This window comes from Arachis stenosperma, chromosome 6 (assembly GCF_014773155.1).
Source record: "Arachis stenosperma cultivar V10309 chromosome 6, arast.V10309.gnm1.PFL2, whole genome shotgun sequence".
NCBI lineage: Eukaryota > Viridiplantae > Streptophyta > Magnoliopsida > Fabales > Fabaceae > Arachis > Arachis stenosperma.
Window position 1 is genome coordinate 11618678 of NC_080382.1, and position 109335 is coordinate 11728012.

Below are 109335 nucleotides of genomic sequence, written 5' to 3' on the forward strand. Positions count from 1 at the left end.
AAATAGAACTTTTTACTATTGTATTTTCGTCATGGTTATCCTGGCTCCCTCTCTGGGGCCGGAACCAATGAACACCTTTATCACTTATGTATTTTTAACGGTGGAGTTTCTACACACCATAGATTAAGGTGTGGAGCTCTGCTGTACCTCGAGTTTTAAAGCAAAGTACTACTGTTTTCTACTCAATTCATGCTTATTTTTATTCTAAGATATTCACTGCACTTTAATCTGATGGATGTGATGATCCGTGACACTCATCATCATCTATCCTTATGAACACGTGATTGACAACCACTTCCGTTCTATCTTCGACCGAGCGTTTATCTCTTGGATTTCTTAATCAGAATCTTCGTGGAATAAGCTAGAACCCTTTGGCGGCCACTCTTGAGAATCCGAAAAGTCTAAACCTTGTCTATGGTATTCCGAGTAGGATTCAGGGATTGAATGGCTATGACGAGCTTTAAACTCGCGATTGTTGGGCGTGGTGACAGACGCAAAAGAATCAATGGATTCTATTCCGACATGATCGAGAACCGACAAATGATTAGCCGTGCTGTGACAGAGCATTTGGACCATTTTCACTGAGAGGATGTGAAGTAGCCATTGACAACGGTGATGCCCTACATACAGCTTGCTATGGAAAGGCGTAAGAAGGATTGAAGGAAGGCAGTATAAAAGCAGATATTCAACAGGAACAAAGCATCTCCATACATTTATCTTAAATTCCCATCAATGATTTACATAAGTATCTCTATCTTTATTTTATGCTTTAATTATTATAAATTTCGAAATCCTTTATAACCATTATAATCTGCTTGACTGAGATTTACAAGATGACCATAACTTGCTTCATACCAACAATCTCCGTGGGATCGACCCTTACTCACGTAAGGTTTATTACTTGGACGACCCCACAATCAAACTCTAAATTTGGTGTTGGGAGGCCACAACCAAACTCTAAGTTTGGTGTTGAGAAGCCCCCACATTCAAACTTTAAGTTTGGTGTTGGGAGGCACTCATCATGTTCTGAATATCTGTGAGCTCCATGAGAGCTCACTGTCAAGCTATTGACATTAAAGAAGCGCTTATTGGGAGGCAACCCAATTTTTATTTATCATTATTTTTATTGTTCTTTTATGTTTTATTAGGTTCATGATCATGTGGAGTCATAAAACAATTACTAAAATTAAAAACAGAATCAAAAATAGTAGAAGAAACAGCACACCCTGGAGGAAGAGCTTACTGGTGTTTAAACGCCAGTAAGGAGTATCTGGCTGGCGTTCAACGCCAGAACAGAGCATGAAGCTGGCGTTGAATGCCAGAAACAAGCATGGAAGTGGTGTTCAACGCCAGAAACATGCTGCAGATTGGCGCTGAATGCCCAAAACAAGCATGGAAGTGGCGTTTAACGCCAGAAACATCCTGTAGTCTGGCGTTAAACGCCAGGATTGCATACAGATGGCATTTTACACGCCTAATTGGTGCAGGGATGATAAATCCTTGACACCTCAGGATCTGTGGACCCCACAGAATTACCTCAGGATCTGTGGACCCCACAGGATCCCTACCTACCTCAACTCACCTTCTCTCGTCTTCACAAAATCCAAAAACACTCTTTCCCAAACATCATTCACCAATCTCCTCAATCTCTCTTCCCAATTACCACTTCACCACTCACATCCATCCACTCTTCCCCATAAACCCCACCTACCTTCAAATTCAAAATCCCTTTCCCACCCAAACCCACCCTAAATGACTGAACCTACTACTCTCTCCCTCCACTATATAAACCCCTCTATCCTTCTTCATTTTCACACATCAATACCCCCTCTTCTCCACCTTGGCCGAATACACACCTCTCTCCTTCTCCTCCATATCTTATTCTTCTTCATCTATTCTTTCTTCTCTTGCTCGAGGGCGAGCAACATTCTAAGTTTGGTGTGGTAAAAGCATAGCCTTTTTTGTTTTTCCATAACCATTTATGACACCTAAGGCCAGAGAAACCTCTAGAAAGAGAAAAGGGAAGACAAAAGCTTCTACCTTCGAGTCATGAGAGATAGAGAGATTCATCTCAAAAATCTATCAAGACAACTTCTATGAAGTTGTGGCCAAGAAAAAGGTGATCCCTATGCAATTCAGCTGGAATTGTCATAGAGGAAGACATCCTCATTGAAGAGGACAAACCCATCACTAAGAAAAGGATGGAGCAAACAAGAGAGCCCACTCATGGACCTCAACAAGAGCATGAGGAATTCCCTCATCAAGAAATCCCTGAGATACCTCAGGGGATACATTTTTCTCCACACAATTATTGGGAGCAACTAAGGATAGGAGCACCAAAATCACTGGAGATCAAGCAACAAAGGCAAGAAAGAGACATAGAGGAGCTCAAACTCCATTGGTCTTTCAAGAAGAAGGCGCCACCCTCACTAAGGTGGACTCATTCCTTAACTTTCTTGTTCTTAATTCTCTATTTTTTGGTTTTTATGCTATATGTGTGTCTATGTTTTGAGTCTTTACTACATGATCATTAGTATTCCATGAATCCTTCACCTTCCTTAAAAGAAAAATGTTTTTAATACAAAAGAACAATAAGTACATGAGTTTCGAATTCATCCTTGAAATTAGTTTAATTATATTGATGTGGTGACAATACTTTTTGTTTTCTGAATGAATGCTTGAACAGTGCATACTTTTGATCTTGTTGTTTATGAATGTTAAAATTGTTGGCTCTTGAAAGAATGATGAACAAAGAGAAATGTTATTGACAATTTGGAAAATCATAAATTTGATTCTTGAAGCAAGAAAAAGCTGTGAAAAAAATTTTGGCAAAAAAAGGGGGAAGAAAAAGAAAAAGCAAGCAAAAAAAGCCAATAGCCCTTAAAACCAAAAGGCAAGGGTAAAAAGGATCCAAGGCTTTAAGTATCAATGGATAGGAGGGCCCAAGGAAATAAAATCCAGGCCTAAGCGGCTAAATCAAGCTGTCCCTAACCATGTGCTTGTGGCATGCAAGTCCAAGTGAAAAGCTTGAGACTGGGTGGTTAAAGTCGTAATCCAAAGTAAAAGAGTGTGCTTAAGAGCTCTGGACACCTCTAATTAGGGACTTTAGCAAAGCTGAGTCACAATCTGAAAAGGTTCACCCAGTCATGTGTCTGTGGCATTTATGTATCCAGTGGTAATACTGGAAAACAAAGTGCTTAGGGCCACGGTCAAGACTCATAAAAGTAGCTGTGTTCAAGAATCAACAAACTTAACTAGGAGAATCAATAATACTATCTGAAATTCTAAGTTCCTAGAGATGCCAATCATTCTAAACTTCAAAGGATAAAGTGAGATGCCAAAACTGTTCAGAAGCAAAAAGCTACAAGTTCCGCTCATCTAATTAGAACTAATATTCATTGATATTCTGAGATTTATAATATATTCTCTTCTTTTTATCATATTCGATTTTCAGTTTCTTGGGGACAAGCAACAACTTAAGTTTGGTGTTGTGATGAGCGGATAATTTATACGCTTTTTGGCATTATTTTTAGGTAGTTTTTAGTAGGATCTAGCTACTTTTGGGGATGTTTTCATTAGTTTTTATGCAAAATTCATATTTCTGAATTTTACTATGAGTTTGTGTATTTTTCTGTGATTTCAGATATTTTCTGGCTGAAATTAAGGGACCTGAGCAAAAATCTGATAGGAGGCTGACAAAGGACTGCTGATGCTGCTGGATTCTAACCTCCCTGCACTTGAAATAGATTTTCTGGAGCTACAGAACTCCAAATGGCGTGCTCTCAACGGCGTTGGAAAGTAGACATCCAGAGCTTTCCAGCAATATATAATAGTCTATACTTTATTCGAGTTTAGATGATGCAAACTGGCGTTCAACGCCAGTTTCATGCTGCATTCTGGAGTAAAACGCCAGAAATACGTCACAAACCAGAGTTAAATGCCAAAAACACGTTACAACTTGGCGTTTAACTCCAAGAGAAGCCTTTGCACGTGTAAAGCTCAAGCTCAGCCCAAGCACACACCAAGTGGGCTCCGGAAGTGAATTTCTGCATCAATTACTTATTTCTGTAAACCCTAGTAACTAGTTTAGTATAAATAGAACTTTTTACTATTGTATTTTCATCTTGGTTATCCTGGCTCCCTCTCTGGGGCCGAAACCAATGAACACCTTTATCACTTATGTATTTTCAACAGTGGAGTTTCTACACACCATAGATTAAGGTGTGGAGCTCTGCTGTACCTCGAGTTTTAATGCAAAGTACTACTGTTCTCTACTCAATTCATGCTTATTTTTATTCTAAGATATTCGCTGCACTTCAATCTGATGGATGTGATGATCCGTGACACTCATCATCATCCATCCTTATGAACGCGTGATTGACAACCACTTCCGTTCTATCTTCGACGAGCATTTATCTCTTGGATTCCTTAATTAGAATCTTCGTGGTATAAGCTAGAACCCTTTGGCGGCCACTCTTGAGAATCCGGAAAGTCTAAACTTTATCTGTGGTATTCTGAGTAGGATTCAAGGATTGAATGGCTATGACGAGCTTCAAACTCGCGATTGTTGGGCTTGGTGACAGACGCAAAAGAATCAATGGATTCTATTCCGACATGATCGAGAACTGACAAATGATTAGCCGTGCTGTGACAAAGCATTTGGACCATTTTTACTGAGAGGATAAGAAGTAGCCATTGACAACGGTGATGCCCTACATACAGCTTGCCATGGAAAGGAGTAAGAAGGATTGAAGGAAGGTAGTAGGAAAGCAGAGATTCAACAGGAACAAAGCATCTCCATACACTTATCTGAAATTCCCACCAATGATTTACATAAGTATCTCTATCTTTATTTTATGCTTTAATTATTATAAATTTCGAAAACCTTTATAACCATTATAATCTGCTTGACTGAGATTTACAAGATGACTATAGCTTGCTTCATACCAACAATCTCCATGGGATCGACCCTTACTCACGTAAGGTTTATTACTTGGACGACCCAGTGCACTTGCTGGTTAGTTGTGTGAAGTTGTGAAGAATGTGAGTGAACCATAGTAGTGTGCACCAAGTTCTTGGAGCCATTACTAAAAATTGTTCGAGTTATGAAAAGAGTAAATCACAATTTTGCCTATCACCAAGCAGACCTATAACTATCAACAACTATTTGACACTTCCTTTTGAGATCGACTAATAAGTTAACCCTCAGCTTATCATAAGAAGGACCTTTATAACTAGGCCCAATGTGTAACAGCTAACTTTTAGCACTTCATGACTGTACTAAAAGTTTGAGTGCTACTTACCTCTATTTCTTTAAATTCCTACTATATTTATTTAATATTGAGCCTTCGCGAATACGATATCAAAAATTTAATTAAGAAAAACGAAAAGTTACTCTTAATCAGTCAATCACAAAGATATATACATATATTCACATAATATTATATACATAGACTTATTCGAAGATTCTCAAATACAAGCCCTATCCCTCTGAAATTTCTAGAACAATAAATGACGAGGGAAAAATAAAATCTAAAATTAAGCTAAAATCCAAAGAATATGAATACATATATATAAAACTCTGTGGGCCGGTCGCAGCTCGTTGACAAGGGTTTCAGAACCTGTTGTTGAGAAGAAAATCTGTAGGGGGTGAGAACTTCGTCCTCATAGGTTCTCAGTAGGGACAGTGAATGCCATGAGGTTAAGGAAATAAGTTGCAAATAATTGCTTTATAACTTTAAAATAATTCCATTAGAATTCCTCAAAACTTCCTTTAAAGACTTTAGTTCGTTCTCTTCAACTTATATTAATTTGAACAACTCCCATTTACGTTACTCAGTTTTTGAGTTACAGTAATCAATTCTCGGCTATCTTAACTCTTGACATATACAGGAACCAAACAAGCACAAATAGACACACAATACAAGCACATAAACAGTTCACACATAAACTAAGTACAAGGAATTCACAAACAATACAGCACAAAACATAGAACACTCAAGCAATTCATACAAATGCATATAATGAATGCATTTCCTATGCAGGTGATGTTTGCCTTTATTGCCTTTTATGTGTTTGATGAAATGCTTCTTCTAGTTATGAGTTAGGTTTTTCATCCCATGGCCTAGGTTGAGTAATTGGAGAGACTTGAATTATCAAACTCTCTTGTTGATTGATAATTAGAAGTTGCTAGTTGACTTGAATTATCACTAAAGCTAGTGTTTCATCATGATTAGACTAGGACTTGTGGTCTCAAGTTGGTATCCACTTGACTTTCCTTCATAGTAAGATGTTAACTAAGTGGGAGAAAATGACCAATTCTCATCACAATTGATGATGATAATGAGGATAGGACTTCTAGTTCTCATACCTTACCAAGAGCTTTTTTAATTGTTAGTTTGTTTCCTTTGCCATCTATGTTTCTTGTTTCCTATCTCGAAACCCCAAAGATACTTCATAGCCAATAACAAGAACACTTTATTGCAATTCCTAGGAAGAACGACCCGAGGTTTAAATACTTCGGTTATTTTTATTGGAGTTTGTACTTGTGACAACCAATTTTTGTATGAGAGGATTCTTTGTTGGTTTAGAAACTATATTAGCAACGAGATTTCATTAGTGAAATTCTTTACCGACACTCAATTTCTACTCATCAAAATGGCGCTGTTTCCAAGGATCGAACCCAGGTCGTCCGCGTGACAGGCAGAAATACTTACCACTATACTACAACGACAACTAACTACTAAATTACAAGCATTAAAAGACATGAAAACAATAAATTGCATTGAAAGGAAATATAGATCTACAAAAGAATTCATAAACTACAACTAACAATACAAGAGAATTACGAGAGGAGTAGAATGCTACAACTACAAGAGAACAATTAAAGATGAAAAAGGAAAATTAAAGCAAAAGAGAAGAAGTAGATCTAGATCTAAACCTAATCCTAATTCTAAAGAGAAGAGAGAGCTTCTCTCTCTAGAAACTAATTATAACTACTTCTAAAACTAATTGGTAACTAACTAGTTCATCCCTCTTCAATTCTTGGATTAAATAGCATCAGAAATGAGTTGGATTAGGCCAAAAATGCTTCAGAAATTGCTGGCAACGAGTTGCCTTTAGTGAGTCACATGCAGCTTCCCACACGTACGCGTACATCATGCGTACGCATCCCTAAATGCCAGAAAACTATGGCAAATTTTATATCATTTTGAAGTCCCGGATGTTAGCTTTCTAACACAACTAGAACCACCTCATTTGGCCTCTATAGCCCAAGTTATGATCGATTAAGTGCGAAGAGATCAGGATTGACAACTTTGCGATTCCTTCATTTCTTCATGAGTTCTCCATTTCTACATGCTTTTTCTTCATTCCCTCAATCCAATCTTTGCCTCTTAAACCTGAAATCACTTAACAAATATATCAAGGCATCTAATAGAATCAAGGTGAATTAAATTTAGCTATTTTAAGACCTAAAAAGCATGTTTTCACTCTTAAGCACAATTAAAGGAGAATTTACAAAACAATGATATTTTAGTGAATAAATGGGAGAAAAGTTGACAAAACCCTCTAAATTTAACACAAGATAAACCCTAAAAATGGGGTTTATCAGCAGGCCATGAGCTCATGCGTCGGTTGTCTACCCGCAACCCAACGTTACTCAGGGCGAACCCCAAATATGGTCTCTTTACCATATCAATTAGGCACAATTATTATCATGGGCGAATCCATGTCAATTAGGATATCTTGGCATCACAGTAAGAGACAGGCTATCAATTAGGCGAACATTCCCGAATTAACAATCTTAGCCTATCAGTTAGGCGGACATTCCCACATTAGCAATCTTAAGCTATTAGTCAGGCGGACACTTACGCATTAGCACTTTTCATAATTCATTATCCATTCCAGTTATCTCTTTCATACATGGCTTCTTATTTTCTTTATCTTTATTATGCCTCCACATCACCAATTACATATACACACCTCCGCAGTAACTATATTATTAAACGTACCTCCGTATCACCACTTAATTACACATACCTCCGCATCACCAAATAATCGATCACTCTTACCTCCACATCACCTCATAGGTATACTTTCAGTCTTAGCAACAAAACCTTTAATTTCCAAATACCCAAACTTCTTTAACTTTTATTCAAGATAAAAGTCACTTTCTTAATAAACCGAACTCAATTCCTAACTTAAAACAAAATTTTTTCTTAATGGATTAAACTTAAAACATAATAATTTTCTTTATAAATCAAAAATTGAATATTATGATTCCTAAATCAAATTTTCTTTAAATAACGGTTTAAGCAAAGCCTTTGAGTTTTCTAAAGATTTCTGCATCATTTTCTCTAAAATTCGGGTTTTGTCACCTTTCAAAGGTTTCTGCCAAACCATCCTCAATTCTAAGAAATTCCTTCTTGATAATTCAAACAAATCAAATTTAATATTATAAATCCATTTTTAATTCTCAAAGATCACTTCTAATAAATCAAAATTTTAATACAAAAATCCTTTTCTCAATTATGAGTAAATATGTAAACCAAATCTTTTTCTAACATAGAGTTATTTCACAAAATAAGCTTGTAAATCAGGTTTTCAAAATAAATCATTTTTTTATATTTTTTTTACAGGAACTTGGCAGAACCTCTCCTTAAAATAGGTTTCACCATCCTCACGGGTTCCCTCACTTTCGTCACTCCTTAACTTATCTCCATTCATACACTATTATGAATTCTTACATCATTTTTCCAAAACATACACATAATTTATTCACCGCCACAGTTTCGATAATTCTAATCACAACCAGCTGTAAATAAGAATCTTTAGAATTCTCAAACATTCAGGAAATCAGACACATATTCATCAAATTTAATTATTTTTACAGTCACAAATCCAACACAAATTCATTATTCAATTAGTCCAGACTGTCATAAACTATTTACAATTACTCATTGAGCTTTTGAGCATTCATGAATTAAAAACTTATAATTTTAAAAACGAACTCCCTACCTCCGTACAAAATTAAAATCAATGAAGATTTCAGAGAAGTTTTCTCATCGAGCTGCTGAAGAGAAAAACATCAGAAATCGTCTATGTCTCCTAGAATTCCAATTGGTCGAACTCAAGGGGAATGAGAGCTATGTCATCGTTAACTTTCACCGAAAAAAATGACACCATCACGTAGAGGAGAGAGATACAAACACTTTTACCGGATTAAATTTTTTATTAGAGTTACGGATCTCAAGAAATCAAGAGCCGAAAGCTTTTGGTGCCAAGGTTTCTCGTTCTTCTCACTCGCAGCATACTCTCTCTTTTCTTTCAAGTTCAATTCAGTGATGTATGAGGGAAATTAAAAGAAAGATGATTAGGGATGATGGTGATTAATAAAGATTTATGGTTGTAAAGCATTAATAGATGCCATTGGTTATACATGTATATACATGCATACAAGCCACATTTCAATCTCTTTTCTTTGATTCCCTTAAAGGCTTTGGCCAAATGAATGATAATATCACGGTTATATATATATGGAACTAAGGTAATGAATATAATAAATGGTGATTTGGTGGCATTGGTTATGTTAGAACCAAGAGACTGAGAGAGTAATCTGAAAAGTGTATTATTGAGTTGTGATCAAAGGTACAATATACAAGGGGTATTTATAGGTGGTAAATGAATCAGAGCAATAAAAAGATAGAATCATACAATTAATATACAGATATACTAGACGATACTAATTGATCTAAATTGATTCTAATGATTCTCTAACATCCCCTTTCAAACTCAAGTGGGAGCTAAGGATACCAACTTGTTCGGAAACGAGTCGGGTGATGAGCTTTCGTGAAGATATCAGCAGTCTGATCTAGTGTTCCAATATCAATGAGACGAACAGTATCAATAAGGATACGTTGCCGAACAAAGTGACAATCAATCTCAATGTGTTTGGTGCGTTCATGAAACACATCATTATGGGCGATCTGAATAGCACTGCGGTTATCACAAAAAACATCAATAGGAGACGACTGAGGAGCACCTAGATCTTTGAGAAGACAACGAACCGAGATAACCTCAGCAGTGGTGTCAGCGAGGGCACGGTTCTCAGCTTCTGTGCTTGAGCGAGCAGTGAACGTTTGCTTCTTAGCACACCAAGAGATGAGAGCATCGCCAAGAAACAAACACTAACCAGTAGTAGAACGACGATCAGTGGGATCACCAGCCCAATCAGCATTGGACTAAGCCTGAAGAGACAAAGAGGAATAAGCAGAGAAATAAAGGCCATGAAATAGAGTGCCTTTGATGTAACGAAGAATGCGAAGAACTGCCGCATAGTGAGTAGTACGAGGAGCTGACAAGAACTGGCTAAGTACATGAACCGGATAGATGATGTCTGGTCGGGTGACAGTCAAGTAGATGAGACCGCCAACTAATTGTCGATAGAGAGTTGGATTATCCAAAACAGTGCCATCCATAGGGGGTATATCGAACATTAGGCTCAAGAGGAGTGGACTCAGTGCGACTATCTGTAATCCCAGCGCGAGCAAGAAGATCTGAAGCATACTTAGCCTGAGATAGATAGATGCCATCATCGGTGAAGATGACCTCGAGACCAAGAAAATAGCTGAGAGAACCAAGATCTTTTATCTCAAAGGTACGGTGAAGTGAGGCCTTGAGATCAGAGATACCATCAACATCATCTCCAGTAATGATCATGTCATCAACATACAAAAGTAGAAGAACAACTCTACATTCGCTTTTATGAATGAAGAGGGCATTCTCATGAGGGCTAGAAGTAAAACCAAGACTGCATATGGTAGTGCTGAACTTGTCAAACCATTCACGAGGAGCTTGCTTAAGTCTATAAAGTGCCTTGCAAAGGAGACAAACCTTATTAGAAGGACAAGGATATCCCGAAGGTGGTTTCATATAGACTTTCTTTTTCAAATCCCCATTAAGAAAACATTCTTCACATCCATCTGACTGAGAGACCATTTTTTAACTGCGGCAATGGCAAGAAGAGCTCTAAAAGACGTAAGACGAGCGACAGGAGCAAAAGTCTCTTCATAATCAATACCATACTCTTGTATACAACCTTGAGCAACCAAGCGGGCCTTATAACGGTCAATAGAGCCATCAGAGCGAGTCTTGATCTTGTATACCCATCTACTGCCCACAACTTCCTGATCAGAAGAAGGATCAACCAAATCCCAAGTGTGTGCTTTTTCAAGTGCTTGTATTTCTTCCTGTATTGCTTGTTGCCAATTTGGGTTTGAGGAGGCTTCTTTGAATGTCTTAGGTTCATGTTGATGAAGAATAGTAGAAAAGTAATGGTAATCAAGAAGATGAGGAGGTGGATTCCTTACCCTAGAAGAACGAGCGGGAGAAGAAGGCATGATGGTAGGAGCAGGATCATCGTCCGGTCTAGAATCATCGAGAGATGGAGAAGGTGGAAGAACAGGAGGCTGTGGAGGGTCACTCGAGATAGGCTCTGTAGAATCATCACTAGGAAAAAGATCAACATTAGGGTTAGTAAACAAAGGTGACTGAGTAGTAGGGATGGACTCAAAGGATGAGAATTGAGAAAACATGTGGTGCTCCCAGAAGACAACATGACGAGATATATGAATACATTTAGAGAGAGGATCCCAACAATGATAACCTTTGTGTTCAGTGCCATAACCAAGGAAACAACACATACGAGCCCAAGGTTCAAGTTTTCTATGTTCATAAGGCTGAAGAAGAACAAAACATACACAACTGAAAACTCAAAGAGAACTATAGTCTGGGGAGAGGTATGATAAAGACGCTCAAAGGGAGTAACATTACCAAGAACAGAAGAAGGGAGTCTATTGATAACATGAACAGCAGTAAGAACAGCTTCACCCCAAGTACGTTCAGGACATGAAGAAGAAAGGAGCATTGCACGGACGGAGTCAAGAATGTGATGGTGTTTGCGTTCAGCTCTACCATTTTGTTGAGATGTACCAGGACAAGAAAACTCAGATAAAGTACCCTATTCTGCGAGAAAGGCTAAGAGTTTGGAATCACGGTATTCCATAGCATTATCATGTCGAAAAACCTTAATGACCTTGGAAAACTGAGTTTTAATCATAGTAGCAAAGTTGATATAGATCTGAGATAACTCATGGTGATTAGTCATCAAATAAACCCAAGTAAAACGGGAATAATCATCAATGAAAACGACAAAGTATTGAGCTCCGCCCATAGAGGCAGTGGGAGCGGGGCCCCAAACATCAGAGTGAATGGGATCAAAAGGAGAGGAAGCAAGAGATGAATTATTGTGAAAAGATAAAGCAGGTTGTTTGGCAGTTTGGCAAGAAATGCAATCAAAAATTCATTTGGAACCTGACCTAAAACACCTTGAGACACAAGAGGACGCCATTTTCTAAGGAGGTGTAGGTAAGACGCTGATGCCATAAGTGGAGGGTAGAGGGAGAAGAAGCAGCACAGAGATTTGGTACAGGAGGAATATGAAGATTCTCGAGTTCAAACAACCTTCCGACCTTACGTCCAGTCCCGATGATTTGTCCCGTCCGAGGATCCTGTACACGACAACCAGAAACGAAAAAAGTTACTTCAAAACCCAGATCAACAAGTTGTCCAACAGAAATAAGATTGAAGTTTAATTTGGGAATATAATAAGTATCAGGAAGAGTAAGAGTTGACTGGGATATAGAACCCTTGTGTGTTGCGTGCAAGAGGGAGCCATTTGCAGTATTGACAAAAGGTTCATTTGTAGTGGTAGACATGGACGATAAAATATTATGCAACGGAGACATGTGATTAAAGCAATCCGAGCCAAAGTACCATTTAGAATTACCTGGAGGGGTGGAAAAAGCAGCAGGGGTATTACCAGAAACAGAGAGAAGACGCTGAAGAAGAGATGCAATATCAGAAAGAGAGACAGGAGACGAGTTGAGTGGATCAGGACGTGGTGGGCGAGTAGGACAGGCAGTAATTAAATGTCCCGAGAGCTTGCAGTAACGGCAGAACAGCTGTGAACAATGGTAACTGTTCATACCCTGGGTCGAGCTGTCCGACCCGGGATGTTCGACAGACAAAGCGACCGACCTCTTCAGGTCAGGACAACCCGACCTCTTTCTTAAGAGCTCGGCCAAGTCACCAGGAAAGCCCAAAGAAGGGCCCAAATAGAGGAACACGCCCCAAATCCTAAGGCAGCCCAAGCCTACAGAGAGAAGGGCGGTTCCCTTGAAGATAAGATGACCTCACTTGAAGATAAAGATAAGATAAGATAACTAACTTATCTTATCCACAGAAAGTCACTCCTCACAATTATAAATACACTGGAGTACCCAGGTATAACTCATACTCTGATTCTACTCAATACCTATTTAATACCCTTGCTAACTTAAGCATCGGAGTCCCTTGCAGGTAACCCCCACCCTTCGGTGACAAGGGATCAGCAGCATTCTCAATTCCATAAGTCGGACACACCAGCTCCGGCCGCTATACACCTGCCGGACGCATCGGCTCCGACCAGCACAAAAGATCTCGTCTGAGATCGACCTACAGTTTCAGGTAACCCTCGGAACATTGGCGCCGTTGCCGGGGAACCTGGAAGTCATCCCATCACCATGGCGGACGACCATGACAATGACCACGATTCAGGTTTGGAAGATAGAACGCCGCACAAGAACGTGGATGCTATACTCAAAGATACTCCGGAGCCCAACTGGGACAAAAATTCATCAAATCTAGGGGTGATAGAGGCGCTTCAAGATCGATTAAAGCAACTTGAGAAAGAGGCCCAACATCAACGCGAAAAAGAAGAGGATCTACGTCGGGAGATAAGGCGATGCTGGTGCACGAAATTGTGATTATCAATGGCGCCATCAACATGGTACGCACAATTGCAATCTCACTTCTTTATCACAACTTCGCACAACTAACCAGCAAGTGTACTGGGTCGTCCAAGTAATAAACCTTACGCGAGTAAGGGTCGATCCCACAGAGATTATTGGTATGAAGCAAGCTATGGTCACCTTGTAAATCTTAGTCAGGCAAACTCAAATGGATATGGGTGATATACGAATAAAACATAAAGATAAAGATAGAAATACTTATGTAATTCATTGGTGGGAATTTCAGATAAGCGTATGAAGATGCTTGTCCCTTCCGTCTCTCTGCTTTCCTACTGTCTTCATCCAATCCTTCTTACTCCTTTCCATGGCAAGCTTAAGCAAGGGTTTCACCGTTGTCAGTGGCTACCTCCCATCCTCTCAGTGGAAATGTTCAACGCACCCTGTCACGGCACGGCTATCCATCTGTCGGTTCTCGATCAGGCTGGAATAGAATCCAGTGATTCTTTTGCGTCTGTCACTAACGCCCCGCCCTCAGGAGTTTGAAGCACGTCACAGTCATTCAGTCATTGAATCCTACTCAGAATACCACAGACAAGGTTAGACCTTCCGGATTCTCTTGAATGCCGCCATCAGTTCTAGCCTATACCACGAAGACTCTGATCTCACGGAATGGCTGGCTCGTTTGTCAGGCGAGCGCTCGGTTGTCAGGCGATCAACCATGCATCGTGTATCAGGAATCCAAGAGATATCCACCCAATCTAAGGTAGAACGGAGGTGGTTGTCAATCACACGTTCATAGGTGAGAATGATGATGAGTGTCACGGATCATCACATTCATCAAGTTGAAGAGCAAATGGTATCTTAGAACAAGAACAAGCGGAATTGAATAGAAGAACAATGGTAATTGCATTAATACTCGAGGTACAGCAGAGCTCCACACCTTAATCTATGGTGTGTAGAAACTCCACCGTTGAAAATACATAAGAACAAGGTCTAGGCATGGCCGTGAGGCCAGCCTCCCAAAGTGATCAAAAGATTCCAAAGATCAGAAGATTCAAATACAATAGTAAAAGGTCCTATATATAGGGAACTAGTAGCCTAGGGTGTACAGAGATGAGTAAATGACATAAAAATCCACTTCCGGACCCACTTGGTGTGTGCTTGGGCTGAGCAATGAAGAATTTTCGTGTAGAGACTCTTCTTGGAGTTAAACGCCAGCTTTTATGCCAGTTTAGGCGTTTAACTCCCATTTTGGTGCCAGTTCCGGCGTTTAACGCTGGAATTTCTGAGGGTGACTTTGAACGCCGGTTTGGGCCATCAAATCTTGGGCAAAGTATGGACTATCATATATTTCTGGAAAGCCCAGGATGTCTACTTTCCAACGCCGTTAAGAGCGCGCCAATTGGGCTTCTGTAGCTCCAGAAAATCCACTTCGAGTGCAGGGAGGTCAGAATCCAACAGCATCTGCAGTCCTTTTCAGTCTCTGAATCAGATTTTTGCTCAGGTCCCTCAATTTCAGCCAGAAAATACCTGAAATCACAGAAAAACACACAAACTCATAGTAAAGCCCAGAAAAGTGATTTTTAACTAAAAACTAATAAAAAATATACTAAAAACTAACTAGATCATACTAAAAACATACTAAAAATAATGCCAAAAAGCGTACAAATTATCCGCTCATCACAACACCAAACTTAAATTGTTGCTTGTCCTCAAGCAACTGAAAATCAAATAAGATAAAAAGAAGAGAATATGCAATGAATTCCAAAAACATCTATGAAGATCAGTCTTAATTAGATGAGCGGGGCCTTTAGCTTTTTGCCTCTGAATAGTTTTGGCATCTCACTCTATCCTTTGAAATTCAGAATGATTGGCTTCTTTAGGAACTCAGAATCCAGATAGTGTTATTGATTCTCCTAGTTAAGTATGATGATTCTTGAACATAGCTACTTATTGAGTCTTGGCCGTGGCCCAAAGCACTCTGTCTTCCAGTATTACCACCGGATACATACATGCCACAGACACATAATTGGGTGAACCTTTTCAGATTGTGACTCAGCTTTGCTAGAGTCCCCAATTAGAGGTGTCCAGGGTTCTTAAGCACACTCTTTTTGCCTTGGATCACAACTTTATTACGTTCTTTTTCTTTCTTTTTTTTTCGAAATTTTCTCCCCCTTTTTTTTTCTTTTTTGTATTCACTGCTTTTTCTTACTTCAAGAATCATTTTAATGATTTTTCAGATCCTCAGTAACATGTCTCCTTTTTCATCATTCTTTCAAGAGCCAACATTCATGAACCACAAATTCAAAAGACATATGCACTGTTTAAGCATACATTCAGGAAACAAAAGTATTGCCACCACATCAAAATAATCAAACTGTTATAAAATTCAAAATTCATGCAATTCTTTTCTTTTTCAATTAAGAACATTTTTTTATTCAAGAGAGGTGATGGATTCATAGGACATTTATAACTTTTTAGGCATAGACACTAAGACACTAATGATCACAAGACACAAACATAGATAAACATAAGCACTAAAATTTGAAAAACAGGAAAATAAAGAACAAGGAAATTAAAGAACGGGTCCACCTTAGTGATGGCGGCTTGTTCTTCTTCTTGAAGATCCTATAGAGTGTTTGAGCTTCTCAATGTCCCTTCCTTGTCTTTGTTGCTCCTCTCTCATGATTCTTTGATCTTCTCTAATTTCATGGAGGATGATGGAGTGTTCTTGATGCTCCACCCTTAGTTGTCCCATGTTGGAACTCAATTCTCCTAGGGAGGTGTTTAGTTGCTCCCAATAGTTTTGTGGAGGAAAGTGCATCCCTTGAGGAATCTCAGGAATCTCATGATGAGTGGGGTCTCTTGTGTGCTCCATCCTCTTCTTAGTGATGGGCTTGTCCTCATCAATAGGGATGTCTCCCTCTATGTCACCTCCAACCGAATAACAGAGGTGACAAAAGAGATGAGGGAAGGCTAACCTTGCCAAGGTAGAGGACTTGTCCGCCACCTTATAAAGTTCTTGAGATATAACCTCATGAACTTCTATTTCTTCTCCAATCATGATGCTATGAATCATGATAGCCCGGTCTATAGTAACTTCGGACCGGTTGCTAGTAGGAATGATTGAGCGTTGGATAAACTCCAACCATCCTCTAGCCACGGGTTTGAGGTCATGCCTTCTCAATTGAACCGGCTTCCCTCTTGAATCTCTCTTCCATTGGGCGCCCTCTTCACATATGACTGTGAGGACTTGGTCCAACCTTTGATCAAAGTTGACCCTTCTAGTGTAAGGATGTTCATCTCCTTGCATCATGGGCAAGTTGAATGCCAACCTTACATTTTCCGGACTAAAATCCAAGTATTTCCCCCGAACCATAGTAAGATAATTCTTTGGATCCGGGTTCACACTTTGATCATGGTTCTTGGTGATCCATGCATTGGCATAGAACTCTTGAACCATTAAGATTCCGACTTGTTGAATAGGGTTGGTAAGAACTTCCCAACCTCTTCTTCGGATCTCATGTCGGATCTCCGGATATTCACTCTTTTTGAGTGAAAAAGGGACCTCGGGGATCACCTTTTTCAAGGCCACAACTTCATAGAAGTGGTCTTGATGCACCCTTGAGATGAATCTCTCCATCTCCCATGACTCGGAGGTAGAAGCTTTTGCCTTCCCTTTCCTCTTTCTAGAGGTTTCTCCGGCCTTGGATGCCATAAATGGTTATGGAAAAATAAAAAGCAATGCTTTTACCACACCAAACTTAAAAGGTTTGCTCGTCCTCGAGCAAAAGAAGAAAGAAGAGAGTAGTAGAAGAAGAAAATAGAGGAGAAGGGAATGGCTTTGTGTTCGGCCAAAAGGGGGAGAAGTAGTGTTTAGGTTGTGTGAAAATGAAGGAGTGAAGATGGGTTTATATAGGAGAGGGGGAAGGGTGATGTTCGGCTATGTGAGGGTGGGTTTGGGTGGGAAAGTGGTTTGAATTTGAATGGTGAGGTAGGCGCGGTTTTATGAAGGATGGATGTGAGTGGTGAAGAGAAAGATGGGATTTGATAGGTGAAGGGTTTTTGGGGAAGAGGTGTTGAGGTGATTGGTGAATGGGTGAAGAAGAGAGAGAGTGTGTAGGGTAGGTGGGGGTCCTGTGGGGTCCACAGATCCTGAGGTGTCAAGAAAAAGTCATCCCTGCACCAAATGGCAAGAAAAATTGCGTTTTGAGCTAATTCTGGCGTTAAACGCCGGGCTGGTGCCCATTTCTGGCGTTTAACGCCAGCTTCTTGCCCTTTTCTGGCGTTTAACGCCAGTCTGGTGCCCCTTTCTGGCGTTAAACGCCCAGAATGGTGCCAGATTGGGCGTTAAACGCCCAACAGCTAGCCTTACTGGCGTTTAAACGCCAGCACGCTTTCCTCCAGGGTGTGCTGTTTTTCTTTCTGCTTTTCATTCTGTTTTTTCTTTTTTCATTGATTTTGTGACTTCTCATGATCATCAACCTACAAAAAATATAAAATAACAAAGAAAAATATATAAAATATAACATTGGGTTGCCTCCCAACAAGCACTTCTTTAATGTCAGTAGCTTGACAGAGGACTTTCATGGAGCCTCACAGATACTCAGAGCAATGTTGGAACCTCCCAACACCAAACTTAGAGTTTGAATGTGGGGGTTCAACACCAAACTTAGAGTTTGGTTGTGGCCTCCCAACACCTAACTTAGAGTTTGACTGTGGGGGCTCTGTTTGGCTCTGTTTTGAGAGAAGCTCTTCATGCTTCTTCTCCATGGTGACAGAGGGATATCCTTGGGCCTTAAACACCAAGGATTCTTCATTCACTTGAATGATTAGCTCTCCTCTATCAACATCAATCACAGCCTTTGCTGTGGCTAGGAAGGGTCTACCAAGGATGATGGATTCATCCATGCACTTCCCAGTCTCAAGAACTATGAAATCAGTAGGGATGTAATGGTCTTCAACTTTTACCAGAACATCCTGTACAAGTCCATGAGCTTGCTTTCTTGAGTTGTCTGCCATCTCTAGTGAGATTTTTGCAGCTTGCACCTCAAAGATCCCTAGCTTCTCCATTACAGAGAGAGGCATGAGGTTTACACTTGACCCAAAGTCACACAAGGCCTTCTTGAAGGTCATGGTGCCTATGGTACAAGGTATTGAGAACTTCCCAGGATCTTGTCTCTTTTGAGGTAATTTCTGCCTAGACAAGTCATCCAGTTCTTTGGTGAGCAAAAGGGGTTCATCCTCCCAAGTCTCATTTCCAAATAACTTGTCATTTAGCTTCATGATTGCTCCAAGGTATTTAGCAACTTGCTCTTCAGTGACATACTCATCCTCTTCAGAGGAAGAATACTCATCAGAGCTCATGAATGGCAGAAGTAAATTCAATGGAATCTCTATGGTCTCATTTTGAGCCTCAGATTCCCATGGTTCCTCATTGGGGAACTCATTGGAGGCCAGTGGACGTCCATTGAGGCCTTCCTCAGTGGCGTTTACTGCCTCTCTTTCCTCTCCAAATTCGGCCATGTTGATGGCTTTGCACTCTCCTTTTGGATTTTCTTCTGTATTGCTTGGAAGAGTACTAGGAGGGAGTTCAGTAATTCTCTTGCTCAGCTGACCCACTTGTGCCTCCAAATTTCTAATGGAGGACCTTGTTTCAGTCATGAAACTTTGAGTGGTTTTGATCAGATCAGAGACCATGGTTGCTAAGTCAGAGTTATTCTGCTTAGAACTCTCTGTCTGTTGCTGAGAAGATGATGGAAAAGGCTTGCTATTGCTAAACCTGTTTCTTCCACCATTATTATTGTTGAAACCTTGTTGAGGTCTCTGTTGATCCTTCCATGAGAGATTTGGATGATTTCTCCATGAAGGATTATAGGTGTTTCCATAGGGTTCTCCCATGTAATTCACCTCTTCCATTGAAGGGTTCTCAGGATCATAAGCTTCTTCCTCAGATGAAGCTTCCTTAGTACTGCTTGGTGCATTTTGCATTCCAGACAGACTTTGAGAAATCATATTGACTTGTTGAGTCAATATTTTGTTCTGAGCCAATATGGCATTCAGATTGTCAATCTCAAGAACTCCTTTCTTCTGACTAGTCCCATTGTTCACATGATTCCTTTCAGAAGTGTACATGAATTGGTTATTTGCAACCATTTCAATCAGCTCTTGAGCTTCTGTAGGCGTCTTCTTCAGATGAAGAGATCCTCCAGCAGAGCTATCCAAAGACATCTTGGACAGTTCAGAGAGACCATCATAGAAAATACCTATGATGCTCCATTCAGAAAGCATATCAGTGGGACACTTTCTGATTAACTGTTTGTATCTTTCCCAAGCTTCATAGAGGGATTCTCCTTCCTTCTGTCTGAAGGTTTGGACTTCCACTCTAAGCTTACTCAATTTTTGAGGTGGAAAGAACTTTGCCAAGAAGGCATTGACTAGCTTTTCCTAAGAGTCCAGGCTTTCTTTAGGTTGTGAGTCCAACCATGTCCTAGCTCTGTCTCTTACAGCAAAAGGGAATAGCATAAGTCTGTAGACCTCAGGGTCAACCCCATTAGTCTTGACAGTGTCACAGATTTGCAAGAACTCAGCCAAAAACTGATGAGGATCTTCCAATGGAAGTCCATGAAACTTGCAATTCTGTTGCATTAGAGAAACTAATTGAGGCTTAAGCTCAAAGTTGTTTGCTCCAATGGCAGGGATAGAGATGCTTCTCCCATAGAAGTCGGGAGTAGGTGCAGTAAAGTCACCCAGCACCTTCCTTGCATTGTTGGCATTGTTGTTGTTTTCGCCTGCCATGTATTCTTCTTCTTTGAAGAATTCGGTTAGGTCCTCTACAGAGAGTTGTGCCTTAGCTTCTCTTAGCTTTCGCTTCAAGGTCCTTTCAGGTTCAGGATCAGCCTCAACAAGAATGCTTTTGTCTTTGCTCCTGCTCATAAGAAAGAGAAGAAAACAAGAAAATATGGAATCCTCTATGTCCTAGTATAGAGATTCCTTGAGGTGTCAGAGGAAAAGAAAAATGGAAGATAGAAGTAGAAAATTCGAACTTATCAAAGAGGATGGAGTTCGAATTTTTGCATCAAGGAATAGTGTTAGTCCATAAATAAAAGGATGTGAGAAGAAGGGAAGCAATTTTCGAAAATTAAGTAAAAGATTTTGAAAACATTTTGAAAAAAAAAAGACTAATTGATTTTCGAAAATAAAAGTAGGAAAGAAATCAAGTGATTTTTTAAAAAGAATTTGAAATTAGAAATTAAAAAGATATGATTGAAAATTATTTTGAAAAAGATGTGGTTAAGAAGATATGATTAGTTTTAAAAAGATGTGATTGAGAAGATATGATTTGAAAAACATTTTTTTAAAAAAGATTTGATTTTGAAAATTAATGACTTGGCTATCAAGAAAGATATGATTCAAACATTAAACCTTTCTCAACAGAAAAGACAGCATACTTGATATGTTGAATCAAATCATTAATTGAGAGCAAGTATTTTTGAAAAAGGAAAGAAATTGATTTTGAAAACACATGATTGAAAAGATATGATTTTGAAAAAGATTTGATTTTGAAAAATTTTGAAAACTTAGAAAAAAATTGATTTGAAAACAAAATCTTCCCTCTTGTGCCATCCTGGCGTTAAACGCCCAGAATGGTGCACATTCTGGCGTTTAACGCCCAAAACACTACCTTTTTGGGCGTTAAACGCCCAACCAGGTACCCTGGCTGGCGTTTAAACGCCAGTCTGTCTTCTTCACTGGGCATTTTGAACGCCCAACTTTTTCTGTGCAATTCCTCTGCAGTTTGTTCTGAATCTTCAATTCTCTTGTATTATTGACTTGAGAAGATACAAATTAAAAATATTTTTGGATTTTTAATAATGAAGAATAATCAAAATGCAACTAAAATCAAATAACAATACATGCAAGACACCAAACTTAGCAGTTTGTATACTACTGACACTAATGAGAATGCATATGAGACACATAAACACTCAAGCCAAGAGAATTCAAAGATCAGAGTAAGAAATCATCAAGAATTACTTGAAGATCCTTAAGACACATGAATGAATGCATGCAATTGACACCAAACTTAAAATGAAACTCTAGACTCAAACAAGAAATATATATATATATATATATATATATATATATATATTTTGGATTTTATGATTTTGTAAATTTTTTTGGATTTTTCGAAAATAAAGTGAAAAAAAGTATCAAAATTCTTAATGAGAATTCCAGGAATCATGCAATGTTTAGTCTAAGACTCCGGTCCAGGAATTAGACATGGCTTCACAGCCAGCCAAGCTTTCAGAGAAAGCTTCGGTCCAAAACACCAGACATGGCCAATGGCCAGCCAAGCCTTAGCAGATCACTGCTCCAATAGCAAGATTGATAGAAATCAACAAGCTCTTGTGATGATAAGTTGAAACCTCGGTCCAATGAAATTAGACATGGCTTCACAGCCAGCCAGACTTCAACAGATCATCTTGAAACACTAGAATTCATCTTCAAGAATTCCGAAAAAAAAATACCTAATCTAAGCAACAAGATGAACCGTCAGTTGTCCAAACTCAACAATCCCCGGCAACGGTGCCAAAAACTTGGTGCACGAAATTGTGATTATCAATGGCGCCATCAACATGGTACGCACAATTGCAATCTCACTTCTTTATCACAACTTCGCACAACTAACCAGCAAGTGTACTGGGTCGTCCAAGTAATAAACCTTACGCGAGTAAGGGTCGATCCCACAGAGATTGTTGGTATGAAGCAAGCTATGGTCACCTTGTAAATCTTAGTCAGGCAAACTCAAATGGATATGGGTGATATACGAATAAAACATAAAGATAAAGATAGAGATACTTATGTAATTCATTGGTGGGAATTTCAGATAAGCGTATGAAGATGCTTGTCCCTTCCGTCTCTCTGCTTTCCTACTGTCTTCATCCAATCCTTCTTACTCCTTTCCATGGCAAGCTTAAGCAAGGGTTTCACCGTTGTCAGTGGCTACCTCCCATCCTCTCAGTGAAAATGTTCAACGCACCCTGTCACGGCACGGCTATCCATCTGTCGGTTCTCGATCAGGCCGGAATAGAATCCAGTGATTCTTTTGCGTCTGTCACTAACGCCCCGCCCTCAGGAGTTTGAAGCACGTCACAGTCATTCAGTCATTGAATCTTACTCAGAATACCACAGACAAGGTTAGACCTTCCGGATTCTCTTGAATGCCGCCGTCAGTTCTAGCCTATACCACGAAGACTCTGATCTCACGGAATGGCTGGCTCGTTTGTCAGGCGAGCGCTCGGTTGTCAGGCGATCAACCATGCATCGTGTATCAGGAATCCAAGAGATATCCACCCAATCTAAGGTAGAACGGAGGTGGTTGTCAGTCACACGTTCATAGGTGAGAATGATGATGAGTGTCACGGATCATCACATTCATCAAGTTGAAGAGCAAGTGGTATCTTAGAACAAGAACAAGCGGAATTGAATAGAAGAACAATGGTAATTGCATTAATACTCGAGGTACAGCAGAGCTCCACACCTTAATCTATGGTGTGTAGAAACTCCACCGTTGAAAATACATAAGAACAAGGTCTAGGCATGGCCGTGAGGCCAGCCTCCCAAAGTGATCAAAAGATCTAAAGATCAAAAGATTCCAAAGATCAGAAGATTCAAATACAATAGTAAAAGGTCCTATATATAGGGAACTAGTAGCCTAGGGTGTACAAAGATGAGTAAATGACATAAAAATCCACTTCCGGGCCCACTTGGTGTGTGCTTGGGCTGAGCAATGAAGCATTTTCGTGTAGAGACTCTTCTTGGAGTTAAACGCCAGCTTTTATGCCAGTTTGGGCGTTTAACTCCCATTTTGGTGCCAGTTCCGGCGTTTAACGCTGGAATTTCTGAGGGTGACTTTGAACGCCGGTTTGGGCCATCAAATCTTAGGCAAAGTATGGACTATCATATATTGCTGGAAAGCCCAGGATGTCTACTTTCCAACGCCATTGAGAGCGCGCCAATTGGGCTTCTGTAGCTCCAGAAAATCCACTTCGAGTGTAGGGAGGTCAGAATCCAACAGCATCTGCAGTCCTTTTCAGTCTCTAAATCAGATTTTTGCTCAGGTCCCTCAATTTCAGCCAGAAAATACCTGAAATCACAGAAAAACACACAAACTCATAGTAAAGCCCAGAAAAGTGATTTTTAACTAAAAACTAATAAAAAATATACTAAAAACATACTAAAAACAATGCCAAAAAGCGTACAAATTATCCGCTCATCAGACGCCAAGAATTAGAAGATAAGCTTCTAGAACTCGAAGCCGATCTCAAAACTAAAGCTCCTCGATCCACTCCAGAGGATAGCCCTCGCAAGGATCAAGATCCATTCACCAGGGAAATTATGAAGACCAAAATCCCAAAGGACTTCAAACTTCCGGATATGACTCTGTATGATGGCACCTCGGACCCCAACCATCATCTCAACAATTTTAGAAGTAGAATGTACCTCACTGACGCCTCGGATGCAGTTCGCTGCAAAGCCTTTCCAACAACTCTTACCAAAACAGCCATTAGATGGTTCGACAACCTACCTCCAAAGTCCCTCTCGAGCTTCGACGACCTGGCCAAAAGGTTCCTGGCCAGATTTTCCATACAGAAAGACAAGGCTAAACACGCACCCAGCCTACTAGGAATCAAGAAAGGAGATTGGGAGAGTCTTCGTAACTACATGGAAAGATTCAACAAAACATGCATGGACATACAAAGTCTACCAATAGAAGCTGCCATTATGGGCCTCATAAATGGCCTACGAGAAGGACCGTTCAGCCAATCTATATCAAAAAAGTACCCTGCATCCCTGGACGAAGTACAAGAACGGGCGTAGAAGTACATCAACATGGAGGAGAATTCTCGACTTGGGGAAGCCTCGAGGTTCGGTTCTACCTACCGAGATAAAGATAAAGAATCCAAGAAAAAGAAAGATCGCTCCGGAGAGAAAATAAAAAATATCATAACTACACCCCTCTCAGGGTATCCTTAGTAGATGTTTACAAAGAAGTCTGCCATACGGAAAAAATACTCCCAGCTCGGCCACTCAAAGGCAAAAGAGGAGGAGGGAATCGGAACGAATACTGTGAGTATCATCGAGTTCGAGGACATTCCACCAACGAATGCTTCGACTTGAAAAACGTCATAGAGAAATTAGTAAGAGAAGGAAAACTATATCGGTTTTTGGCCAACCGAGACGAAAAGCCAAGAAAAAGAAGACGTGATGAAGATGTCGGACGGTCTGAACGATCACCTTGCACACCAGAGAGACACGTCCACGTGATACACGGCGAATTTGCGGGAGGAGGAATTTCCAAATCATCCCGCAAGCGACACCTCAAAGAAGTATACCATGTCGAAGGAAAGAAGGAGGCGCCAGACATCCCAGCAATCACGTTTACTAAAGAAGACGCATCTAGAATCATCTCGGGACACGACGATCCTATGGTCATCACTATCATACTGGGATACGTATCGCTACATGTAACCTTTGGAAAAGGGGAACCAGTCCAGAACACTTAAGATAGACTAAATCGTGGTCGACGTAAGCTCAGCCTACAATGCCTTAATAGGTCGGACGACGTTAAACTAACTCGGCGCAATAGTTTTAACTCCACATCTATGTATGAAATTCCCAACTGCAGAAGGGATAGCTACAATAAAAGTAGATCAAAAGATGGTGCGTCGCTGTTATAACAAAAGTCTAAACCTCAAAGGCGAAGGAGGAGAGTTCCACACAATCAAACTTGGCAGAGTTCAGAGACGAGAAGAACTCCGTCCACAGCCTGAAGGTGAAGTAGAGAAAGTTCAGATCAGAGACACCTCGGATAAGACAACTAATATTGGCACGATCCTGAAAGGAGACGCAAAGGAATCACTCATACAGTTCCTACGAGATAATGTTAATCTCTTCGCATGGAAAGCTGCCGACATGCCAGGCATAGATCTCGAACTGATGAGCCACAAGTTGGCAGTCTATCCGGGATCCCGGCCAGTACAACAAAGACGAAGAAAACTCTGGCCAGAACGGTCTTAGGCTGTAGCAGAACAGGTGCAAGCACTACTAGAGGCAGGGTTCATAAGAGAAGTTAAGTACCCACTATGGCTAGCAAACGTCATCTTAGTGAGAAAGTCAAATGGAAAGTGGCGAATGTGCACCGACTACACCGACCTCAACAAAGCCTGCCCAAAAGACCCTTATCCACTACCAAGCATCGACGCTCTAGTAGATGCCTCATCGGGATATAAGTATCTCTCACTTATGGACGCATACTCGGGGTACAACCAGATCCCAATGTATCCACCAGATCAAGAAAAAACCTCGTTTCTAACACCCAAAGCAAACTATTGTTACATCGTAATGCCTTTCGGCCTTAAGAACGAGAGAGTTACTTATCAAAGGATAATGAATAAGGTCTTCTCAGACCACATCGGAAAAATTATGAAAGTCTACGTGGATGACATGTTAATAAAGACAGAAAGTGAAGAAACATTACTGTCTGACTTGGTTCAAGTATTCGACACCATACGGAAGCATGGCATGCGACTTAACCCGGCTAAATGCACCTTTACAGTGGAAGCCGGTAAGTTCTTGGGCTTTATGCTCACACAAAGAGGAATCGAGGCAAATCCAGATAAATGCCAGGCCATACTCAACATGAAGAGCCCAACCTGCGTCAAAGAGGTACAACAACTCAATGGGAGACTGACAGCCTTATCCAGATTCCTAGCAGGGTCAGCGATAAGATCCCTCCCTTTCTATGCTACTTTAAGGAAAGGAAAAAACTTTGAGTGGACAATGGAATGTGAACAAGCCTTCCAAGACTTCAAAGAATTCTTGGGACAGCCACCTATCCTATCTCGACCACGAGCAGAGGAACCACTCATATTGTACCTCGCAGTAGGAAGTCGAGCAATAGCCTCAGCACTAATTAGAGAAGACGAGGGTGGGCAACAACCCGTCTACTTCATTAGTAAAGCACTGCAGGGGTCAGAGATGAACTACCAGAAAATAGAGAAGTTTGCCTACGCTCTCATACTCACATTCCGACGACTTCGCCCGTACTTCCAAGCGCATATCATTAAGGTTCGAACCAACCAGCCCATAAGGGGGATATTGCAGAAAACAGATCTAGTATGAAGAATCCTATAATGGGCAATTGAGTTGTCCGAGTTCGACCTCCAATACGAAGCGCGGACAGCCATCAAAACACAATACCTAGCCGACTTCATTGCAGAATTCACAGACACCTCGGAGATCCCCATAGAGTGGAATATATACGTGGACGGTTCCTCGAATAAAGCCAGAAGTGGTGCAGGTGTGATAATCGAAAGCAACCAAGGAACCCAACTTGAGCTTTCCCTCAAATTTGGATTCTCGACCTCAAACAACCAGGCAGAATACGAAGCGTTATTAGCTGGCTTGAAGCTGGCTAGAGAAGTTGGAGCTCAGAAACTCAACATCTACAGCGACTCACAAGTCGTTACCTCACAAATAACAGGGAGCTACCATGCCAAAGATCCTACTATGAAAAAATATTTGGATAAAACCAAGGAACAGCTCGGACAACTCGGGGAATATAGGATCTGCCACATACCCCATGAGCAGAACGCTCGAGCTGACGCACTCTCAAAATTAGCCAGCACCAAACCTTGGGGCAACAATAGAAGCCTCATCTAGGAAGTACTACAGAACCCATCAATATCAAAAGAAGAAAAAGTCCTAGCCATAACAGGTCGGGATCAAGGGTGGATGACCCCCATAATTAATTACCTCAAAACAGAAACTCTCTCTACAGATGAAAAAGAGGCAAAGAGGTTAAAAAGGGAAGCATAGTACTACACTATCATAAACAACACACTGTACAAAAGAGGGATCTCAATACCATTGTTAAAGTGCGTACCGACTTCCAACACAAAGAAGTCTTGGAGGAAGTACACAGCGGCATTTGTGGCAATCATCTTAGAGCTCAAGCTCTCGCCAAAATGGTACTCCGGGCGGGATTCTATTGGCCAACTCTACAAAGGGAAGCTATAGAATTTGTAAAGACATGTCCACCATGTCAGAATAATGCCAACTTTCACATCGCCCTGCCGGAAAAACTCATCAGCGTGACCTCACCCTGACCATTTGCAAAATGGGGACTCGATCTTCTCAGACCCTTTCCACAGGAATCGGGACAAGTAAAATTCCTCATAGTAGGGGTAGACTATTTCACGAAATGGATCGAGGCAAAACCCCTAGCCAACGCCACTGCTCAAAGAAGCCGGAAATTCCTATATAGGAACATCGTTACAAGGTTCGGGGTCCCATACTCCATCACCACAGACAATGGCACCCAATTCATAGATGTAGGCTTCAGAAAACTAGTGGCCAACTTGAATATAAAACACCAGTTCACCTCCGTCGAGCATCCTCAAGCCAATGGACAAGCCGAAGCGGCCAACAAAGTCATATTGGCCGGGCTGAAACAGAGACTGCAAGAAGTAAAGGGGGCTTGGGCCGAGGAACTTCCACAAGTCCTATGGGCGTATCGAACAACCCCCCATTCTACTACGAACGAATCACCATTTCGATTAGCATACAGAGTGGAGGCAATGATTCCAATAGAAGTCGAGGAAGGGTCTCCCCGAGTAGTCCACTACAATGAACAAACCAATTCTCAACTTCAAAGAGAAGAGCTCGACCTACTTTCGGAAATCTAAGAAAAAGCTCGGATCAGAGAAGAAGCACTAAAGCGGTGAATGGCTTCCAGGTATAATCAAAAGGTAGTGCCAAGAGGTTTCGCTGAGAATGATCTCATCTTAATCCGAAATGATATTGGAACAACTCGACCTGGAGAAGAAAAGCTGGCAGCCAACTGGAAAGGACCCTACCGAGTCACAGAAGTACTTGGGAAGGGCTACTACAGACTGTCCGAACTCGAGGGACGATAACTCCCAAGATCATGGCACGCTTGTAACCTAAGAAGGTACTATAGTTAGGAAAGGTAAAAGATCTCATCACAAGATGCACTCTTTTTCCTGAAAAGGTTTTTTAATGAGGCGTCAAGATTGAGATTTAATCCGACTTAAGGGTATGAAAAACTCCCGCCTGTATATATTTGCACTTTCTTTAAATAAAATACATTTCAGATATTCTACAAATTCCCAGGACGCATTAATCTGAAGCATTCATCGTCCAATTATAAAGCAACGGATCGAACATAAAGTGAAGAACAGATTCACTGTACAATCTCGATAGGAATGATCGACCGACAAAGGTGAAAACGCGATTCACCTAAAGGTCGATTAAACCAGGACAGAAACCACCATCTACAAATCGGCAAAGATGAACACAGAATAATGCAAGAAGTTATCGAAAGTGATCCCAGAAAGAACCTGACGAGGTCTTATGGATTGCTATATAATAACTTAAAAAGACTGGCCGACACTAAAAAGTCAGACCAAGTCAACCCAAGTTATCAGCAAATCCCTGGAAAGAGGTCTAACCAACCCTATTAAAGAGGAATTGCTATAACTTAGAAGAGATTGACCTAATGAAGTCGGTCTCCTACAAGACAAGTTGTAAAAGTAATCCCTGAAAGAGACCTAACAAAGGTCCAAGAAAGAGGATTACAAAAACAACTTAGAAGAGATCGACCTAACGAAGTCGGTCTCCTACAAGACAAGTTGTAAAAGTAATCCCTGAAAGAGACCTAACAAAGTTCCAAGAAAGAGGATTACAAAAACAACTTAGAAGAGATCGACCTAACGAAGTCGGTCTCCTACAAGACAAGTTGTAAAAGTAATCCCTGAAAGAGACCTAACAAAGGTCCAAGAAAGAGGATTACAAAAACAACTTAGAAGAGATCGACCTAACGAAGTCGGTCTCCTACAAGACAAGTTGTAAAAGTAATCCCTGAAAGAGACTTAACAAAGGTCCAAGAAAGAGGATTACAAAAACAACTTAGAAGAGATCGACCTAACGAAGTCGGTCTCCTACAAAACAAGATAGTCCCTAAAAGAGACCTGAACAAGGTCCAAGAAAGAGGATTATCAAATAACTCGACAGAGCCTGACATGACAAAAGTCGACCCAGAAAGATAAAGATAAATCCCTGAAAAAGACCTGAACAAAGGTCCAAGAAAGAGGACTATCGAGTAACTCAACGACGTTCGACATGACGAAGTCGGCCCGAAAAAGATAAAGTTACAAAAGGTAAAACCTCAAAAGAGATCTGAACAAGATCTAAGAAAAAGGATCACCTAGTAACGAAACGGGGACCAACATGAAGAAGTCAGACTAAAGCTACAAAAAGTTATAAAAAGTAATCCCAAGGGGTTGCTCGAAAAGATCAATTGAGAAGATCAACCAACAGAGGGGAGATAACTCGACCCGATAGACCTCGACCTCGCCACAAAAGCAATCAAAAGAGGATGGATAAAAAATAACTCTGAAAATTCCAAGTAAATGCTAAAGAAAGCTGCAAGCAAGCATATCGCAGTTACCATAAAACAAAGACTCAACAGGCCGCTTGAAGCCAACCCCAAAAGCAAGAGAAACCATTTTGTTTTTCAAAATAAAGTTGCTAAAAGTAGCAACTGGAAGTATCAACAGTCAACAAAACATCATTTACAAAAAAGAGTTCAAAGCCCACAAACCGGGCTATTTACACAAATACTTAAAAAAGGAGGTCAACCAAGATCTGGAGCCTTCCCGGTAGCATCAGTACGGGGAGAGGGAGGGCAAGTCTGAATAGGCACAGCATCTACAGTTCCATCATCCCAGTTCAGAATCTGGCAATCCAGCTCAGAAGTAACGGGAGGAACCGAGGAGGTCGACACTTTGACAGAAGGCACTGGGGGAGGGTCAGCATCATCATCATCCTAGTCATCAGGGACAATCTTACCATCCCTCACAACATTGTCCAGGCTGAAGAGAGTAAGGTCGGCCTCAGGAGCAATAACTCGAACCTGCTCCTTCAGGTTCTCATAGGCAGCAGTTACACTGTCAACAAGATGACCTTGAAGCTCGAAGTAATCAGCTCGGATGTTCTCCAACTCCTCCTTCAGACGCATTCCCTCCCGATAAGACGTGACATAGCTATCCTTATGCCTCAGTGCTGTGTCCTCAGCCAGCCTCACAGAGGCAGCCAAAGGGAGGGAACTCGCCTTCTTATTCACCAGATCTTTTTCCAACTTGGCCACCTTTACTTCGAGCTCCTCCTTCAAGCCTTTTATCCGATCAAACTCCCATTTGGCCTCCTCCATAAAAGCTTTGGTGGCATGAAGAGGAAGACTTTGAGCAGTTCGATACAGGGCCGCTCCCATGTGTGCCAACTTAATACCACTTCGAGTTACATAATCAAAATGATGAAGAAGTGATACGTCATCCATAGAGAGGGCACCATAAGGACCGATTTGTTGATCTACAAACTCGACCGGATCAAAGTCAGGAGCATCAAGGTTGAAAGGCTCAGTTGTTTTTTGCTTCTTACTAGAAGGAGCACCAGAAGCAGCGGCAGAAGTCTGTGGAGGATCGACCTGACGAAATTGAGGAGTAGGAATTGCTTTCCTCGGCCCGGGAGAACTCGGCACAGGAGGCTTCACGGGGGCCTGAGAAGATCTCTCTCCGGCCACCTTGGCCGAGATGTTCAGAGCAGCAGTTGCCTTCTTTGCCTTTTTAAAGGCCCTCATGGGGTCATTGTTCTTTGACATCTCTGCAAATACAGAATCAGCCACAGCAAAGAGTTACAATCTCAATAAGAGGAAGGAAAAATTAAGAAACAAGTATAGAAACAAAGTCAGACAAGTACCCAAAATAGTCCGAACCAAGGACGGGTCATTCAAAAATCTTTTTGTATCAAGATGGGGTGGTTTCCCCCACAGATCCTCAAGAACAACAACAAAGGCAAGCTCAACATCATCAAGCATCTCACAGGTATAGCGAGACACTCTCACATCCCTCTGCCATTCTAGAGGGAAAGAAGGCTCATCATTTTCATCAAGAAAAAAGGGACGGGCCCCCTCGACAGCACGAACCTTAAAAAAGTAATTCTTGAAGTCCTTAAAGGACTCATCATACATAGCAAAAATTTTATGGCCCTGGGCGGACCTGAAGGAAACCCAGGAAGCTTTCTTTTTTGAAGAACTGCCAGGCTTGGCGGAAACAAACAAATAAAGGAAAAGAGTCTGAGAGGGTGTTACATCTAATTCTCGGCAGAGAAGTTGAAAAATTTTAATAAAGCCCCAAGAATTTGGGTGAAGCTGGGATGGGGCAATATTACACGACCACAACAGGTCAGTCTCGAAAGTAGTAAAAGAAAAAGTAACATTCAACTGACTGAAGAAGTATTCATAGGCATAGAAGAAGGGACGCTCACTCTCAATGGAAGTCGGAAAACAAACTCTCTCATCAGAATCAGGAGCAACAAGCTCGTAATCCTCCTCACGGGCATTGTTACCATAAATCCTATGGCGCTTCCTCGGTTCTGTGCAAAATTTAGCATCCACAATAGAAACACACAACAAAACAAGGGAGTCCAGCCAATCGGACATCCCCTCGGGAACTCTGGAAGACATCTCTACAATGTTATTGCGAGAAGACATGAGGCCAACTAATCCTACAAGTAATAAAAGAAGATGGGGTTACTAAAAATATCCCGGACAAAGGGAGAAAAACAACTCGGTCAATACGATACAGGCGAAGAAACAAGAAAAGGAAAACCCCAAGACTCAAACCAAAGTCCTGGGGCATCCTTTGGAGGCAGTAACAAAGCAAGGTTTCCAAGCAAGATCTACAGCTTGCACCCCAGCATTTCTCAGAAAGAATTCAAAACAGAACAGCAAACATTTTTCATCAAAGAAAAACACAAAAAGTCATTACAGTCTACCAAGCAAAAAGCATTCCCAAAAATCAAAGCACGCCAAGTAGAAATCATCAAAGACAGGAAACAACCAGAAGCAACAATAAAACCCTAGAAAGCCTCGACGAAAATGCCAAGAGAATGCATAAAAGAAAGATAGGAAAAACATGTTACTGTGACAAGCAAATACAAAGACCACGAAAAGATTCAAACTTTCAAACATGCAAAATCAAAGCTTCACCTAAAAACTGAAGACGAAGCTATGAAAGAAGCAAGAAAGCTAGTACCAACCTGAAAGAGCGGCAAGCTTCAAAGAAATTGAAGATGGAAGACGAAATCTGGAAACGCCCTCTCACAAGCAAAGGAAAGAACGCGAACAAAAGCAATGTCACAGGGAGAAACGTGAAACTACAAAATTCCAGGCAAAAACAGAAGCTCCAGAAAAAACGCCAAGCGACGTCGCAACACGAGAAAGTAGAAGCGCAAAAAACAAAGAGCGAAGGGAGCAGAGAAAAGAAGTTACGAAAAGGGCGAAGGAGAGAAACCGTTTCTGGGTTTTCAAAATCAAAGTAAAGAGCCAAAGGGAAACGGGGCAATTAATGCTAAAATTAATGAAAGCATTAAACCCTCGCACGTTCCCAAAGCGCCGATATAAAAGCGCGCGCTTTTAGAGGAAACGTTCTACATTCAAAAACTGCTACAAAGAAATCGACAAGATGCTTGAGTTCGGCTTCACCAAAGAAGGACCGAAGTCAAGGACTCGACCTCAAAAAAGAAGACCGAGCTCAAGCAGGGGCACTGTTCATACCCTGGGTCGAGCTGTCCGACCCGGGATGTTCGACAGACAAAGCGACTGACCTCTTCAGGTCAGGACAACCCAACCTCTTTCTTAAGAGCTCGGCCAAGTCACCAGGAAAGCCCAAAGAAGGGCCCAAATAGAGGAACACGCCCCAAATCCTAAGGCATCCCAAGCCTATAGAGAGAAGGGCGGTTCCCTTGAAGATAAAGATAAGATAAGATAACTAACTTATCTTATCCACAGAAGGTCACTCCTCACCATTATAAATACACTAGAGCACCCAGGTATAACTCATACTCTGATTCTACTCAATACCTGTTTAATACCCTTGCTAATTTAAGCATCGGAGTCCCTTGCAGGTACCCCCCACCCTTCGGTAACAAGGGATCAGCAGCATTCTCAATTCCACAAGTCGGACACACTAGCTCCAGCCGCTATACACTTGCCGGACGCGTCGGCTCCGACCAGCACAGAAGATCTCGTCCGAGATCGACCTACAGTTTTAGGTAACCCTCAGAATAGTAGCTAATATGACCTTTCTGGTGGCATGTGCGACATTCAACAGAAGGACAGTCGGGGAAAAGGTGTCCAGAATGGTTATAGTTTCGACAGAATTTACTCTTTCTGTCGGTGGCAGCAAAAACATCTGGCGTTTCCATGATAGTAGTCACAAGATCAAAGAGAGGAGAGAAAAATGGCAATTTCGGAGCATTAAATGAGAAATTGGAGTGCGGAATCGAAAAGAGCTCACCAAAAAATCTTAGGGAGGGTCCCGCTTATCTGCCACGTCAGCAGTGATGTCAGCACCACGTCAGCGAGATAATGACACGTGGCAGCACCGGAGTGGAGTGACAGGTACACGCTGGCGGTGACGTGGAGCGCGGGTCAACCACGGGTCGGATCGGATCATGCGTGGGTCGGGGCTGGTCGTGCGCGGGTCGTTAGATGCCAAGGAGGTCTTCGTTGCGACTTGTGGCAGCACCAGGAGCGTGGATCTACACCAAGATCAATGGCTGCTGAAGCTTCTGGAAGGAAACAATGGAGGTGAGCAACGGATTTCCGGCAGTGCATGCGGGCGCGTCTGGTGGCAGATGGTGGCGGTCTTGGCGGCGTTGGAAAGCCGACGAAGAGAAAAACATGATGTTGCCGGAGGTGACGAACCAAAGTGTTAGAAACAGATCGAAAAATGAGAGCAAAGAAGCACGGGTGGAATTTAGAAGGAAGAATAACCTGGTCGTTGCAGCCTCTTTCGGCGGCGCGTGGCGGCACGTCTGGCGGTGGATGGCGGCGGATCTGATTGCGTTGGAATCACGGAGACAAGACGAACAAGATGGTTATGAGTGTGACGAACCGAAGCATAAAAAAGAAAACGAAAAAAGTGGCCAAAGAACACTGCCGGAAAGGAAAAAAATGGGGCTATGAACTAATATTCATTGAAAAAATAAAACCAGGCTTTGATACCATGTTAAAAACAAGAGACTGAGAGAGTAATCTGAAAAGTGTATTATTGAGTTGTGATCAAAGGTACAATATACAAGAGGTATTTATAGGTGGTAAATAAATCAGAGCAATAAAGAGATAGAATCCTACAATTAATATACAGATATACTAACGATACTAATTGATCTAAATTAATTCTAATGATTCTCTAATAGGTTATATATTTGTATATACATATAAGATATGTTTCATTTTCTTTCTTTAACTTCCAAATGGCTTCGGCCAATTTCTTCCTTCTTTCTTTTTTTTTAACTTTAATAATAATAACAATAATAATTCTTTTATTTTTTTAAATATTTTATTATAACAAAAATAATTTAAAAATTTTATCAGATTTTAAATTCAAAATATCATAAAATTTAATTTAATTAATTTTTTAGAATAATTTTTTTAAATAAAATAATAAATCTTGAATAACTTATTATTTAAATTTTAAAAATTCGAGATGTTATATTCCACCCACCTTACAAAAATTTTCGCACTCGAAAATTGTTACAATAGAATAAGTTCAAACTCTACTAAAAGAAAACAGGATTTTTGAAGAATAATACATGCAATGTCAAGAATGAATGTTCAAAAAGATTTAAGTGAACAGATAGGATCACAATCAGGCAAAGAAACATATGAACGATAAGGTGTCAAATCACATTTTAAGGAGGGAATTCGGAACAAAGAATTCCAATGAAAATAATGAAAGAAGAAAAGACACCAAGTCACACAGCACGAATAAAGAGTATATGTCGAGACAAATCCAACCCTTAAAATGTAACTTCTAACGTTCCCAAACTTCGTGATTCACATAACCTATTACTTCTATTTCGTCTATAATAATCCACCAGTGTTCCCATATACATAAATCATTAGTATTAAGTTGGCCAGACCTAATACCATGAGAAATATAACGGTCGACTAACAGCATTAATCAATAGACAGTCATGCATCTGAAATTCAAACTCTCGTCATTAGGATAAGTTCTTTTGCATGACAGACACTAAGAGTATGCAATGAAGCATATTCATTCCATTCCCAAGGCTCTAACAGGAACGAACTGCTCTGATACCATAATGCAACACCCTAACTTTTAGCACCTCATGACCATACTAAAAGTTCGAGTGCTACTTACCTCTGTTTCTTTAAATTCCTACTATATTTATTTAATATTGAGCCTTCGCGAATACGATATCAAAACTTTAATTAATAAAAACGAAAAGTTACTCTTAATCACTCAATCACAAAGATATATACATATATTCACATAATATTATATACATAGACTTATTCAAAGATTCTCAAATACAAGTCTTATCCCTCTGAAATTTCTAGAACAATAAATGACGAGGAAAAAATAAAATCTAAGATTAAACTAAAATCCAGAGAATACAAATACATATATATATAAAACTCTGTGGGCCGGTCGTGGCTCGTTACCAAGGGTTTATGAACCTATTGCTGAAAAAAAAATCTGTAAGGGGTGAAAACTTCGTCCTTGCAGACTCTCAGTAGGGACAGTGAATGCCATGAGATTAAGGAAATAAGTTGCAAATAATTGCTTTACGACTTTAAAATCATTTCCATTAGAATTCCTCAAAACTTCCTTTAAAGACTTTAGTACGTTCTCTTCAAATTATATTACTTTGAACAAATCCCATTTATGTTACTCAGTTTTTGAGTAATCAGTTCTCGACTATCTTAATTCTTGACATATACAAGAACCAACAAGCACAACCAGACACACAACACAAGCACATAAACAGTTCACATATAAACTAAGTACAAGGAATTTACAAACAATACAACACAACACACAGAATACTCAAGCAATTCATACAAATACTTATGATGAATGCATTTTCTATGCAGGCCATGAGCTCATGCATCGGTTGTCTACCCGCAACTCAACGTTACTCGGGGAGAACTCCAAATATGGTCTATTTACGATGTCAATTAGGATATCTTGGCATCACGGTAAGAGACAGACTATCAATTAGGCGAACATTCCTGCATTAGCAATCTCAAGCTATCAATTAGGCGGGTCCTTTCGCATTAGCAATTTGGCACAAGGCTATTCACATTCCATATGCTATCAGTTAGGTAGACATTTCTGCATTAGCAATCTTAGACTATCAGTCAAGCGGGCACTTCTGCATTAGCACTTTTCATAATTCATTATCCATTCCAGTTATCTCTTTCATACATGACTTCTTATTTTCTTTCTCTTTATTATGCCTTCACATCACCAATTACATACACACACCTCCGCAGCACCTATATTAAACGTACCTCCGTATCACCACTTAATTACACATACATCCGCATCACCAAATAATCAATCACTCTTACCTCCATATCATAGGTATACTTTTAGTCTTAGCATCAAAATCTTTAATTTCCAAATACCCAAACTGCTTTAACTTTTACTCAAGATAAAAGTCACTTTTTTAATAAAACGAACTCAATTCCTAACTTAAAACAAAATCTTTTTTAATGGATTAAACTTATAACATAATACTTTTCTGGATAAATCAAAAATCGAATATTATGATTCCTAAATCAAATTTTCTTTAAATAATACTTTAAGCAAAGCCTCGGAGTTTTATAAAAAAATTTGCAGCATTTTCTCTAAAATTCGGACTTTGCCATCTTTTAAAGGTTTATGCCAAACCATCATCAATTCTCAAAAATCCCTTCTTGATAATTCAAACAAATCAAATTTAATATTATAAATTCATTTTCAATTCTCAAATATCACTTCCAATAAATCAAATTTTTAATACAAAAATACTTTTCTCAATTATGAGTAAATATGTAAACTAAATCTTTTTCTAACATAGAGTTATTCTCAAAATAAGCTTGTAAATCATGTTTCCAAAATAAATCACTTTTTCATATATTTTTTACAAGAACTTGGCAAAACCTCTCCGTAAAATAGGCTTCACCACCCTCATGGGCTCCCTCATTTCCGTCCTTCCTTAACTTATCTCCATTCATACGCTATTCTGAATTCTTACATCATTTTATCAAAACATATACATAATTTATTCACCGCCACAGTTTCGATATTTCTAATCACAACCAGCTATAAATCAGAATCTTTAGCATTTTCAAACATTCAGAAAATCAAACACATATTCATCAAATTCAATTATTTTCACAGTCACAAATCCAACACAAATTCATCATTCAATTAGTCCAGACTGTCATAAATTATCTGCAATTACTTATTAAGCTTTTTAGCATTCATCATAAATTAAAAACTTATAATTTTAAAAACGAACTCCTTATCTCCGTACAAAATCAAAATCAATAAAGATTTTAGAGAAACTTTCTGATCGAACTGCTGAAGAAAAAAATGTTAAAAATTGTTTATGTCTCCTAGAACTCCAATTAGTCAAACTCAATGAGAATGAGAACTATATCACCGTTAACTTCCACCAAACAAAATTAATACCATTACATAAATGAAAAAAAAAAATATAAACACTTTTACTAAATTAAATTTTTTATTGGAATAACAAATCTCAACAAATCAAAAGCCGAAAGCTTTTGGTGCCAAGGTTTCTCGTTCTTCTCACTCGCAGCTTACTCTCTCTTTTCTTTCGAGTTCAATTTGGTGATGTATGAGGAAAAAAAAAGATGATTAGTGATGATGGTAATTAATAAAGATTTGTTGTTGTAAAGTATTAGTAGGTGCCATTGGTTATACATGTATATATATATGTGTTACGGATCCGACCCACGGATCCCGGACCCATGTCCGAACCCGAACCCGGCTTACCGGGACAACCCATTTTCATCTCTCTAGAAAAGCCCCACGCCGGCTCTCTAGAGCTCCTAACCAACTTTTGAATTTAAACGCCCCCCTTATCTTAGCCAGATAAGATAAAGATAAGACATTCACCATCACCTATAAATAAGAGGACCCAGATCCCTCCAGGTAATCAATCATTCCTCACACCTTATACCTCTTAGATCCATTCTGACTTGAGCGTCGGAGTGTCTTTGCAGGTACCTCCCCTCCGTTCCATCCAGGCCATCCAACATCCGATCCAACTCGCAGGTTCCCGATCCTCATCTCAACTCGTATCAGAAGCCTTCTGTACATTGGCGCCGTCTGTGGGGACCTGCAACAATCAGACCGGATGGAGGGCATCCTGGAGGATAACCCATCAAGCCAGGACGACTCCCAACCGCGTCGTCCGATCTCAGAACACCATGAAGCCACAAACCAAGCAAAAATAGCAAGCACCATCCACCACGCAAACGAACACGTCACGACGGACCCACAACATCCCGAGAAAGCCAGGGACAAAGCGGTACAAATCATCCAGGATCTCTGTCTCCGGGTCCAAGAACTTGAAGGCAAGCTAAACGACCGAGAAAAACACAATAACGAGCATGGAAGCCAGGCAACTTCCAAGTCAAGATCCCACCACGGAAGGTCGCCAATCCGGCAGCACAATAGGAGAGATGATCGCAGCACCTCACGCAACCGCCGACGCGAGAAGTCGCCTGAACGACGATACGACAAGAAACACCATCGCAGCGATTCTCGGGATCTAAACCGTCAGCATGATTCAGACGAAGACCGGAGATACCGAAGCACCAAACGCACGAGAAGCGACCATACCATAATGGGAGCTACGCCCTTCACGGAAGGAATCTTAAGAGCAAAACTCCCCAAAGGTTTCGACAAACCCACCGACATGAAGTACGACGGAACTAAAGACCCTCAAGAGCACCTAACGGCCTTTGAGGCCAGAATGAAGTTAGAAGGAGCATCCGACGCAGTCCGATGCAGAGCCTTCCCAGTAACCCTTGCCGGGCCAGCGATCAAATGGTTCAACACCCTCCCAAACGGATCCATAACTAGCTTCCACGACATCACAAGAAAATTCATGGCCCAGTTCACAACCCGAATCACCAAAGCCAAACACCCCATCAGCCTGTTAGGGGTCACACAAAGGCAAGAAGAATCCACAAGAAAATACCTCGACCGCTTCAACGACGAATGCCTAACGGTCGACGGACTCACGGACTCCGTTGCCAGCCTCTGCCTAACTAACGGACTCATGAATGAAGACTTTCGCAAACATCTCACCACCAAACCAGTGTGGACCATGCACGAAATCCAGAACGTCGCCAAAGATTACATCAACGACGAGGAAGTCAGCCAGGTCGTCGCCGCCAACAAACGGCAGCACGCCGCCACCCAACACGGCAACCAGACTCCCCGTCATAACGCACCACCCAAAGAGAACCAACGAGACCACCTTAAACCGACCCACAGACCACCAAGAATAGGAAAATTTTCCAACTACACTCCCCTAACAGCATCAATTACTGAGGTATACCACCAAATAGCAGATCGAGGCATCATCCCCAGAGCCCGACCACTCAAGGAAAGGACAGGAGGAAACAAAACCCTCTACTGCGACTATCACCGCGGATACGGCCACAAAACACAAGATTGTTACGATCTCAAAGACGCTCTTGAGCAAGCTATACGAGACGGCAAACTCCCCGAGTTCGTCAAAATCATCAGAGAACCAAGGCGCGCCGACAGAGACAAATCACCAGAAAGAGAAGGACGCAACCCAAGAACTCAAAAACCACCCAGGGAAAACACCGAAGAAGATCCGACCATCATAGTAAACGTCATCACGGGCAAAGACGTGCCAAATAAATCAAAACTAACAATGAAAAAAGACCTCAAGATAATGGCCGTCAAAAACCACGACCCAGTAACCATTGCCGACAGCACGATAACCTTCTTACCCGAGGACTGCCAGCACGGCACCTCGGCCGGAGATGCCCCATTCGTCATATCAGCCCGAATCGGAACAGGACTAGTAAGAAGAATACTCGTGGACACGGGTGCCGACTCCAATATCCTCTTCCGAGGAGCCTTCGACAAACTCGGGCTCCGCAACGACAACCTCCAAACGCATCGCCACGGCGTCACGGGCCTCGGAGATAACTTCCTCAAACCAGACGGCTCGGTCACTCTCCCCATCACCATAGGAACAAGCAATCAGAGAAAGACGATCCTATCCGAATTCGTCGTCCTAAAAGACTCCACAGCCTATAACGTCATTCTCGGAAGAAAAACAATTAACGACTTCTCGGCAGTCATCTTCACCAAATACCTTCTCATGAAATTCAAAGCCGATGACGGCACCATTGGAACCATTCACGGAGACCGAGAAGTTGCAGCCGAATGCGACAACAATAGCTTAGCTCTAAGGAAAAAATCCCGGGACGCGGCCGGAATATTCCTTGCCGACCTAGACGCACGGCTTGACGGCCAACCTAGACCGGAACCAGAAGGGGACATGGAAAAACTACAAATAGGGCCAACCAAAGATGAATACACGTTCATCAACAGAAACCTCCCACACGACCTCAAAGAAGAACTCTCTCAACTTTTGAAACAAAACAGAGACCTATTCGCATTCACACCAGCCGACATGCCGGGAATAAGTCCCGATCTGATGTCTCACCATCTGGCAGTAGACCCCCTAGCCAAACCCGTGGCGCAAAGAAGACGGAAAATGTCACCAGACCGAGCCGCCGAGGTCCAAAAACAAGTAAAAGCCTTACTCGAAGCCAACTTCATCCGAGAACTCCCTTACACGACCTGGCTAGCCAACGTCGTACTAGTTAAAAAGTCTAACGGGAAGTGGCGAATGTGCGTTGATTACACAGATCTCAACAAAGCATGCCCGAAAGACGCCTTCCCCCTACCAAACATCGACGGACTAGTAGATGCAGCATCCGGACACCGGTACCTCAGCTTCATGGACGCATATTCCGGCTACAACCAGATCCCGATGCACCGACCAGACGAAGAAAAAACAGCATTCATCACCCCAGACGGAACCTACTGCTATAAAGTAATGCCCTTCGGCTTGAAAAACGCCGGAGCCACCTACCAGCGACTTGTTAACAAAATATTTCGCAACTTAACCGGAAACAAAATAGAAGTCTACATAGATGATATGCTCGCCAAAACAGAATCCGGCGAGCAACTAACCGACGATTTAAAGGTCATAATGAACACTTTGCGAAAGCACCAAATGCGACTCAACCCAACAAAGTGCGCTTTCGGAATGGAAGCAGGAAAATTCCTCGGATTCATGATCACACAACGCGGAGTTGAGGCAAACCCGGAAAAATGCCGTGCCGTCCTCGAGATGACAAGTCCCAAGAACCTCAAAGATATCCAAAAGCTCACCGGCCGACTAACCGCACTATCCCGGTTCCTCAGAGCCTCGGCACAAAAGGCAATTCCTTTCTTCAAACTTATGAAAAAAGGGATTCCGTTCAAATGGGAGAAAGAATGCGAAGAAGCTTTCCAACACTTCAAAAGGGTCCTAACAGAACCTCCAATCCTCGCAAAACCTCAAACAGGGGAAACGCTATACTTGTACCTCTCCATAACGGAAGAAATAATCGCAGCAGCACTCGTCCGGAAAAACGAGAAAAAGGAACAAAAGCCCATATACTTCATAAGCAAGGTACTACAAGACACGGAAGCCCGTTATTCACGACTAGAAAAACTGGCTTTCGCACTCCTCTCGGCATCCCGACGACTACGACAATACTTCCAGGCCCACCCCATAACGGTCCGAACCGACCAAACGGTCAAACAAGTTTTACAAAAACCCGACCTAGCAGGAAGAATGCTAGCATGGTCCATCGAGTTATCTCAATTCCAGATCAAGTTCGAGCCCCGAAACGCCATCAAAGCACAAGCCTTGACCGACTTCATCGCCGAGATGACCCCGACCAAGCTGACACCCGAACCATGGAAACTGCACGTCGATGGCTCATCAAACTCCACTCACGGAGGTGCCGGAATTATACTCGAAAACCAAAATGGGATCACAATTGAACAATCAATAAGATACGACTTTCCAGTATCAAATAACCAAGCAGAATACGAGGCCCTTTTGGCAGGCCTAAACTTAGCTCGGGAAGTCGGCGCCAAGGTACTCGAAGTTAACACCGATTCCCAGGTGGTATGCTCCCAAATCAACGGGAGCTACCAAACCCGGGACCCCCTGCTCCAACAATACCTCAAAAAAGTAAGTGAAACAAAAGAAAGATTCGAAAACGTCTCCATACATCACGTCCCCAGGGAGCGAAACGCCAGGGCGGATCTACTTTCCAAGCTAGCCAGCACGAAGTCAGGACACGGCAACAGATCGCTAATCCAGGAGGTCGTTAAGTCGCCTTCCGTATCAACGGAAATCAACGCACACCTAACATCCTCAAACCGGGAATCTTGGACATACCCGATCTTGCAATATCTCCGCGACGGAATCCTACCACCAGATCCGAAAGAAGAGAGGAAAATAAAAAGAGAAGCCGCTAACTACACCATTATAGCAGGACAACTATACAAACGCGGATTCTCGCAGCCCCTACTTAAATGTGTAGAACCCGAGCACACGGAATACATACTCCGCGAGATCCACGAAGGCTGCTGTGGCCACCACATCGGAGGAAAAACGCTAGCCCAAAAAGTCACCAGGGCCGGCTATTTCTGGCCCACAATCATTCGAGATTCCATGCAACTCACAAAAAGCTGTGACAAATGCCAAAAGCATGCCAATATCCACCAAGCCGCCCCACACCAACTCAGCGTTATATCGGCTGAACGGCCATTCGGCAGTTGGGGGATCGACCTCGTCGGGCCCTTCCCCACGGCACCCGGCCAACTCAGATATCTCATCGTCGCCATAGATTACTACACCAAATGGATTGAAGCCGAACCCCTGGCCTCCATCACGGCAACCCAATGCCGGAAATTCGTATGGCGACAGATCATTACTCGGTTCGGAATTCCCGAAGTCATCATCTCCGACAACGGAACCCAATTCACAGACAAAAAATTCAGAGAACTCTTAGAAGGATTGCACGTATCCCATCGCTTCAGCTCGGTAGAACATCCCCAAACAAACGGACAGGTGGAATCCGCCAACAAAGTTATCGTCAAAGGACTTAAGAAACGACTTGACAAAGCCAAGGGATTATGGACAGACGAGTTGGGATCAGTCCTATGGTCATACCGAACAACACCCCAAACGAGCACGGGAGAAACGCCCTTCCGACTAACATACGGCGTAGAAGCTGTCATCCCAGTAGAAATCGGGGACCCCAGCCCCAGAAAAACGGTTGGAGGTAACGACGAAGAAGCAGAACGAGACCTCATAGACGAAGCAAGAAGCATAGCCCACGTCAAAGAATTAGCACTCAAACAAAGGATCAGCCTAAGGTATAATCACGACGTCATTCGACGAGAATTCGCGGACAACGACCTCGTCTTACGACGAAACGATATCGGCCTTCCGACCCCAGGAGAAGGAAAGCTCGCACCCAACTGGGAAGGACCATACAGAGTCAAGGCCGTAATAGGAAAAGGAGCGTATAAACTCGAACGACTAGACGGCAGCGAAATACCGAGAACTTGGAACGCAGCCAACTTACGAAGATACTACACTTAAATAAAGTCACTTTATTTATTTTTTCCTTTTTCGCCCAATCACCTTTTAGTTTCTTTCATTTTACTGTCTTTTAGAAACCTCGGGTACTCTTTCCCTCACGAAGGGTTTTAACGAGGCCCAAACTATTCAAGTAAAATTTTACAAGTTATTTTCACCTCATCCCCATTACAAGGCACTACTGTTCCTCAAAACACGGAACGAAGACACGGCCACCGCTGGAGGACTGATCACCCTTCAGGCCGAACACACGGATATCCAAAAAACCGACCAAACGAACGGTTACGTTAAAGCCCGAACGGCCAAATAAAACACCACAAACGGATCATGCAAAAAGGCCCGAACGGCCGAAAATACTATTAAACGATCCCCAAAAGTCACGGCCCTCGGCCATACAAAATATTCAGAAACTAACAAAGTTCAAAAATAAAATACAAGAGGAAACTACTCAAATATCTACAATCCGCCCATCACGGACGGTCTTGAAGGCGCCCGTCACAGACACATCCACACCAGGGGCCAACACCAGAAACTGCGCCTTCATCGTCTCCTCGGTAGCAGCAATGGCATCCCCAGCATCAGCCAACAAAGCCGCTTTCTCCTTCTTCAGGGCTTCGACCTGAGCCTTCAGAGTTTCCGACTCAGCGAGGAGCAAGGCAGCTTGAGAACTTGCATCTGAGGATCGCTTCCGCTCTTCAGCCAGTTGAGAAAGAAGGGAAGTCTCAACACCGGCAAGTCGGAGAATCTCCGCCCCGGCATCCTCTGAAGACTTCGCCGCTTTCTCCTTCGCAGTAATAGCAACCTTGAGCTCCTCCTTCAATTTGGTCGCATCAGCCTGAGCTTGCCGAAGCTTCTTCTCCAACAAACCCGCTTGGGCCATCACGGGCTCAGCTTTTCGAACAACCACAGCTGAGCGAAGAAGGGCACGGTAAACCGACTCAGCCTGGAACGAGACGTCACAGCCATCAAAAAATGACTCCGTTCCAGGCATCAAATGCTGATCAATGAAACCCGTGGCGTCGAAGCGTCGGTCCATCACACTAGGGACCAAGCCCTCCCCTTCAAAAGTCTCGCTACCCGGCTCCTCGGCCCTACCCCTCTTCCGAGAAGCCTCAGTACCCGTCAGCACGACCACCTCAGGCGAACCGGGAGGAACTTGAGCCTCAGTAGGCACCTCCAAGGAAACCACCCCCTGAGGAGCAGCTTGAGAATCCACAGCCGGATTCGAAACAGGAGTGGTAGGGGACGACGATCCCTCCTCCCGAACTAACGCGGCCTTCAACCTCGCCAAGGTCGTCAACCCGCCAGCCATCTCAACTGAAAGAAAAACAGAAGAGTTCAGAAGAGTTACCCAAAAAAAAAAAAAAAAAAAAGGGAAAGGAACACACCAATATATGTCCGACAGGCCTCGGGATCCCCCATAACGTCCCGAGGATTCAACGGACGCTCGCCAAACAAATGCCACAAAACACTGGCAATATCCTTATCCTCCCGGGACAAATCGTCATAGGAAATCTTAGTCAAAATCGACGGCCCGGCGCCAAAATTCCAGTACGTCGGAAACCGGCGCTCGCCTTCCAGAGTAAGCCAAAACGGGCGGTGCCCCTCAACGGGACGCACCTTAAAATACTCCCATTTAAACCCATGAAACGAATCTTCAAACAAACTGAAGATCCGGCGATGGGGCTGAGCACGAAAAGACATATATCCTTTCTTGTGCTTCCCCTCCTTAGTCGGAAGAGTGCACAAGAAAAGGAAGAGGAAAACAGGAACCGAAGCCGGGAGCTCGAGGTACTGGCACACCAACTCAAAACACCGAACAGCCGCCCAGCTGTTCGGATGAAGCTGAGACGGTGCCACGGAACACCGGCTAAGCAAACCCTGAACAAAAGGCGAGAACGGGAATCGCACACCGAACCGAGTAAACATGGACTCATAAACCCACATCCAGTCCGGCACGGTGGGTGAACGGAGGTTCAAGTAGCAAACGCGCTCGTCGGCATCAGGAAGGACGAGCTCGTATCGCCCCTCCTCTTCACCACCACCACAAATCGCTCCCTGATCGCGGAGCCGTTGGAGATCATCCTCCGTCATCCGCGACGGAACGCCCCATACATCACTGGTCACCCAACCGTAGCGATTGGGGACGCCCCTGGAAGGGGCCACCGGGGCACCCACACTCTCATTTCGCCGACGATGCATACCTAAAACAAGGGAGGAGCACCACCATCAGCCTACCAACTCCACACAATATCAAAAACCAAAAACCTAAACACCACTACAGTCAAAGTAGGAAACGGCGGTGCTCAGCCCCTTCCCCAAACTCGACAGAAATACCAGAACACAGCAAAACAAAAAGGAAGCAGATAAAACAAAGCATGGCAAGAACAGAAAAAAAGCACACACAGACAAGCGTACAAAAGAAAAAGCAAAAACAGAATATACCAACCTGGTAAATTCAGAAGAAAAACTCGAAGGAAAATAGGAAAATGAGGCAAAGCAGAGCAGCACCAGGAAGCAAAAATCACCAAGGAGTTTTTTAGAAAATGAAGAGTTCCCTTTTTGAAAAGAAACGGACGAGGGAATAAAAACCAAAACGGTTTCAAAAAGCAAAAAGACACAAATAACCCGGGGGACAATGAATAACTCGCGGGGGCAAAAGAGGAAAAACCCCCCACCATAAATGCCCCCTCGGAAAAGTAAACTAATCAATTACGCCTCGAAGAACGCAATAGGCGCAACAGGCATGGTAAGGTCACGTCAAAGACCAAAGATACGGTCAGAACGAAATCCTTTACCTAAGCAAAATCGAGGAGCCGGTCTCATCACCAAACGAGCACCCGACCAACAGGAACGCCTCGAACTCTTAGCGACACACCGAAGTCATTCGCTCCGTCGCTACGGGGGCAACTGTTACGGATCCGACCCACGGATCCCGGACCCATGTCCGAACCCGAACCCGGCTTACCGGGACAACCCATTTTCATCTCTCTAGAAAAGCCCCACGCCGGCTCTCTAGAGCTCCTAACCAACTTTTGAATTTAAACGCCCCCCTTATCTTAGCCAGATAAGATAAAGATAAGACATTCACCATCACCTATAAATAAGAGGACCCAGATCCCTCCAGGTAATCAATCATTCCTCACACCTTATACCTCTTAGATCCATTCTGACTTGAGCGTCGGAGTGTCTTTGCAGGTACCTCCCCTCCGTTCCATCCAGGCCATCCAACATCCGATCCAACTCGCAGGTTCCCGATCCTCATCTCAACTCGTATCAGAAGCCTTCTGTACAATATGCATACAAGCCACGTTTCAATCCCTTTTCTTTGATTCTCTTGAAGGCTTTGGCCAATTGAATGATAATTTCACGGTTATATATATATGGAATTAAGGTAATGAATATAATAAATGGTGATTTGGTGGCATTGGTTATATATTTATATATATACATATAAGCTATGTTTCATTTTCTTTCTTTTACTTCCAAATGGCTTCGGCCAATTTCTTCTTTCTTTTTTTTTATTTTAATAATAATAATAATAATAATAATAATAATAATAATAATAATAATAATAATGTTTTTATTTTTTTAAAATATTTTATTATGATAAAAATAATTTAAAAATTTTAATAAATTTTAAACTCAAAATACCATAAAATTTAATTTAACTATTTTTTGAGAATAATTTTCTTTAAATAAAATAATAAATCTTAAATAATTTATTATTTAATTTTCAAAAATTTAGAATATTATACAATACCAGCAATAACATTTAACATATTTTAAAAAAATGATGACGTAACCGCATTGAAAGGAATCCTACAATTCTAAAAGCCATCTAGTCACTCGTTTATCAACTTTATAAAACGCTTCTTTGTTTTGAAACGCACTTTTCAGATTTAGTTGACCTCCCAAAGTTGATCTTGGTGCAAACAAAGGAGGAATAATGGTTTTTGTTTTCTTTTTTAGATCGCCTCCAGTCACCTGCTTATTAGTTGAAAACTGACTCGAAATTTGTTGTTTTTCTTGTGCTATTACTTCGTCAATTGCATCCTCAATCTTATCACTACCCTCTTCATTAAAACTTACTTTCCTTTTACTAGTTTTACTTTTCTGAATCTCTTTCAATAAACTTTTCATTTGTTTTTCTACATCATAAGGGACCTTAGAACACTTCTTAATGTCTCCCCTATCTTCGCCAAATATTTTTTCATTCTATTAATTTTTCCTCCCCCAAAAGTACTAAAAAAAGCATTGGAAATGCGGTTTTTTATTTATATTTTGTAAGCAACATATCTCCAAGCAGGATCAGTTTTCTCCCGAACATTAGAAGTTTGTGATTGACTATCATTAGATCTAGGAGGAAGAAAATATTCATTCGAAGTCGAATTATTCTCAGCATTATTATTCCTAGGTAGTTCTCGATTGATACTATCATCCTTATCTAAAAATTACCAGCAATTCAATAACAGTACAATCCAATTACAATATCATAGCAATCCACTCCAATCCAATAATACTCTCAACAAACAACATCCAAAATTATACAAAATTATTCAATTATTCAATTATTAATCAATTATATAACAATTAATCAATGCCTCAACAACAAGGTTTAGCACCCATAGGGATGTCAATGGGGCAGAGCGGGGGTGGGAGATGCCTCCCTGCTCCCCATCCCAGCCCCCAGATTTACTCTCCGTCCCCGCCCCCGTTCCCCGTCATGGGAGAATATTGCTCCCCATTCCCATTTCCCACAGGCCCCATTCCCCACGGGGACCTCATTCCTCATCTATCTGATAGTTCTAACTAATTATTAATTTCCATATGAATAGAGATGTAAGTATCCATTCTATACAAAAAATCTAAACGACAAAATGGTGACTTCTTTCGAAATGACGCAATGGGGGAACGCAACGGCGAGCCAGAGGATAGAGAAGTGGACAAGGTGGGAGACGCGGTAACAGAGAGGAGAATGGACATGACGACAAAGTTACGGAAAGGAACGCCGCAAATAGAGAGCACAACGCAGTGAGGATCATGGCACAGTGAGGTGTGACGATGCGGTGAGAAGGGAGAGCGGCGAGAGGGTGACTGCAGAGAGGTTGGATGGAGTATGGACAGCGTTAGGGATTTCTGAATTGAAGAAGAGTTATGAAAATGAGGATTAGGAGTTTTGGATTTCTAAAAAACATATATGAAAAATAAACTATCAAGGACAATTCAGTAAATTTATGAACTTAGGAGATTAGCGAGGATGGGGCGGGGATCCCCGCGCCTGCCTCAGGAAAATTTTGTCCCCCATCCCAATCTCCACGGGAAAAATTCTCCATAGTCAGATCCCCATTCGGGGCAGTTCCCGCAAGGATCCCCGTGTCTCGGGGGGTTTTGCCATCCCTAAGCACCCAATAGCTAATCAATTATCCATGCTTCAACAATTAATCATGCTTCAAGCAATCAACAACAAGGTTTAGACCTTAGAACCAACAATTAATCAATGCTTTAACAATTAATCATGCTTCAAACAATCAGTATCAACAATATATCATTTAATCTTGCTTCAAGAAATTAATTTCAACAATTAATCATACTTCAAGCAATCAATAGCAAAGTTTATTAGAACCAACAATTAATCACTTTTGATGTGAAGAACATCTCAAACAGTGTCTGAAAAAGATTCTAATAAGCAGCAATCAACTTCAACAACTAATCATATTTCAACAATTATTATTACAAAAAACAAAATTTATACCTAGGGTTAGAAGCTGGAAACCTGAAAAAATGCAACACTGGCGGGGACAGTGACTGGCAAGAGGTAAGACAGTGGCTGAAGGGGTGGAAAGGTCAAATAGAGCTGGTGCCGGCGGGAAGAGACTACGCGAACAGGAAGACACTGACCAGCTGACTTCGCGACGGTTCGTGGCTACATGAATAGAGCTGGATGACATTGGCTCAATGAATGTTGCGACAGCGGCGGTGGTTGGATGGAAGTTACGCCGAAAGCTTGAGGTGAGTGCTGCTTCTGCACCGAAACTTTAAAAAATCATAAAAATTTTATTATTTGAAAAAATAGAAGTTCATATGTTGATCCAAAGAAATATTAAGAATTATTGCAAGTAGTGTTGAAAGTAGACAAATTACTTTACAATGTCAACTTTTTTTATAATAGTTTATGTTTATAGTAACTAAAATATAATATATTTGATATTATTTTTTTATATGATAAATTTTGATAACTTAAACAAAAATTTTGAATGCTTGATATCTTAAATATCTTTTGAAAATAATAAAATATGATTTAATAAGTAAATGTAAAAAATAAATATCTCTATAATAATTATACATTTATATATTTAAAATAAACAACAAAATAATTCTTTTAGTAAATTTTTAATAATTCAAAGTTTACACCATAGGTAGCTATAGATCAAAATGATAAACAAAAATAAGAATTGCAACAATGTATGAGACATTGTAATAATTAATAGTGGTTGGAATGAAATGAATTATGTTATTAATACTAACTTTTAATTTAACTTAAATTTTGACAACTAAACTAATTAAATATACTTAAATTTTTTTTTTTGTAAATTATAAGAATTACAAGAGAGATCTTATTTTATAATTTTATAATTTTTTTTTTTCAAATCACACATATATTAATTAGATCTAACAATACAAAAGAAAAAATTAGAAAAGAACAAATAAAAAGAAAAATTAAAATGCCGAATCACAAATTTAAAATAAATAAAGTAAACAAGTTGTTAATTAAGTAAGAGTGAATTTTATAATTGTTTATGGAGTTGATATAAGAATTGCATGATTTTGTAAGTATGAAGTTCAAGCGATTTTACTATAATTAATTAATTTTATTGTCAAAATTCAAATTAAATTAAGAGTTAATATTAATTATCTTAATGGCATAATTTATTTCATCCAATAATTATTATATTTATCATAGAAGATAATTTTTTCTCTATTTCAAAGAGGTTTCGCTAGAATTTATCATACAGTTTAGCAACTTAAATACTCTTTAGTGAAGCATTATGTCAAACTTATAAAAATTATTTATATTTTTTTTCTGTACATAAATAATTTGAGCACATTTTAAATAGTTTACCAATGTAGAATTGTTTGATTTAGTAGTTCATTTATATTCATATTTTAATAAAAAATAAGATGATATATTTGTCAATATATATTTTTTATTGGTGAACTAAGATTATGCCTAATTTTCTATAAACTGTATCTTATTTTTCATCTAAAATTTTATATTATTCTTATTTGAAAATTAAATAAGTACACATAAATTTGGTTAACATAACTAAGGAAGATAAGAACTAAATAAAGATTAAGAGTTGACAGAATTACATTATTGTTAGATTTTGTCTTATTGATCTTTTTGATAGAGTAATTAAATTTATTTGACAGATATTACAAGATGAATTATCCATTGATCTTATGAACTTGGAACAATTAGTAAATAATAAAGAAGAAGGAGAAAGAAAAAAAAAACATACAAAAAAAATATGCATAGGCAGATTTTAATTTGATTAAACTTGGTTAAAAACAAAATTTGATTACTATTTTTGTATTGGAAAAACAACTTGCTTATTCCTCTAACTACTATCATATTTTTCTAGCCTAATATAAGATAGTATTAACAATGCTTTCCTATTTAATTGTAATCATAAAAATTCAAATTTAAATATAAATTTTATAATTTTAAAATTTTTAATTAATGATTATTTTTCTAACTAACAATCCATCTTTAATAAGAATAACATTAATAATTCAAAGGATATGTATACTTATTTTATTTGCACTATAAATAAAATACGTAAAATTATATAAAAATATAAATATTTTAAATTATTTATTTATATATAAAAAATTCATATAATACAATATTTACCATTATTTCAAAATTAGACTAAATAATTCAGTCAAAAAATACTTTATTAATATTTCACATGACTTTATTAATATTTCACGTTATCAATTGTTAATGACAAGTGTTAAAAGAATGACAAAAAAAAAGATAAACATAATTTACTTTTAATTTACTTTTAAGCATTCCATTCTTATAACTTGGATCCAATAAGATTAAAGACACACAAAAAAAAGATAACCAATAAATTTTATCATATTAAAATTTCAAAAACATTATACATATTGTATAAAGATTTCTAGTTCAAATATCAATATATGACAAGCCGATTTAATAAAAAGCCTCTAAAGAAAAAAAATATTCTGACTTAAAAAGAGTTGAATACAAATCTAATGACTCAGCAATACAAGAAGTGCATAACTAATTATTCTATTTTCCGTACACTTTTATTTTTGCCTAGCTTCTATTTTCCCATTTTCGGTGACTGATGTCTTGAACAAAGAATATTGTTATAAACTCCCACCATGTTTCTCTTTGCTGAACTTAGCTCTGTCTCTAGCAACTTTCAGTCAATAAAGATTATCCCAAACCTAAAAAATAAGATGCAAAAAATGCCTTTGGTTAGATATAAAATTCACATTTATCCAACTTTTAGATTTCTCAAACATCAAGCGTAGTGAATAATGCTTATAATTAACTAGTGGTTTGGCATAAAGTAAAGTAGCAAGTAGGCCTATGCATTATCCATGCCTTTAGCAAGAAATTATCACATGATCATAATAAAATTAATACTTTGTGATTAGCTTATTAAGCTATCAAGCTTCACAATCAATTATCATTACTGTGTGGTCACCGCTGTACATGGCAAAGAAACAAATTCAATCACAACATTCTTAAATTCAATTTGGTAAAGCTTTAATTTCAACAGTATTAAATTCTTTTTGGAGCAACAATTGATATAAATTTCAACAGAGTCATAAAGGTGCAATTGATATCCCCAACACAACACTTAAACACCAAACTTTAATTATAAATTAGATGTTGAAATCATAAAAGCATTTCAAATATTGCTACATACACAGCTCATATTAATTAAGTGTAGTGCCTAGGCATTAACAGCATTGCTCATGAGCTTTTCAAAAAATCCCTGTAAATATAATTGTCATGCACCAATATATTAAATCCACGGCATAATTAAGTTAGAGTAAAACACCTATTTCTTACTTAAAAGATTAAAACCCTCATAATTTAGTTCCAAAAGATATTATATTCTCATATGCTGTATGAATTATCAATATACTAACAACTTATCATGAGGCGACGAATCAATAGTTGCATACACATACATAGTTATCACCTACTTCAGCTTTTGCTTAAGCTCCATTAGCCAAAAGTGATGCGAATTCAAGAAGCACCGAGAGAACTCGAGATGCAAGATGGATTTTCGTTATTGGTTCAAAATTCAAAACTACTAATACTAGCTTCTTTATTTGGATTATATCTAAAAATTCAAAATTACTAACAAGGTCAAGATAACTCAATCATATCTAAGATTCCTGTGTCTTAATTCTTATTTGTTTTTGACACAATCAATCAAGTAATTGTACCATATCGATTATATTAAAACAATAATAATTTTCTTCATGAAACCTAAGGGAAAAAGAAGTAATGAGGTAATAAGGTGCAGGAAGAAAAGAAAGTAATTGATACCCATTCTGGATGCACAGAGAGCAACGTCATTGTTCTGCTTTATGTACCTCTGCATTAGTAAAAAAAAATTAAAAATTGAAATCCAAAATTAAAGTAGCGGCACAAACACAAAATTAACAATCGCAGAGAGTGGACCAAAATCAAAATTCAATGGAACCAAAACCAAAATCAACAAGAGAAAAACCCTAAATTCAGTAATTTGATAACAGGACATCAGAAGAAATGATCCGAAATAGAACTTCCATGAAATTACTAGGAAGAAATAAGTAATAAAGACATGGAGGAAGAGATACCTAAGGATCGAGTATGATGCGAGAGGCTTGAGAGAAAGGTGAACGGCGGAGAGTTGTCGATTTGCCTGAGAGGACAGAGCACGGCACCACGGCGGAGTAGAGCAGAAGTTTCAAAACGGCGTGAGCAGATGAACACCGCGAAGCAGAGTTGAAAGAACAAGGCTCCAGCTCCAGCAGCGACCGGAGAAGAGAGATTACAGCAGTGCTCTGTTTCATAAAATCCTGAAGCAAGGTAGAAGATGTATAAGTCCAATTAGATTAAAGGAGCCCATCACTGATGACCCAAATAAAAAAAAAAACAAAAACAATAGGGCAGCCCACTTTCTTAAACCCAGTTGGGAATTTGCAACTTTGTCTCCTGATTCTATTAGCCGGCTCCATTCAATTAGCAAGCCCAGACAAGGTGATAGACCTCTGTCAAGCCTGTTCTCTACTGTGCTACTTGTCACAATTTTCTTCAATCTGTATAAATAAATCTGTATGCTATAAATGGCCATTGAAAAAAAGTCCCACATTTTGCTAAAAAAATAGTAATTTTTTTAATTATTATGTTTTTTTTTTAAACAGTCCTTACTGTAAATGTATAATTGCTGAAGTAACCAAATTTTGCCAATTATTATACAGGCCTGTGTAATAGGAGATATCGTTATTACTGACCTTTTGTACAAGTTTTTCAGTATTAGCAGGTTTATTTTATATTTTTGTTTATCAAATTTGAACTATATGTCCATTTATGTTTATTTTTAATAAATACAGTTGACTTAATAATCTTTGTTTTTATATGAATTTTATTTATATATACACCAAAATGATCTCAAATATGTACACCAAATAAAATGACTCGAAAAAGAAAAGATATTTTAGCGTTCTAAAAAATAATGTCAATTTGATAAAATGCACCAAACATAGTAATACATATTCAAAAAAGAACTCTATACTCTAGAGTTTAGATAAGAATGCATCAAATAGTAATACATAAACCAAAAGATAAATCATCTAGGACTGAGAACCAAAATGGTAATTTAATCCTATAAACTTTCATGGTGTGTTATTGCTGCATATAATTGATTAGTTTTCTTGAGGCAAGTGATCATAAATTCCAAATTCGGAAAGAAGAGCAATAAAACTATCCTGTTTTTTGAAGAATGCCTACGGTTTGTAATTATTAAAAGGAAAAAGTTTGATAACAAAAAAATTTCAGCTATAATTAGCCAAAATTTTTTATAATATATTTCAGCTTAAATTAATTTATTCAATTGATAAATTTATTCATAACATCCATAAATTCATACACATAACATCCATATTTTCATATTAATAACATCCATAATTTTATACTCATAATATTCATAATTTCATACATATGATGTCTATAATTAATAAATTTTTATAATTAATATTATCAAATTTTAAACTATATGTCTTATTGTGTTCTTCAAATTATCAAATATGTGTACTAATAAGTCATGATTTTAATTATTTTAATATTTTTATTTAATATTCATATGTATACTTATTTATTGATTTTAATATGACGAGTTAATAATTATTTTTAAAAATTTATTTTTTTAATTTTTGTTTATATTTTATATTTTATTTTTTATTTTTTAATAGTCTATATGTAAAATATAAATTATGTAGTAGAAGTTGTTAAAAAATTTTAATTTAACTTTCATAATTTTTGCAGAAAATTATTGTATTTTAATGGATAATAATGTGATTGAGAGATATTAGGGATTTGATTTTAGAGAAACTGAAATTGATTTTGGAAAGAATATTAATGACTCAAAACATGTAGCAAAATGATAAGTGATAAGAAAAATAAGTGATAAGAAGGTGTTTGGCTACCTAACATTAAAATTTATTTTCTTAGTTTCCCACTTTCCCTGTTTGATTTTGTTGATTGATAATATTAATAATGGAAGGAAAAATGAGAAAGTGAGAGAAAACTATAAGCGAAAATTTAATATAGAATGCGAATAATTTGTCACAGTAAAAAACATTTAGGTAAAAATTCAGGTGTAGTCGATTTCACATAAAGTTAATATTCGAGAGATATTAGATGATTTGACTGATTTGACTAAATTTTCATCTAACGACTTTGAGGTATCAATTTCACGTAAAATCGACTTCACTTGAGTTCTTACCAAACATTTAAGCAATTAGAATTATTTGTCATAATTTAAAATACATTATAGAATTTTATCTTCAATTGGGCAAGCCTACTAAAAAGTATTGAATGGTTCGCGTTTTATTTGTGTGCTCTAACATTTACTTCTTATTGTAATTTATTAAGTATTGGGGTCATAGTTGCAAGTCATACTATATCCACATCAGTTGGGATAGTTTTACCAATTTAAGAGATCTTAGTAAATGTTACACTTATAAGTTATAATATTGCCTTTAAGAGATCTTAGAAACGAACTTAACTGCTTAAACTTATATTGTTTGGAGTGGAATGAAGTCTAAGTTGTTATTGTCTAATATCAAATGCCAGTTACATGAAAGTGCAAACCTGTTGCTTATTTAAAAACGTAATTTATAAAAATTGCGCAAGATGACTTTATTCTTTTTTGCAAAGAATTGTGTTCGAAATTACTTTTTATTTTTAGTTTTTTTCGAAATGAATTTTACAAGTTTACATTGTATTAGAGTCTTTCCATTTGGTTATTTTGTTCAGGTACTTAATGAGACAAAGTAAGTGATACATATTCACAACTCACTAAGAATTTGTTTCATTTTTAATATTGCATAGAACTCCTACAGTAAAATAATAAAAAGTTCCTCTATACCAAGCATAGTTATAGACAAACATAAATAATTATAGGCAATCATTATTCGTTAATAATTTGTGCATTTCCAACAAACCCTTGTCTTTGAATGAACAAAGAATCCTGAAATTTATATTCCTTTGGCCACTAAACTTTTTTAAAAAATAATAAAAGAGAATAAAGAAAAAGAGGTAGTTGCTAAAATTGAAATCACCGAATCAGTAACTTAATAGTTCATACTGGTTTGTCTTAATTGGTTGAGCTTTGACAATTCTTTTTGTGTTTGTATTGAAGCATTGACTCCAATAGTTTTTACAAGCTAATTTTATATTATCATGTTAGCCAGAAAAGAATGTGTGATAACTGATAATATACGGTTTTAATACAGTATTTACAAAGTCGAGAAAATATTCAATTTGGTCCCTGAAGTTACACTCGAGCCTCAATTTAGTCCTTGACGTTTCAATTGCCTCTATTTAGTCCCTAAACTTTATAAATTTTAATCAATTTAGTCCCTGCGGTGGTTTCTGCCACAGAGTCATTACCGGAGAGATGATGTGTACAACGGACTGCCACACTGGACGTCTAACGGATATATTACGTGGCATTTGAAACTTTTGCATCAATTTAGTCCCTATGAACTATTTAAATCCCTAATCCCCAAATCCATTTGAAGTCCCTTAACTTCTTCGTCGATTCTTACTCCTCTTTTGGGGGACGTTTTTATGAAGTCTATGATAGGTAGCAGCAGTAAATCCGTTGGGAGTTCCAGCAATCAACGCTCTAATGGAGGTTGGAGAACCACTCGAAGCAGAGAAGAACTATTTCCAGAGTGGTGTGGGTGTGGGTTTAGACCCGTTCTGAGATGGTCAGGAACAGATGCAAATCCAGGGAGACCTTTTTTTTGGGTGTCCAAACTACAATGTAAGTGCAAGATTATTCTTAACTTTTTTCTAACGCTTGTAGTGTCTGATTCTTTCTCCATCTCCACTGAATCTGTTTGCAGAGTGTTGGCAAGAGGTGGTGTGGGTTGTTTGTTTGGGCTAATGAATTCTATAAAGAAGGAGAATCAAGAGGCAGAGTAGTACCAAAAAATGAAAATGATGAAGAATGGAGGATGAACTTTACTTGGAAGATTGGAAGTTTGGAATCTGATGTTAGGGCTTTGAAATTGGGAGGGGCTTTATTGGTTTTAATAAATTTGCTTGTAGTTGCTATGTTATTATGGAAATGGTGAAGATTGGCCTTATGTTTTTTGATAAATAGCCAAATTTTGATGGTTTTGATTCAGATTGCAGGAATATTTTGAAGAAAAATTAACGTATATTGTTATATGTATTGTTGTATCTGTTTTTATTTTAAGTCTCAATGAATAAAAATTGTACCTGTGTTAATATCAATCAAACAACACAAAATAAAATATAACAATGTCAGATAAGAAATATCATCCAAATTCTTTATAATTCATTAATAAAACATTCATATTGATACTGAATTCAAACACAACTAGCTAGTTTAGTGTGATACAACACACAAACAAAACAAAGTAAATTATCCAAAAGGAACCATTCCAAGTATAACTAACCAGAAGTCATCATTACAAAGTTATCCAAACTTAGAGAAACAAGATAACTAATCCAAAAGTATAATCCCCTATTACATATAAAGCTCCCAAAGACAGAATGATCAACAATTCAATTCTTTTTTCTTGGAGGTTTGAATTCGGGAGTAGGGACAAATTTCATGAAACTAGCTAGTCGTGTGGCTGTCCCTGAAGATGCACCTTGCATTGGATCAACTGGTACATTGGTTGCTGGTGGAGTACTAGATGGTTGGGACACCATTCTTTTGGTTGTAAGCTTTGGGGGCCTTGCATTATGTTGCACTAAACTAGTCTCCATCTATAAAAAGTGTGAAGTTAGTGAAATTTGAACAAAAAATAAATTTGCATAGTGATTAAAGTTAATGTATAATTTAAAATATACCATTACCTGTAGAGAATCTTCATTTTGAGACATAATTGGTTGACTCATGCCAAGTTCAACCTCAGCCTGGCCTTCATTCTGAATTTTTTGATGTGCACCAACTTGAGATGGTACGGCAGCAGGTGGAATAGCATGAGTAGGGTTCACAACTGGAGTAGTAATGGGATGAACAGCAGGGTTGGAATTACTACTTTTAGCAGCATCAGCCGCAGCTGCTATAGCAGCTGCCATTTCTTCAGCTTTTCTTTTTGGACAGTTTCTCTTGGTGTGGGCTTTTTCCCCACAATAGCGACAAGAACCTTTTTTATAAGACCTCTTCATCTTGGTCTTTTGCTTGTTGCTTCCATCAGGGTCCTCGTTAGCATCCTTTCTACGTTTTTTCTTGGGTGCTCCTGGCATCTTTTTGAATTTCGGAGCTTGTGGTCTATTGTATGGAGACTTCTCCCACATTGCTTGGCCAGGAATAGGATTTAAATGGAATGCATATGTGTCATTATATGCATCCATTGTCAACCACTTGTGGCAAAATTCATCAGGACGTTTTCCGGCCCTAGCCAACGCAGCACAAGCATGGACACAAGGCATCCCTGCAAACACAATTACAGTAGATACAACCAACAATAATTAAATATATTTGTAACAGAAAACCAAAACATAGTATCATATAAGATGAATTTTGATCATGTAATAAAAAAGAATTCATTAACTACCACTTAGTTGCCAAAAACCACAAGAACATAGCCTCTCTCCCAAATCAACTACCATATTGGTTGGGTGGCCAATGACTTCAAACTTTTCATACTTTTTCGTCTCCAGACCATACAGGATTCCAACTCTTTGATTCCTTCCTTATCTTCTCCAACCTACTACGCTGTATTGGGGGTAAAATTCCAATATGGCTCCTAAGTTTCACCTTATTCCTAGCAATTGTCCTCATAGCATACATTCTAACTTCTTCCAATAGTGTGATGATGGGTTTAGCTATGGCCTCCTTAATTCGTGAGTTAAAAACCTCACAGGCATTGTTACAAATATTGTCCATCTTGGATACATTACTGAAAAAAGCTCTACTCCATGCATTCTTTGGCCACTTGCTCAAGTATGACCATGCCTCTTCATTGAGCCTCTTAATTCTTCTCATTCTCTCAATCCACCCTTCTTGTGTTGTTGACCTTGCACATTCCCACAATAATCCTCTAAGTTCATTGTCCTTCCATTGCTTGTTAAAGTTTTTTCACAGATGCCATACACAAAATCTGTGATGGGCATTTGGAATGACTTCCCGAAGTGCTGGAATCAGCCCCTGTACAAAGTTAAACAAAAAAATCACAAACTGTATTTACTCTCGAGCCTCAAAAAGGTCCCTGAAATAATTTAAGTGAACTCAAACTAGTCCCTGAACTAATTTAAATGAACTCAAAATGGTCCCCTAAAACAACCTAATTCAACCACGATGATAAAATAAAAGTCAATAACAATCAGTTTTGACATCAGAGAATCAGTAACAAGGCCAATCCAGATCCAAAGTAATACAGTTTATTAATATGTAATTCAATTAGTAAGACATAATATGATTAAACATTACCTTTTGCATGTCAGAAATGAAGGACCACCCAGGTTGGTAATCACCAAGATCTTCAAGTAACAATTTCAAGAACCATTTCCAATTCTCTTTGTTCTCTACGCTCACAATTGCATAGGCTATGACATAAATTTGGTTGTTTGCGTTTTGTCTAATGGCTGATAAGATTTGCCCACCCAAGCGTGTCTTTAAAAAAGCTCCGTCCAATCCTATAAGAGGTCTACACCCAGCCTTAAATCCTCTCTTGCATCCGTCTAAACATATATACATCTTTTCAAAAATAGGAGCTTCATCAGGGTTTGGTTGAGGGATAACTCCAATTTTAATTGTGGATCCAGGGTTGCTCTTAAGAAGAGTCAGACCGTAGTCTCTAACCATATTGTATTGAACAGCTGCATCTCCATATACTATGTGCCTTGCATCTCCTAAAGCCCTTGTAAGAGAAGATTTATTAAGATCCAAGTCACATTTGCTCTTGAAGTAAGCAAGAGCTTCAGAATGCTTTAGATTAGGAAACTTCCTTAACTTCTTCACCAGCTTACATGCTAACCATTTTCTATTTGCCAACCTATTTTTGCACTCCCTTGCACATGTATGATCATCATTAAAAGTTTTTATCTGCCAACAAACTCCCTCACTATCCTTTGAGGCATAAACCACCCAGTCACAATCTTTGATCTTGCACAACGCTCTACACCTTTCCTTATCATTCTTCTTGTACCAAATCCTCCTACCTTCCTGGATACAATACTCCCGGACAGCCTCTCTAAATTCCTGATTTGTGTTAAATTTCATACCAACTTCAAGTCGTAGCTCTCCAAATCTAGCATTTTCATTAAACACAGGAAATACATCATCAGATTTCACCTCAGATAGCTCATCTTCGGAGGCTGGAGGTGTCTTCATTTCCTCCAAATGCCATGAATCTCCTCCATCCGAATCATCATGATATCTATCATGAGCATCATACTCTACGACCACATCATGAGTACCAGATCCACCAAAAAAGTAATTATCATCCTCACCTGAATCAGACTCCCCCACCACTAAACCATCATACTCTAACAAAATCTTTCTCTTCTCTTCAGGGACGGATCTACCTTAGGAGATGTGGGGGCAAGTGCCCCCACTAAAATTTTGTTAAGTTACATGTAGTATATGGAATAAAAATTTATTTGCCCCCATTTAATAAATAAATTTGACCCCACTATAATTTTTTTTAATCTATTTCTATTTTCATAATGTATAGAAAAAAAATCTCACTATTTTATAATAATACTATATTAATTATAAAAATAATTAAATAATAATAATAAAAATAATTAAAAATTAAGTCAGTTATTTAAATTTAAGTACTAAAAACAATTTTTGTATGCTCTCTAACATTCTAATTCTCTTCTTTTATTATTCTTTTTTTATTCTATGGCTCCTAGTAAGACTCCTTAATTTCATTATTTAATTTCTTTTGACTCAATTAAAGATTTATTTTTATTTTTTATTTTTAATTCATTCAATTATTTTGTATTTTATTTTGTAATTATATAATTATATATTTTTATTACATGGTTAAATATTATTGAATAATAAAATCCATTAATAATTTAAATTTTGAAATATAGTAATATTAATTAACAATAAATAACAGTTAAAATAAAAAGTAACATCTAAATATACGAATATCTATTGATTTTCTTCTTTTGAAGTTAGTTCTAGTTTTTTTAGTAACGATATTAATTAAAAAAAATTAATTATGAATATTATAAAGAGTCAGTTTTGTAATCTTATAAGACATTAATTTTTAAATAATTATTTATTAATATATATAAAAAAATAAAATATTTAATTGTATTAATAATAAAAGAATTATCAATTTTTTTAAATATCAAATTTAAAAGGATAAAATTTTAAGTTATATGTTATTATTTAAATTACTATATAAGTGTTTTAATTTATTAGTTAAATAACTAGAAGATTAATTATATTTTATAATAATAAAATATAATTATAAAATTATTATCATGTTATACATATTTTGCCCCCACTAATCAAATTTTCTGGATCCGTCACTGCTTCTCTTTACTCAGATGGCCCTGTGAAGCATGTTTTGATTTGAATTTCTTTGTTTTAGCAGCTGAAATCTTCAATGAATCTTCATCATCACTTGAACTTTTTTCACCTCCAGGCTTATAAAGGCTGTCTTCCACGCTATCATAGCTATCATGGCTGTCTGATGAGGAATCTATTTCTATATGAATTGGCTTTTCTTTAGATGATGATCTTGTTGGAGGCCCTTTGCTTGCTTGCCTTGTCACAGGCCTTCTAACATATCCTCCACCCTTGGTCAAATTCTTTTTTGCTCTACTATCTTTCGATTTAGTTAAATTGTTGGGCTGGTTTGATTTGTTGAGTTGGGTAAATTTATTGGGTTGGGTTGATTTTTTTGCCTCAGTTGTTTTAACTTCAGTTACTGTGTTTGGAGTTTCAGTTCGGGTAGAAGTGAATATTGGGGTAGGAATTAATTTTGGAGAAGAGGTGGGGGTTGGACTTGGGGCAGGGGTGGGTATTAGGATGTGAGTTGGCTTTGGAGTAGAGGTGAGTATTTGTATGGGAGTTAGATTTGGGGCAGAGATGGGTACTTTTGGCAGGGGTGGATACATCAGTTCTTTTTCCTTAGATGGTTGTTGTTCCTCAACATAATCCGGTTCAGAGACTCCATGCTCATAATACACATGAGCAACTCCGTTGTTTTTTCCAGCATAGAAGCACATTTTTAGCATCTCATCGTCATTAGTCAATATCCTCAAACCAGTTGTCAATGGCATGTTAGGAACCAACCACTTGCATTGCTCGACCTTATCATACCCAATGTGTTTGTAGTAGTCTCTGACTGAAAAAACATCTAACGTGTCTGTATCTAACCCAGGTAACTCTGAAATTTGTTTCTTGCAGTATGTCAAACTTCCATCTTTATTTTTGACAAATGATCCTCCATGGTGATATATAATTTTAATGAATTGATCTCCCATCTGCACACAGAAAAATTAAAAAATATCATAAAAAATATCATTCCACCACTATAACTTCAATTGTAAATATAAAAAACTAACAATTATAATAGGAGTACATACAGAGTACATAACGAGTACATAAAGCCCTCAAAATATTTTTTTCTCTCTTTCGTTAGACTTGCTAAAACATAAATTGCATTGTTGTTATGAGACAACAACAGACCAAAACAAGTTCATTTAGAAAATCAGATCAATTACTCTATGTTACAAGATGCAATAAGCAATTGACTTAATGAGATTAAGACTTTGATGAAAATGCACCTCTCTTTTAAATAAAACAGGGCTAGAATCAAATGTAACATATTGCATATGACAATCTGATTCCATCTTTTTATTTCTTAATCCATTGATTATCAGACAAACACACCCATGTTGAAACCCTAACCCAAAAAAATTCTCCTAAAATATTCAAAATCAAATTAATGGTACAGGAACAGGAAATGATCGAACATCTAACATAAGCCAAGAAATTAGATGATACTCACTGAAAACATAAACCCTAACATAGAATAAACACAAAAACTAACATATACTAACATGCAAAACAAAATGCATTTAGCTGGAATGCATAAAAAAAAAAAAGAGGAGGAACCAAAAGTGAAGCAAAAAACCAAAGCATCATCACGGGTATAGAAGTTTTTTTATTCAATATTTTACTTACCTCGAACTTAGTCAACGTTGGTGAAGAGAAGACGACCGGTGCAATGTGAAGTGATTGAAGAGAAGAGAATCGCGACTTCAACGAATCTGATAAGTCAGACTCGCAGCGCCATTGAAGAGAAGAGAAAGAAGAAGAACAGTCCTATTATGGGGGGAGAATACGGTGTGACTTGTTTAACAAAAACATTTTCCATCTCTATAACATGATACGACGTCGTTTTGGGCTATTTGAGCGCCAAACAAAAACGACGCCGTTTTAGTGGAGTCCAGCGTGGCAGTCCGTTGTACACATCATCTCTCCGGTAATGACTCTGTGGCAGAAACCACAGGGACTAAATTGATTAAAATTTATAAAGTTTAGGGACTAAATAGAGGCAATTGAAACGTCAAGGACTAAATTGAGGCTCGAGTGTAACTTTAGGGACCAAATTGAGTATTTTCTCTACAAAGTCAGATACCACATGGCGACGATGAATCGATGATGCTATTCTGGCTTCAAATGAAAGACTCCAAAAGAGACAGCTATGCATAAAAGATGCAATAAGAGACAATGTCGACCAATATATTTATCACCAACAACTTATATGCATTGATTTTTGGTAAATTCTACTCTACCCTTCTTATAATAATATGTATATCATTCTCTGTGACATGTCACTCTCTAATTGGTGATTATGTTGATTATAGTTAAACTATTAATAATTAAATTATAGTCCAAAATAGATAATTGTGTAATTTACTAAACTATGAAAAACCTAATTTTTGTTTCTTCCCCAAATCATGCTCCCAGAAAATCAACCCTAATTTGCTGTATCTCCTCCTCCGTTCCGTCACCGTCGTCGCCACCCGAGCATAACCGCCTCATTGGGTGTCCCATTCTCTCCGTCTGTCGTGCCATCTCCATCCTACAAAACGACGTTACTATTGCACATGCTTATGAATTCTCAATTTTAATTTTCATTGTAGTGCCTTGTTAATTGAGTGTCAGCTAGGTTTTGTTCGTTTGTCCCCTTTTTTGAGGCAATTAATTGCGTTGATTGAGAAGGAATGTATGGCGGCGGGAAAGAATCAACGACGCCTTATGGTGCTAATGCATACAAGGATCTGCGGCATCAACCCAAGAAGGTGGAGGAGGAGGCTGTGGTTTGGGAAAATCTGCCTCCGTTTCCTTTAATTTCAGCGTGGATCTTCCACTGGGTCGCATGCACGCTTTGGAGTTGGATTCCAAGATTCATCTCATTGGAGGTTTCAAATATTTGTCCGTACTTGATTATTATTGTGATGGTCCTTGCTATCCTTCCAAAAAAGTCTACGAACTAGACCTTGACAAGGAAGTGGAGGAGTCGAATCCAATAGATGATTTTCCAAAGTTATTGATACCGGTTCTATGCTCTTCACAAAATCTGAAGTGTTTGTTATTTTATAAGGATGTGTGGTCTCGACCATCTCGTACATGAGGCTGGTCCTCCGAATTTTTGGGTTCTACGCGCTGCGACCAAGGTTTGGGCCCCTGATCATCCTGACCAACACTCACATTCCTTACTTGATCACATGTATTTCTATGCTAAGCTATACCTCCAAATCTGTTTTGAAGATGAAAGAGTTTTCGTCTACTCTTATGACACCCATAACTCACATTGGACCAGTGAGGGTGGCAATAGTTTTGCGCGTTCTTTTTTGTGTCCAAGTGGGTGGCCAGCGTCGGTCCTTTCTTCCAAGTGTGTATACTCCAGGTATCAGGTAATTTCCTGCATCTTCATGTTGTTTACTCCTGAGTATTGTTATTCGTATTGGTATTGCTATTGTTACAGACTTGTTTTATCCTGGCAAATACCTGGCACTTTCATGCGAATGCATTGGAGAAAAATACTTGATGTGTGCTTTCCAGGTGGATGAATTGGGTGTCTGTTATCTTCGAAAGGCTTGAAGGCTGCCTAGATAGAATGCCATCCTTCAATCATGAGGAAAGGTCTGTGCTTGTTGATCTTGATGGCAAAGGCACGTTTCTCGTTATGTTACCTGGCTTTGCAAAGGAACGAGGACAGGACCTAGTCCTGTGCGTGTTGGTTCTTCAAGTCATTGTGAAGAAGGTTGTATCCCATCCCTTCCGGATCCCACATAGATCTGTGAGGTCCCCAATGGAGGGTGATTTCTTAGATTGGAAGGTCCTTAGCATGAACATGTACAGCATAAATCGTGGCTTCGATGATTAGTTTAGTGTCTCTCTTTTCCCTGGCATCCCCTGCAACAAAGCCATTGCATACGAGGTCCCAAGGGGAGGAAAAAGAAAATGCAACCAAATTTGAGTTCCAGACATGCTTGCTTGCTTCAAAGGTAATGCTTGCCTCTCTGCTTTTTGTCATCATTGTCTTATGTACCTTAAAGTAAAGTAGCTTTTTTAATTATGCTATAGAATCGATTTCTTTATTTGCAAATCCTTCATTAGGCTTACTGCTCATTGCATGATGCAGCAAGGTTACTTTTCACAGTTTTCGGTGGAAACATTGTTTTACATATTATACAGGTTTGCAATTACATCTTACTTGGTTTTTAATTGGCTTGCTTAATATTATAATTAACCACTTTTTTTTCCTTGATTGCAGCATGCCCAAAGACGAAGCACAATTATATGCTGCAAATTAAATGAGCTGTATGCACATACCCTCTAATTCATCCTTTTTTTGTTAATTATATTTTATTTTTCCGTGGTTAGGGCTTATTTCCAAATTATGTTGGGATTGTTACAATTTGGGAGCAATTAATGGTTAAATCAGTCAATACTTGGTAACCTTTCTTTGTTTATCAGTCACGGATTTTAAGAATTCCTACAGCAAAACTTGTATTGGCAGGAACTCTTGAATTAAAATCTAAATTGTTTTCCTCTGATTAATAATTTCTAACAAGGTAGGTGGTTGTTGCTTTCAGGCACAATAGAGGATGGTATTATCACAAAGACAATCGTTTCTGGTTTATAAGAGTTCCCAACATGGAGCCGCTTGTTAGAACGAACACATACGAGAGAGGATCTTATCACTGTTTCGATCCAAACACATTTGAAACATACGAAAGAGGATCTTATCACTGTTTCGATCCAAACACATTTGAAACTGTTCGCAAGGTTAGCTTTATACATAATAGAATTCGTAGTGTTCATAAAATGATTTCTCGTGGTCCAACATTTATTATTTTCCTTTTATCCCTGATCCTATTTTAGGCCTCTAATGAAAAAAAATCCTTGCAGGATAACTTTGTTCTACATTATGAAATGTTGGAAAAGAGACCGCCTCTACCACAGCATCGAGTAGGAATCAGAACCTTTATTGTAGAGTTTCAACTGTAAATTTTCATTCTGGATTTTAATTCCTCAGAATGTCATTAGCATAAGTATTCCTTTAGTTTGGGCTTTCTCGTACTATATGTCGCTTGAGTGATCCAAGCATTTCTTCTTTAACTGCCCTAATTTGAACAAAAGAATAATGATACGTAGGTATTTCGATAACCTAGTTATCTGATGGATTTTGTCTGCCCCCTAGCTCCAATGCACAGAAAAGAAAAGCACCTTTGTCAATATTTGATATGGTTCCTAGGAATTATGCGTCAGAGTTAACACGCAGCTGAATAATGATTTAATTATTCTTAACCTGTTATCTCACAGGCTAAAAACTATTATGTTACAAATCAAGGTTTCATTTAAGAGTTTGTTTTTGGCTAACGACTTGTATGCACAAGGCATGAGTTGATTATAGGATTGTTTAATTTTGCAAATTTACACTCCCATTGCATGACATCATTTTGCCCTTTCCCCTGTTCTATTGAAGTTGGATTTACTTCATACTCATTGGACTGGTAAAAGTATATTTATTTTATTTTGGATTATATAGTTCTTTGGGCTTTCACATTAAAACAATTAGAATGTTGCTTGATATTTTAAGTGATCTAATCCATAATTATCTTGGTATTTTAACAAATGGTTATGAAAAATTGTCTTTAGGTTCCAAATTCTTTGGTAGTATCATTGAGGCTCTGGCTCAGAATATTTGTTAAGCAGAAATTTAAGGATGGAAAACACCCGAGTATCAAACTTTGCGCGAGATGAATTAGTGAAAATGATCTTTGTACTGTCTAAAACAAAATTGTGAAAATTTTCTCTAGTCTGCACAATTGTCATAAGCTTTCACTTAAGGAACTAGACGTCACCGAATAATTATTGTGTGAAATGCATCCCTGCTCAATTGAGGTGATTGTTGTGTGTTGGTCAAAACCAAGCTTTTGAGATCCCACATTTGACTCTCCAGAAGTTCCCTTTTACTCAAAATTCTATCAGATGCACAATCGTCTTCCTATAAAACCTGGGGGCGAAAACATGGTAATTTACAATGTATTCATTTTCCAATTACTCAGTGATATTGAAATAAGTTGATCATAATATTGAAAGAAAAACGAATATTTTGCTTCTTCATGATTGCCACATGGTCAGCTTTTCAGAGTAAAGTTAACTGAGTTAGTGGTTTCTGTTTCTACTTTTTAAAGATAAAAGATTCTATTAAAAACCTTTGTGCAAAGAGTTCATTAAAAGGATGAACACTAGAATTCTTATCTAGCTTTTTCGAAATGTTGATGAAAATTTAAGTTTTTTCCTAACAAGCAAGGACATTTGTTAAGAAACCAAGAGTGGAAATGTTTTTACTTATTACAGATATATTATTATACGAAATTTAAAATCTTACCTTTTCAATAAACAAAATTTCCTCCCTTAGTTTACTAATTTGAACTAACTTAATTTAGTGGGGACAACTATTTTGAATGAATGAAAGCCAAAAGATGTACAAAATGCAACAAGCAAGCATGATAAGTAATACTCACATCACCAGCTGATAATAGCGCTAAGAGTCACTGTAGCAGCTTGATAATCCGTCAATACCTTGTCTGCTGACTCATCGCGCTTATCCTGAAAGGTTTTAAAGCGTGAAAAAATAAATCTTCGAGGACTTTTGAGATATTATATGATTGCATGAAATACAGTCCTGTCAAAGGTGCCAAAATTTGTCTATATTACCATCATAGATACAATCTAAATAAGCCTAAAATATTCATATTCATTGTGATGTTAACTCACAGAGAGAGAACATACCTTCAATTGGGAAATAGAAACAGAGATCACCCTTCCAGGGGCTTGAATAGCTTTATGGTAAAACTGTAGTAAGTGGAAGAAAACAATAAGGAGATGGTAGGCTTCAGAAAGAGAGAGGGGGTGTGGAAGCAACCAAAGTAACCTGGATATAAAGTAATGACACAACTTTTGGCAGAAGGATACAGGGTCAGTCTCAGCAGAAACTTGGGATGTTAATTCCTGATATTCAATAACAAAAATTAATGGTAGGCCAACTCTGATAAATATTTTTTCCTGATTGAAAATTTGTTCCTCAGGACTTAAATTAGAATTTTCCTTCCAGATGAAAAGAACTTGTTCATTAATATTTTTGGTAATTTTCAGTTGATCTACCAATCTGATATTTAATACATTACCAGTGTTATTGACAGTATATTTGTGAATCTAGTAGCTTCAAACAAATTCTGATAAAGCTTTATGCGGGTGAAAGCATAAATATCTTACATGCCAATTTGCACATTTTAATTTACATGTAAAAATACCTTAGTAAATGCCTATGTAAAACAACATGCCATCATTTACATGTCAATTTGCACATTTCAACAGTGAAAACAGAAAAATTAAAATTCTAAGAAACATAACAGAACTTACAGAAGTTGATTGATCATGTTCAAACAATTTCAAGGCTTTTTCATAGAGCTGCATGTTTAAGAAAGTCTGCCACCAGGGAAACACGGAAAAAACAATTAACATAGTAAACTGTAAGTATAAAAGACCACAAAAGTTGTGTTTGTGCCATTTTAGCAGACCTCATCAAGTTTCTTCTGCAAATTATCAGGCAATCGCTTTTTTTGGTCTGCATTTTCTGTTAGTAATGCCTTCCTTTTCTCCATCCGAGAACTGATTACTGTAGGCCTTAACTTGTGACTAAGGCCCAAGAATTGTTTCAGGATCATCTAGACCTATCAAATTTATAGCACTGCATTTGAGAATACAGAACAACTTGTATAGGAAGAAAGGAATGATTTGAAGTCAGAATGAACAGACCTTGTTCTCCAATCTCTATTTCTTCCTGCGGTGGCATAAATACGCTCAACATGTAAGAATTTCTCACCTCTCCTAAGTCCTAACCATATAAAAAAAAGTTATCACTATTTACTTGACCCTTCAGAACACACTGACACAAGAAGATTATTACTACACATTGAATACTATATGGACCCATAAACTCACTCTAGTGGCCATTTTTCCTTGAACAGCTACTTGATAGATATAGTACTTCATTAATGCAATTTATTTAATATAAGAAGTTGTAAGATAACTCAGTAAATGCATTCACTTCATTTATAAGATAACTTAGTAAGTGCAAAGCAGTGAGCTTTTTTAAAAACTGTAGAACTAAGAAGCCCCAGCAATCCTTACTTTATAAAAGAAGCTAAAAAGAAAATAATTTAAAAGGCAGCATATTTAATACCATCTACTTCAAAAACATTTTTTTTAAATAAAAAAGAAAGAAATAAGAAGGGGTATTCAGTTCTAGTCTAAACAACCTCTCATCTCATCTCCTCTTTCTCCTCTCCCCAAAGAAAAAAAAGCCTCAAACTTAAAATTAAAGTTTGCGAGGCTTCAAAAAACACATACATTAGAAAAAAAGAAAGCAAAAGGACAGGTTAAAAAAATAAAAAATGCAGAGGCAGCAGCTGAAAAACCAAGGATTTTCCCATTTCAGAAACAGAAACATGATCCTAAAACCTGTTATAGTTGTGAACTTAAGTAAAAGATAACTATAACAACAAGAAAAGATTATAATTACTATAAGTGGATTATATTAATTTCACTGATTCGAAGTCAAATTCCATCTACTTGGGCAGGGTCCTAATTCAACAAAGCAACCGTTGCTTACCTACTTTTCTTTTTTCTATTCAGCCGCTCCCTGACAAATGCTCTCCATAATCCCACATAATCATCTTTAAATATTTGGTACACCACGCTGACTCTTTCTATCACTAATTAATTGCAAGAAGATAAATTAAAAAATAAAACAAAACACCAACAACAACACAACATGAGCAACTATAACAAGATGAAAGGTTCGGAAAAATAACACAACAACATCCAAGGTGTTTCTGATCAAAATTAAATCTACTCTTATTCCAATTACCTACTTCAATTCCAATTAACTCAGTTCAGAACAAAATTAAAGGACATCAAGCAAACAATGAACAGCACAAAACTCAGGCTAGAATATACCAATAAATACTACAAAATGATTCCAAGTCACAGCAAACAAAATTCAAATTCCAGCTAACAAAAATCATGAACAAAATTAAGTAATTAACCAAAATAAATGATTCCTATTTCCCAGTCACAGAAAATAAGATATTCAGAACTAAAAATCATGAACTTAGAAATTTCAGAATCAGTAATCACAAGAATGAACAGCGCGAAACTCAGGCTAGAATACACAAATAAATAAATACTACAAAATGGAAAAAAGGAGAAGACCTACCTGAAGCACGAACAGAGCGAACAGAGATGTTAGCGGCGAGGAAAGGTTCCGGCTAACGGATGAAGACAGAACGAACAGAGATGTCAGAGAGAAACTGAATGCTAAGTTTGCTATGAAGAATATGGGAGATTTACACTAATGTTGATGGAGGTCTAATGTTTACACGGCTTTTGGAAGTTCAAACTTTGGTGATCCAAAACTATTTAGATATGTAACTGGCAGCTTACAATATCTAATAGTGACCAAACCTAAAATCTCTTATAGTGTGTACAAGTTTACTCAATTTATCCAACTTTCTTTAATTTAGATTCTTATTAAAAATTGTTGAAACGGGTATTGAAATACTTAAATGGTACAATAAGCTATGATTTATATTTAAAAAGAAATAATTTTATAGCAGTTATTTTTTATTGTGATTCAAATTAGGTTAAGGATCTTAATGATAAAAAGTCTATTAGTGAATAATGTGTATTTCTTGATTCGAAATTGGTGTCTTAGGCATCAACAAATTAACGACTGTGACTAGGTCAAGTATAAAAGGATACTATAGGAGTATAGTAGATATAGTAGAAAAATTGATCTGATTAAAAACTATGATGAGTGAGTTAAAATTCTCTTTAATAGAAGTTCCAATGATATACTGTGATAACTTCAGTGCAGTATTATTAGCTGTCAATCCTATTTTACATTCTAAGTCCAAATATTTTAAAATATACTTGTATTTTTTTAGAAATCATGTAAATAACAAAGAAATCGGAATAAACCACATCCCAAAAACTGTGCAAGTGGCTGATATTTTCACAAAGGTTATACACTCATAAAACTTTCTACACCTCAGAGATAAACTTAGCATTAGTGATCAAGGTCAAATCAGCATAGCAACAGCAGTCTTCTAGAAAGCATAATTTAGAGATGATGAAGATCAAAGAAAAAAGAAACAGCTTAAAAAATAAGAAAATTAGAGATAAGATAGGAGTTATGGTATGTATATACATTACTAAGGACTTACTTAATTATAATTAGTAATGAGTCAGCACAAATTAGTTATAATTAGCTTAGTTATAGCTAGAGATTAGTAAGAAGGAGTACATGCTAACAACTTTTGTTAGTTAGTTTATAATAGTAATTTCCTTTCTCATTGTAATTCACTTAGCTTTCACCTCATATCATAACAGAATCATCTCATTTTGATTTATTTAACGTATCTCTCCTTCAATTCCTCTTCTTCCTTCTCTACCCTCTAAGGCTTGGGGTTTTTTATTTCAAACAAAATGATTCTAAGTCATAGCAAATAAAATTCAAAATCCAGCTAATACAAATCAGGAATAAAATTAAGTAACTAACCAAATTAAGTAATTCCTAGTCACAGAATATAAGATATTTAAAATAAAAAATCATGAACAAATCAGAAATTTCAAAAACAGTAATCACAAGAATGAACAACGCAAAACTCATGCTAGAATACACAAATAAATACTATAAAATGATTCCAAGTCACGGCAAACAAAATTCTAAATCCAGCTAACAAAAATCATGACCAAAATTAAGTAATTAACCAAAATAAGATATTCAGAACTAAAAATCATGAACAACTTAGAATTTTTCGAATCAGTAATCACAAGAATGAACAGCGCAAAACTTAGGCTAGAATACACAAATAAATGAATACTACAAAATGGAGAAAAGGAGAAGACCTACCTGAAGCACGAACAGGGCGAACAGAGATGTCAGCGACGAGGGAAGGTTCCGGCTAATGAATGAAGACAGAACGAACAGAAATGTCAGGCGGCGAGGGAAACACGAAGAAGTTCTTGATAGTGACCGTTACATTGACGGTGACGGAGGCACGGTGAACACAGAGAGAGCGCTCTCGAACAGAGGAGACGACTTCAAGCTCCTGCGACAGCGCCGATCTTCCACACGCGATGCCTGTACATGCGACGGAACTGCGGGATTGAAGTGGCTGCGGTGGTTGGCGTGGCTGCTGGCTGCGGGCTACGGGTGGCGGGGCTGGGTCAATGGGTGGGTACATGTTGAGTTATTTTTTCTTTCAATTTCATAGAGGAATGGGGCAAAGGGGCATTGAGCTTCTAAGAAATATAACTTTACTTTGTTTTACTTTAGTTAAGATATTAATTCTTATTGAGTTAAATTAACTCAAACTAAAACTAAATATCCAATTAAAATATACCACGTCATAAGGAATAATTTATATGTTGATTTAGAAGAAATCTAGTAGAACTCACCTTGATTTTTATATTATATATTTCATCAATAATGTTTACTACTTTTTGCCTTTTAATCCCACTGAGCCAACCCCAATAATTAGAATCGTCACCATATATTGTCTTGTGGCTCTAACAAAAATGGATATGACAAATGCGAGCTCATATTGTAAACAGCAGCAAACAATTTTAGCATATTGTTCTCTCCACTATAGTGGCTATATTTCGTTGTTTTGCACCAAGAGAATATATATCAAGAAACATAAACGAATAAAAGACTCTGCATAATAGAATGGGATTTAAAGAACAGGCAAAAAGGACTTGAGTCTTGATTTGATTAGATATTATTTATTGTTATTATGATAACATCAAATTTAACAAACTTACATTCATATTTTATTGTCTAGCACGTTGACCCTTCACATGAAACAAATAGGAAGAATACAGTTACCAATATACATTCTATTAATACAGTTACCAATATACATTCTATCACATATTTGAAATGTTCAAAATATAGTGTAGTAGAATATAGTAGCACTCACCCATGTAATCACTATATAGCTTAGTCAAGAATGCTGCATTCGCCACGTACCGAAGAGGGCGTGGATTTCCATGGTTTAACATGATCAACCCTCCCTTTGTTCTGTTAAATTTCTCGGAATCTGGGAGATAAGAGCATACTATGTCATCGATTTTGTTTTGATAAATTTTCAATACTTGTTCGTACGGATAGCCATAATCCAAGAACATTCTGAAGCGAGCAAAAGCAACACAGCACCGGGAAGCTTATTGTCCCAAGAAAACACACTGTGCCACATGGAACCAACTTTCTCATCCAATTCAGGACTAGTAATGAGATTGAGGTAGGAAGAATTTCCGGTTGCCAAGTACATACATGTTCCGCCCCACAAGGCGAAGGTGGATCGCCTCCGTCGGAGTACTCGTGTCCCAATCCTTGGGTGGCGAACTCGAAGATCATGTCTGCTCCATGGATCCGTTTCTTGGAATAGGCCTCGTTATGCAGCGGCTAAAGCGGTTGCAGTTTCAGCAGCCAGAGTAGGGCAAGTGGTGCAATGCGATGCAGAGCGAGGGGATTGGATTTCCTCGGGGCGGATCCAACACTTGTTTTTGTGTTTGGTCGTCGCTAATGGTAGTGGGGAAGCAATGATGGTTGTGGAGTTTGCAGAAGAGGTGAATCTTTTGAGAAGGTAATCGGTTCCCCATTTGATGGCGTGTTTGACACGATCGAGCTCGAGCTGATTCGTATTTTCAGTTGTATTCCAGTACGCTCCAACTTAGCATGGTCATAGCGAATGCCGCCGGGAAATTGTACTTGGTGGAGTCACCGGCCGCCGTCGTAGTAGCCACCAAGAATGCGCTTTTGAATGATGTGCAACCTCGAGATGCAGATCCTCAGGAGATCACTCCTCCCAAGAAAAAGCTGACAATATTCAATTCCTTTTCAGAGGATATTGTAAAATTTCAAATATCAAACAATTTCATACTATCTACTACACTAAAGTTTTATGAAGGGTTTGAAACCCTCGCATTCATGTTACCAAGTTTCAGACTTTCAGCTAATGATATTTTTTAATGGTGCTTCTGACCCTATACTTTATTGATCTTTTTTGACTTTTTTAGATGATGCTATCTTATTTTAGTTTTTCAAGTTGTCTGCAGGTTCAATCTTTTGCTTCGAGGAGTTAGCAAAGTCTTTCATTTACTACTTTGTGACCTCAAAAATATACGTACACAAATCGGACTACCTTAGCAGTATCAAACAAGGACAGCACGAGAGTCTAAAGAATTACATGACACGATTCGCCAAGGCAATTATGGAGATTCCGGACCTCAACCCCGATATACACCTATATGCACTCAAAAGCGGTCTTCGCCCTGGAAAGTTTCAAGAAACTATAGCCGTGACTAAGCCGAAGACATTGACAGAATTTCGAGAAAATGCCTCGGGACAAATGGAGATTGAAAAGTTTCGTGAAGCTTGGCGTATGGAAAAACAACAACCGTGCCGAGATGAGGAAAGGCAGCTAAATCTCAAAACCACAAAGACCTCAAAAAGCCCTTCAAACTGGCACCAAAGTTTGACTCATACACTAAGTTTAACACAAAGAGAGAGGACATAATCAAAGAAATCCTTCACAATAAACTCATTAAACCACCGACTAAAGCAAATACTTATCAGGATCAGAAATATGTGGACAAAAGCAAACATTCTGCATCTCATCAGAAGTACGGTCATACCACTGACGAATGCATAGTGGCCAAAAACTTATTGGAGAGATTGGCGAGACAGTAATTACTAGACAAATATGTTACTAACAGAGGCTAGAAAGAAACAACAACTGCAATTACAGACCAACTGCAATTACTGGCAGTGGGGTGGGTGTGGGGGTTGGTGGTGATTCAGCCTCTCCAACATAAGCCTGTAATAAAGTAGAAAAAGTCAATCACCTTTTTTTTTTCGGTGAACAAAGTCAATCATCTTTCTTCAATAATTATATAACAGGCCTTGTTTTTGTTGGGATTTTTAATTAACCATACATGCATACATATATAACCAAACATAATTGTATATATAACCAATCATTTTTTTTCGGTTAACAAAGTCAATCATTTTTCTTCAATAATTATATTCAATATCAACAACATCTTCAGAAAATAAAGGTATAACAGTTTCATCACCTCCAGAGTGTTCACGTATCAGAGTTTTATCACCTCCAGACTATTCACACATAGGAGTTTCATCACCTCCAGACTGTTGAGATACAGTTTGAGATGGATCTATGGACTGCCTAGTGGTAGCGATGATTAGGGGGGAGGTGTAGGTGTTGCTGGGTGGTGGTGGTAGTGTGGTAATGGTGGGGGCGGTGAGGATGCAGGATAGGGGTGGACTGGTGGAGGCGGGAGCGGTGCGGGTGTCGTGGGTTGTGGGGGTGGGGTTGGTGGTAGAGGTGCGAGTGGTGCCGTGGGTTGCGAGGGTGGCAGTGAGGGAGCGGGGTGGGGGTGCGGGGGGTGGAGGTGCGAGTGGTACGAGAGCCATGGGTTGCGGAGGTGGTGGTAAGGGTGCGGGGTGGGGGTGGGGTGGGCGAGTGGTGAGGGGTGGAGCTGGGGCTGAGGGTGGCGGCTTGGGTTGGGGTGGGAGACTGAGGATGGGGGTGGCGGTGAAGGTAGGGGGAGTGGCTGGGTTTGGCGGTGGGGGTTGGAGACTGGGGATGGGGGGTGACGGTAAGGGTGGGGGAAGAGTGGGGAGGGGGTGGAGCTGGGGTTGTGGGTGGCGGCGTAGGTTGGGATGGTGCTAGTAAGGGTTGGGGGTGGCGGTATGGGTGGCAGGGGCTCACGGTTGCGGTAGGGGTGGAGGTGCGAGTGGTGCCATGGGTTGCGACGGTAGCGGTGAGGGTGGTGGTGGGGGTGGGGGGTCGAGGTGCGAGTGGTGCGGGTGCCGTGGGTTGCGTGGGTGGCGGTAAGGGTGCGGACTGGGGGTGGGGTGGGCGAGTGGGGAGGGGTGGAGCTGGGGGTGGGGGTGGCGGTGTGGGTTGGGGTGGGGGTGGGGTGTGGCGGTGAAGGTAGAGGGAGTGGGTGGGTTTGACGGTGAGGGTTGGAGACTTAGGATGCAGGGTGGCAGTGATGGTGGGGGAGAGTGGGGAGGGGTGGAGATGGGTTTGTGGGTGGCTGCGTGTGTTGGGGCGGGGCTAGTTGGGGTGGGGGACTGGGGATGGGCTGGGCTGGTGGGGGTGGCGGGGACTGGCGGTGGGGGTGGGGGTGGGGGTTAGTGGTGGGAGAGTGGTGGTGATTCAGCCTCTCCAACATAAGCCTGCAATAAAGTGAAAAAAGTCAATCACCTTTTTTTTTTGGTGAAAAAAGTCAATCATCTTTCTTCAATTATTATATAACGGGCCTTGTTTTTGTTGGGCTTTTTAATTAACCATTCATGCACACATATATAACCAAAAATAATTATATATATAACCAATCTTTTTTTTTCGGTTAACAAAGTCAATCATCTTTCTTCAATAATTATATTCAATATCAGCAACATCTTCAGAAAGTAAAAGTATAACTGTTTCATCACCTCCAAACTATTCACGTATAGGAGTTTCATTACCTCTAGACTATTTACGTATGGGAGTGGTGCGGGTGCAGTGTGTTGCGAGGATGGGGTTGGTGGTAGAGGTGCGAGTGGTGCCGTGCGTTGCGAGTGTGGCAGTGAGGGAGCGAGTTGGGGTGGGGGAAGGTGGAGGTGCGAGTGGTGCGGGAGCCGTGGATTGCAGGGTGGGGGTGGGGGTGGGGTGGGCGAGTGGTGGGGGTGGAGCTGGGGCTGGGGTGGGGTACTAAGGATGGGGGGTGGCGGTGAAAGTAGGGGGAGTGGCTGGGTTTGGCGGTGTGGATTGAAGACTGGGGATGTGGGTGACGGTGAGGGTGGGGGAAGAGTGGGGAGGGGTGGAGCTGGGGCTGTGGGTGGCGGCGTGGGTTGGGGTGGGGCTAATAGGGGTTGGGAGTGGCGGTATGGGTGGCAGGGGCTGGCGGTTGGGGTGGGGGTGGAGGTGCGAGTGGAGCCGTGGGTTGCGACAGTAGCGATGAGGGTGGTGGGAGTGGGAGTGGGGGGGTGGGGGGTGGAGGTGCGAGTGGTGCGGGAGCCGTGGGCACACAACCCTACACCCTCACCGCCACCCCCACACAAACGACATCCTCACCCCCACCCTGCACCCACAACACCGCCACCCCCGCCTCCTACCTCCATCCCCACCTACACCCCTAATCATCGTTACCACTAAGCAGTCCATAGATTATGACACTGTTATATATGCACAGTCTGAAAGTGATGCTAATATTGAAAATCAACCACCGTCTCAAACTGTTATACCTGAACAATCTGGACGTGATAAATCTGTTATACTTGTACAGTTTGAAGGTGATGCTAATATTGGAATTCAATATACTATTATTGGTCTTGTATAAATATTATTAAAATTATTATTTAATATTTTAATAATGTAAAGAGTAGAAAAAATAGTTATAATTTTATTTTTTAATTAAATTAAATTAATTACTATATTTTGATATATTAAATGACATATTTTAGATTAATATATACAATTATGTTTGGTTATATATGTGGGTTCATGTATGTGTGCATGTATAGAATTTTTCTCTCTACTAATTAAAAAACAAACAAAAACAACACCCGTTATATAATTATTGAAGAAAGATAATTGACTTTGTTCACTGGAAAACAAAAAAAAAGACGATCGGTTATATATATGATTATGTTTGGTTATATATATGTGTGCATGTATGTGTATGTGTATAATTTTTGTCCCAATTGATTAAAAAGTCCAACAAAAACAAAGCCCGTTAATTGAAGAAAGATGATTGATTTTGTTCACCGAAAAAAATAATTTGACTTTTTATACTTTATTTCAGGTGGTTGAATCACCACCATCACCACCAACCCCCATCCCCTCACCGCCACCCCCACACCCCACGGCATGCCCAGCCCCACCCCCACCCCGACCCTGCACCCTCACCGCCACCCCTACAACTCACTGCACCGCCACCAGCACCACTCCTAACCCCACCCCCCACTTCCACCCCCACCCCCACTACACACCCTCACCGCCACCCGTACAGCCCACGGCACCACCACCACCTATCCCCAACCTTACCACCACCCCCATCCCCAGTCCCCCACCCCCACCGCCACCACCATCCCACCACCCCCATCTTTACCAGACTACCACCACCATCTACCCCCACCTAAACCCCCCACCATCGTTACCACTAAGCAGTCCAATGATGATGAAACTGTTATACATGTACAGTTTGGAAGTGATGCTAATATTGAAAATCAACCACCGTCTCAAACTGTAATAGATGAACAATTTGGAGGTGATAAAACTGTTATACTTGTACAGTCTGAAGGTGATGCAAATATTAAAATTCAATATACTATTATTGGTCTTGTATAAATATTATTAAAATTATTATTTAATATTTTCATAATATAAAAAGTAGAAAAAATAGTTATAATTTTATTTTTTAATTAAATTGAACTAATCACTATATTTTAATATATTAAATGACATATTTTAGATTAATATATACGATTATGTTTTGTTATATATGTGTGTTCATGTATGCGTGTATGTATAGATTTTTTCTTTCTACTAATTAAAAAATAACAAAAACAACACCCGTTATAAAATTATTGAAGAAAGATAATTGACTTTGTTCACCAGAAAACAAAAAAAAGACGATCGGTTATATATATGATTATGTTTGGTTATATATGTGTGTATGTATGTGTATGTGTATAATTTTTGTCCCAATTGATTAAAAAGTCCAACAAAAACAAAGCCCGTTAATTGAAGAAAGATAATTGACTTTGTTTAACGAAAAAAAATAATTTAACTTTTTCTACTTTATTGCAGGTGGCTGAATCACCACCATCCCCCCACCACCATCACCACCAACCCCCACCCCGCACCCTCACCGCCACCCCCGCAACACACGGCATGCCCATCCCCACCCCCAAAACTCACTGCACCGCCACCCCCACCACTCCCACCCCGCACCCTCACCGCCACCCCACACAACCCACAGCATCCCCACCCTCCACTCCCACCTCCACCCTCCCACCCTGCACCCTCACTACCGCCACCCCCACCCCGCACCCTCACTGCTACCCCTACAACCCACAGCACCACCACCACCTATCCCCACTCCTCAACCCCCACCCTCACCACCAACCCCATCCCTAGTCCCCCACCTCCACCGCCCCCACTACCCTACCACCCCCATCTTTACCACACTACCACCACCATCCACCCCACAAAAATCCTCCATCATCGCTACCACTAAGCAGTCTATAGATGATGAAACTGTTATACATGCACAGTCTGGAAGTAATGCTAATATTGGAAATCAATCACCGTCTTAAACTATTATGCCTGAACAATCTGGAGGTGATAAAACTGTTATACTTGTACAGTCTGAAGGTGATGCTAATATTGGAATTCAATATACTATTATTGGTCTTGTATAAATATTATTAAAATTATTATTGAATATTTTCATAATGTAAAGAGTAGAAAAATCTGTTATAATTTTATTTTTTAAATAAATTGAATTAATCACAATATTTTGATATATTAAATGACATATTTTAGATTAATATACATAATTATGTTTGGTTATATATGTGTGTTCATGTATGTGTGTATGTATAGAATTTTTGTCTCTATTGATTAAAAAACCAACAAAAACAACACCCGTTATATAATTATTGAAGAAAGATAATTGACTTTGTTCACCGGAAATAAAAAAAAAAAGACGATCGGTTATATATATGATTATGTTTGGTTATATATGTGTGTGCATGTATGTGTATGTGTATAATTTTTGTCCCAATCGATTAAAAAGCCCAACAAAAACAAAGCCCGTTAATTGAAGAAAGATGATTGACTTTGTTCACCGAAGAAAAAATAATTTGACTTTTTCTACTTTATTGCAGGCAGCTGAATCACCACCATCCCCACACCACCATCACCGCCACCCCCAGCACTAGCTCCACACCTCCCCACCCCCACTCCGCACCAACACTGCCACCCCCGCAATCTACGACACCCACACCAATCACACCTCCACCCCCAACCCCACCCCACCCCGCTCCCTCAACGCCACCCTCGCAATCTAGGGCACCACTCGCACCTTCACCCCCTACACCACCTCCGCAACCCACGGCACCCGCACAACTCCGACCTCCACCCCCACCCTCATCCCTCACTCTTACCGCACCCACCATTACTATACTACCACCACCACCCACCAACATCTACACCCCTCCCCTTTCCCCCATCATCGCTACCACTAGGCAGTCCATAGATCTATCTCAAATTATACCTCAACAGTCTGGAGGTGATGAAACTCCTATACGTGAACAGTCTGGAGGTGATGAAACTGTTATACCTTTACTTTCTAAAGATATTGCTGATATTGAATATAATTATTGAAGAAAGAAGATTGACTTTGTAAACCGAAAAAAAATGATTGGTTATATATACAATTATGTTTGGTTATATATGTGTGCATGTATGGTTAATTAAAAAGCCCAACAAAAACCAGACCCCTTATATAATTATTGAAGAAAGATGATTAACTTTGTTCACCGAAAAAAAAAAAGGTGATTGACTTTTTGCACTTTATTGCAGATTTATGTTGGAGAGGCTGAATCACCACCACTCTCCCACCACTATTGTTGCCCATTTGTTTCTAACATTCTTGAAAGCTTCATAAAATACTTTCTTGAAAAAATTAGAAACATACATCATTACAAATTTTTCACAATACATGTCAAATGGGTGGGTAATTGAGGATAATATAGTTCATAAGATAAAAGTTAGGGTAGCCATTGGTATTGTCATGATAGTCATTGTTATGGGAACAATTATAACCCATTTTTTAGAGAATATAAGTTGGTTTGATAGTTTTTATTTGACTATAATTTCCATGACAACAGTAGATTTTGGTGATTATTCATATAATACGATTGGAGGAAGATGTTTTTCAGCTATTTTATTTTATTTAGTGTGGTTATATATAGTTTTGTAGTTTTATATTTGACTAATTTTATACTTCCAATTAATTCTCATTGAATTGTATTTTGTAAATTATACAATGACAATAAACGAAAGTAGCCGTTATCTTTTTCATACTTTTTTTCTCCTCATAATATATTTAATTAGTTTTAATCAAATTAAATTTTTCGATTCTAAATTATTCTACAAAGTAACCATACAGACCAAAAAAATTAATTGAGAAGTGAGGCAATATCATTTGCTACATTTTGAGCATCATTGCTAGCTCCAAAGAATCCTCTATGTGCAAGCCCAACACAGTACAAATTGTTCTTACCCTTCCAGTAATTTGAAAAATTACTTGCCTTGGCTAAACTATTCTCATTTAGAAGATCATCACCACCACTCTCCAACCACCAACCCCCACCCCACCCCTGCTCCATCCCTCTCCACTCTCCCCCCACCCTCACCGCCATCCCCCATCCCCAAGCTCTAACCCCCACTGCCAAACTCAGTCATTCCCCCTTACCTTCACCGCCACCCCCAACCCCAGTCCCGCACCCCACTATTCCCACCCCAACCCCAACTCCACCCCACCCACTCGCCAACCTCAGCCCCACCCCTCCCCACACCCTCACTGCCACCCCCACATCCCACGGCACCCACACCACTCGCACCCCCACCAGCCCTACCCCAAACCATGTCGCCACCTACAGCCCTAGCTCCATCCCTCCCAACTCTTCCCCACCCTCACTGCCACCCTCCATCCCCAGTTTCCAACCCCCACCGCCAAATCCAGCCACTTCTCCTACCTTCATTGCCACCCCCATCCCTAGTCCCCCACCCCACCAGCCGTACCCCAACCCACGCCCCGATGCCCAGCCCCAGCTCCATCTCTCCCCACTCTCCCTCCACCCTTACCGCCATCTCCCATCCCCAGTCTCCAACCTTCACTGCCAAATCGAACCACTCTCCCTACCTTTACCGCCACCCCATCCCCAGTCTCTCACCCCCACCATTCCCACCCAGTACCCCAGCTCCACCCCTCCCCACTCGCCCACCCCACCCCGCACCTTCACCGCCACCTCTACAACCCACGGCACCCGCACAACTCACACACCTCCACCCCCCACTCCCACCCCGCTCCCTCACCGCCACCCTCGCAACCCACGACACAACTACAACCTCCACCCGTTATATAATTATTGAAAAAAGATGATTGGCTTTGTTCACCGAAAAAAAAAGAAGATTGACTTTTCCACTATATTGCAGGCTTATGTTGGAGAGGTTGAATTACCACCTATCCCCCACCACCAACCCCTACCCCCACCCCCCATCCCCAGTCTCCCACTACCACCAGTCCAACCCCAACCCACGCCGCCATGCATAGCCAGAGCTCCACGCCCCACCCACCCTCACTGCCACCCCCATCCCCAGTCTCCAACCCCCACCGCCAAACCCAGCCACTCCCCCTACCTTCAACACTACCCCCTATCCCCAGTCCCCCACCCCACCATCCCCACCCAAACCCACGTCGCCAACCCCATCCCAAGCTCCACACCTCCCCACCCCACTCTGCACATTCACCGCCACCTCTGAAATCCACGACACCCACACCATTCACACCTCCACCCCCTAGCCCCACCCCGCTCCCACAACGCAACCCTTGCAATCCACGGCACCACTCGCACCTCTACACCCCCACCCCACCCCCGCAACCCACGACACCCTCATAATTCCGACCTCCATCCTCCACCCCATCCTGCACTATTACCACACCCACCATTACCATACTACCACCACCACGCACCAACACCTACACCCCCCACAAATCATCGCTACCATTAGGTAGTCCATAGATCCATCTCAAATTGTACCTCAACAGTCTTGAGGTGATGAAACTCATATACATGAACAGTCTGGAGGTGATGAAAATGTTATACCTTTACTTTCTAAAGATGTTGCTGATATTGAATATAATTATTGAAGAAAGATAATTGACTTTGTTAACCGGAAAAAAATGATTGGTTATTTATACAATTATATTTGGTTATATATGTGTGCATGTATGGTTAATTAAAATGCCAAACAAAAACAAGGCCCGTTATATAATTATTGAAAAAAGATGATTGACTTTGTTCACCGAAAAAAAGGTGATTGACTATTTTCACTTTATTACAGGTTTATGTTGGAGAGGCTGAATCACCACCAGCCCCGCCCATCCCCAGTCCCCCACCACCAGCCCCTACCAGCCCCACCCTTTCCGAGTACCCCACCCCCACCAGCCCCGCCCCAACCACGCCGCCACCCATAGCCCCAGCTCCACCCCTCCCCTCTCTCCCCCCACCCTCACCGCCACCCTGCATCCCAAGTCTCCAACCCCCAACGCCAAACCAACCCACTCCCCACACCTTCACCGCCACCCCCCACCTCGACCAACCCCACCCCCACCCCCACTCCGCACCCTAACTGCCACCCAAGTAACCCACGACACCCGCACCACTTGCACCTCTACACCCACCACCACCCACACCGCTACCGTCGCAACCCCCACCACGACCCCCGAAGCAACCGTCGCAACCCACAGCATCACTCGAACTTCCAACCCCCACCCCGCACCCTTACCACCACCCCCGCAATCTACGGCTCCCGCACCACTCGAACCTCCACCCCCCTCCCACCCCGACCCCGCTCCCTCACTGCTACCCTCGTAACCCACGACACCACTTGCACATCTACCACCACCCCCACCAACCCCGTGCATTCCCAGTCCCCCACTCCACACCAGTCCCGTCCCAACCCACGCCGCCACCCACAGCCCCATCTCCACCTCTCCCACTCTCCCCCCACCCTCACCGCCACCCTGCATCTTATGTCTCCAACCCCCACCCCAAACCCAGCCACTCCCTCTACCTTCACTGTCACCTCCCACCCACACCAGCCCTACCCCAACCCACGCCGCAACCCCACCCCCAGCTCCACCCCTCCCCACTCGCCCACCCCGCCCTACCCTCCCCCCACACCCTCACCGCCACCGCCACAACCCACGGCACCCGCACCACTCGCACCTCCACCCCCCCACTCCACCCTCGCAACCCACGACACCACTCGCACCTCCACCATCCTACCCCCACCGCCAGCCCCTGCCACCCTTACCGCCACCCCCACCAACACCAATCCCACCCCAACCCATGCCGCCACCCACAGCCCCAGCTCCACCCCTTTCCACTCTTTGTGCACCCTCACCATCACCCCCATCCCTAGTCTCCAACCCCCACCGCCAAACCCAGCCACTCCCCCAACCTTCACTGCCACCCCCAACCCCAGTCCACCACCCCCACCAGCCCCACCACAACCCATGCTGTCACCCCCAGTCCTAGCTCTACACTTTTCCACTCGCCCACCCTACCCCCACACCCACCCTCACTGCCACCCCACAACCCACGGCACCCATACCACTCCCACCTACACCCCCACCCCCACTCTGCACCCTCACCGTCCCCACTATTACCACACTACCACCACCACCCACCAACACCTACACCCCCATCATCGCTACCACTAGACAGTCCATAGATCCATCTCAAACTGTATCTCAACAGTATGCAGGTGATGAAACTCATATACGTAAACAGTCTGGAGGTGATAGAACTCTTATACGTGAACAATCTGAAGGTGATAAAACTATTATACTTTTACTTTTTGAAGATGTTGCTGATATTGAAAATTAACTAACTTTTCTACAGGTGTGTGCTAAAGGTTAGGCTTCTGTTACAAATTTATATCATAGATTGAATAAGATGTTTAAACCGGCCATTAAATTTTTTTTTAATTATATTTCTTTATTCAAATTCAATAAAGAATATTAGAAAAATATTTGGAATAATTAAAGAAATTAACTCTAATTTTTTAATTATTTTATTAAAAAATAATTATTTAAAACAGTAAAATTAATAAATATATAATTAAAAAAATTTTTTAGATATAATTTATATATGGCTCTTTAATGTTATTTTTTATATAATTTTAATTTATTAATTATAAAAAATTTATAATTTAATTACTAAATTTTTTTTATTGCAGGGACATCCTACCATCTCATTTTTTATGTTAGTTTTAGTATGTTTTTTATTTTATTTTTTTGATAGAATTATAGTTTATATGCATAAGAAGTTTAAGGTTAATTCTAAAAAAATTAGTAGATGCTCTTTATTTTATATGAGTTACTCTAAGTACCATAGGATTTGGGGATATTATCCCTGTTTCTGTATTTAGTAAAATAGGAATTATATTTTTATCTGTTTGTTGCCCATTTGTTTCTAACATTCTTGAAAGTTTCATAAAATTCTTTCTTAAAAAAATAAAAAACATACATCATTACAAATTTTTCATAATACATATCAAATAGGTGGGTAGTTGAGGATAAGATAGTTCATAAGATAAAGGTTAGGGTAGCCATTAGTATTATCATGATAGTCATTGTTTTGGAAACAATTATAACCCATTTTTTAGAGGATATAAGTTAGTTTGACAGTTTTTATTTGACTAAAATTTCCATGACAACAATAGATTTTGGTGATTATTCATATAGTACGATTGGAGGAAGATGAGTTTTCAACAATTTTTATTTTATTTAGTGTTGATATATATAGTTTTTTAGTTTTATATTTGACTAATTTTATACTTCAAATTAATTCTCATTGAATTGTATTTTATAAATTATACAATGACAATAAATGAAGGTAGCAGTTATCTTTTTCATACTTTTTTTTCTCCTCATAATATATTTAATTAGTTTTAATCAAATTAAATTTTTTTATTCTAAATTATTCTACAAAGTAACCATACAGGCCAAGAAAGTTAATTGAGAAGTGAGGCAATATCATTTGCTACATTTTGAGCATCATTGCTAGCTCCAAAGAATCCTCTATGTGCAAGCCCAACACAGTACAAATTGTTCTTACCCTTCCAGTAATTTGAAAAATTACTTGCCTTGACTAAACCATTCTCATTCAGAAGATCATCACCAAATGTATAAGTAGTTCGTATATATAACCATGTCACGATTGATATATAAAGTTTAGATATGTTTAATAAGTGAAGTAGTGTACGAATTATTTAATCAGTCATGTACTTTGAGCCACTTTTGTATTGATGTATTGAAGCCATTGCAGAATATGATCGAACCAAATGAGTGGCACTTGCCATCTCTTAACAATACCTCGTTACCTCTAATTTTCTCTATCTCAGCCGATAAGACCTACACGACAACATTATATGTCATACAATACAACAAACTAATAATACAACTCACTACTTAAGTATTGTTATGTAATATAGTATGTTTGGACATTTTCAGTAGTCCGTCACAAGGACCACACAAACACCTATACAAGTACGTAGATAAATGGCCTTTACTTCTTGTCATGTTTATTGTATATGTTGTACTAGCAGAAGATGACACGGGTGGAAGATTTTTATTTGTTAAATTTTTCTATTTGATTATGCTCCTAAAAAAAATTCTATTATTATTTTATTAAAAAATTACCTGTAATATGTATTGACTAAAAAATATAAACAATACTTCAATTATATCATTTTAAACAAAAAGTACAATAAAATTTGATACTGACTAAAACATTGTAGTTTGAATAATTTTTCTTAAAAAAAGCATGGCTTAAAGCCAATGACGTAGTTGATTTTAGGACTTTTGTTATAAAAAAAAAAAACTAAAATATCAGTCACGCATTTAGATTGTTTCCAATATGTCATATGTTTTCTTACAAAATTATAACAAAAAAATACCTATGTCTTCAAGTAATTTAACATTAATTTATATCTTTTTAGACAACTTTCGGAGCAAATTTTAACTAAATTTAAAAAAAAATAGATACATGTATTATAATATAAAAATAAAGTAACTATTGAGATTTTTTTTACTAATTAACTATTAAGATTATTTTTTTAATAGCCATACCTCTTTCAAATTTTGAAATATTATTTTCTTTTAGTATAACTATGCCAACTTAATATTTAACATATACATAATCATATGTTTCAAAAACTAATTAATTCAATTTAAAAAACTACAAAATTTAGGGGTGTACACAGATTGGATCGGATCAGATATGGCCAAAAATTCGATCCGATCTGCACAATTTTCATCGGATCGGATCGGATATCGGATATCGGATATATCCGCATAATTGAACCTTCTCTTTTTAGTCATATTTCTATGTAAAAAATTCAATAAAAATATTTCTTTCACACTTTTAAACTTATTTATTCCTAAAATATTTTTAATAAAATTTTTCCTAAATAACAAAAATAAAATAATACAATATATAAATAATAATTACTAACTAAAACATACAAAATAAGTAAATATAATACCAAACATATATATATATTTATTTATTTATTTATTTTTAATTATTATTGTGCGGATATGCGGATCCACGGATCGGATATGCAGATGTAGAGCAGATATCCGCGATCCAATCCGTAAAGGGTGCAGATATCTGCAGATACTATCCGATCCATGAGCACCCCTAATAAAATCTTAAACAAATGTGAAAAGTGAAAAATATAATTGTCGTGATTAACAACTGATTTTATAAGTCTTTTATCATTAGTTTGGGATAAATTGAAGTAGAATAATTGAGCAAACATAAAATAAATTAGGTATAAACGTATTGCCTTTATAAGGATATTTTAGAAGATAAATTTTGATTTTGCTAATATAGGACAAAAAAAATTAAAATACCAATAATATCATACTCAAAAAATGAGATATGATGCTATATATATTTAGATTAGGAATTTAATCTTGAACTGAGAGCAATATGAAGTGGGACATGAAAAATAAAGCCAAAATCTCTACACTTAATTTAGCCATGAATAAACATTTCATGAATCAAACATTTTCCGCAAAGCCTTAGTAAAATTAAAAGAAAGTGTCGATATAAAAAGTTAAAACAAAAAGAATATACTATTTAGTCACTTGAGCTAAATTAACTAATTTTGCCAACATGTACCTAAGAAATCCATCTAAAAGACAAAGTAAACAAAGCATCAGTTATAATTGTTGAATATAGAGATATAGAGATACAAAATAAAACTCTTAGAGAGACAATTTCTATATTAAAAAATTTGCTTCCAATGTCGGTTATCAAATTCACAACAGCAGTGCTCCACACCCCACCTACCCTCACCATCACCCCCATCCTTACTCTCCAACCTCCACCGCGAAACCCAGCCACCCTCCACCCAACCCACGCCGCCACCCCCAACCCCAGCTCCACACCTCCCCACCCTACTCCGCACCTTTACTGCTACCACCGCAATCTACGACACCCACACCACTCACACCTCCACCCCCCACCCCATCCCCACCACTCACGCCGCCACCCCCAACCCCAGCTCTACACCTCTCCACCCCCACTCTACAACTTCACCGCCACCCCCGCAATCCACAACACCTACACCACTCACACCTCCACCCCACCCCACCCTACCACGCTCACTCAATGCCACACTCGCAATTCATGGCACCACTCGCACCTCCGCCCCCCGCCACCGCCACCCCCGCAACCCACGGCACCCGCACAACTCTGACCTCTACCCCCACTCCCATCCCCCACTCTTACCACACCCACCATTACCATACTACCACCACCACCCACCAACACCTACACCCCTCCCTCTTCCCCCATCATCGCTACCACTAGGTAGTCCATAAATCCATCTCAAACTATATCTCAATAGTCTGGAGGTGATGAAACTCCTATACGTGAATAGTCTGGAGGTGATGAAATTTTTATACCTTTAGTTTCTAAAGATGTTGCTGATATTTAATATAATTATTGAAGAAAGATGATTGATTTTGTTAACCGAAAAAAAATGATTGGTTATATATATAATTATGTTTGGTTATATATGTGTGCATGTATGGTTAATTAAAAAGCCCAACAAAAACAAGGGCCGTTATATAATTATTGAAGAAACATGATTGACTTTGTTCACTAAAAAAAAAGTATTTGACTTTTTTTACTTTATTGCAGGTTTATGCTGGAGAGGCTGAATCACCACCACTCTCCAACCACTAACCTCCACCTCACCCCTGCTCCATCCCTCCCCACTCTCCCCCCACCCTCACCGCCATCCCCCATCCCCAAGCTCCAACCCCAGCCACTCCCCCTTTCCTTCACCGCCACCCCAATCCCCAGTCCCGCACCCCACCATCCCCACCCCAACCCACGCCGCCACTCCCAGCCACAGCTCCACCCCACACACTCGCCAACCTCACCCCCACCCCCTCCCCACACACTCACCGCCACCCCCACAACCTACGGCACCCACACCAGCCCTACCCTAAACCATGTCGCCACCTACAGCCCCAGCTCCACCCCTCCCAACTCTCCCCCACCTTTACTGCCACCCTCCATCCCTAGTTTCCAAACCCCACCGCCAAACTCAACCACTCCTCTTACCTTCACCGCCACCCCCCATCCCCAATCCCCCACCCCCACCAGCCGTACCCCAACCCACGTCCCAACGCCCAGCCCCAGCTCCACCCTTCCCTACTCTTCCTCCACCCTCACCGCCATCCCCCATCCCCAGTCTCTAACCTTCACTGCCAAACCCAACAACTCCCCTACCTTCACCGCCACCTCATCCCCAGTCCCCCACCCCCACCATCCCTATCCACAACCCCAGCTCCACCCCTCCCCACTCGCCCACCCCACCCACACCTTTACCGCCACCTCTGTAACCCACGACACCCGCACAACTCTCACCACCCCACCACCCCTACCCTGCTCCTTCACCGCCACCCTCGCAACCCACGGCACAACTAGCATCTCCACCCGTTATATAATTATTGAAAAAAGATGATTGACTTTGTTCAACAAAAAAAATGATTGATTTTTTCTATTTTATTGGAGGCTTATGTGGGAGAGGCTGAATCATCACCACCCCCCCACTACCAACCCCCATCCCCACTGCCAGCCCCTGCCACCGTCCATCCTCAGTCTCCCACCCCCACCAGTTCTGCCCCAACCCACAACACCACCCACAGCCACAGCTCTACCACCTCCCCACTCTCGCCCCACCCTCACCGCCACCCCCATACCCAGTCTCTAACCCCCACCGCTAAACCCAGCCATTCCCCCCAACTTCTACCGCTACCCCAGTCCCCCGTCCCCCACCCCCACCAGCTCCAGCCCAACCCACGCTGCAAGCCCCAACCCCAGCTCTACCCCTCACGATTAGCCCACCCCACCCTACCCCCACCCCGCACCTTCACTGCCGCCCCCGCAACCCATGACACCCGCACCTCCACCTCCACCCCACCCCGCTCCTTCACCACCAACCTGGTAATCCATGGAACTACTAGCACTTCCACGTCCCCACCCCGCACCCCTACCGTTACTCTAGCAACCCACGGCACCCGCACCACTCCCACCTCCACCACTCCACCCCCATCCCGCACCATCACCACTCCTACCATTACCACACTACCACCACCACCACCCACCAACACCTACACCCCCCATCGTCGCTTCCATTAGGCAGTCCATAGATCCATCTCAAACTGTACCTCAACAGTCTGGAGGTGATGAAACTCCTCTACATGAACAGTTTAGAGGTGATGAAACTCTCATACGTGAACAATTTAGAGGTGATGAAACTATTATACCTTTAATTTCTGAAGATGTTGCTGATATTGAATATAATTATTTAAGAAAAATGATTGATTTGGTTAACCAAAAAAAATTGATTGGTTATATATACAATTATGTTTAGTTATATATGTGTGCATGTATGGTTAATTAAAAAGCCCAACAAAAACAAGGCCTGTTATATAATTATTGAAGAAAGATGATTGACTTTGTTCACCGAAAAAAAAAAAGATGATTGACTTTTTCCACTTTATTGCAAGCTTATATTGGAGAGGTTGAATCACCACCGGTTCCCCACCACCAACCCCCCCACCACACCACCAGCCGCCGCCACCCTCACCGCTACCCCCATCCCCAGTCCCCCACCACCACCAGCCCCACCCCAACTCACGTTGCCACCCATAGCCAGAGCTCCATGCACCAACCACCCTCACCGCCACCCCCATCCCCAGTCTCCAACCCCCACCGCCAAACCCAACCACTCCTCCTACCTTCAACGCCACCCCCTATCCCCAGTCTCCTACCCCAACCTACGCCGCCACACCCAGCCCAAGCTCCACACTCCCCACCCCACTCTGCATCTTTACCGCCACCTCTGCAATCCACGATACCCACACCACTCACACCTCCACCCCCACCCCACCCCACCCCACCACTCACGCTGCCACCCCCAGTCCTAACTCCACACTTTCCCACACCCCACTACGCACCATTACCGGCAACCCTGAAATCTACGACACCCACACCACTCACACCTCCACCCCCAGCCCCATCCCGCTCCCATAATGCCACCCTCGCAATCCACAGCACCATTCGCACCTCCACCCCCGCCCCCACCTCTACAACCCACGACAGTCGCATAACTCCGACCACCATCCCCCACCCCAATCCCGCACTCTTACCGCACCCACCATTACCATACTACCACCACCACCCACCAACACCTAAACCCCTCCCCCTTCCTCCCATCATCGCTACCACTAGGCAGTCCATAGATCCATCTTAAACTATAGCTCAACAGTCTGGAGGTGATGAAACTCCTATACGTGAACAGTCTGGAGGTGATGAAACTGTTATACCTTTATTTTTTAAAGATGTTGCTGATATTGAATATAATTATTGAAGAAAGATTATTGACTTTGTTAACAAAAAAAATGATTGGTTATATATACAATTATGTTTGGTTATATATGTGTGCATGTATGGTTAATTAAAATGCCAAACAAAAACAAGGCCCGTTATATAATTATTGAAGAAAGATGATTGACTTTGTTCAACGAAAAAAAAGGTGATTGACTTTTTCCACTTTATTGCAGGTTTATGTTGGAGAGGCTGAATTACCACCAGCCTTGCCCATCCCTAGTCCCCCACCGCCAGCCCCACCAGCCCGCCCATCCCCAGTCCCCCACCCCACCAGCCCCACCCCAACTGATACGTGGTCAGGAGGGTATTTTCATATTCTTAGAGCTAAGAGATGGAATGGTAATCTTGTCATATTCAAGGATCTGAATACTAGAAAAATTGTACCATGCCAGTCTTGGACCTCAAGAAGACCAAGAGTCCGTCTAAAAAATAGAGGTGCTGAAAGGGCGACAACTCATAAAGTCCATTGGGCTAAGTCAGCACAGCAAGAAGCCCAATAATACTTTTCAAATTCAATGAGAGGCATAATTTATTATTAATTTTCGAATTTTTAGGCATTTATGTTAGTTTGTTTTGTTGTTAGAGTTTGTTGAAAGATTTGAATTACTCCTAATTTGCTTAGTAATATTTTTAGGAATTTTAAATTTAAATCAAATCTGATCTAATCTAATAAGATCAAATCTGATTTAAATTAGTTATCATATCTTTAGGATTTTAAAATTTAAATTAAATTTGATCTAATCCAATAAGATCAAATCTGATTTAAATTAGTTATTTTATCTTTTAGTTAGTTGTTAGGTGCCTATTTAAACACATTTGGTGAGACAATTTAAAAAACTTTTGATGAATAAAATTTCCATAGTGCTTTATGCACGTTTTTATTGTGTGATTAAGTGAGGTGAGTGATTTGCTTCGCTTATTGCATGGAGAAAATTGAGTGATTCAATTTTTATCCTTCTGATCTAGGTTGTCAAGGACAAGTTCTTTGAAGGTCTAGTAGGGAGCCCCTTCTGGTGACTTAGGTTGCTAAGAACAGGTTTCTTCGAGGTCTAGTAGATAAAACCCCTTTATCTATCCTATTGTTTATTTTTTTTCTTATCATCTGGTATCAGATACAGGTCGTAGGTAAATTCTTATTTATCTACACGTTCTATGGGTCTTGTTTAGTCTCTTTTTTTTCTCTCTTTAATTTCTGTAAATTCACGTTAGAGTCAAACGAAAAACAAAAAACAAAAAAAAATTCTTTTTTTAATTTTGTTTTTGCAATTATTCTATCTTTAAGTCAGTGTCTGGAAAAAAGATAATAATAAAAAAAATGATTGAGTATTACGATAGTGATGATGAAGAAAGCTCATATACGAAAAAGAGTTCTCAGTTTCAAATCCCTGCATTCAAAGGGAGGAATGATCCTGAAGCGTATTTCAGATGGGAAAGGAAGGTAGAATCGATTTTTACAAATTGGGTCCTTTCAGAAGAAAAGAAGGTTCAACTGGTACAAGCCAATTTTTCTAATGTTGCCCGTATATGGTGGACTGAATTAGGAATATTTAGAAGACAGCACGGAAAGCGCCCAATTAGCAGTTGGGAGAAGATGTAGAAAATCATGAGGAGGCAGTTTGTGCCATCATCAACCACAATACATTTTGTGAAAATTTTTTTACGTTACAACAAATCTCACAATCAGTGATGGAGTACCACAAGGAGTTTCTATATTTGATGGACATGGCTAATATTAAAAGGAGTCCTGAGGTTCTTAAGGACCGATTTTTGTTTGGATTACGTGAAGAACTTACAAATGAAGTCCAACGTTACCGTTACACAGCCATGGACAATTTAGTCAAATTGGCCATTGATTGGGAACAGATGCAACAAATGATAGCTCTCCAAAACAAGAGGAATTCTTCTATGCATATCTTTCATTCTTCTTCAAAGCCAGAGATGAAAGAATTTATTGAGTATGCTGTAGAGGGTGATGTGTCCTTGGAAGATTCAACAGTACAGAATTTCTCAACAGGGTCCTTGGAGCAATTTGAAGAATATGAGAGAAAAGAAATTGAGAAAGAGATTGAGTGTTTGAGTGAAAAGAATCCATGTTTGATTGAAAGCGAGGGGTTTGAGAGAAAAGATGAGAATAGTGAGTGAGAGGAGTCAATGAGTGAAAAAGAAACTGAGTTCAATAAATACACTTGTGAGAGAGATCTAGAAAGTTCTAGTTTAGACAAGAGTGCATTAGTCTCATTGAAATCCACAGAGTCCTTAGTTTCTCATACATCTAACCACGAAATTCCTAGTATTTTTATATCAACTTTTCCAGACTTTGTAGATTCACTGATCAATTATGGAAGCATTAATATGGATGAAAAGAAAGGAAGACAAATTGCACACTTTGGACAAGATGGTAAACGTATGGTTGGAAAGATTGAACTGGCACACATGAAGGACATAGCCACAATTCAGTGGGTAGAGAAAAGCCATCAAACCATGGTATTTAAACCTGGAGATTGGGTTTGGATTCCTTGGAGAGACGAAGAGCATCTCATGCAAGATTCGAGGACAAATCTTTTTGAAGAGAGAGAGAATGATACGTGGTCAGGATGGTATTTTCGTCATCTTAGAGCTAAGGGACGGAATGATAATCTTGTCATATTCAAGGATCTGAATACTAGAAGAATTGTACCATGCCACTCTTGGACATCAAGAAGACTAAGAGTCCGTCTCAAAAACAGTGGTGCTGAAAGGGCGACAACTCATAAAACCCATTGGGCTAAGTCAGAACAGCAAGAAGCCCAATAATGCTTTTCAAATTCAATGAGAAGCATAATTTATTATTAATTTTCGAATTTTTAGGCATTTATGTTAGTTTGTTTTGTTGTTAGAGTTTGTTGAAAGATTTGAATTACTCCTGATTCGCTTAGTAGTATTTTTAGGAATTTTAAATTTAAATCAAATCTGATCTAATCTAATAAGATCAAATCTGATTTAAATTAGTTATCATATCTTTAGGATTTTAAAATTTAAATCAAATCTGATCTAATCCAATAAGATCAAATCTGATATAAAATAGTTATTTTATCTTTTAGTTAGTTGTTAGGTGCCTATTTAAACACCTTTGGGGAGACAATTTAAATAACTTTTGATGAATAAAATTTCCATAGTGCTTTATGCACGTTTTTATTGTGTGATTAAGTGAGGTGAGTGATTTGCTTCGCTTGTTGCATGGAGAAAATTGAGTGATTCAATTTTCATCCCTCTGATCTAGGTTGTCAAGGACAAGTTCTTTGAAGGTCTAGTAGGGAGCCCCTTCCGGTGACCTAGGTTGCTAAGAACATGTTTCTTAGAGGTCTAGTAGGAAAAAACCCCTTTATCTATCCCGTTGTTTGTTTTTTTCTTATCACCAACCCACGCCGCCACCCATAGCCCCAGCTCCATCCCTCCCCACTCTCACCGCCACCCCAACCCCCAGCTCCACACCTCCCCACTAGCCCACTCCACCCCCACTCCCACTCCGCACCCTCACCGCCACCCAAGTAACCCATGGCACCCGCACCACTTGCACCTCTACACCCACCACCATCCACACCGCTACCGTCGCAACCCCCACCACCACCCCCATCGCAACCGTCGCAACCCACAACACCACTCGAACCTCCAACCCCCACCCCACACCCTTACCACCAACCCCGCAATCTACGGCTCCCGCACCACTCGCACCTCCACCCCCTCCCACCCCGACCCCGCTCCCTCACTGATACCCTCGCAATCCACAACACCACTCGCACATCTACCACCAACCCCACCCCCACTCCCCACCAACCCCGCCCATCCCCAGTCCCCCACTCCCCACCAACCCACGCCACCATCCACAGCCCCGGCTCCACCCCTCCCCACTCTCCCCCACCCTCACCGCCATCCTGCATCTTAAGTCTCCAACCCCCACCGCCAAACCCAGCCACTCTCCCTACCTTCACTGTCACCCCACCCACCCCAACCCACGCCGCAACTCCCACCCCCAGCTCCACCCCTTCCCACTCGCCCACCCTGCCCCCAACCTCCCCCCACACCCTCACCGCCACCGCCGCAACCCACGGCACCCGCACCACTCGCACCTGCACCCCCACCCCACCCTCGCAACTCATGACACCACTCGCACCTCCACCTTCCTACCCCCACCACCCTTACCACTACCCCACCCCCACCAATCCCACCCCAACCCACACTGCCACCCACAGCCCCAGTTCCACCCCTCTCTACTCTTCGTCCACCCTCACCATCACCCCATCCTTAGTTTCCAACCCGCACCGCTAAATTCAGCCACTTCCCCTACCTTCACTGCAACCCCCATCCCTAGTCCCCCACCCCCACCAGCCCTACCCCAACCTATGCCGCCACCCCCAGCCCCAGCTATACACTTCCCCATTCACCCACTCCACCCCCACACCGCACCCTCACCGCACCCACCGCCACCCCCGCAACCCACGGCACCCGCACCACTCACACCGCCACCCCTCCCCGACCCGCAACCCCACCCCCACAACCCACGGCACCCACACTACTCCCACCTCCATCCCACCCCGCACCCTCACCGTCCCCACCATTACCACACTACCACCACTACTCACCAACACCTACACCCCTATCATCACTATCACTAGGCAGTTTATAGATCCATCTCAAACTATACTTCAACAGTCTGGAGGTGATGAAACTCATATACGTGAACAGTCTGGAGGTGATGAAACTCTTATACGTGAATAATCTGGAGGTGATAAAACTGTTATACTTTTACTTTCTGAAGATGTTGCTGATATTGAAAATCAACTAACTTTTCTACATGTATGTGCTAGACGTTAGGCTTCTGTTACAAACTTATATCATAGATTGAATAAGATGTTTAAACTGGCCATTAAAATTTTTTTTAAAATTATATTTCTTTATTCAAATTTAATAAAGAATATTAGAAAAATATTTGGAATAATTAAAGAAATTAACTCTAATTTTTTAATTATTTTATTAATAATAATTATTTAAAACAGTAAAATTAATAAATATATAATTAAAATATTTTTTTATATATAATTAATATATGGCTCTTTAATGTTATTTTTTATATAATTTTAATTTATTAATTATAAAAATATTATGATTTAATTATTAAATTTTTTTATTGCAGGACATCCTACCACCTCATTTTTTATGTTAGTTTTATTATGTTTTTTTATTTTTTTGTTGAAATTATAATTTATATGTATAAGAAGTTTAAGATTAATTCTAAAAAAAAATTGGTAGATGCTCTTTATTTTATATCAGTTACTCTAAGTACCGTAGGATTTGGGGATATTATCCCTGTTTTTGTATTGAGTAAAATAGAAATTATATTTTTATCTTTTTGTTACCCGTTTGTTTCTAACATTCTTGAAAGTTTCATAAAAATTTTTCTTGAAAAAATTAAAAACATACATCATTACAAATTTTTCATAATACATATCAAATGGGTGGGTAGTTGAGGATAAGATAGTTCATAAGATAAAAGTTAGGGTAGCCATTGGTATTGTCATGATAGTCATTGTTATGGGAACAATTATAACCCATTTTTTAGAGGATATAAGTTAGTTTGACAGTTTTTATTTGACTATAATTTCCATGACAACAGTAGATTTTGGTGATTATTCATATAGTACGATTGGAGGAAGATATTTTTCAGCTATTTTTATTTTATTTAGTATTGTTATATATATTTTTTTAGTTTTATATTTGACTAATTTTATACTTCAAATTAATTCTCATTGAATTGTATTTTGTAAATTATACAATGACAATAAATGAAAGTAGCAGTTATCTTTTTCATATTTTTTTCCTCCTCATAATATATTTAATTAGTTTTAATCAAATTAAATTTTTTATTCTAAATTATTCTACAAAGTAACCATACAGGCGAAGAAAGTTAATTGAGAAGTGAGGCAATATCATTTGCTATATTTTGAGCATCATTGCTAGCTCCAAAGAATCCTCTATGTGCAAGCCCAACACAGTACAAATTGTTCTTACCCTTCCAGTAATTTAAAAAATTACTTGCCTTGACTAAACCATTCTCATTCTGAAGATCATCACCAAATGTATAAGTAGTTCGTATATATAACCATGTCACAATTGATATATAAAGTTTAGATATGTTTAATAAGTGAAGTAGTGTACAAATTATTTAATCTGTCCTGTACTTTGAGCCACTTTTGTATTGATGTATTGAAGCCAGTGCAGAATATGATCGAATCAAATGAGCGGCACTTGCCATCTCTCAACAATACCTCGTTACCTCTAATTTTCTCTATCTCTGCCGATAACACCTACACGACAACATTATATGTCATACAATACAACAAACTAATAATACAACTCACTACTTAGGTATTGTTATGTAATATAGTATATTTGGACATTTTCAGTAGTCCGTCATAAGGACCACACAAACACCTATACAAGTACATAGATAAATGGCTTTTACTTCTTGTCCTGTTTATTGTATATGTTGTACTAGTAGAAGATGGCTCGGGTGAAAGATTTTTATTTGTTAAATTTTTCAATTTGATTATGCTCCTAAAAAAAGATTCTATTATTATTTTATTAAAAAATTACCTGTAATATGAATTGACTAAAAAATATAAACAATATTTTAATTATATCATTTTTAACAAAAAGTACAATAAAATTTGATACTAACTAAAACATTGTAGTTTGAATAATTTTTCTAAAAAAAAGCATGGCTTAAAGCCAATGATGTAGTTGATTTTAGGACTTTTGTTGTAAAAAAAAAAACTAAAATATCAGTCACGCATTTAGATTGTTTTCAATATGTCATATGTTCTCCTACAAAATTATAACAAAAAAATACCTATGTCTTCAAGTAATTTAACATTAATTTATATCTTTTTAGACAACTTTCAGAACAAATTTTAACTAAATTTTAAAAAAATAGATACATGTATTATAATATAAAAATAAAAGAAACTATTGAGATTTTTTTTACTAGTTAACTATTAAGATTATTTTTTTAATAGCCATACCTCTCTCAAAATTTGAATTATTATTTTCTTTTAGTATAACTATGCCAACTTAATATTTAACATATACATAATTATATGTTTCAAAAACTAATTAATTCAATTTAAAAAACTACAAAATTTAGGGGTGTACACAGATCGGATCGGATCGGATGTGGTCGAAAATTCGATCCGATCCGCACAATTTTCATTGGATCGAATTGGATATCGGATATCAGATATATCCGCATAATTGAACCTTCTCTTTTTAATCATATTTCTATGTAAAAAATTCAATAAAAATATTTCTTTCACACTTTTAAACTTATTTATTCCTAAAATATTTTTAATAAAACTTTTCCTAAATAACAAAAATAAAATAATACAATATTTAAATAATAATTACTAACTAAAACATAGAAAATAAGTAAATATAATACCAAACATATATATATTTAATTTTAATTATTATTGTGCGGATATGCGGATCCACGGATCAGATATGCAGATTTAGAGCAGATATCCGCGATCCGATCCATAAAGGGTGCAGATATCTGCAGATACTATCCGATCCATGAACACCCCTAATAAAATCTTAAACAAATGTGAAAAGTGAAAAATATAATTGTCGTGATTAACAACTGATTTTATAAGTTTTTTATCATTAGTTTGGGATAAATTGAAGTAGAATAATCAAGCAAATATAAAATAAATGAAGTATAAACGTATTGCCTTTATAAGGATATTTTAGAAGATAAATTTTGATTTTGCTAATATAGGACAAAAAAAATTAAAATACCAATAATATCACATTCAAAAAATGAGATATGATGCTATATATATTTAGATTAGAAATTCAATCTTGAACTGAGAGCAATATGAAGTGGGACATGAAAAATAAACCCAAAATCTCTACACTTAATTTAGCCATGAAAAAACATTTCATGGATCAAACATTCTCCGCAAAGCCTTAGTAAAATTAAAAGAAAGTGTCGATATAAAAAGTTAAAACAAAAAGAATATACTTTTTTGTCACTTAGGCCAAATTAACTAATTTGGCCAACATATACCTAAGAAATCCATCTAAAAGACAAAGTAAACAAAGGATCAGTTATAATTGTTGAATATAGAAATATAGAGATAGAGAGTCAATTTCTATATTAAAAAATTTGCTTCCAATGTCAGTTATCAAATTCACAACAGCAGTGCTCCACACCCCACCTACCCTCACCGCCACCCCCATCCCCACTCTCCAACCCCCACCGCGAAACCCAGCCACCCCTACCTTCAACGCCACCCCCCATCCCCAGTCCCCCACCCCACCAGTCCCATCCCAACCCACGCTGCCACCCCCAGCCCCAACTGCACACCTCCCGGCCCTACTCCGCACCTTCACTGCTACCACCGCAATCCACGACACCCACACCACTCACACCTCCACCCCTACCCCACCCCCACCACTGAAGCCGCCACACCCAGCCCCAGCTCTACATGTTTCCACCCCCACTTTGCACCTTCACCGCACGCCCGCAATCCACGACACCTACAGCACTCACACCTCCACCCACGGCACCCGCACCTCCACCTCCACCTCCACCCCGCTCCCTCACCACCAACCTGGCAATCCATGGCACCACTAGCACCTCCACGCCCCCACCCCGCACCCCCACCATCACTCCATCAACCCACGGCACCCACACTACTCACACCTCCACCACTCCACCCCCATCCCAAACCATCACCACACCTACCATTACCACACTACCGCCACCACCCACCAACACCTACACCCCCATCATCGCTACCACTAGGCTGTCCATAGATCCATGTCAAAATGTACCTCAACAGTCTGGAGGTGATGAAACTCCTCTACGTTGACAGTCTGGAGGTGATGAAACTCACATACGTGAATAATTTACAGGTGATGAAATTGTTATACCTTTACTTTCTGAAGATGTTGCCGATATTGAATATAATTATTGAAAAAAAATGATTGACTTGGTTAACAAAAAAAATTGATTAGTTATATATACAATTATGTTTGGTTATATATATGTGCATGTATGGTTAATTAAAAAGTCCAACAAAAACAAGGCCTGTTATATAATTATTGAAGAAAGATGATTGACTTTGTTCCCCGAAAAAAAAAGATGATTGACTTTTTCCACTTTATTGCAAGCTTATGTTGGAGAGGTTGAATCACCACCGGTCCCCCACCACCAACATCCACCCCCACCACACCACCAGCCCCGCCACCCCCATCCCCAGTCTCCCACCACCACCAGCCCCACCCTAACCCACGTCGCCACCCATAGCCAGAGCTCCATGCCCCACCCACTCTCACCGCCACCCCCATCCCCAGTCTCCAACCCGCACCGCCAAACCCAGCCACTCCTTCTACCTTCAACGCCACCCCCATCCCCAGTCCCCTACCCCAACCCACGCCGCCACCCCCAGCCCAAGCTCCACACCTCCCCACCCCCACTCCGCACCTTCACCGCCACCCCCGCAATCCACGACACCCACATCACTCACATCTCCACCCCCACCCCACCCCCACCACTCACACCGCCACCCCCAGCCCTAGCTCCACACCTCTCCACCCTCACTCCGCACCTTTACCGGCAACCCCGAAATCCACGACACCCACACCATTCACACCTCCACCCCCAGCCCCAGCCCGCTCCCACAACGCCACCCTCGCAATCCACAGCACCACTCGCACCTCTACCCCTGCAACCCACGGCAGCCGCATAACTCCGACCTCCATCCACCACCCCAATCCCGCACTCTTACTGCACCCACCATTACCATACTACCACCACCACCCACCAACACCTACACCCCTCCCCCTCCCCCAATCATCGCTACCACTTGGCAGTCCATAGATCCATCTCAAACTGTACCTCAACAGTCTGGAGGTGATGAAACTCCTATACGTGAACAGTCTGGAGGTGATAAAACTGTTATACCTTTACTTTCTAAAGATGTTGCTGATATTGAATATAATTATTGAAGAAAGATTATTGACTTTGTTAACCGAAAAAAAAAATGATTGGTTATATATACAATTATGTTTGGTTATATATGCGTGCATGTATGGTTAATTAAAAAGTCCAACAAAAACAAGGCCTGTTATATAATTATTGAAGAAAGATGATTGACTTTGTTCACCGAAAAAAAAGGTGATTGACTTTTTTCACTTTATTGCAGGTTTATGTTGGAGAGGCTGAATCACCACCACTCTCCAACCACCAACCCCCAACCCCACCAGCCCCACCCATCCCCAGTCTCCCACCCCCACTAGCCCCGTTCTAACCCACGCCGCCATCCACAGCCCCAGCTCCACCCCTCCACACTCTTCCCCCACCCTCACTCCCACCATGCATCCCAAGTCTCTCACCCCCACCGCCAAACCCACCCATTCCCCCTACCTTCACCGCCACCCCCCACTTCCACCAGCCGCACCCCAACCCACACCGCCACCCCCACGTCCACTAACCCCACCCCTCCCCACTCGCCCACCCCACCCCCACCTGCACTTTGCACCCTCACCGCCACCCACGTAACCCACGGCACCCGCACCACTCGCACCTCCACCCCCACCCCAACCGCCAGCCCCTGCCATCCATTCCGCCACCCCCAACCCCTACCAGCCCCACCCCAACACACGTCGCCACCCACAGCCCCAGCTCCACCCCTCCCACTCTTTTCCCACCCTCACCATCACCCCCATCCCTAGTCTCCAACCCCCACTGCCAAATCCAGCCACTCCTTCCTACCTTCACCGCCACCCTCCATCCTCAGTACCCCACCCCAACCCATGTCGCCACCCTAGCCCCAGTTCCACCCCCACCCCACCCACCCTGCAATCTACGGCTCCTACACCACTCGCACATCCACACCCACCCCCAACTCGCTCCCTCACTACCACCATCGCAACCCACGACACCACTCGCACCTGTACCACCAACCCCATCCTCGCAACACACGGCACCCGCACCACCACTACAAGAAAGTCGAACATTTGTAACAAAAAATTTGTATCAAATTTAAATTTGTTACAAAAAAATAGTATTTTGTAATAATAATTTGTGATTGTTACAAAAGAATATTTTGTAACAACATTACAAGTTGTTACAAAACATGATAATATTTTGTAACAATCTGTTTTATTTTGTTACAAATTATGTTAGTTTTTGTAATGAGATGGTGTTTTGTTACAAAATATTACAATATTTTGTAACAAAAAAAATCGTTGCAAAAATTTAAAATATTTTGTAACAAAATATTTTTGTGTTTCAAAACCTTTAATTGTTTTCTAACAAAAAATTAATTTGTCACAAAATTCAACATTGTTTGTAACAAGTTACTTAATTTGTCACAAAATATAAGTATATTTTATAACAAAAAAAATTATTTCAAAATGTTAAACACTTTGAGAGTAAAAAATTATTTATATAATTCTTTTTAGAATAATTTTTTTTTCAAAAATTAAAATATTTTACATATTGTTTATATTCATTAATTTTTAAAAATTGTAAATATTAATTTTATATTCCTTTAAAAAATTAATATATAATTTTAATTAATAATCAAATTTTTAATGTTAACTAAAAATTAATTTGTGAAAGTTTAAAAAATTTAATTAAACTATAAATATAAAATCAATAATTAATTATAAAAGAAAAAAAAAACTAAGATACACAAATATAATTTAAGTAATTAAGATTCTTGTGAATTTTTTTATAATTAATTATTTTATATGATTTGAAATTAAAATTTAGTAATAGAAGCATTATATAATTTAATCTAAATAATTTTTAGTATGAATAAATTATAGTTTATTTTATTTAATTGAGCTCTAAAAGATTAATTTATTTAAAATGGTTAAATTGATTTTTATAAATTCTTTAATTTTAAGTTAATTAATGTTTAGGTATAATTTTTATTATAATTAGTTGTTTTATGTAAATTGAAATTAAAATTTTAGTAATAAAAAATAATAAAAAATTATATCAATAATCTGAATAATTTATTTATTTATCTATAATTTTAAATTAAAAATATTTAATAAAAAATAATTTATAATTTAAAAAATAAATAATATTCTTAAAATTAATTATATTGATTAAATTTAATTTTTAAATTAAAACTCTACACCAATCCCAAATTCCCAATTCTAAACCTTAATTCCTAATTCACTAATCCTAACCCAAATTTCTAAAATACACACATGTAACACCCTCTCCCTACCACCTGTTCATTCTCTACTGAGCCACATTCACCCTCCTTCGTGACTTACTCACCACCGTCCTCCTCTTTCCAGATATACACCCACAAACAGCCTCACTTCACTCACTCTCAGCCTCACCAACGCACTCACACTCAAGTTCCTCACTCTTGCTTCCTACACTTACACACAGAGAAATCGAAAGGGAAAAGAGAGAGCTCGCGAAACAGAGAGGGATGGAGCCGCACTTTGCCGTCGACCCACGCCTCGCCCACGCCACTGTCCTTATCGCCAAGGAATAGGGACGCCGTCGACGCTGTTCAGGGAGGAAGGGAGAATTGCGCGAGAGCCAGTGGAAGAGGGAGTCTCTGCTGCGTCACCACCGTGCCTTCATCATCGCCGAATCGCCTTGTCGTTGTTGTTAGGGATTGTCGTGAGAGGTGTCGCCATCGCCGTCGTGCCCTAGTGCCGTCAATAGAAGCCACAACCGTCGCCTGAGAAGAACCCGAAGAGAGAAAGGGAGCCCGCAAAGAGGAACCCGAAGCAGGAACTTCCGTGTCGCACCGTAGATCTGTCACCGTGCTGCTGGGCTGTCGCCACCACCGAGGGTCCATCGTCGTCGCCCTGAGTTGTTTCTGCCGTCCAAGCCATCAATGAAGGGAGCCTTGCTACTGTGTGCTAAGTGGAAGAGGAGCCACTATCGAAAGAAGATGCCGCTGCTGTTGCTGATCTGATTTAAGGCTATTGCTGCTGCTGCGGGTTGGAACGAAGTTGAAGTCACGCTTAATTTTGTGGTTTTCGACTATCTAAGGTAGGGGATATTTTATTAAATTAAATATTTTAAACTTTGAATGCCTAAGAAGTTTACTGAATTATTGCAAATATATGAATGCTTGATCTATGATGGATTTTGGATGCAGAGTAAATGTGTGACTGGTTGCGTCTCTTGGTGGTTTTATGTGATTTGAGATCTTTGCTAAAAGAACGTGTATGTTGGTGTGAAAGTTCACTGAAAATGTATTGGGTGTTTGTAATTGTGAAAGGATGTTTTGTTCTTCATTTGAAATATGTTTGAATGATGACTTTAAAGACGCTTGGTAATGCTGATTTTGGTTTTTAAGAACGATTTTGAGTTAAGATCGTGATTGTAACTGGATTGCTGGAAATTCTGGTTCTAATTTTTATGTCAAATGGTGGTTATTGAACTGTTTGTTTGATTAGGTTGTGATATATTGAATTAAGAGTTCTTGGGCAACTTTGGTTAGTCAAAAGAAAGTTGGAAATGTGGTTTTAGATGAATCCTAGGCTTGAATATAGGATTTGGTATGTGAGATTGTTGGAAATACTTTGTGCAGAATTTCTGCAGAAATCTGCATAATGTTGAGCTCGCCGTTGCTGGAGGTGAACCGGTGTCGCGTCCTTGCGGCCAGAGCCACAAGCGCCACTACTACTACTCAAATTCCGCTTCTCTTCCATTAGGGTTTGCTATCTCAGCAGCCCTTTTGAAGCTTGACTTAGTTAGAGATAAGGTCATTTTGGGATATTTTCAGAAGTTTTGATTGCATGTGGGGCTTCTTCATTTTGTGCTTACAGATAATAAATATTGCGTTATGTATTTATGTTGTCACTCCCCCTCTACGTTAATTGTTATGCAAAATAAGATCTACTTCTGAATAGCTAATATTTGATTAGGCAATGATTATTGTTGCATGGAATGGATCTGGGAATCCAAGTGCAATTTTTAATGGTGATGTCTTCAAGAAGGTGCTGAGTGTGTTTATAACAGCAGCCATATTGAAACTTGGACAAAGTAGGGGATAGCAAATTTTACCTGAAGATATACTACTGTCTGGTGTAATTCAATAGCTAATTCTATCATTGTTTCATGTGTTTCTGTAAAAATTGCAATCTACCTTGCTACTTTAACCGCCGTTTTGGAACCATTTCTTTTGCCACTATTAATGTCTAACATGCAAGAGTATCAATGGCCAAAGTCTTTCTAAACTTGTTTACTTTCAAGCTTTTTACATTATGAGGAGTTTGCTTGTGGTTTTTCCTTTTTCTTTATCCTGGTTCTGTTTTTCACTTGGGCAGCTACTCTGGATGTGATTCTCAGTTGGAAAGAGAGAGAGGGAGAACTTGAAAAGAGAGAGCTCACCACCATTTCTTCCTGTCCCCTTTCCCCTGTTCTGCTTCTACATTCCCAGGTCATTTACTGCATTTTTCTTTCAATTCTGTTAAGTTCATTTAATGCTGTTAATTTTGCTTAGTTAGACTGACTTAGATATGCATGTTGTAGTGGATTCTAGGTTGTTAGGTAGGCTGAACATAGTTTGTAGAGGAATTAGGTCTAGAAAAGTTTTGCTGTTTTGAATGTGTTTGGAATAAATTTTTGTTAATTGTTTGTTGAAGGATCATGAATGTTGTTTGAATTTTTGTGAATCTGTGATTGGATGATAATGATTTTCTTCTTTTCTGAATCGAATTTTCTGAATCGAATTGTGAACTGCTGCTGTTATGTGAATTTAGTTTGTGCAATGATGATGATGAATTTAGATTGTGCACTCAAGTTTTTTGTTGCTTATTTCATATGGATGAATATGTGAATTTTGTTTAATTGTTATTGTATTCATATGGATATTGATTTGATTGAGTGAATTTGGGAAATATGCTAAATTGCTGCTGAAATTCTGCCGGACTTTGTTTAAATTTGTTTCACTATTAGTTTTTCATTTAAGTTAAATCTCCTCATCTTTCTATGGATTTCAATTACATTGAAATTGAGAATTGAGACTTGTGAGTGCTTTGGTTGGTGGTATTTTCAGGTGTGTGGCACTTATTAGAAGCTTCTCCATGACCATGAGAAAGGAGCTGAATGAACATGATGGAGTTTGTAATTTGTAGTTACATTTTGGAGATTTATAATTCCTTATTTTTCTTGTCCTATATATCTATCTAGTTCGTTAGGGTTCTTCAATATGTCTTGTTAGTTTGTACTTTATACTTTATATGTTGAAGATTTATAAAACAATCTTAGTTAAATGAAAGATATTTGAACTATCTATGTTATTATTAATATTATATAAGTGTTGACTTGCTGAGTAAATTAGTTAATATATTAATTAATTAAAAACTAATATAATTTGGCAAATTATGTGTAATTTGTATTTAAAAAAATTATTACAAAATAAATAGTATTTTGTAACTAAAGAAAAAAAAATGTTAAAAAATGAAGTTACATTTTGTAACAAAATTTTATGATAAGAAAAAATATATTGTCACCAAAAATATT

At 39.6% G+C, this 109335-nt stretch overlaps 9 protein-coding genes, 1 long non-coding RNA gene and 1 other non-coding gene across 27 annotated transcripts; 6 read left to right on the forward strand and 5 right to left on the reverse strand.

The window, feature by feature from the left end:
- Positions 1-20135: 20135 nt before the first annotated feature.
- Positions 20136-20243, forward strand: LOC130938656 (small nucleolar RNA R71). Its single transcript, XR_009069814.1, has one exon. It is a non-coding gene; the product is annotated as a small nucleolar RNA R71 (small nucleolar RNA).
- Positions 20244-34581: 14338 nt separating this feature from the next.
- On the forward strand, positions 34582-44552 carry LOC130933659 (uncharacterized). Its single transcript, XM_057863283.1, has 3 exons — positions 34582-34876; positions 39049-41731; positions 41837-44552. Exons 1-3 carry the CDS (start codon positions 34582-34584, stop codon positions 44550-44552), a joined length of 5694 nt encoding a protein of 1897 aa, XP_057719266.1.
- An 8128-nt stretch (positions 44553-52680) lies between these two features.
- Positions 52681-54668, reverse strand: LOC130936143 (uncharacterized). The gene is made up of 3 exons (XR_009068066.1): positions 54447-54668; positions 54154-54202; positions 52681-53033 (listed from the first exon to the last, which is right to left on the reverse strand). It is a non-coding gene; the product is annotated as an uncharacterized LOC130936143 (long non-coding RNA).
- Positions 54669-65139: 10471 nt separating this feature from the next.
- LOC130935091 (probable NOT transcription complex subunit VIP2) lies at positions 65140-68179 on the forward strand. Of its 2 annotated transcripts, none has more exons than XR_009067803.1 (7): positions 65140-66012; positions 66107-66252; positions 66401-66846; positions 66984-67036; positions 67116-67162; positions 67438-67630; positions 67754-68179. XR_009067803.1 is itself a non-coding variant. In XM_057864660.1 (7 exons), exons 3-7 carry the CDS (start codon positions 66828-66830, stop codon positions 67850-67852), a joined length of 411 nt encoding a protein of 136 aa, XP_057720643.1. In that variant the 5' UTR covers positions 65155-66012; positions 66107-66245; positions 66324-66827; the 3' UTR covers positions 67853-68149. The 2 variants fall into 2 exon arrangements, 1 of the variants encoding a protein (XP_057720643.1); XM_057864660.1 differs by having other exon boundaries at positions 65155-66012; positions 66107-66245; positions 66324-66846; positions 67754-68149.
- Positions 68180-68182: 3 nt separating this feature from the next.
- LOC130935089 (E3 UFM1-protein ligase 1 homolog) lies at positions 68183-74336 on the reverse strand. 16 transcript variants are annotated; one of them, XR_009067802.1, is made up of 8 exons: positions 73830-74335; positions 70670-70748; positions 70432-70584; positions 70274-70339; positions 69827-69862; positions 69644-69693; positions 69376-69460; positions 68183-68861 (listed from the first exon to the last, which is right to left on the reverse strand). XR_009067802.1 is itself a non-coding variant. In XM_057864657.1 (8 exons), the coding sequence occupies exons 4-7, from the start codon at positions 70576-70578 to the stop codon at positions 69377-69379; spliced, it is 516 nt and encodes a 171-aa protein (XP_057720640.1). In that variant the 5' UTR covers positions 70579-70584; positions 70670-70694; positions 71526-71628; positions 73830-74336; the 3' UTR covers positions 68183-68861; position 69376. The 16 variants fall into 16 exon arrangements, 6 of the variants coding, with proteins under 6 accessions (XP_057720640.1, XP_057720642.1, XP_057720638.1 ...); XR_009067801.1 differs by lacking the exon at positions 69827-69862 and adding an exon at positions 69786-69808 and having other exon boundaries at positions 69644-69706; positions 73830-74334; XR_009067795.1 differs by having other exon boundaries at positions 69644-69706; positions 69786-69862; positions 73830-74331.
- Positions 74337-74759: 423 nt separating this feature from the next.
- On the reverse strand, positions 74760-75252 carry LOC130933660 (endoglucanase 9-like). The gene is made up of 3 exons (XM_057863285.1): positions 75108-75252; positions 74902-75021; positions 74760-74773 (listed from the first exon to the last, which is right to left on the reverse strand). The coding sequence occupies exons 1-3, from the start codon at positions 75250-75252 to the stop codon at positions 74760-74762; spliced, it is 279 nt and encodes a 92-aa protein (XP_057719268.1).
- Positions 75253-77232: 1980 nt separating this feature from the next.
- LOC130933661 (glycine-rich cell wall structural protein 1.0-like) lies at positions 77233-77938 on the forward strand. The gene is made up of 2 exons (XM_057863286.1): positions 77233-77619; positions 77708-77938. The coding sequence occupies exons 1-2, from the start codon at positions 77233-77235 to the stop codon at positions 77936-77938; spliced, it is 618 nt and encodes a 205-aa protein (XP_057719269.1).
- An 8018-nt stretch (positions 77939-85956) lies between these two features.
- LOC130933662 (glycine-rich protein 5-like) lies at positions 85957-86310 on the reverse strand. Its single transcript, XM_057863287.1, has one exon. It carries the CDS (start codon positions 86308-86310, stop codon positions 85957-85959), a length of 354 nt encoding a protein of 117 aa, XP_057719270.1.
- A 3801-nt stretch (positions 86311-90111) lies between these two features.
- LOC130933663 (extensin-like) lies at positions 90112-91845 on the forward strand. The gene is made up of 2 exons (XM_057863288.1): positions 90112-90539; positions 91014-91845. The coding sequence occupies exons 1-2, from the start codon at positions 90112-90114 to the stop codon at positions 91843-91845; spliced, it is 1260 nt and encodes a 419-aa protein (XP_057719271.1).
- A 5296-nt stretch (positions 91846-97141) lies between these two features.
- LOC130933664 (uncharacterized) lies at positions 97142-97912 on the reverse strand. The gene is made up of 2 exons (XM_057863289.1): positions 97504-97912; positions 97142-97422 (listed from the first exon to the last, which is right to left on the reverse strand). The coding sequence occupies exons 1-2, from the start codon at positions 97910-97912 to the stop codon at positions 97142-97144; spliced, it is 690 nt and encodes a 229-aa protein (XP_057719272.1).
- Positions 97913-101988: 4076 nt separating this feature from the next.
- LOC130933665 (extensin-like) lies at positions 101989-102450 on the forward strand. Its single transcript, XM_057863290.1, has one exon. It carries the CDS (start codon positions 101989-101991, stop codon positions 102448-102450), a length of 462 nt encoding a protein of 153 aa, XP_057719273.1.
- Positions 102451-109335: the final 6885 nt, after the last annotated feature.

Bases quoted from the DNA above. Each gene is read 5' to 3' on its own strand.
- LOC130933659 (XM_057863283.1), top strand. From the start codon at position 34,582: ATGGAGGTGAGCAACGGATTTCCGGCAGTGCATGCGGGCGCGTCTGGT. The intron at 34,877-39,048 runs GTTATGAGTGTG...GTGTCTTTGCAG, and splicing joins GAGACAAGACGAACAAGATG to GTACCTCCCCTCCGTTCCAT. The intron at 41,732-41,836 runs GTGCGTTGATTA...CCGGTACCTCAG, and splicing joins TCTAACGGGAAGTGGCGAAT to CTTCATGGACGCATATTCCG.
- LOC130935091 (XM_057864660.1), top strand. The intron at 67,037-67,115 runs GTTTGCAATTAC...CCTTGATTGCAG, and splicing joins TTGTTTTACATATTATACAG to CATGCCCAAAGACGAAGCAC. The intron at 67,163-67,437 runs GTATGCACATAC...TGTTGCTTTCAG, and splicing joins TGCTGCAAATTAAATGAGCT to GCACAATAGAGGATGGTATT.
- LOC130935089 (XM_057864657.1), bottom strand. From the start codon at position 70,578: ATGATCCTGAAACAATTCTTGGGCCTTAGTCACAAGTTAAGGCCTACA. The intron at 70,340-70,431 runs GTCTGCTAAAAT...CCCTGGTGGCAG, and splicing joins TGCAGAAGAAACTTGATGAG to ACTTTCTTAAACATGCAGCT. The intron at 69,461-69,643 runs GTATGTTCTCTC...AAAACCTTTCAG, and splicing joins TTTCTATTTCCCAATTGAAG to GATAAGCGCGATGAGTCAGC.
- LOC130933660 (XM_057863285.1), bottom strand. From the start codon at position 75,252: ATGTACTTGGCAACCGGAAATTCTTCCTACCTCAATCTCATTACTAGT. The intron at 75,022-75,107 runs GTTCTTGGATTA...CTTATCTCCCAG, and splicing joins GCTTTTGCTCGCTTCAGAAT to ATTCCGAGAAATTTAACAGA.
- LOC130933661 (XM_057863286.1), top strand. From the start codon at position 77,233: ATGGTGGGGGCGGTGAGGATGCAGGATAGGGGTGGACTGGTGGAGGCG. The intron at 77,620-77,707 runs GTGGGGAGGGGG...TATGGGTGGCAG, and splicing joins ACGGTAAGGGTGGGGGAAGA to GGGCTCACGGTTGCGGTAGG.
- LOC130933662 (XM_057863287.1), bottom strand. From the start codon at position 86,310: ATGGGTTGTGGTGGGGCTGGTGGGGGTGGTGGACTGGGGTTGGGGGTG.
- LOC130933663 (XM_057863288.1), top strand. From the start codon at position 90,112: ATGTCGGTTATCAAATTCACAACAGCAGTGCTCCACACCCCACCTACC. The intron at 90,540-91,013 runs GCAACCCACGGC...ACTTTATTGCAG, and splicing joins CCCCCGCCACCGCCACCCCC to GTTTATGCTGGAGAGGCTGA.
- LOC130933664 (XM_057863289.1), bottom strand. From the start codon at position 97,912: ATGAGTTGCGAGGGTGGGGTGGGGGTGCAGGTGCGAGTGGTGCGGGTG. The intron at 97,423-97,503 runs GTGGGAGGGGGT...TGGGGGTTGGAG, and splicing joins AGTGAGGGAGCGGGGTCGGG to GTTCGAGTGGTGTTGTGGGT.
- LOC130933665 (XM_057863290.1), top strand. From the start codon at position 101,989: ATGTCAGTTATCAAATTCACAACAGCAGTGCTCCACACCCCACCTACC.